The sequence below is a fragment of the Schistocerca gregaria genome, chromosome 4 (assembly GCF_023897955.1).
Source record: "Schistocerca gregaria isolate iqSchGreg1 chromosome 4, iqSchGreg1.2, whole genome shotgun sequence".
In the NCBI taxonomy this organism is placed as follows: Eukaryota; Metazoa; Arthropoda; class Insecta; order Orthoptera; family Acrididae; genus Schistocerca; species Schistocerca gregaria.
Window position 1 is genome coordinate 233,236,006 of NC_064923.1, and position 144,179 is coordinate 233,380,184.

Genomic DNA, 144,179 nt, shown 5'->3' on the forward strand with positions numbered 1-144,179 from the left:
GTTCCAGAAGTGACTTGAGCGCCAGAACTTTCCTGAAGGTCAGTAAATTCGGAAACTTTATTACGAATACTCGACAGTTTACCGATAGAAGTTTGACAGTCGAAGCGTCATTACTCTGAACGAGGTCTGACTTCCCTTGCTGCGTATCGACTGGCAAGTGTTTATCAGAGATCCTCAAACTACTGACTAGCCTGAAAACCCTCATGTCCACTCCACAAATACTGTGCTACCTGAGTAGCTGCTTGCTTAGTGTAGTGCATTCCTGACCTATCAAGGGGAGTCCTTCAAACCCCCACCGGATAATACTGGTCTAGAAATCTGCAACCAAGACCGTCACAGCGAGGGCGAAGCCTTTGATTGAGACCCTCCTCTCGGCTCCAAACCAAAGGACCCCAATCAAATCTGGGAAAATTGCTGAAAATGGAGAGCTCTGCTTGCATCCCACGTGCGAGGCCAGCAGTCTTCAGCACTTCCGACTGTCGCATGTGTGAACCGTGGATCGCCTCAGAACCCATGCGGAAAGTGTCGTTGGTGCCGAGGTGAGCCACAGTTGGCAGACGATTGCGCTTGGTAGGCGCAGTTTTGAAGAAAACTTTCGTTCATTTAGTAAGCCATTCAGGTAGCAGCTGTAAGCTGACGTAAATCTACAGAGCGGCAAGTTGAGTGTTTATCCTTTTCTGTGTTTCTAGGAAGTATATTTACTAAATTTCGTGGGGGTTTTCTGTTTAAGTGGTTAAATCTAACGTTATTTTTGTGGGTAAATTCACTCAGTCTGTAGTGCAATAGTGGCTCACTGAACATCCAGCTACACAATTCATCAACGCATCAGCGTCCATGCCGGTCGCTGTGGCCGAACGCTTCCAGGCGCTTCAGTCCGGAACCGCGCTGCTGCTACGGCCGCACGTTCAGATCCTGCTGAGCCGTGACTGGCTCATGCTATGCGTTAGAATAAACCTTGGTTGCTATTCTGTGTTAAGTCACCCGCGGTTATCGCGATTATGCTGTTATGCTCTCTTTCCGTGGGTGGCAGCAGTGTTGTGTATCGATATTCGCACCTTGGACTATCTTTGGCCTGGCGCTTATAGTTTCCGGCTGGGCTGGGTGCGGGCAGTTGATCGGTTGGCGTGGAGCTGTGAGGGAATCTCTGCGACGCGTGGTTTGTCCGGGCCCGCTGGTGGCCTCTACGCGGTGTCGGAGTGTGTTGTGCTGTTCCCATTGCTACGAGGATCGTGGCTCACCGACCCTGGACATGAAAGTTGAGTTTGGACTTAATGTACCAGAAAGTCACTACTGTTCACATCGTGTCGTTTGCAGTGCGTTGTTGTCTGTTGGGATAATCCTGCGAGCAACGACGTGTGTTTTCAACTTGTAAAATTGTAGCCACCCTCCAGTGGAGTTTAAATGTACTTGGTTATTTGAATTGAACTGCACCAAAGGACTCTTCTGCCTTGTGGCCGTTTATGTTACGGTTACCTGCCCTGGCCGCTGACATAAATTCAGGCAGTGTATTTTTCTCATCGTGTTGTCGTTGTCCGGCACAGTGTGTAGTTTATAGCTCAATGTATAATTGGATGAGGGCGCCAATACCTTCTACATTGTTCTAGTGAACTCCCTGTTGTGTGCTGGTCGGATGGAGCCAAAGTTATTTTGTCGGTGGGTCCGTTGACTGTCTGTGGCTAATTTTAAAATTAATGTGTTTGAGTCGTAAGTGTTATGCCTTCAGGCGATTTTGAATTTAAGTTGTTTTGCTCTTAAAGTGTCAGATTCTAGGGGCCTTCAGCCGATTTTGAATTTAAGTTGTTTGCTCTTGAAGTGTTGTTTGCTCTTAAAGTGTTGTTTGATCTTAAAGTGTAATGTTTGATCAAATAAAAGTCGGTATGTTCGAGTTTAGCTGACAGCCGCTTATTTTGGCCCCCTTCCACAATTCTTTCTACTTGTCCTGTCCTGGGGGTTTAGAAGGGCGTCTCACTGGTAGCAGAGCGTGGTTGCCATTCTACTTGCTGTCAGTTTCACTCTTGTTTCGTCAGTGTTCTGTGGCACCGTATTGTTTTGGCTGTTACTTGTTTCAGGTGCTTATCGTCATGGCAGTCAGACAGTGTCCGGGGATTGGCCTGCTGAGAAAGGACCACATTGTTTACGAGTTGGGAATACGGCTCCAACTGGTTGAGGGCAGTGTTCCATAATTGGTAACCCGTTTGCACGCTGCCGTTCTTCAGCTGGTTGACTTTACGGCGGCGTGGCGGGTGAGACAGGAGTGGCAACTGAATTTTTGTTTGAGGCTATTGAAGACCTGGAGGACATTACTTGTCTTTTGTAGGGAAACCAACCTAGTGGCAATCAGCTGGATAGCGTGCGGGCACAGTTAATGCATTTAACTAATCGGCACCGGTGTAGTACTGTTACATCCTCTGTCAAGTTAGTTGCTGTGTTTGCCAAGTTTCCTAATCCTCTGGCCAACTTCTTCCAAGATATTACTGAATCGGTTGTGGAGTGACTTGATCAGGTGGAAAAATTACTGTGGAGAATCACTACTGTAGTAGTGATTCTCCAGCAGAAAGAGGTTCCTACTCAATGGTCTAAAGATGACCACAGTAGTGGTCGAAACCGGTCACCTTAATAAATAAATCGTGATCAAGACTGTTTTTATAGTAAATATTTGTTATACATTGTTCACTGTTACTCCCATAATGTATTCAAAAGTAATTAATTTTGTCGTTGTTGTACCCGTTAACTAGAGGCGAATTGCAGAACCTTCTCTCGCGAACCATGTTGGAAGGGTTTTCCTTGCAACAATTAAGGAAGCTCGTAATTAGGCAAAGGTTGACCACCGGGGTTCTTAAACAGTGTTGTTACATTTTGGAAGTGCAGCAGGGTGAGGAGCAGTTTCATCAGTAGGTCGATAGAATTAAGACAGCTTCTTTGGTCTTGCTAAGTGATTTACCTGAACAAGAATTGGTCTCTATCGTTCTTAGAGGAATGAGTGCGGCGGGTAAGTCGCATTTTGTCTTCCGTAAGCAGCCATCAAGCTGGAAGTTATCAAAAGGGAACCCCGGCGTTGTTTCAGGTGTGGCAGTACCGCTCATTTGGTGCGCTCTTGTGTTCAGGCTCGTGCACCCACAGCTAATAGATGATGCCGGGCTGGGCCGCGAACTCGGGTTCGAGGTTTCAGACATTGGGGTACTGGAGTGGTCGCACCATCACCGCCCCCCCCCCCTTGCCATTCGTTTGTTCTCGGGTAGGTGGCGAGCCGGTTTGTGCTCATTGGATAGTAGTAGTTCCTATTCATTATTGAGCTTCGAGTGGTTTTTGGAATTTGGGCATATCACAAAACTTCAGTCGGTCCCTTCGGCGATTTTTTCTGGCCTGTTTCTTTAGCCTTGGTTAAGGAACTAATCTAATTTTGGGGTGTGATTTCATCAATAAAACCGGGTTGGTCTTGGATTATTCCGGACACACCCTTTCCTTAAAATTCGCTCCTGGAGAGAAGTTTGGCCTTTGTGAATGCTATTGTGCATCGAACTGTCGGAGATCGTAGTTAACGAGTTTCATCTGGCCCATCTCTTGCCCCATCAGGCTTCTCAGTTACGCGATTTGTTGCACAGTTTTCCCCAGTTCTTTAGTGATAACCTGGGTGTTACTAACGTAGTTGATGATCATATCTATCTGTCGGGCAGTATTCCGGTTAGGCAGTCCCCATACCGCCTCTCACCCCCTAAGGTGAAGATACTCAAGGCTAAGAGATCTCAGATGCTCCAGCAAGGAGTGATTAGGCCTCCTGCTTATGCTTCCCCAATATTTATTGTACCTAAAGACCAGGTGCGTGATTTCAGAACTGTGGTTGACTACCGCCGTTTAATCGATAAGGTTGTCCTTGAATCGGTACCCCTATTTGGTCTGCATAATTCTTTTACTTGGTTTGCCGGCGCTAATTGGTTTACGGTCCTTGATTTGAATCAGGCCTGTTATAGATTCAATTGTCTGAAGAATGTAAAGATGTTACCAAATTTTTTACTGATAGGAACTTGTTTTTAAATTTAACGGAGTTCCTTTTGGACTAGCAACTGGAGTGGCTGTGCTTACTCTTTCGTTGGATAATATCCTTGGATACTTGAAGTTAGTCTGTGTGTATAATTATTTGGACGACTTGGGTATCTATAGTCGTTCGTTTGAGGATCATTTGGAGCATATTCAGCATGTTCTTTTGACATTATAGGGAGCCGAGCTGACCGTTAAGCCTAGTAAGATGACGCTTAACCAAGCAGCAGGTATCTTTCATAGGTCATATAGTGTCGGGTCGAGGATTCGCATTGACAAAGAGTGAACTAAAGCCTTATAGGCTTTGTCTCCACCTACTGATGAGCGGGGAATTCATAGGCATGCCAAATTATTTCAGGCGTTTCGTTCCCAATTTTGCTCAGTTAGCGGCACCCTTAAATCAGTTACACCGAAAGGGCGCTCATTTTGAATGGCGACCCGCCCAGGAGGATGCCTTTCAGCATATTAAGGCAGCGATAGCCCATCCTCCGGTTCTTGGGGTACCCGATTTCAATAAATGATTTGTTGTTCAAACTGACACTTCTATAGCTGGTATTTCATCTTTTCTTCTGCAGGAGTTTGAGGGGCAGAGACAGCCATTAGTCTACACATCTCATCGTTTAACTGATGCTGAACTCAAGTACTCCGTCTACGAGTGCGAGACTTTGGTCATTTTATTTGATTAGAGAAGTTACGCTTCTACCTTGAACATCGGGTTTTCCAATTAGAAACCGACAATCAGGCTTTGAGCTGAATGTTGTCTAGGCAGCGTAAAACTGGCAGTATTGCCACGTGGGCAGTACGCATTTCGGCATTTCAGTTTGAAGTGAAACATGTGAGGGGCTCTGAAAATATCCTCGTGGATGTCCTCAGCTGGATGTCCGAGGAAACTACACCTAGTGAGGAAAACCAGCAGGTTGAGGGAGACAGTCGTAATTGTGTGGTGTTTCCTGTGACAGTTATATGCCAATGTCGATTATAGAAACTGCTGTTTGAGAATCTTTTGATAAAAGTTTAATACAAACAAGTATCCGTGCTAAATAAATAAATAATTTTTTTTCAAACATTGTTTTATTTTCGTCGCCACCTTACTACTTCCTTATCTTTGCTCACGACCAATTCACCACCACCATTCCGTTTGGGAAAGGCGCGTGGGAAAATAAATCTGTCGGTAAGCCTCCGCATTAGCTCCAGTTTCTCGTTGCAGCCATTTTGCGAGACACATGTGGAAGAAAGTAGCATACTGCGCAGAACACGTTCTCTCTAACTTTTGGAACAGTAAACCGTTCCTTGATGCACATTGCTACCTGGTACTTATTATCACTGGAGTTCGATTAATATCCTGTACCAAATAAAAGATCACTCGCCAAAACTCTCTGTTTTCCGTTGGATTTTCCATTAGTCTGAGCTTGTAAGGGTTCCAGAGTGAAGGGCCAAAATTAACAATCTTCGAATAATGTTTTGTAACCCGCTTCCTTAGTTGATAAGATAAGCCTCAGCAGGGCACATACTTTTTCCTACTACTTTCTTTATGTAGTCATTGCATTCCCGATTCCTCCAGATGTGTACTTCTAGATGTCTTACGATTTCTGCTGGTTCTAGTGATATGTTGTCATTATTGTAATAGAACAGCAGCGGGTGATTTTGTCTCGTTCTATGCAGTATATTACATTTATTTACGTTCAGCTCCAACTCGCAACACCTGCAGCCCTCTTCAGGTCTTCCTGAAAACCGTTACATCCTAACTGCGTTGCATCCTTCCTATTAGAGAACAGCATCGTCTCTGAACAGCCTACATTTAAATACAAATATCGTAAGCCACAATAGAGTGCATGGTGCGAGGCATATTGGAACACTATTAACGAATTCCGTTCCTATTCCACACACGTACTCGCTTAGGAAGCATTGTTTATGTGTGAAAATAGGCCCCCGTTCGTGCTACAAACTATCACTTTTCCTCTCCTGCACTAATTTAATTATGTTAAATTTGTTCACGAAACTAAGATATTGTGGAAGGAAGAGTACATTGCATGAGCGATAGTAAAAGAAAAAAACGTAATCATAAAATTATCTTTACTCGTATGAGTTTCCTTTCATTCGCATGCAAGCAGTCATCATTGGCAAGTAGCAAGGTTGATGTCGTGAAACCGTGTAATCGATAATCCTCAAGGCAAAGAGTTAGTCTTGCGCATTAATAACGATCACGAACGGACTTTGTCTACAACAGAGGATGTAGGTTAGACTTACATACGCTGAATTGGAAAAACGGTAGAGCGCTCATGGTATGTAATCGTCACGTCACAGAACTGACTACTTCCAACTAATTTACGAGCTAGAAATTATATCCAAAAAACTTCATAAGTAGGTGTGACGTCGGTACCAATTGTTACGTCATATACAAAAAAATTACATATATATTTTATATATTTCTATTTTTAATCTCAGGGGTATTGTCTTTTCTTATCACTCTTACTTACGTGCATTAGTATATACGAAACAGGTTCTTGAAGGGCCGCTGTTATTCATGTACCAACTTTAGATTTTGAACGTGGTGACTAAAATATAGTTGCCGTTAGTTGAACTGAATGTAATTTTGCTAATTTTTATTTATTGATTGCAAAGCAAGGCTCGAGAGAATTTCGATTGTTGCCGTGGAGCGGCCAACAGAAAACTTACTGAACTCATGGAATCTGTATAACTTAAAAAATGAACTATAACGTAAATTAATTATCTGTTATCATTTAAAAAGGTTCTTAAAACGAAATCTCTCGCATTTACCGTTACTTTTAGCACTGAAAAATAAATTAATACTTAGGTGTGTAATGGCCGACCAGAGGCTGCATCGGAAGATGAGCTTCTCGCAGCGCAAATTACTGAAAAAATGTTTATTAAAAATAATTAGCCACTGAGAGGATTTGAGGTGATAACTATTACAAGGAAATTCATTTTTGATAAGAATAATGAGTTTATTATTGAATAATACAGAATAACTTACATAAAATATGTATAGCCTCTCAATGGCTGCCTTCCGTATAGCGAAACAAAACAGTGTGTGTCCCATAAAGTACGTCCTTCCTCCTCGGGCGTACAATCGCGTCTCTTTCGATTATTTTTTATTTTCATAGACATTAAATAAAGATGGTACTCTTAAATTATCGCTGCACATCAGTCGTTCCAAGGGCATTAACTATTTCATAGACATTAAATAAAGATGCTGCTCTTAAATTATCGTTGCATATTAGTCGTTTCAAGAACATTAACTATATCTTTTACATTAATTATATTCATAAAATACTTTAACTGCGTTTTACAACGGACAAAAATGTCAATATTTATGTGACGTACCGTCACATACGGGAACACAGGGTTTCGTACTATGCTTACAATATAAAGAGGAAATAATTCAAGCAACGTTATTCATCACAGAATGATACAACCTTCTATCATCGATGCTAAAAGAAGGAAAAGAAAGGATTCCATTTATTTATTTAGGATATGACATTACATACATGATATACACTGTTTATATGATCAGCGATAAAGTACATTATAAAATACATCAGTGAGGTATGCAGAATAAAATCAGATAAAATGAGACAAAATATAGAATACCATAAGACAATAAACAAAACATAACATTGGAGCAGCTAACTTGCGTAACTTGTATCTTCATATTCTGACTCCTAGACTGGCGACCCACTCGAGGCAGAACGAGACGGCCTTGAAGAAGTCAGCCAGACTCCCCAGACAGGCTCTCAGTTCACACTTCTGGGCGACGTGGCTTGGAGCTCTACAGTTACACCCAGTGCTGGGTAGCTTTCTGCATTTGTGGAGACTGTGTGCTCATTTTCATTGTGTCTGTTAGGAGGGTGTTCAGGCTTCTGAATATGTGTCGTGGAAGTTCAAAATATATTTTTTGCCGGACTGATAGGGTCACAGTTATCGAGAGAGGCACTATTACTCCAGCTCTCGTGCCATTTAATATCCACGCTGAAGTTAGTAGCTACCTGCTATTTGGCTACTCTGAGAAAATCGTTTCTAGGGTGAAGTCGATTTGTTTCTGAAACTGGAGTTTCATCGTGGATGGAAAGTAGAGCCCCGTTCAATACTTTCTTATATTCCTTCACCAAAGCTTCCTGTCTTTAACAAAAAAAAAAAAGACAGGAAATGTCTTCCACAGATAATTCATATACAAAGAAGAAGTTAGTATCCTGAGACGCAATCTTATCGCTAATATTGAAATGTCAAGTTCACATGCAAGGTATTCTTATATAGCCCAATTTGATGGTGGAGACACTGTCTGTCATAATAAATGTACATGTCATTCAGCTTCACTACACCCACTTGACGCAGGTATTTGAACAGTTCGTAGCCGTTGGCAGAATGAAGTATTTTCAAGAAACTAGTTGTCTTATTAGAGCATAATAATGGTTTCCAGAAAACAGATCCGTGACTACGACTTTACCCGTGGTCAAGGGATAGTGTTTTGACTACTGATTAAACCGTACTCTGTCCCTGGCTTTGAGCTTCACCACACCTTGAGGTTCAAATAAAAATCATCAGCAAGGTGGCCGAAGACGTCTGGCATAAGAAATCACCCTTATTCTACCAACGGGTTTGTCAAAAAATGCGGAAGAACAAACAGAGGTTCAGGGCACTCTCTCGCCTTTGGGATGGGAAACTGCACCTAAAAGGCAAAAGATACCGGACCAGTCCTTCATATAGATCTCCGGGAAGGGACTGCCAAGGATGAAGTGACGTGAGAAAAAGACTGAATAATCAGTGAGAGGGTACGTTCTGCGAATCGAGGCGTGGAATCTCAGAAGTTTGGACGTGGTTGGGAAACTAAAATGCCTGAAAGAACAAATGCTGAAGCTCAGCTTACATACAGTGAGGGCCAGTGAAGTGAAATGGAAGAAAGACAAATATTTCTGATGAGACGGGTGATATCAAGATCAACAAGAAATGTTATAACGCAACTAGTATTCCTTATGAATAGGAAGATAGAACAGAGAGAGAAATACTGTGAACAGTTCTGTGATACGGTTATTCTCATCAGAATAGACAGGAAACCAACACCGGCAACGATAATTCGCTATAAATGCGACGTCGCAAGCAGAAAATGAAGAGACGGAGAAAGTATATACGGATACTGAACGGTAAATACAGTACGTAAAGGGAGATGGATATCTAATAGTCAAGGGGGATTGAAATGCGTTTGTAGCGGAAGGAGTAGACGAAAGGATTACGGCAGATTATGGGCTTGATAGTAGAAGTGACACAGGAGAAAAACTAATTGAATTTTGCAAAAATTAAGTTTCAGCAATGGGAATTCCGTTTAGGAGAGAGCGGATACGTGGAAAGAGTACAATGAATGCCTTTATTACGGGGAGAACCGTCCGACGACGCGCTGGAAGAATAAATAGGAGTCGACACAGAAGTGATAAGTATCCAATATTAGAATTAAAATTTAAAAGAGATTTCGATGTCTTAAATAAAATACGACGGAAGGGATAGACAACATGGATAGGAATCCAGTATTTCAATAAGAATTTAAAACAGAGTTAGAAGTCTTAAATCAAATAAGACAGAAGGGATAGACAACATTCCATCGGAATTTCTTAAATAATTGAAAGAACGACTACTGGTGTTGGTGTGTAGAACGTATGAGACTGCTGGAATACCAACAGACTATCAGAAAAGCCTCGTCCACAGAATTAGAATGATAGCAAGGGCCTACTAGTCAAAATTATCGCAGAATCTGCTTAACAGCTCATGCATTCAAGTTGAGTTGCCGACAAGAAAAGTGTACAGCAGAATGAACAGGAAAATTGAAGATCTGTTAGTTGAAGATCATTTGGCTTTAGAAAAGGTATACGCCCAAGAGAGGCTGTACTGAGCTCGCAGTTGATAGTGGATCCAACACTGAAAAAAATTGACACACACTATAGGATTCGAAAACCTGAAAAAAGCGTTTGACAATGTAACACGGTGTAAGATGTTCGAACCTCTGAGTACAAAAAAAAGGATAAGGTACAGGAGAAAACGGCAATATACAATATCTAGAAGAACCAAGAGCGATCCATGAAAGAGGAAGACAACGAAGGGATCGGATAAAAAAAGGAGTAAGACAGGGATGTATTCCTTCGCCGCTACTGTTCAATTTCTACACTGAAAAAGCAATGGCGCAAATAAACGAGAGGTTCCAGAGTGGAATTTAAATTGGAGGTGAAAGAATATCTGTGATAAGATTCGCTAATGAAATTGCCATTTTCAGTGAAAGTGAAGAAGAGGAGAGTTGAATGGAATGAACCGTCTATTGAGTACAGAATACGGTGTGAGAGTAAATCGAAGAAATACGGAAGTAATGAGAAGTAGCTGAAATGTAAGTAGAGAGAAGCTTGACATCGGAATTTGTCATAACGGAGCAGATAAAGTTATGGAATTATAATGCCTAGGGAGCAAAATGACCCTTGATGGGAGGACATAACAAGCAGACAGGCACTGGCCAGAAGATCATTCCTCACCAAAAGAATTCTACAAGTATCAAAGAATGTACGTTTGGAGCACAGAATTGTATGGTAATGATGGACTGTAGGGAAAACCGTAACAACAGAAAATCGAAGCATCTGAGATGTGATGATACATAAAAATGTAAAAATTAGGTGTAGCTAATGTAAACAGTGATACGAAGGAGGGACAGGATGATGTGATATGTGTTAAGACATCAGGGAATAGCTTCTATGGTAGTAGAGGGCACTGTAGAGTGAAAAAAATCGTTATGGTAAGGAATGATCTCTCTGTCGTAACATACATGCAAGTGAAAAAAACTGTGATTGGTCGTTGAGACCTCAACACATTAGATGATTAAAGACATTGTAAACCACTGTCAAAATAAATTCACATTAAGAAATCTGCGATGAAGTTTCATATCAGAGCACACTCTGCAGCAGAGTGATAATTTCATTCTGGTAATTTCATGTTCATTCAAAATTAGGTAGAGATTACACTAATAATTGTTTTATATATTGTTCTTGATAAATTAATTTAATAAAACATGTTGCTCAGGATAAGTAGGATACAGCATAAATTTTAAAATTTTCTGTATGTGAAATCTATACTCATTTGGATATTTGGACATTTTCTCTCTATCTTGTGTGTGTGATTGAAAGTATCTGGACACATGGCTGAAAATGACTTTGAAGTTCGTGGCATCCTTCATAGGTAATGCTGGAATTCAATATGGTGTTAGCCCACCCTTAGCCTTGATAATAGCTTCCAATCTCGCAGGCATACGTTCAGTTAGGAGGTGGAAGGTTTCTTGGTGAATGGCAGCCTATTCTTGATGGACTGCTGCACTGAGGAGAGGTATCGATATCGGTCGGTGAGGCCTGGCACAGAGTTGGCGTTCCAAAACACCCCAAAGGTGTCCTGTAGGATTCAGGCCAGGACTGTGTGCAGGTCAGTCCACTACAGGGACGTTATCGTCGTCTAACCATTCGGCCACAGCCCGTGCATTATGAGCAGGTGCTCGATCTTGCTGAAAGATGCATTCACCATCCCCGAATCGCTGTTCAACAGTGCGAAGTAAGAAGGTGGCTAAAACGTTAATGTTCTTCCGTCCAATGTTCACGTTCCTTACACCAAGCGAGGCGTCGTTTGACATTTACCGGCGCGATGTGTGGCTTACGAGCAGCTGCTCGAGCATGAAATTTAAGTTCTATCATCTCCCGCCCATATGTCACAGTACTCCCAGTGGATCTTAATGCAGTTTGGATTTCATTTGTGTCTGGATAGATGTCTGCCTATTACACATTACGACCATCGTCAACTGTTGGCGGTCTCTTTCAGTCAACAAACGAGGTCAGTCTGTAGGCTTTTGTGCTGTACGTGTCCCTTCACTTTTCCACTTCACTATCACATCGGAAACAGTGGACCTATGAATGTTTAGGAGAGTGGAAGTCTCGCGTACAGACGTATGACACCAGTGACACCCAATCACCTGACCACGTTCGAAGTGCGTGAGTTGCGCAGAGCGCCCCATTCTGCTCTCTCATGATGTCAAATGAATACTGAAATCGCTGATATGGAGTATCTGGCAGAAGGTGGGAGCAAAACGCACCTACTAGAAAAAACATTTTTTTTTCTTTGCTTGTACCGTGAAGCCTTGCTTGTTGCCAAATTCCATGTTTGTAGGTCAACGGAAAGTACTCTACAGGGTTTGACGAATGAGTTTGCGAGTCTCATGAAACGTGATATAGGTAGCAGTACCTTTCGATTGCATTGGCCTAGGAGCTTACATTTCTAGCAAAAACAAGGGAATGTTGACCTTAGTATTTGACGTACATTTGAACTCGGTACCTCTAACGTATTACTCGGCTGGCTCTCCCGCTTTGCTGACGCAAGTTGCAACCCGCTGCCGTCAGCGGGCTCCGAATCGTAGCGTGTAACTGATGGCAAAGGTGCTTCAAAAACAGTGTGCTGTAATCAAGTTTCTAACCGCAGAGGAGTTCGTTCAGACATGGAGCACTCTCTCCTCTAGCTTGGCAATGCCAGACCACACACGAGCGTTGTGACATTTGCATCAGTCTGACACTTTGGATCACTGTCATTGATCATCCTCCATAACGTCACGACTTTGCGCCCCAAAATATTTATCTGTTTCCAAAATATAGGAACACCTTCGAGGACTTCACTCTGACAGCGATGAACTGGCTCCAGCGGAGGTGAGGTTGTCGGCAATCAAACACTCTACAGTGACGCTATTAACAAACTCGTCTCTCATTGAGAGAAATGTGATTGTTGACAGCGTGACTATACTGAGAAATAAATATCTGAATGTAAAGAATAGATTTTTAAAATATAAATAAAGTCTTAAGCAGTTTCTACATAAAAAAATGGAGGTATTATTTTTAGCAGTCGCTTATACATTGTTTCTGCATTTACCGACTGAAGTACAGAAGTCTAAAACGCACTATAAACTATTACTGCGTCCACAAATACCGTTATTCTGCAGGGCTCAAGTAAATGTGGTTGTGTATCAATTGGGCTTAAGCAGACTGCGTATTAAAGAAATTATGGTTCAAATGGCTCTGAGCACTATGGGACTTAACATCTGAGGTCATCAGTCCCCTAGAACTTATAACTACTTAAACCTAACTAACCTAAGGACATGACACACATCCATGCCCCAGGCAGGATTCGAACCTGCGACCGTAGCGGTCGCGCGACTCCAGACTGAAGCGCCTAAAACTGTACGGCCACACCGGCCGGCTAAAGGAATTACTTCGAGGTCCCCCCTAGAGGGCGATGATATGGTACCGTACACTACTGTAAATCCGAAATTGAAGTCATTCCACTCGTTAGAAGTGGAAAATAAGTACTGTTTGAATCAAATCCAAAGTTTTTGATATCTCGTTACCCTGCGTGTGATATAGTTAAGCGATGAAGATCTCGAAGTGTTGAAGCCACATCTACGACGGATCACTAGCTGATGGTTAGCACAGATATTAGAGGTTTTTTTGTCTTATGTTCACATTTAGTATCTCTCTAATGTGTTTTATCTCATTCTATGGCCGTTATGTTGACATATACAATGGGAGAGGGGGTAAAATTTTTTTCAGTCTACGTGAATGCATATTCTCCATAATTATCCAAGAGATTTCAGCGAGAAATACATTGTCGTTCTACCTGGGAAACCATAAACTGCGGAAAAGTGAAACCAATGCAGGGATTGCATACGCGTATGTCTAACCAGTTTTCAGTCCGAACTATGACACACGCAAACGGTCAAATATCCTGCATACATGTCCAAGCGTTGTCTGCCGTGATTTTCTTGTTTAAATACTATCCGCATTTCAAGTGAAAGCTTCTCACAATTTTAATGTTCGCTACTAAGTGTCTAGATGCTTTAGATCAAATGACATACACGTAATGTAGATCGCACAGTGCACTATCTGGCAACTCAAGAGGACCGAGTTGGTGACACATAGTGTCTTTGTGGGTGTGAGATATATTCTACTTTAGCAGAAATCCAATATCTTGAGAATACCCTATCAAACACAATATAATTATAGACACAGCAGCAAGGCGTATTTGATCATTGCTCTGGAGAACTGTTAATGTGGCTTCTCCTACAGTCTCACCATTACAATAGGTAACCGGCGTAGTAATCCTGGTAATACGAACGAGACTGGGGTACGAACGGAAGCACATACGCGTAGATAGTCACAGACTATTTTATATTCCGGGTAACTTCAGCTGTTGAAAGGCATGATGTGAGGAAGAACTCCGCTTACAGCTGGTGAAATTGTTGTTTATCAAAACGCAACCGGTTTCGCGGCTAAAAGTCGCATCATCAAGTGTAACAACGTCAACAGATCATAGGAACAATGCGTGTGCCTATGATCTTTTAACGTTACCTTTTGTTGCATCTGATGATGAGGCTTTAAGCTGAGAAACCGTTTGTGTTTTAATAACCAACACTTTAACCAACTGTAAGCGGAGCTCTTCCTAACGTCATGTCATAGATAATCATTTCTTCCTCGATCAGTAAGTGTCTGGAATAAGAACAAAATTCGATAATACTGTTTCGATGTAGCGCTCCTCCATGCTCTGTACAGTGGCTTTCGATATTTGTGTTTAGATGTAAGTTGTCCACAGACAGTCCTGTTATCTGTAGAAAGCATGCAACATAGGTATGCTGTAGCGATTTACAAGAGACCTGAAGAAGATAGACGTTTGATGCAGGGAATGAGAGTGGGAGCTGAACCGAAATAAATGTAGCGTATTGTATAGAAATAGTTTAAGAGATCCTCTACTGTTCTATTACACTAATAACAATAAAGCACTAGAAACAGAAGCAATCGCAAAATATCATGTGGAGGTATAGTAAGTGGACTGGGTACATAAATCCAACGAAGAGCGAAGCGTTTTGTCAGGGGTTTGTTTAGTAATGGCGCGGTGTTGAACGAACATCAGTTGTGCACTAAAAGAGACGCATTATGCTTCGAGGAGTGGTTCGCTGTTGCTAAGAACAGAGAGAATGTGTTGTGTTCCAGTGCCCTTCCCCAGCTGCCTCGCAAAATGACTGCCACGAGAAATTGTAACTAATACAAAAATTTCTGAAAATGGCTGTAGGGACTCAAAATGGATCAAATGGCTCTGAGCACTATGGAACTTAACATCTGACGTCATCAGTCCCATAGAACTTAGAACTACTTAAACCTAACTAACCTAAGGACATCACACACATCCATGCCCAAGGCAGGATTCGAACCTGCGACCTTAGCGGTCGCACGGTTCCAAAGTGTAGCGCATAGAACCGCTCGGCAGCACCGGCTGGCGGATGCAGGGAAAAGGAAAGGAAAGAAATGGGAAGGAATTAATGTTATAAACTGCATTGGGGCTTTACGCGGAATCAGTGGTGACAAGCGAAAATGTGCTCTGGAACAGGCCTCGAAACTGATATTTCTTGCTTACTTGAGAGCTGTGTCAGTCAATGCGCCTCCCGGACACTGCGTACATCGCAATTGTGCGGGCTACATGGGCACGATGCCCGGTTCACTCTGACTCCTCCCTAGCGCACTCATTCTCCACGTCCCCCGTGGCCAGTAATTTTAGATTCCACCTGGAGGTCGAAGGTAAATGTGCACCTGTACTGAAGGTTATGGATTCCGCGTCCATCGAGGCCTATTAATTATATGAGTACGTGGTGTCTCTTCTTTCGCACATGAATCTGGGACGGATGATAAATGATGGTGGGAGCATCGAGGCCTATTAATTATATGAGTACGTGATGTCTCTTCTTTCGCACATGAATCTGGGACGGATGATAAATGACGGTGGGCGCAGAGATTCCAACTTCAGAACAAAATACAAGAAGTGGACTTGTTTATGAAATAACCTGTTCCCGAGCTGTGGGAGTTATAAAAAATATGTTTCACCAGTGAGAGAAAGCCCAGAGAGCATGTCTGTAGAATACCATAACGTCGTATGTTGTAGTAGTCGCTATTTCGTTACTGCACAGGAGTTTCATGATTTCCTCAAAGTCCATAATCATATTGCCTCTCTACCGGGGAACCTTGTTGAATTTGTATTGCACTTTAGAAGAGATGATAAGGAAGAATTGCACATGGGAGTGTTCTAAACCAGAACATCCCTGGCTGGGTGCAATGTGCTGCCCAATGACATTGTAATAGTCGTCCTTACCCGTTTAAATACAGCACAGACGATGTAAGAAATGGCTACTGTAAAATAAGTCTTGGTGACGAAAGGCTAAAACACCCCATTTCAGGAAATACAGGGTGATTGTGGTTTAAGTTACAAAGGTAGTCAAATTTGAACGGAATGTTATTGAAGAAGGGGGGAACATTATGCAAACAAAGGAATGCAACGAAACGTTAACCTCCAGATGGCTCTGCAAGCGACAAAGCACCCAACATAAAAGACGCGGAGTGCAAGGCCGTTCCTAAGTTTGCATCTGAGAGGCTCAGCACTACTGTATCAAAGCGCTGTCAGGCGCTGCTGGTAAATCTCTTGTGCAACAATGGTGACTGCGTGCCCGTGTCGCTGGAGAGGTTACGGATACTGAACAGTATGAACAAAGAGACTGATCCAGTGTCTACCAAGGGTCTGTAGAAAATAACTGCAAATTTCGGAAGGACAGTGCAATGTGGTAGAGGATGCTCCCATACCGTGCACGAGGAATTGGTCAAATTTTGGACACACCAGTGAGCAAGGTGCATAAAATTCTACGAAATATCCTGCAGTAGTGTCCATAGAAAGTTACCCATGTTTAGGAGTTGCTTCATGACGACCTGCCAGAAACATAAAACTTTCATCTAGAATATCTTACTCGCATGGAAGTGGACAATGAATGCACATGGAACACTCTATGGACAGACGAAGCCGATTTCCATCTCCGAGGACGTGTCAATAGACATAACTGCAGAATATGGGCAATGGGAAATCCGCTCGCACATCAACCGGTGCCGTTTCCTTCTGCAAAGGCGACTGTGTGGTGCGAGTTGGCTGCATCATTTACCGTAGGGCTATGTATTTTCGAGGAGCTTGAGCCGTGCCGGCTAGTATCGATTGATCGGCCGGGTCGGCATGGTGTAATCTTTGGGCTCGGCCGTTTGACGTGGCTTTTGGCTTTTGGCGTGGGGGCTGGAGAGGGACAGCCGGAGAGCCGCTCGGCGCTTGAGAGCGTGGTTGAGCAGGCCGGGGTACGACGCAGAGGTTGTGGTGTGTTTGACACGTTTGCAAGACCGAACCAGGCTTGTAGTGTGGGGACTGGACTCGGCCACATTACCCGAATCGAGTCGTGCGCCCCTGATTTGGATCTGTAAAGGTTTGGTGAGATTTGCTCGTCATGTTTTTGGTGCGCATATTATACTGATCCTTGCTTCCCAAGTATCGGCACTGTGACTGGAAACTGTTGTCTTGCCAACCAAAAGGTCCCCTCTATTTAGTGCTGTTTAAGCAAACACGTGTTACTGTGTTTGGTTAAAGGTTTATCTGGATTTTGTGATGTGGTTCAGTCCGAGTAAGCGAGGTGTATTAATTGGTACTATTGCTGTTCGGAGTGACGGAGGGCATAAGCCAGTATGGTGAAACTGTAATATTTTTCCTGGTACACTGAGCTGTGTGGACGTTGTTATAGTTGGTTCAAAGCACAGGCTTAACACTGAATCTGTACATTCTGTGTTATCTAATTGCATTACTTGTTCACTTGTAAACAGCGAAATGGTAGTCTTACTTGACTGTTTAAGTTTATCAGTATCCTGTTAAGGGGTAATTTAAATGAGCTCCCCAATTTCAGTGTGCATATGTTAACCTACTAGTGTGGTCTAAAATTTCTAAGCTGACTTGGTATTATGCTATTCGACCTCGTCTTTAAGGTTACATCATTGGCATTAATTATTGATTCACCCTTGACTATTTTATTTCAATGTTCATGAAATAGGCTATTATTTTATACGTCGTAGTTATTTTACGTTTGAGGAATTAATGTTTGCCGTTTTCTCTCTCCCCCCTTTTTCTCTGAAATTGTGTAGTAGTACGGGCTCTAAGACCCTTTTTTCAGTGTGTTATAGTTTACTGTGTGCGGCACCCTGTCCAGCTCGCCCGCTTGCTGTGGGTTCTGGGACTAGCCGCCTCTGGTCTGGGTCCAGTGCCCCCTCCCCCACCCCCTTCTGCTACTTGAATTAGCCCGTGCCTATGTGACGTCACCTGGTTTGAAAATCTGTCACGAAGGGGTGTATCTCTTTGTATTTTTTTTAATGTGATATCCATGATTGGTTAAACTTTATCTCTTTGTTGTAGTCTCCTTTTGCGAACTGTATTGTGCACAGAATGTAATAAACTTGCGAATCACTTAATGCCCGTTTAAAGATTAATGTTTTTGTTTGAATAGGGCGCTTGCCCTTGCTTTTAAGGATTCTTTGCTAACTTACCTTATCACAAAAATTTTAAAGATAAAATTTTATTTCCTAAAGAAAAGTTTAATAAAAGTGTTGTTCTTATAAACTGTGAATGTTGCTCAACAGCAGTTGCCTGATTAGGGTGGATTGACCACCGCAGAGCTGAGTCCTGCGGGTCCTGTGTTTTGAATCATCACTAGTAAGCACTACGACTGTCTTTTGCGAACCAACATCGTTCCAACCTCTCAATAGTGTGGATGTTTGGTTAAGGCCATTTTTATGCAAGTGACTCTTTTCCCCACATTGTACAGCCAGTGAAGCAGCTGCTGCACAGGCATTTCGCAGGTGCTGGAAATATCAGCCGTTGTTACCCTACAACCCGGCCGTCCAAATCACTTGATCTTAATATGTGTGACTTCTGCCTGTGATATTATCTGAAAAGTGCCGTGTTCTGTGCTCAGATTACGAATGTAGCTGAAATGATGGCACGCTTCTACCAAAGTATCCTGAATATAACCTCTGAAACATTCCGTTCTGTTGTGGAACATCCTGTTTCTCCGTATAATCTTATGGCAGAAAACGATGGACAGCGTATAGAACATGTCTTGCGCGAGATAAAAACATATATATTTCTTGCTTTTTATTCTGTGTTTGGTTCTGGATAGTTAAAAGTCGACTTCATTGATCGATTTTTCCCATCTGATGTAATACGACGTTGCTGTGGTTGTTAGCCTCAACTATCAGTGCCACAACTATTGGATGCCAAACATGTGAGATCATGGTAATATTCTTATCGGGTATGCAGCCGGATCATAACGTCTTCAAGACACAATATTTCCGCGGTCCAACTGGCCGCCATCTTCAGGTGAGAGTGCTGGTGCACGATCTCGCCGGTACTGACTTCCCAGCGCAAGCGGCGGCCCCTATATAGGCCGCAGAAGACCCACAACGCGTGCGCGAGAAGGTGCCATAACCGCCCTCTAGCGCAGTAGACATACCCCGCCGCCAGTGATGGAAAGAGGCGAAAACGAGATATCGCTGTCAAAAATTAAAAATAAAAATAAATAAAAAAATTTTATTCCGACGATAGAACCACAGACGGTTGTTTTTTAATGTCAGATAACACTGGGTCCCAAGTCTTACTTAAAAGAAAACCCTTGTCTCTATTAATAAGATTGTCAGATAACCGAATCTCTATGGATTCTTTTAAAATACAGTCCCAATAGCGAGATGCAGGGGCAACCATTTGGGTCTCGTCATATAGTATTTTGTGTCCCTCGGTGAGACAGTGTTCCGCCACTGCAGACTTCTCAGGTTGAAGCAGTCTTGTGTGCCGCTGATGCTCAACACATCGCTCCTGAATGGTCCGGATTGTCTGACCAATATAAGTCTTTCCACAGTGGCAAGGGATCTTGTAAACACCGGGCTTCCTCAAACCCAAGTCATCCTTAACAGAGCCAAGGAGCGCTCTAATCTTGGGTGGTGGACGAAAAATACTTTTGATGTGATATCTTTTCAGAATCCTTCCTATCTTCGAGGAAATGCTCCCAGCAAAAGGCAGAAAAGCTACCGATTTGCAGGTATCTTCTGGTGGTTCAGGCGAAGGTCCAAACTGGAAAGCACGACGGATCTGTTTATCTGTAAAGCCATTCTGCTTGAACACAATCTTAAGATGGTCCAATTCCTGTGTCAAGCTTTCTCCATCTGAAATGGCATAAGCTCTTCTCGCCAACGTCTGCAGGACCCCCGTACGCTGGAACGATGGATGACAGCTGGAAGCATGTAAGTAACGGTCCGTGTGCGTAGGCTTTCGATAAATGCTGTGTCCCAGTGTCCCATCATCCTTTCTGTACACCAGAACATCCAGAAACGGAAGCTTTCCATCATTTTCCACCTCCATTGTAAATTTGATGCTAGGATGCAGGGAATTGAAATGATCTAAGAGGCGGTCCAGAGCTTCTCTCCCATGAGGCCACACCATAAACGTATCGTCAACGTACCTCCCAAAACAGGTTGGTTTTAAGGACGCTGTCTTCAGTGCCATGTCCTCAAAATCTTCCATAAAAAGATTGGCAACTATTGGGGACAAAGGGCTCCCCATAGCCACTCCGTCAGTCTGTTCAAAATATTTGTCATTGAATAAAAAGTAAGTCGACGTTAACACGTGGCGACAAAGCCTGGTTGTTTCCTCATCCAGTTTCTCGCCAATTAATTGCAAGGATTCTTCCAGAGGAACCCGGGTAAAAAGCGACACGACATTCTATGGTGTTTATTCAGAGATTGAAGTCCTTGTCTCTTAGTCCCTGGGATTTGCTTGTGAGCTTTGATGTCGTGTCGCTTTTTACCCGGGTTCCTCTGGAAGAATCCTGAAGACAGAGTCCTTAAAACCAACCTGTTTTTGGAGGTACGTTGACGATACGTTTATGGTGTGGCCTCATGGGAGCGAAGCTCTGGACCGCCTCTTCGATCATTTCAATTCCCTGCATCCTAGCATCAAATTTACAATGGAGGTGGAAAATGATGGAAAGCTTCCGTTTCTGGATGTTCTGGTGTACAGAAAGGATGATGGGACACTGGGACACAGCATTTATCAAAAGCCTACGCACACGGACCGTTACTTACATGCTTCCAGCTGTCATCCATCGTTCCAGCGTACGGGGGTCCTGCGGACGTTGGCGAGAAGAGCTTATGCCATTTCAGATGGTGAAAGCTTGACACAGGAATTGGACCATCTTAAGATTGTGTTCAAGCAGAATGGCTTTACAGATAAACAGATCCGTCGTGCTTTCCAGTTTGGACCTTCGCCTGAACCACCAGAAGATACCTGCAAATCGGTAGCTTTTTTGCCTTTTGCTGGAAGCATTTCCTCGAAGATAGGAAGGATTCTGAAAAGATATCACATCAAAAGTATTTTTCGTCCACCACCCAAGATTAGAGCGCTCCTTGGCTCTGTTAAGGATGACTTGGGTTTGAGGAAGCCCGGTGTGCACAAGATCCCTTGCCACTGTGGAAAGACTTATATTGGTCAGACAATCCGGACCATTCAGGAGCGATGTGTTGAGCATCAGCGGCACACAAGACTGCTTCAACCGGAGAAGTCTGCAGTGGCGGAACACTGTCTCACCGAGGGACACAAAATACTATATGACGAGACCCAAATGGTTGCCCCTGCATCTCGCTATTGGGACTGTATTTTAAAAGAATCCATAGAGATTCGGTTATCTGACAATCTTATTAATAGAGACAAGGGTTTTCTTTTAAGTAAGACTTGGGACCCAGTGTTATCTGACATTCAAAAACAACGGTCTGTGGTTCTATCGTCGGAATAAAAAATTTTTATTTATTTTTATTTTTAATTTTTGACAGCGATATCTCGATTTCGCCTCTTTCCATCACTGGCGGCGGGGTATGTCTACTGCGCTAGAGGGCGGTTATGGCACCTTCTCGCGCACGCGTTGTGGGTCTTCTGCGGCCTATATAGGGGCCGCCGCTTGCGCTTGGAAGTCAGTTCCGGCGAGATCGTGCACGAGCACTCTCACCTGAAGATGGCGGCCAGTTGGACCGCGGAAATATTGTGTCTTGAAGACGTTATGATCCGGCTGCATACCCGAGAAGAATATTATCAATTATTACGCCGGGAAAGCCTTCGTAGTCACATGTGAGATCATGCATTTGATTCCATAGGGATGGTTTAATTTGCAGCTCCCACCATAACCATGGCATTGCGATTCACGTGTTATTTATAGACCAACCATTATGAAAAATGGTTCAAATGGCTCAAAGCCCTATGAGAATTAACATCTGAGATCATCAGTTCCCTAGACTTAGAAGTACGTAAACCTATCTAACCTAAGGACATCATACACATCCATGCCCGAGGCAGGATTTGAACCTGCGACCGAAGCAGCAGCGTGGTTCCTAACCGCTCGGCCACAGCGACCGGCCCAACCATTATGAAGCTTACAGTGCCAGGTATCGGAAAAATTTTCATTAGTCTTTTCCACAACTTTTCCCCATATTCCTTTCAAATTTGACGTGATTCAGAGCAGAGGTTTTTGCTTCCAAACATACTGAAACTGGTTCATTAGCTATAATCACCAGATGTTACAGCTAAAAAATTCTGATAGTTCAAGACATTGTGCATACTTTGTCCATGATTGTCACTTCTTATGTACAACTACACCTCTGTCACACTGACAAGTAGCGACATGTCATATGGACACAGTGTGGATTCCCATCTGTATTAGCCTTGTGCAGTGTGACCTTCCCTTTCTCTCACAGCTAGTTCCTGTTGCATCCAGAGCTGAACTGTCAGACTGTGGGCAAGGTAAACAGGGATTTTCTAGCAGCCATGTGAGTATGACGTTGTTTGCATTATTTGAATAAATATAGTACTGTCTCCATCTCATTCAGTCCCAGGTGTGATGGTAGCAGCACAAATGTGGTATATTAGTGCAATGTAACAAAGCCTTGTGTGTGCGAAAATTGTTCGTAGAAAGGCTCCTACATGGATATCCCACCATTATTTACACCTCTACTACAATTTTATAGTGTTGGACGTCTCTAAGGGAACTTAATAGTGATTTCATTGCTTTGAACACACTAATAAAGGAGGGACAAGTTCCTAAGAGTGAAACACAGACTCAGCACATAGCAAGACCGTATTTGTTTAAATAATTATGAGCCGTGCGTGGCTCGTGTTTGCGCCTTCTCTTATTTTACATCCTGCTTTTTTTTACCATACTGCCATCGTGTTACGTTAGTTTCAATTTCTGTAGTCACTGAGTTGCTGCTTTGCCTGCCCGTGAGGCGCAGCAGCAGCGCTTATCGATATAGCCCTGCAATATTATCTTTGCTGACTGCTGTTACGTCCTGGTTGACGTCTGTCGTTTCGTCGTGCAGCGAGTTGGAAAGCGCCTGCACTGCAGTTAAGACCTGGCAGTCGTTGAGTTGGGATGCAGCGGAAGTCGGTCGGGCTGGACCAGTAGTGAGGCTTCGATAGCCATCACTCGCCCGACTGTTGCCGGCACACATGACTTGAAATGGGGACAGTCTTGGTCTATCGTCGGTTGGTCTTCGTACCGGACGATGTGTATTTGCTCGCCAGTCGCTTATGGGTTGGCGGTGTGTGTCTCAACTCGTGGTTAGGCCGTGTCATTGCTCGGTCACTGCTTTTAGCATTGATTGTGTTCTTCTTCCAAGTGTTTGTGAAATTGTGTATAGCTTGTGATCTCGACTGCTCAGTTATTTTAGTGCTGTCTCCGTGCTGGTGCGCGAGGAGTCGGTCGGTTGGCGTGGAACAGCGAGGAGATATCTGTGGGGCATGGTTTAGCTGGGCCCACTGGCGGTCTCTACACAGTGTCGTAGTGTGTGGGCTGTTCCCATTGCTACGAGGTCCGTAGCTCACGGCCCTGGAGATGAAAGTGGAGTTCGGATTTAATTTACCAGCAAGTCAAGACTGTTCACATTGTGCCATTTGACTATCATTGTTGGCGAAGGTTAGCCACCATCCGGTGGAGTCTAACTGTATTTGGGTATTTGCAACTGAAGTGCACTAGCGGAATTTTCTGCCTTGTGGTCGTTAACGTTCCGGTTACCTGCCCTGGCCGTTGATGTAAATTTAGGCGGTGTCCTTTCCTCACCATGTTGTACCTGTCCAGCATGGTGTGTAGTAAGACAGCTTAGTGTATGCTTGGTTGGGGCTGTCCATGCCTTTTACGTTTGCATTGAACTACCGGTTGTCTAGTGGAGCGCAAGTTACCTTGTCGGTGGGTCCGTTGACTGTCTGTTGGTTGGATTGTCTTCTGATCGAGAATGGTTGGGCCGACTGCCTGTCTCACCGAAGTGAACGTCAGTATTTCAAGTGCTGGCCGACCCTCGAAACTTCTGAGCACCGTTAGCTGCACTGCCTTGTCTTACTTTCTGTTGTGTGCATTTGTATGGCTCATAGCTGATGATTTTGAATTAAAGTTGAATTGCTGATAGTGGGTCTTCAGCCATTTTAAAATTAAAGTTCCTTGCTTGTCAAGTGTTAGATTGTTTGGGGCCTAATTTAAGATACAGCTTTGTTGTTTAAATTTATTTTGCCTTGAGTTTTAAGTCATGGGGCCGTCAGCCGTTTTTAATGATCTTTTGTCTTTCGAGCATCAAACTGTTTGGGGTCTTCAGCCTAACTAAAGATAAGGCCTTCTGCCTTGTGTTTTTTTTTATTTAATTTTACCTTGAGTCTTAAATCGTCGGCCTTCAGCCGTCCTCAAAGTAAGGTTGTTGCTCTTCAAGTGTTAGATTTTTGGGCCTTCAGCCAAATTATAGAAATTACTTAACGTGAGGCCTTCTGCCTTCTAAATACTGCTTTTGGTGTCTGAATTTTGCGTTAATGGCTTCAGCCGTTCTTTTTTTAAATTAAAGTGGTTGTGCCCTTAAGGCATACGATAGTGTGGCGTATTCAGCCGACAACTAAGCTCAAGAATTTGTACTGTAATGTTCGGTCAAATAAATAAAGTTATATGTGTTAGAGTGTAACTGACAGCCGCTAATTTTGGGCCCTTTCCATAAATCCAACTGTCTGTCCTGTCCTCTCGTTTTTGCAGGGTATTTGAAATTGAGTGCTGTAATTATTTAATAGCAGAAGTTTTGTACAATAGCCCAGCTTTGCACGGTGATCTTGAACTGTGGGTACTTGGAATGCTGGCAGGAAATCAACCAATAGACCTAAAACTTTAACAAATTTTCGCAGAACTTTAACCAAAAGTGGAAAGTTGTCATACGTTGTACTGCTTGCACAGAACATCATGACATCATCAAATTACAGTAATTCAAACAACAGGAGAACATCCTTTTGAATTTCCCGTCATTTCCAACTGACTTACAGGAGTGGTGGAACTTCAAGGTGGCCATTAAGTTTATAAATGACAGTAGTTAATTTTAATGATTTAATGTGTGTCTGTGACGTCATAAATTATAGCCTTTAAGGTATTTAAAAGGCTGGGAATCAAGAAGACTGTGTGAAGCGTTGCGCGGTAGACAGCTCGCGCCACGAGCTGCCGCTTGAAGGGGGAGTGGCATGCTGCGGCCAGCGCCAATGACACCGTTTTCCAGGTAGAGGCAGTGTATGAAGCAGCACGGAGAGCGCAGGTCTGCGGGGAACGGGCCGGCTGTGACGTCCAAGTTGGTCTGCCTGAGCACTTCCCGGACGCAAGGGACCTTCACCGGAAACGAGAGTGGACACCTCATTCCTCTGGCCGATCAAGTCTGCTGGCGAGCGGTATGTCGTCCTCATTCACACCTTTTCTGGCGGCTCCTTGTTTTTCTCCGCTTGTCATTCCACAGCGGCGCTGGGGATGGTCGGCGAACTACTTTTAGTTCATTGCTTCCGTGCGGAGACCAGTGACATTCTTAAAGACTGGTCCTGCTCTCCGCGGCTCTCTGCTCATCAGGCTACAGTTGCATGTTTGTGCCTCGGGGCGTGTTCCCAGTGATTGCTTAGAAAAGGTATGTGGTGAGCAACGCATCGGGTCTGCCCCAAGAAATTTGGGATCCCTTCGTGCGAACTACGTTGTCCGACGTTTGGTAGTCTCATGTCAAGTAGCTTGAATTCTTTTTGTTCCTTTTTAATGAACCCGTTTCTATGTAAACCTTAATTTGTTGTATTTTAGTCAAACACATTCAAGAAATGTTTGTGGAGTACCTACTTGAAAACTATTTTCTCAGAAGCTTTGAAAAGATTGTTAAATAACTTCAAATGCTGAAATATTATATTGCTTCTCTTTTTAAAAGCTGCTGTAAATATTTAATCAATAGTGACCAGTGTCACACAAGATTTGTGTATGTTTGGAAAGAGAATAATTCTTCTAAATTTAAAATTTCATGTTTCACGTTCCCTCGAATGACTTTTCGAGAGTTAAGAGCAAGTATCTGAATTATCACGATAGTCTTTTGATACTGGATCTCACTGAAATACTTGATCGATTATCAGTAATTGATTTTTAGTAATTTTACTTAAATTACAGTTTTGTCTTAATATGTCAAGGTCCTCTAGGCATAATGAATAAAATGATTTCTTTTTGCAAGGCTTAATAGAAATCTTCATAATAATTATGTTCAATCCTTATTTGGCACGGTCCTTCCACTCCCAGGCAACCTTTCTGCCGTAGTGCGTACCTGTGCTCATATCCACAAGTAGGCCAAAGTTGTACACTACTTTTCTTAATCTTCAGGCATTTATACCTCACCCAACTGGCCTAAAGATGTGTGGATTGGGACTGGATGGAGGGTAGAATGGAGAGAAGAAATGAGGGGAGGAATAAGAGAAGGGTGTGTGATACATGTTTACATAAGGACAAATGGCAACATTGCAGATTAAACTCGTACCTATATTGGTCTACTGCGCACTTTGTCGTCTACTTAAAACCGTGTTTGAACCTTTTTGCATACATGTTCAGAACGGTAGCATGTGAATGAATGACCAGCTAGGCCGTTTCTGAGATGCTCCTTTTGAGGCCTCAGTCCGTAACAATCCGCCCTTTGTGAGGGTCAGTGAATTTCATCTTTACAGCTCGAATCGTCGCTGAAATGTTCAAACACCCAGCCGTCAATGGTCAATTATCATATTTTTCAGTTTTTTGGGTTTCGGGAATTGCCCATATAGCCATCTCAATTGTGGAATGTCAATTATGACGGTACGAACGTGAGGACAACACAGCATTCTGTCCTCACGTGGAGGAAATTTTCGACCTGTTCGGGTATCGAACGCGAGCCCCCTCAGTTAGTAGTCTGCTGCGCTGACCATGCAGTTACCGAGTAAATGTTTCGGCTCATCAATGTTTAATTTCCATCTATATGTGACTTGTATCCTTGTGGAGACAAGTGTTCAAGAGATGTAGTGAGAATGTCACACTACATTCGGCCGAAGTGAATAATACTGTTTTGTTTTTTCTGTAATCAATTCACAAAAAGTATGTCGTGAGAATAACTATCATTACTCCTCGGTGCAAAGTCGAATCTATTGCAATTTTTGTGAATGCAAGGATATATTAAAAGCTAACTGGCCCACGAAAATGACTTCCATAAACACATTTCAATCTATTGTCATTCAAGGAATACCGTGTGATATGACGCTGTGATATGGTCCAATGTTTACTGGAGTTAATTGCCGAAGTGCGATCCACCATCGTTTGTGAAAAAGTGTACTGCATATTAGTCACCCTCCATATTTCTTGAGCTGCTAAAATCCTCAATGGTGCTTCATTCACAGCGAAAGGTAGTTGTCCTTTTGATATACACATTGTGTCTGCAGGATGGGACTTAACAATAACAAATCGGGTTTTGACGAAAGCGAAAAACATATTGAGTTCTAGTGTGTGTGTAGGTTACAATGACCTCGAAATAACAGTGAAACACTTAAAATCAAATTTCTGAACAAGAATTTCCATGAGTTATATCTCTTTATTTAAAACAGATATCGTTTAACATTTTATGCTATCACTGGCCTTGTCACAACAGTAATGATATGAGGTACAGAGGTATAGTGTTTCACGTGTCAACGCAAATACAAAAATCATCAGTGATTCAGTACTACGATAGGACTCTAAAGCGGGAACTCCATCGAGTCGACTATCTGTTGCAGGATAGATGGGAACACATCACTGCACCAGGTAACTACGTCGTCCCAGAAGATGTAGCCAGTCTCGAAACGAGCCTATAAATAAAGAAAAAAAACATCCATGTAATGAAACCAAAACATACCGCGTAGAACAAGAACCGTACTTTGTGTGTTGAATATGGTAGATGTGGCTCTGTGATGCTCTCCATCTCCGGAGGTATACTATGAGCATACTATCTTTATAGCTACCATAGTAAAACTGTGCCAGCTGGCCTAACTTGCCCCAAATAAGAAGTAGTACATTTAAACAAATCTGAAAATGTAAAAAATTCCAGTTGACAATAATAAAATCTATTATCCTAAAACTACTTTCATAATTGAAAATAAGGATTTCCTGTCAGGATTCCAGAATAACCTTGTGTACAACATGAGCTGGAATTGTAATTTATTTAGAGACAGTAAAAAGTTATCTGTAAGCGACATCTATAACATTCCATAAACATAAAAATTAAGGAACAGTACTGCTACTTATGGCTGCGCTCTAAATGATGACTATGATGACGAAAAGGAGAATTCTTAATAACTCCGGCTGATTTGAGAAACAAGGAGTTAAAGACGTGTAATAGCCACGGTAAAAACACAACATTCCAGCACGGCATACTACATTCAAATACACTGAAGAGCCAAAGAACCTGGTACACCTGCCTAATATTGTGTATGGTCGGCGCGAGCACGTGCAATTGCCGCAAGAGTACATGGAATGGACTCGACTAATGCCTGATGCAGTGCTGGAGGGAACTGATGTCGTGAATCCTGCTGGACTGTCCATAAATCCGCAATAGTACGACGGGGTCGAAATATCTTCTGAACAGCACGTTGCAAGGCATTCGAGACATGTTCAATAACACGCGACCGGAGAAAGATCCTGCAAGTACGGGAGACACGACGAACAAAGAGAATCGTTAAACATTACACAAGTGCAGCCCTTCCGGACATTACTGCAGATTTAAATGCTGGGCCATCGAAAAGTGTCAACGTGCGAACCATTCAACGAAACATCATCTATATGGACTTTTGGAGCCGATGGCCCACGCGTGTACGTATATGAGTGCACGACACAAAGCTTTACACCTCCCCTGGGCCCGTCATCACCGACATTTGACTGTTGATGTCTAGAAACATGTTGCCTGGTCGGACGAGTCTCGTTTCAAATTATATCGAGCGGATGGACATATACGGCTGTGGAGACACCCTCACGAATGCATGAACCAAGCATGTCAGTAGGGGCTGTTGAGGCTGGTGAAGGTTCTGTAATGGTGCGAGGCGTGTGCAGTTTTGAGTGATATGGCTCGCATGATATGTGTAGAAACGACTCGGACAGGTGAGACGTACGTAAGCATCATATCTGATTACCTGCATCCACTCATATCCACTGTGCATTTCGACGAACTTTAGAAATTTCAGCAGGACAACGCGACACCCTACACCTCCAGAATTGACACAGAGTGGCTCCAGGAACACTCTTCCGAATTGAACACTTCTGGTGGCCACCAAACTCCCCAGACATGAACATTATTGAGCATATCTGGGATTCCTTGCAACGTGCTGTGCAGAAGTAGTCTCCACCCCCTCGTACGCATTTATGGAAAGCCCTGCAGGATTCATGGTGTCGGTTCCCTCCAGCAGTCGATTCCATAGCACGCCGTGTTCCGGCTTTTCTGCGTGCTCCCGTGGGCCCTCCACAATATTAGGCATGTGTACCAGTTAATTTGGCTCTTCATTGTAAGATGTCAATAACACAATTCGGTACGGTTCTGCGATTTTTCAGCAATGCGATGATCTTAAAACACTACTATTGTGTGGGGAAATAGCATACGCGCAGAAACGTGCTTTAGACAATGTCCTAATCTCCACGAAAAATTATCACCGAGGATGTAGACCCGGTTGTTAAAACCTTTATTATATGTTCAAATTTTCACACTTTCGATCCTAAATGTACTAATCCCCTGACATATGTGATTAATATATAAATCTTCCTATAGATTCTGAGCTACAGACTTGATACGATTCTTTTGTTTTCATATGTTGACAGCAACGATATTTATATGTGTATTCAAATGTACTAAGTTAATCTATAAATCTGAAATAATCTGATAGCTAGTGGTCATTTTCTTATTCTGGACCCTACAGATGAACTACTAGAATACATCTATCTCTAAAAGCGGTGTACTCTTCTCCTTTGCTAACCTCCTTTCTTTACCATAGTACTCCACGAAAGTTGTCGAATGATACTTAGGAAACGAAATCTCTTAGGTTCGATATTTTTTTAAATAATGTCTGAAATATATGGATACTTATGATGTGCACATGAAGGTGAAATATAGTAAAATAAGTAGTCAAATGGAAACAACAAAGATGGAAAAAGTAATTAAACTGTTTCATTTTTCCAAACGTAATCGCCATAAAAATAGTATTCGCCATAAACGGTGATACATTTATCCCACATGCCTTCGTGGAAAAATGTTTACGGTAGCCAGTGGAAAAATGACTGTGCCTTGGCGGCCACCATTTCGTCCGAAGCAAATCGTCCGCCAAGGATATATTTCTTCAGGACTCGAAAAATATCGAAGCCCCATGCGGAGGTGTAGATGATGTACACTCCTGGAAATGGAAAAAAGAACACATTGACACCGGTGTGTCAGACCCACCAAACTTGCTCCGGACACTGCGAAAAGGCTGTACAAGCAATGATCACACGCACGGCACAGCGGACACACCAGGAACCGCGGTGTTGGCCGTCGAATGGCGCTAGCTGCGCAGCATTTGTGCACCGCCGCCATCAGTGTCAGCCAGTTTGCCGTGGCATACGGAGCTCCATCGCAGTCTTTAACACTGGTAGCATGCCGCGACAGCGTGGACGTGAACCGTATGTGCAGTTGACGGACTTTGAGCGAGGGCGTATAGTGGGCATGCGGGAGGCCGGGTGGACGTACCGCCAAATTGCTCAACACGTGGGGCGTGAGGTCTCCACAGTACATCGATGTTGTCGCCAGTGGTCGGCGGAAGGTGCACGTGCCCGTCGACCTGGGACCGGACCGCAGCGACGCACGGATGCACGCCAAGACCGTAGGATCCTACGCAGTGCCGTAGGGGACCGCACCGCCACTTCCCAGCAAATTAGGGACGCTGTTGGTCCTGGGGTATCGGCGAGAACCATTCGCAACCGTCTCCATGAAGCTGGGCTACGGTCCCGCACACCGTTAGGCCGTCTTCCACTCACGTCCCAACATCGTGCAGCCCGCCTCCAGTGGTGTCGTGACAGGCGTGAATGGAGGGACGAATGGAGACGTGTCGTCTTCAGCGGTGAGGGTCGCTTCTGCCTTGGTGCCAATGATGGTCGTATGCGTGTTTGGCGCCGTGCAGGTGAGCGCCACAATCAGGACTGCATACGACCGAGGCACACAGGGCCAACACCCGGCATCATGGTATGGGGAGCGATCTCCTACACTGGCCGTACACCTCTGGTGATCGTCGAGGGGGCACTGAATAGTGCACGGTACATCCAAACCGTCATCGAACCCATCGTTCTACCATTCCTGGACCGGCAAGGAAACTTGCTGTTCCAACAGGACAATGCACGTCCGCATGTATCCCGTGCCACCCAACGTGCTCTAGATGGTGTAAGTCAACTACCCTGGCCAGCAAGATCTCCGGATCTGTCCCCCATTGAGCATGTTTGGGACTGGATGAAGCGTCGTCTCACGCGGTCTGCACGTCCAGCACGAACGCTGGTCCAACTGAGGCGCCAGGTGGAAATGGCATGGCAAGCCGTTCCACAGGACTACATCCAGCATCTCTACGATCGTCTCCATGGGAGAATAGCAGCCTGCATTGCTGCGAAAGGTGGATATACACTGTACTAGTGCCGAAATTGTGCATGCTCTGTTGCCTGTGTCTATGTGCCTGTGGTTCTGTCAGTGTGTACATGTGATGTATCTGACCCCAGGAATGTGTCAATAAAGTTTCCCCTTCCTGGGACAATGAATTCACGGTGTTCTTATTTCAATTTCCAGGAGTGTATAATGGCTTTCCAGATAAACTTCTGCAGTTTGGTCGAAAAACTATTGCAACTTGTGGGCCGTCCAGTTGCTTGGATCAAAGAGGTGCATCCTTTTGAAATCAGTGAACTTTTTTTTCCGTGTCCCTTCCTTCTTTTACCGTCCCTTGTAATTATAGCATCTGTTATCACTGGTATGTGTGGGCTGCGTATATTTCAAAACACACGCGACTCGGATTGCCAGTTTTGTTTCCTACTTTACTTTTGTTTCAGTACGCCACCTCCTATGGCCTCGGGGTAACTTGTCGCCTGTAATAGTATCTGGCTCTTAAAGCACAACTTTTAAAATAAGCTCACCGGACGAAAACAAGGCAAACAATAACGAAGTAATATAAGTAGACGGTGGAACATTTACAAATGTTTCATAATCTGCAGACAGCGTAATGTTCTAATGGTATTTACATGCAATTAAACAGTTCATTTAATTCGTTTCTAATTGAAATAAAAGTTTATATTGTAAAAGGAAAACAAAAAAAATGTATTTGGAACATGTTCCCAAAAGATATCGTTCTCAAAAATGAGCGCTCTACTTTCACTAAAATGCGAAAGTACTTTACTGGAGGAAAATTGTGTTTGGGGAGGAGAACGTTACGTGTCTTGAAGGATTGGAAGATAGGTTTCGTTGAGTAGTCTCTGTGGAAATGGTTAGGATGGATGGTGGGAAGATACAAAACAAGGAAGAGGCTGAGGTGTGATTAGTGTCATGGTACGAGGAGGAGTAGGGACAAGGAAAGATCGAAGATGGGTGGGGAACCCCTAATGTGCGGTAGTACAAATGGGAAAGTGTTGTAGCTGACAATGTGGAGAAATATCGTGGATATTTGGAGAGAGAATCGGTAGACGGTGGGAGAGAATTTGGTGTGTGTGTGTGTGCGTGTGTGTGCGTAAGAGTAGGATTGGTGGTACATGTGGGCAGACACGTGGCAATGTACCAGAAATGGAAAGCAGAGGAGAGCCAATAAGAATGGAGAAAGATTGTAGATAGTGTAGGTTGTACGGAGCAGTTCAGTACGTGGAACGAGAAATAGAAAATTGATTAAGCGGTAAAGGATCAGTGTGGGAGAAAGTAAACGGAAACTGGTGGGCTGAGTGCGTAGCGTTCAAGGATTTGGAAGGAGTAATGTAATGTTTTTTTTTTGTCGAATATCAGTACAACATTAATGTAGGAGAGGATACGTTGGGTCAGTGTTCAGTAGGGCGGAGGATAATGAGGGTGGATTGCAAGGCTTGCTGGTATAGCTTCAGGTACTGCGCGCTTTCCTGTGACGGAATACCTATGTCAGATTATCAGTCATGGTTCTGTTACGTTGGCTAGCCTGAAAGTGTCATTTTGGAAGTGGCTTTTACGTACTTTTACACACTTTTGTAGACAAATGGCATAATAGTTCTTCACCTCGGCCTTAGGAACATCATACGTAGGTAAAATGTGAAATGTTCACAGAACATATAGAGTGATTGCGCACTTTGAGTAACTGGTGCTTGTAGCAACTGAAAGAGTTACATAATACAGAACCAAAATAAATACAGTGCAGTTCTAAATGAATAATGTATTACAAACAGTTGTAACTACTTGCCGATAATAATTACAGAAAATGTAAAACGAAGTTAAAAATCTCGATCCTTGTGCAAGCGCAGTGAATCGGAAGTCGACAAATAAGAGGTAATACTGAAGTGAGGAGTTTCGGGTTATCAGAGAAAACGGCGGATCTTATGCAGGCGGTACCCTCAGAGTTAGAATTTGGCAATCGTTGTTTGATCATAAAAGAACACAGAAAATCTCATGGGCGGTACAGTTAAGCCTCTCCAAGGCCAACAACTTTCGCAGTGGCATCAAAAAATTACCGGAGGCCACGTTCATCATTACAAAGCGAAGAAAGAATTTACTTTTGCTTTAAACTCAGTAAACGGAAATCAACGTATTGTACCAGCAGAGCGCCAATGCCATACGTAGTGGTTCGGTGAGCTCTCAAAACAAAAGTGAAAATGAAAAAGTTGGCCTACATAATTCAGATTTCACAGGACTTGACACAGCAAGACAACATAAAACGTATGAATTCTGCTGTGTCATCGCCGGAAGCCATAGAGTTAGTGTATGCTGCACCACATTTTCAACGATGAGACAATACTCCTCACTGCGTAAGTGGAACTTTTAACTGGGAAAACACTAGAATACGACGACCGAAAAGCCGTTCTGTGTGACTGAACATTAACGTGCTCTGTGTTATGTCATCACAATAATTGCACGCTCTATTTTTCTTTTTTGGGGTGCGTGTTTCAACAAGCATTTACCTGTAAACGCATGATCAATGCCTGATGACATAATTTCATACGAATTCCACGGCCTGAGTTTCTCAGTAAGGCGGAGCGTCCATCTTACAATGTAGTACGTAAATTATCATATTTTTAAATTAGTGTATTCCAAATCTCTGGATAGTATAGGAGATGAGGACGCTGTGTTGCGCCCTCACCCACGTAAATTTCCAGACCTCAGACTCATGTATTTATTTTTATAGCGGTGAGTGGAAGACGTTGTGCCGAAAACAATTCAAGATAATGCAATGCTCACATCTGATGCTCTCTCGTCGGTGGCTTGAGACATGCTTAAGAATAAATGCTGTGAAATCAATTATTTTAATGTTCTCCGTCTGAGAAAAGGAGCCATACACATCATATGTAAACGACATACACAAATTTGAATTATTTCTTACATTCTTTGCAATTATCATCGCCACAAAGATGCACAGAAATGGCTATACTCGTTTGTAACAGATTTATCCATTTTCAACTACTTTAATGAGTCACAGCCTATAAGGGAGTCTGCCACATGTGAGACACCAGCTGTAGAAAAAGATTTGATTTGGTGTGCCAGCAATACGCAACACGTAAGAAACAAAAGAAAAACCTGGGCTCCTTGAATTAAAAGGGGTCGATAATAATTTAGCGTTACTCACCACCCTGGCCAGAGCCCTTGTTACGTTGGTGTCAGGAACATAAGCGGTATAGTTCGCTGATGAGGTGGCCGACACCGCAGCTGATGCTTTCGGTGTAGATCCCTCCACTGTGGTGTTGCGTTGAACCTGCAGCAGGAAATTATGTAAGCTGCTTGTTTACTTTAGTACATTTGTAAAACCGAAATAGCTATTTAGTTAAGAATGAAAGAAGAGCGTGGTTTATTACCAGATAATTACAGACAGGAGCACAATGTCGGATTAGCGAACGATAGTACTGTCCTCATGCTACTTAGTGCAACAATCGAAAACCTAATTCTGTATAGCGGTCCTCCTTCCTCAAGAATCCCAGAATAGTCTGCTATTCTCCACCAATCTCCTGACGCGAAGTACACACGACGTGTTGTACACTTGACAGCAAAGAAAGTCGGCCACTGCTGGATGCGACCAACATAACACACCTATATCGTAGGTCCTCTAAGCGCCGAAACCCTGTGGGGTACAGTCGCTACAGTGTACACAATGGTTATCACAGGAGATATAACTAATACCGCGATAAAATAAATTTTAGAAAACACGTTATTAGAGATGAGACAGAACTTAACGCTTATAAATTGAACTTCATTACAATAAGTGACACTGCAGAAGTCTGATCACACCCATTAAGCCGGACGGCGTGGCCTAGCGGTTCTCGGCGCTTCACTCTGACACCGCGAGACTGCTACGCTCGCAGGTTCGAATCCTGCCTCGGGCATGGATATGTGTGATGTCCTTAGGTTAGTTAGGTTTAAGTAGTTCTACGTTCTAGGGGACTGATGACCTCAGAAGTTAAGTCCCGTAGTGCTCAGAGCCATTTGAACCATTTTTTGAAGTACCTTGTGATAACTTCATAAGGAGAAAGTACCGGGTAAGCCACAACAAAAGTTATCTCAGAGGCCTGTATAAGTCCACGAAATGCAATGTTATTGACATACACCAGGTGGCACAAAGAAGGCCTTTTGTGATACAAACTGCTTCACAGGGATGTGTCCTTCGGAGCTGATACTTGTTGCCAAAGAATGTATGCCTTGGAGTCGCAGGATAACAAACGCGATCTTATCAGTCCACCTAATTTTCAACATTCGTCTATAGCACCACATCTCAAATGCTTCGATTCTCTTCTGTTCCGGTTTTCCCACAGTCCATGTTTCACTACCATACAATGCTGTACTCCAGACGTACATCCTCAGAAATTTCTTCCTCAAATTAAGGCCGGTATTTGATATTAGTAGACTTCTCTTGGCCAGAAATGCCTTTTTTGCCATAGCGAGTCTGCTTTTGATGTCCTCCTTGCTCCGTCCGTTATTGGTTATTTTACTGCCTAGGCAGCAGAATTCCGTAACTCCATTGACTTCGTGACCATCAATCCTGATGTTAAGTTTCTCGCTGTTCTCATTTCTACTACTTTTCATTACCTTCGTCTTTTTCCGATTTACTCCCAAACCATACTGTGTACCCATTAGACTATTCATTCCGTTCAGTTCATTTAATTCTCCTTCACTTTCACTCAGGATAGCAATGTCATCAGCGAATCGTATCATTGATATCCTTTCACCTTGTATTTTAATTCCACTCCTGAACCTTTCTTTTATTTCCATCATTGCTTCCTCGATGTACAGATTGAAGAGTAGGGGCGAAAGGCTACAGCCTTGTCTTACACCCTTCTTAATACGAGCACTTCGTTCTTGGTCGTCCACTTTTATTATTCCCTCTTGGTTGTTGTACATATTGTATATGACCCGTCCCTCCCTATAGCTTACTCCTACTTTTTTCCGAATCTCGAACATCTTGCACCATTTTATATTGTCGACGCTTTTTCCAGGTCGACAAATCCTATGAAAGTGTCTTGATTTTTCTTTAGCCTTGCTTCCAATATTAGCCGTAACGTCACAAATGCCTCTCTCGTGCCTTTACTTTTCCTAAAGCCAAACTGATCGTCACCTAGCGCATTATCAATTTTCTTTTCCATTCTTCTCTATATTATTCTTGTAAGCTGATTGTGCGATAATTCTCGCACTTGTCAGCTCTTGCCGTCTTCGGAATTGTGTGGATGATGCTTTTCCGAAAGTCAGATGGTATGTCGCTAAACTCACATATTCTACACACCAACGTGAATAGTAGTTTTGTTGCTACTTCCCCTAATGATTTTAGAAAAGCTGATGGAATGTTATCTATCCCTTCTGCCTTATTTGACCGAAAGTCCTCCAAAGCTCTTTTAAATTCCAATTCTAATACTGGATCCCCTATCTCTTCTAAATCGATTCCTGTTTCTTCTTCTATCACATCAGACAAATCTTCAGCCTCATAGAGGCTTTCAATGTATTCTTTCCACCTATCCGCTCTCTCCTCTGCATTTAACAGCGGAATTCCCGTTGCACTCTTAATGTTACCACCGTTGCTTTTAATGTCACCAAAGGTTGTTTTGACTTTCCTGTATGCTGAGTCTGTTCTTCCGTCAATCATATCTTTTTCGATGTCTTCACATTTTTCCTGCAGCCATTTCGTCTTAGCTTCCGTGCACTTCCTATTTTATTTTCATTCCTCAGCGACCTGTATTTCTGTGTTCCTGATTATCCCGGAACATGTTTGTAATTCCTCCTTTCATCAATCAACTGAAGTATTGCTTCTGTTACCCATAGTTTCTTCGCAGCTACCTTCTTTGTACCTATGTTTTCCTTCCCAACTTCTGTGATGGCCCTTTTTAGAGATGTCCATTCTTCTTCAACTGTACTGCCTACTGCGCTATTCCTTATTGCTGTATCTATAGTGTTAGGGAACTTCAAACGAATCTCGTCATTCCTTTGAACTTCCGTATCCCACTTCTCTGCGTATTGATTCTTCCTGACTAATGTCTTGAACTTTAACCTACTCTTCATCACTACTATATTGTGATCTGAGTCTATATCTGCTCCTGAGTACGCCTTACAATACAGTATCTGATTTCGGAATCTCTGTCTGACCATTATGTAATCTAATTGAAATATTCCCGTATCTCCCGGTCTTTTCCACGTATACCTCCTCCTCTTGTGATTCTTGAGCAGGGTATTCGCTATTACTAGTTGAAACTTGTTACAGAACTCAATTAGTCTTTCTCCTCTTTCATTCCTTGTCCCAAGCCCATATTCTCCTGTAACGTTTTCTTCTACTCCTTCCCCTACAACTGCATTCCAGTCGCCCATGACTATTAGATTTTCGTCCCCCTTTACATACTGCATTACCCTTTCAATATCCTCATACACTTTCTCTATCTGTAAATCTTCAGCTTGCGACGTCGGCATGTATACCTGAATTATCGTTGTCGGTGTTGGTCTGCTGTCGATTCTGATTAGAACAACCCGGTCACTGAACTGTTCACAGTAACACACCCTCTGCCCTACCTTCCTATTCATAACGAATCCTACACCTGTTATACCATTTTCTGCTGCTGTTGATATTACCCGATACTCATCTGACCGGGAATCCTTGTCTTGCTTCCACTTCACTTCACTGACCCCTACTATATCTAGATTGAGCCTTTGCATTTCCGTTTTCAGATTTTCTAGTTTCCCTACCACGTTCAAGCTTCTGTCATTCCACGCCCCGACTCGTAGAACATTATCCTTTCGTTGATTATTCAATCTTTTTCTGATGGTAACCTCCCTCTTGGCAGTCCCCTCCCGGAGATCGGAATGGGGGACTACTCCTGAATCTTTTGCCAATGGAGAGATCATCATGACACTTCTTCAATTACACGCCACATGTCCTGCCGATACACGTTACTATTTAGACATTAAATATTTATTGTTTCTTCGCCATCAGCGAGATGTGCACATGTTCCGCTCGAGGTAACACAACCAATAGATTTGTGCTGCCTGGGACTGCAGCCCCGAGAATTTCATCGTTGTTGACATCACATGAAGAGGGTCAACTATCAAATTCTCTTTCAGTAGTAGTTAGGATCGCGCCGTTCTTGGAAACCTGGAGGTAGTTGGCATCGTGAGGAAACTACGAAGTGACGGCACATATATTGAAGGGCTCCAATCCAGAGAAAAATAGGAATTGGAGCACGAATCCCTGTCTAGTACCAATATTTTCTATTTCTCAAGATCACTTAAAATAAAAATTGAGAACTGCGCCAGTGGTCTAGAGATAGTGTCTTTGATTAATAACAAAAACGTCCTCTGCTCCAAGCTCGAAACCCATCACCCCTTAAATTTTGATCAGTAATCAGTATTGGTGGCCGAAGATCTCCGGCATAAGAAGTCACCCTCATTCTGCCAACGGCCTTGTCAAAGAGGGAGGAGGAACCGACTGGGGTCCAGGGCACTCCTAAATGTAGCTGGTTGGTTGATTAGGGGGAGAGGACCAAACAGGGAGGTTATCGGTCCCATCGGATCAATGAAGAATGGGGAAGGAAGTCAGCCGTGGCCTTTCAATGGGACCATCAAGGCAGTTGCCTGAAGCGATTTATGGAAATCACGGAAAACCTGAAACAGGATGGCCAGACACGGGTTTGAAGTGTTGTCTTCCACCTCGCTCGGTCCTAAAGATGGGGGGGATCAGCAATAGTCAACGGCATGATGATGTAAAAGGCGATGGAAACCATTGCATTAAAGACGCATAATGTGTATTCACAGTACATGTGGTCTGTAACTGAAAAAGTGTAATGATGGTCTCTCCATTGGCAAAAGATTCCGGAATAGTCCCCCATTCGGATCTACAAAAGCGGACTACCAAAGGGGTGTCTGGGAGTGGAATGTCAGAAGCCTGACATGGTAGGGAAGCTAGGAAACCTGAAAACGGAATGTAAAGGCTCAATCTACATAGATATAGTAGAGTTCAGGGAAGTGAAATGGAAAGAAGTTCAGGTCAGAAGAGTGTAGTGTGATATCAACAGCAACAGAAATGGGTATAACGAAAGTAGGATTCGTTATGAATAGTAACGTAGAGCAGAGAGCATGTTACTGTCATTGGCTTGTTCGAATAAGAATTGACAACAAACCAACATCGACAACGATAGTTCAAGTGTACATGCCAACGTCGCAAGCTGAAGATGAAGAGATAAAGTATATGAGGGACGTGAAAGGATAATACAGCACGTAAGGGGAAATGAAAATCTAATAGTCATGGGGGACTGGAAGGCAGATGTAGGGGAAGGAGTAGAACAAAGGATTACACGAGCGTAGGGACCTGGACAAGGAATGAGAGGGGAATAAGACTAATTGTGTGCTGTAATAAATTTCAGCTAGTAATAGCGAATACTTTGCTCAAGAATCACAAGAGGAGGACGGAAACTTGGAAAAGGCCGAGTGATACGGGAAGAAATTCCTAAATCAGATAATCTTCAGTAAGCCCTACCCAAGAGCAAATATAGACCCAGATCACAATTTAGTAGTGATGAAGAATAAGATGAAGTTTATGTGATAATTCATGGAAAATCGATGGGCAAAAAAGTAGGATACCTAAGTATTAAGGAATAACGAATTACGCCAGATGTTCCATAAAGATGTGGATACCGCAATAAGAAATAGCTTAGCAGGCAGTACACTTGAAAAGGACTGAAAATCTCTAAAAAGGGCAGCCACAGATGTTGAGAAGAAAAACATAGGTACAAAGAAGGTAACTGCAAAGAAAACATGGGTAACAGCAAAAAAACACTTGAGTTGATCGATGGAAGAAGGAAGTACAAAAATGTTCAGGGAATTCAGGAACATAGAAATACAAGCCGCTGACGAATAAAATAAATCGGAAGTTCAGAGAAACTAAGATCAAATGACTGCAAGAAATATGTGAAGAAATCGAAAAAAATCGGAAGGACTGGCTCAGCTTATAGGAAAGTCAAAACAACCTTCGGTGAAATAAAAAGCAAGGATGGTAACGTTAAGAGTTCAATGCGAACTCCGCTGTTAAATGCAGAGCAGAGAGTGGATAGGTTGAAAATATACTTTGAAGGATTCCATGAGGGAGATATTTGTCTGATATGATAGGAGAAGAAAGATGAGTCGATTTTGAAGAGATAGAGGATCTAGTATTAGAATCAGATAACATTCCATCAGTATTTCTTAAATCAATGGGGGAAGTGGTTACAAAACGGCTGTTCACGGTGATGTGTAGAATATATGTGTCTGGCTTGATACCATCTGACTTTCGGAAAAATATCATACACACAATTCCGAAGATTGCAACAGCCGACAAGTGCAAATATCGCACACTTAGCTTAACAGCTCATGCATCGAAGTTACTGGCAAGAATAATTTATAGAAAAATGGAAAAGGAAATTGACGAGTGCTAGGTGACGCTTAGTTTGTCTTCAGGGAAGGTAAAGGCACCAGAGAGGCCATTCTGACGTTGCGCTTGATAATGGAAGCAAGACTAAAGAAAACTCAAGAGACTTTAATAGGATTTGTTTACCTGGATAAAGCGAACAAAGGTGCAAGATGTTCGAAGTTCTGAGAAAAATAGGGGTAAGCTACGGAGAGAGACGGGTAATATACAAAATGGTTCAAATCGCTCTGAGCACTATGGGACTTAACATCTGCGGTCATCAGTCCCCTAGACTGAGAACTACTTAAACCTAGCTAATCTAAGGACATCACACACATCCATGCTTGAGGCAGGATTCAAACCTGTGACCATAGCACCAGCATGGTTCCGGACTGAAGCGCCTAGAACCACTCGGCCACAGTGGCCGGAAGTACTCGGATTAAAACGGGTGTGAGACAGGGATATAGTCTTTCGCCCATACTGTTCAATCTGCGCATTGAAGAAGCAATGATGGAAATAAAAGAAACGTTCACGAATGGAAGTAAAATTCAAGGTGTAAGGATACAAATGATACGATTCGCTGATGACATCGCTATCCTGACTGAAGGTGAAGACGAAGTACATGATCTGCTAAATAGTATGAACAGTGAGATGAGTACAGAATGTGGACTGAGAGTAAATCGAAGAAAGACGAAAATAATGAGAACTGGCAAAAACGAAAACAGCGAGAATCTTAACATCAGGATTGATGGTCACGAAGTAGATGAAGTTAAGGAATTATACTACCTAGGCAGCAAAATAAACAATAATGGACGGAGGAATGGGGTCAACAAAAGTAGGCTAGCACTGTTGAAAAAGACATTCCTGACCAAGAGAAATCTACCAGCCTCAAACGTAGGCCTTAATTTAAGGAAGAAATTTCTGAGAACATACGTTTGGAGGACAGCATTGTATGGTAGTGAAACATGTACTGTGGGAAAACCAGAAAAAAAAAGAATCGAAGCACTGGCGATCTGGTGCTACAGACTAATGTTGAAAATTATGTAGAATGATAAGGTAAGGTTTCAGGAGGTTCTGCGCAGGTTATGAGAGGAAAAGAATACGTGGAAAACACTGACAAGGAGAAGGAACAGGATGATAGGCATCTTTTAAGACATCAGGGACTGACATCCATAGTAGTAGAGGGAGCTATAGAGGGTAAAATCTGTAGAGGTGTAGCGTGTGACACAGTCACGTCGATTAAATATTTGGGGGTAACATTGCAGAGCGGTATGAAGTGGGACAAGCATGTAATGGCATTTGTGGGGAAGGAGGATAGTCGACTTCGGTTCATTGGTAGAATTTCGGGAAGATATGGTTCATCTGTAAAGGAGATCGCTTATTAACACTAATACGACCTATTCTTGAGTACTGCTCGAGCGTTTGGGATACCTATCAGGTCGGATTGAGGGAGGACATAGAAGCAATTCAGAGGCGGGCTGCTGGATTTGTTACTGGTAGGTTTGATTATGACGCGAGTGTTACGGACATACTTCAGGGACTTAGGTAGGAGTCTCTAGAGGAAAGGAGGCGTTTTTTTCGTGAATCGCTACTGAGGAAATGTAGAAAAACTGCATTTGAGGCTGACTGCAGTACAATTTTACTGCCGCCAACTTACATTTCGCGGAAACACAACAAAGAGAAGATAAGAGAGATTAGGGCTCGTACAGAGGCACATAGGCAGTCATTTTTCCCTCGTTCTGTTCTGGAGTGGAACAGGGAGAGAAGATGCTAGTTGTGGTAGGAGGTACCCTCCGCCACGCACCATATGGTGGATTGCGGAGTATGTATATAGATGTAGATGTAGAGGAAGTCAGAGATTGGAATACATCCAGCAAATAATTGAGGACATAGGTGGCAAGTTGTACTCTGAGATAAAAAGGTTGGCGCAGGAGAGGAAGTGAATGCGGGTCGCATCATGCCATTCCTAAGACTGATGACTCAAAACGTAATGACCTTACTTGACGATTGTTTTTTGAGCTGAAATACCATTACTATGGTAAGAAAGCTTACTAGAGATCGAACTTCTGCATGCAGGGACTTCCGCTCTGACAGCCAAAACTAATCCAACTCTATATAAATCAGTAGTGAATGAACGTGTCCAATGTTGATTTGGGCCAACGGCACAGTCCTTCGTTCTGTACTTGGTGTTACTGTATGTCAATAAGTCCAGCCACTCACCAAATTCGACACGTGTTAGCATCATGTTTTTCTCATGATAGGGTATGCTGCACGCGATACGAGAAATACTGACTTCGACTTGAGATGTTGTTGTGAATAAATTATACGTGGCCTATAGTCATTGTCAAGCAGTGCAAACACAATGCCGTGATATCAAATCCATCATTTTCCTTTGCTGTTAAGGCTTGTTTCGTCTGTTCGCTAAGAGCATCTGTCTGACAGAACGTCAGGGGCAATTACGTTCATTTTCTGACTAGTCGGTAAAAGAAAAATCTTGCCGCAACTTATTTGCGACGGGCTAACGGCGTCTGTCAGGATAAGACCAATTTCAGCTCTATTAGCCAGCGGTCGCGTGACACAGATCGCGACAATACGTGCATAGAGCTTATGACTTCCACGGACGTTTCTGCGCTGGAATTAGCAAGTATAGCATTATGTACCATTAAACTATGTTTTAGCGTTCTCCATGGCGATATTCTATGGCATGGTTTTTAACTATAGTCTTATTTTGTCGAGATTGTAGTATAGCTCGTGCCATGACAACTAGTGAATTTCTGTTTTTTGAGTTAGAAAACCGAATGAAGCCTAACATTTGTGACATTGTGTTCTGTTTGTGTTTAAAAGAAAGGGGTGAAGACAGTGGAGGCAAATCAAAACACCCGTGCCCCATATGGAGTGAGAGGTATCGAGAAACTCAAATCGTAACGTTTCATGTACGATCGACGTGAGATACATTGATGACCAAATTTTGGAAGACAAAATGGCGTCGATGAAGGAAGTTTCTGTGATTTATTACTGTGATCGGTCACAGTGTATCCGATAACTGGGAAGTGTGACAAATAATTAACCTTCGTGTAACTCTTGCCTTAAGCAGTCACATTGTGGTTAAGAGAATTAAGGAATATTATGGAACAATGTGCCATCGAATACGAGATAAGACGCGAAGCAGAATAGCGAGGTGGAAAGGATGGGGATGGACGTCATCTGCGCGCTTTTAAGGGATTGATCCTAGGAATTGATGAGATCACCGTTAACATAAATTTGAAGTACCTTGGCAGGCCGGTGTGGTCGAGTCGTTCTAGGCGCTTCAGTCTGGAACTGCGCGACCGCTACGGCCGCAGGTTCGAATCCTGCCTCGGGCATGGATGTGTGTGATGTCCTTAGGTTAGTTAGGTTTAAGTAGTTCTAAGTTCTAGGGGACTGATGACCTCAGATGTCAAGTCCCGTAGTGCTCAGAGCCATTTGAACCATTTTTGGAAGTACTTTGTGATAACTTCATAAGGAGAAAGTACCGGATAAGCCACAACAAAAGTTATCTCAGAGGCCTGTATAAGTCCACGAAATGCAATGTTATTGACATACACCAGGTGGCACAAAGAAGGCCTTCTGTGATACAAACTGCTTCACAGGGATGTGTCGTTCGGAGCTGATATTTGTTGCCAAAGAATGTATGCCTTGGAGTCGCAGGATAACAAACGCGATCTAGGTGACAGCACCAATGAGCTTATTTGGCCAACACGCCTATCACAGTTCTTCTGATCGGGCACGTTATGAGTTAACTGTCTTTCCCCCCTACCGATCAACCAACACGAAAGCTAGTTCTTGTTTTCATTTGTTTATTTTTGTTTGGTTTGGTTTGGAGAAGGCGCTTTAAGCATGGCTTAGCTCAGGATCAGCAAATCGTTACGTGCTTGGGATTTAAAAACAACTTGCACATCATTAGACTGTTTTTGATAACGTGATGGGATAATTTGGTGACACATTCTCTGATATTTTTGTCTTGTTTGTTCAAAATCCTAACAGGAAACGCTATTAATATGCACTAGACTAATACGACTGGTGCCTTTTCATAATATCATACAATGAATGGCTATCTCAACTGAAGGTAAAGCAGCTTTACGGACTACAACGTAAATACGAAATTGTGGCTGTGAGAGTAGCTGATAAATGAAACACAGTTAACAAAGTATTCGGTGATACGATATTATTAACAGATTTTTTATTTGCAGTAGTACTTCCACAGCATTTTATGTTTTTTTTTTTACCTCTAGATCTACTTGTTACTAATCGTAGCGAGACGTTTTATGAGGGCAAAATTTCTAAAGACAGCAGACTTCGATGCAGCTGTTTGTAGCTTTACTCTCACAGGAGGTAAAATGATACTCTCTCGCCAGATTGGAACTGAGAACTACTGCCTCTTACTCTTTAGAGTGGGTCGACATTTTTATGGAGCGAGCGACCAACTGCAGCGTTCATTGCTTCCTCATTGGCCTTGTGATGGCTGATAAAGATAATTCTCAATATAGAGAAAGAGATTAGTTGAAGTTTCTGCGTGAAAGGAAATTAAAATTATAATTAAATGTCTGTGAAATCTTATGAGACTTAACTGCTAAGGTCATCAGTCCCTAAGCTTACACACTACTTAACCTAAATTATCGTAAGGACAAACATACACACCCATGCCCGAGGGAGGACTCTAACCTCCGCCGGGACCAGCCGCACAGTCCATGACCGCAGCGCCTCAGACCGCTCAGCTAATCTGCGTGAAAGTAATCTCCCCTGTCTGTAAACATATAGTTGATGAGTCGGTGACAGACTAAAGTGGAATTCTTGTAGAATCTTTGAATGGCATCCCATGGCTTTATAAACTGGATCCGGTAAGATAATTCTCTTTCATTTCAGGAAGTAAAAAAAAAAATAAATAAAAAAAAACTATCACAGCGTCATCAGACATGTTTCACTATGTGGTAATGACCCTATCATAGTCGTAGCCGGACGATTATGTGTCTGTAGGCATTGTCTTTCTTGAGTGGGCACACAACATAGCAGTTCATCTTGTGCGTGAACGATGCAACGGCTTAATTACCTTTCCTTGGACGTCATGAGGAGTTCAGAATGGTTCAAATGCCACTGAGCACTATGGGACTTAACTGCTGAGGTCATCAGTCCCCTAGAACATAGAACTGCTTAAACCTAACTAACCTAAGGACATCACACACATCCATGCCAGAGGCAGGATTCGAACCTGATACCGTATCAGCAGCGCGGTTGCGCACTAAATGTTAATAAATCTACATTTGTTTCACCTTCGGCAAAACATGTGATGTTTCCCAATTATTTTGTTTTTATTTGTAATTCCTATGACTTTCATAAGATCTATTTCGATTTCTCGAACCCTGAAGAAGCCTTATTAGTAATCACGTGGAGAACCTTACACATTTTATTGTTCAGGGTTAGTTGGCTCGTTTAGCACCGTGAAGATATATTATCAACTTCATTTTGCAAATTGGTTTACTCTTCTGATGAATTTACTAAACGGTCTAGCACAAATGTAATTGAAATGTTCTGATTGTCTTCTAAATTAGTTATATACATATCAGAAACAGCAGAAGGTCTACATCACTTTACTTGCGAAATCACACTCATCGCTTCCGTTTCACTGGGTGACGTCTTTCAGTTACTGCGAACTGTGATCTTTCAGACAGGAAATCTCGAATCCAGTCTCACAACTGAGATAGGAAAGCAATGTGGCTGGAGTCCGTTTATATCAAAAGCCTTTTTGGAACTCTATAAACGCGGAATCGTTTTGGGAGCCCCTGTACGCAGTACATCGTGCTAATAAGTGACAGCTGTGCCTCACAAGAGTGATGCTTTCCAAATGCATGATGGTTTGGTGTTAATAGGTAATGCACTTCGGGGTTATTCATAACGTTGGAACGAAGTATTTGTTCACACGTTCTGCTATATGTCAATATCAAGCAGTACGAGCAAAGATAGTAATAACTACGGATCTGAACAAAATGTAAAACAACTAACAATTCCTTCGGTTCCCACACGACACATCTTGCACACATTCACCGAATAGATATTCAGAGGCCAAAGAAGTATACACATAAAATGGTCCATGTGAAAAGGTGAAGTTGCCACTGCATATTGAAGGGTCTAATCGAAAGCCATTTCGTGTGACACTTGTGCGGCAATTACAGGAAATGGCACTCACAAAAGTGCAGATTACTGCGCGTGGCTTTCGAAAAACGTCAACGATGGTTTGTTGGAGCCTTTCAGATACATTGTGATGGTTTCATGTTTCCTGTATTGTGAATTCACAGAATGGAGAGCCTTAACGAACCCTAACATTTTGTGGGAGCGATCACTCCATAATAATAAAGAAAAAAAAGTAGGCGTTTGGTGCGGTGTAACAGCTACGCACATCATTGAGCCGACAGTTTTTGACACTGCCCTCAACACTGTTGCATATATGGGAGTTTTTGATACAGTTTGTGCTCAATTCACTGAGTATGAAAGGCAGTACTCTTTCTTACAGCATGGGGTGGGGGGGGGGGGGGGGGGTGCTGTCACGCTTCTGAGGTATCCCTGCAACGAGTCCATGATGTCTTCACTGAGGAGTGAACTGTCAGCAAACATTTGTGGCCACCACTTTCGCCGGGTCTAACAATGTGGTTTTTTCCTGTTTCCTATGGGACAACTTGAAGAGAAAGGTCAATGAAATAAATCCACACACAACACAGGAACTTAAAGACAACATCAGCCAGATGTATCGGAATACGCTTAGACGTGCATAGCTGTGTATGTATCGTTGCTGCAGGGGGTCCGTTCATTCAGTATCTGTGTGACAGGTGTCCATCGTGGGTCATAAAGGAGGCGACATATGCAACATTTCTGACTCCGGAGGAGAAAGTTTTGAAAAGTCTTAGCTCTTTAGAACAAAGTCCTGACCGCAGGTCGCAAAACTAAGGATCCTCATTGTTAATATTTCCAGCAAATGAAGAGCACCTGCTGTTTGTAAAGAAGTTCCTCAAGTTCGAATGAAATCACTTGGACAAGTGAAATAAGACGTAAGTAAGCGAGGAGAACCCATGCTCAGTACGTACAGTCACTTCGATGCGGCTGTTAGGGTATCCGTGGGTGGCGGTGCCTGAGACGTCTCCGACGGTGAGCGTCGCCTGGAAGTCGTAGATGACCTCGATGTTGGGCAGGTCGACGTAACCTCGCAGGTATCCGTCAAAATAGGTGACCGTGTCCCCCCAAGAAGTCTTGCCAACCAGGAATGGATCCATATTCGTCACATATCCGAAGCTGTAGGCACACTGTCCTTCCAATTTTATATCGTATACCGTCTCGCTGTAACAAATAAACATTTATTATGGTCACAACTGCTCACCAAAGGTGAACATTGTTGATTACATGTTTTATAATTCTAAAAAGACTTATGATTCAACACGTTCTATGTCTACATGGCATTTGGTTGAGGACCCGCAATACACTCATATCAATACCGCTTTTACAGTCTTTGAGAAGAACAACTATTCGATCGCCTTCGACCAATCCTTGTATTTGTTGTCATGGTCATAATTTCAGCTTACTTTGGAGACTCTATGTTGCCTTACTTATAATTTCAAGGATACTCTCGGAATGCAGCAGTTACTATTGGAGCATCAATCCACTGATGCTGATTGAGCGTTTCTTCGACGTATTCGAACTAACTCTTAGGGAAACCTCCAGTAGACGTAGTATCATCTCTGTCTGTTTCGTTAACCCAGTTGTTATATAATCTGAAACGGCTGTTTTTGTTGTGGTCTTCAGTCCTGAGACTGGTTTGAGGCAGCTCTCCATGCCAATCTATCCTGTGCAAGCTCCTTCATCTCCCAGTACCTACTGCAACCTACATCCTTCTGAATCTGCTTAGTGTATTCATCTCTTGGTCTCCCTCTACGATTTTTACCCTCCGCGCTGCCCTCCAATACTAAATTTGTGATCCCTTGATGCCTCAGTACATGTCCTACCAACCAATCCCTTCTTCTAGTCAAGTTGTGCCGCAAACTTCTCTTCTCTCCAATCCTATTCAATACCTCCTCATCAGTTACGTGATCTACCCACCTAATCTTCAACATTCTTCTGTAGCACCACATTTCGAAAGCTTTTATTCTCTTCTTGTCCAAACTATTTATTGTCCATGTTTCACTTCCATACATGGCTACACTCCATACAAATACTTTCAGAGACGACTTCCTGACACTTACATCTATACTCGATGCTAACAAATTTCTCTTCTTCAGAAACGCTTTCCTTGCCGTTGCCAGTCTACATACTATATCCTCTCTACTTCGACCATCATCAGTTATTTTACTCCCCAAGTAACAAAACTCCTTTAGTACTTTAAGTGTCTCATTTACTAATGTAATTCCCTCAGCATCACCCGATTTAATTCGACTAAATTCCATTATAGTTGTTTTGCTTTTGTTAATGTTCATCTTATATCCTCCTCTCAATACAATGTCCATTCCATTCAACTGCTCTTCCAAGTCCTTTGCTGTCTCTGACAGAATTACAATGTCATCGGCGAACCTCAAAGTTTTTATTTCTTCTCCCTGGATTTTAATACCTACTCCAAATTTTTCTTTTGTTTCCTTTACTGCTAGCTCAATATACAGATTGAATAACATTTGGGAGAGGCTACAACCCTGTCTCACTCCCTTCCCAACCACTGTTTCCATTTCCTGCCCATCGATTCTTATAACTGCCATCTGGTTTCTGTACAAATTGTAAATAGCCTTTCGCTCCCTGTACTCAAAAAGTGGTCCTTCGAATGAGTTGGGATAGATCTCTCTAGTAGAGGTGAAACTCTTTCTATTTTATGATTGTTACCTTTGATTCATTAAGCGTGAATGCCTCAAAAGAATTCAGAAATGTGATTGGTTTATTGGGTTAACTGACAGTTAAGCTTATTATTGTGGGATTCTTCCGTTTCCTTAGGGATAATACATCACTTAACTTCGAGGAACAGCTGACAGTATTTGTACTAATGACGAAGGAAACGGTATGGGTGATGATGTTGTGTTGGAATTATTGCCAACCTAATTATGATCTCGAACAACAAAATGAGTCTCCGTGAATTTAAAGTACATAGAATGTCGTGAAATAAAGCTGTAAAGAAATTCCTACGAAGTATGTTACGGTTTTTTAATGTAACTCCAATCTTACAAATTTTAATGGTGATCTTATCAAGTACTTTCTATACAAAAATGTAATGCTAACTGCAGTAAAGGTAGATAGGAAAAGGAAATTGTGGAAAAAACTGCAAATTATGAGAAAGTAACAAATGTCTGACATTCTGCAGTAGGAAGTGGCAGGGGACTGTGAAAATAAACTGATTTATTAACATAAATTTTAATTTAACGAAATATATACTGTAAACAGTCAGTAATATTGGTATTTATCACGTAGATAAGAAGAAATGAATATTTTGCAAATGAATGTTGCCTAAGACCGAGCTGTTGTTCTCTACCTGATCTATCTGATTCAAATTAATATTATTTTATCAAACAAGTGACAAGTTAAAATGGAAAATTAAACAGTTCATTTTACTTATGCTGTTAAAGGACTAACGGGAGTTTATAAATGAATAACAAGTTCAGAGAATTTTGTTCATTCAAAAATGGCTCTGAGCACTATGGGACTCAACTTCTTAGGTCATTAGTCCCCTAGAACTTAGAACTAGTTAAACCTAAATAACCTAAGGACACCACACACACATACCCGCCCGAGGCAGAATTCGAACCTGAGACCGTAGCGGTCTCGAGGTTCCAGACTGCAGCACCTAGAACCGCACGGCCACTTCGGCCGGCTTTGTTTATTCATACCATTTCATTTTCACAGAAGGTGCCCTGATGATACATCAGGGTAAAACGTAGTTCTCCTTGCACAACCGGTATATTTCTGCAACATTCCAGATTCCACAAACATCCTATTGCATGTGTCACTGGACCTAGCATGGCATGGAGAACAAATGTGGAGCTGAGTGGCGTTAACGATAGTATTAATGAAGTTTTAACGTTCCGCGGAACAGACTCGCGCGATAGTTCCACGTCTCACGTAGTACAAACGTGGTCCCCACAGCGAACTGTGCTGCAGACGCCAGTAGGGATTTCGGAGCATATCATAGAGTTTTGCTTCTCTCGTTCCATGTACAGTACAGATTATTACCTGCGTCGTGTGAAAGCGACCCAGGAGAAAAGAAGCCGCCACAATGAAGTGTAGGAAAACTCTTTGGTTTTGAAGTATACCAAAGAAATGGCCCACTGTAGTGACAGAAGATGTAGGATCATTTTGCAAGGGTTTTACAAAGCAGCATAGTTTTATGATAGTGGGTGGAGCGGGAAACAGTATGGGCAGGGAATACGGCAAGAATATTAAGTATGACCTAGTAAAAATACCATCTGCAACGAACCTTTCAAACGTTGGCGCGATTCCCACTTTCAAGCGGTAAGATGAGCTCCAATTTAACAGCTCTGTCAGGAGGGTCAATATGTTGACTAAGCTGCTTTGGGCGACTACTTTGTCAGGCATGGGTTTGGTTCCTGTTGATGCTATTTGTAAGTGTGACTTCACAAGGCATGGCATGCATCTCAGTAGGAAAGGAAAGGGAAAATTGGCCGGGATGACAGCAAAATCTTTATCGAGAGGGCGGCGGGTTACTGAAACTCCTGAGAGTATCTCCTTTGTAGGCTATGATCAGTGCCCAATGACAATGATTCAGAGACGTTAAAATATCACAAGATTGTCAAAAAAGTACAGTGAAAAATAATGTTAGTGTATAACAAAATTCTCATAAAAGTACTGTGGAAAACAGTGTTAGTACATTGTATCAGGATAACTGGTGATTAAACAAGTAGCTGAACTTCTTCATTGTTTAGAACATTTGGAAAGTGGGAGTGGAACATATACTGTATGGTCACAGACGAGGAAAAGGTAAATGTAGCTGGATATAAGCTTTCAGCACACGTAAATAGAGACACTATAAAGAGAGTAGAAGTTTCCACATGGCTTAACATTAAATTGTAGTATGAAAAATTAAGGAACTAAAAAATATTGTGTAGAACAACATATAGAAGCAAGTGCCTGTGACCTTAAAATAAATAATGGCAGTATTATGATTACAGCTGCGTATAGGTCCTCATTGGAAACTTTTCAGCTATTTCTGAAAAACGTGGGTTGTGTTTCCTGTTATCTGTCACACAGAGGAAGGTAAATTGTTTTTGGGGATTTCCAGTAGATTTTCTGAAAGAGTCTGATAGAAAGCATGACCTTGAAGTATTCCTTGGTTCTTTCAAATTTGACATCAGTTATTGATATTGCTACTCGGGAAGTAGAGGAAAGCAGCACACTGACAGACAACGTTTTTAAAGACCAAGATAAATTTAATCAAAAAAAAAACTTTCCTTGTTAAGAATGGTCCTTCTGATCATGATGCACAGATAGTTACAGTACATGACATAGATTCATACAGTAACGCAAAAGAGTCCTGCAAAATAGGGTCTTCATTTAACAATTACAAATTTTAGGGAAAGCTTGCAACAACTAGACTGGGATGAGATGTACAGGGAACCTGATGCTAATTTGATTTAAAATTTAACCTATTTTATTATACCTTTGTGACTACAGTTCAAAACAATTTCTCTTATAAAAGAAGAAAATATAACTGTAAGAAACTATCGAAGAAGTCGTGGTATATTAAAGGGATAAAAAGCTTGTCAACAGAAAAGGGTAATGTGTTCCCTTGGTAAAGAGTAATGTTCCAGAAGCAAACATTATAAGAACTACTGCACTGTATTAAGAAATTTATTACAAAGTCTAGAAGTATGATCATTAATGTCTAAGATTTGCACCTCTCAATAATATTAAAACAATTTGGGATATTGTTAAAAGGGATACAGACAACCGAGAGCACGGAAAGACTTTATTTCTTTCAAACTCTACGAAAAGTTGAACAAAAAGTCAGAAGTAGAAAATATTTTAGTAATCATTGTTTTAAGTATTATAGAGAAAATAGGAGCCAGCTGTTCTTAAGAAAATGCAAGGCTTTATATGGAAGAGGCAATACCAATACAATTTGATAAAATTGTAATTCAACGTATCCAACAAACAAGATGTAGCTGAGGAAATTGTAAATAATTACTATGAAATGAAAACCCTTAGCTGCTTACAGGCGTTGACATACGCCAACGGGTACAGATGAAAATGTGTGCCCCAACTGGGACTTGAAGCCGGGATGTCCTGCTTACATGGCAGACGCTCTATCCATCTGAGCCACCGAGGACACAGAGGATAGTGCGAAGGCAGGGATTTATCTCTGGCACGACTCCTGCGAAACCCACATTCTCAACGTATTGTCCCGCACTACATTCGTAGTGCCCCAGCGCTTTATTCTCATTACTCGCAGCGCGTTGCCGATTCCCGTAAGTTCGGGCACTGTTTGTGCATTCGCACAGAAGAAGAAGATGGGCAAGTGGCCGACGAGCCTTATATATACTAAGATGGTGTCTGAAAGAACAGATACCATCTCAGTATGTAATTGTAAATAATGTTATCAAGTGGTTCTCTGCAAGTGAATTCTCGCTAACTTTTGAGAAACCATAGTGCACACAGTTCTGTACAGTAAATGGCAGAACACAATTGGTAAATACAGACTTTGAAGAAAAATCTGTTGCTAACGCAGAATATTCACAATTTCTGGGTGTGTGAGTCAATGAGAAATTGAATCAGAGGAAACACATTGATGATCTGCTGAAACGTTTAAGTTCAACTACTTACGCTATTAGGGCTGTTGCAAATTTTGGTGCTAAACGTATTACTAAATGAGCCTAGTGTGGCTATTTTCATTCACTGTTTTCAAATGGCATCATACTTTGGGATAATTCATTATTAGAAGAAAAAGTATTTACTGTACAAAAGCGTGTTATCAGAATAATAGCTGGAGCCCAACCAGGATCACCTTGAAGACATTTATTTAAGGAACTCGGGATATTCACAGTACCTTTGTTCTTAATGATCCATCCCAGTTCAAAAATAATACCAAAGTTCTTAGATACAACACTGGAAGGAAGGATGATCTTCACTATTCTGGGTTACATCTGACTCTGGCACAGACAGGGATGAATTATGCTGCCACAAATATTTTTGGTCATTTACCAAATAGAAATAAAAGTCTGACATATAGCCAACCAGCGTTACAAAACTAATTAAAAGAATTTCTAACTGACAGCTCCTTCTACTCAATGGATGAATTCTTAGATATGAATGAGTTATTGGAAAAAAATGATTATATCGCGTAACGGGAACATCTGTTAATCAGACGCGGTCCACATCGTTACTAAATGTCGTATCCATGGTCTATGGAACAGCTGTCAACGTAATGTGCGGATGATACATGGAATTAACGAATTAAAAGTATGCAGCCATGGGTCCGAAATTCATGATGGTATCTTTAGTAGGTTCCACTGGCTTTTCCTTCACAAACCGCTTCTCAGCTGCCACTGCCTACAGAATAATTTCTGCGTCACCATCAGAGATCTCGTTTCGTTTATTTTTCTAATAAAGCTTCGTTCTGAGCAAGAACCCACTGCTGGTGTCGGGGGCACGACAGAGCGCTTCGCCAAGGTACTTGCAGAAACTGACATCTTAATTTGTGCCTGTTTCGCGCAATATGAGGTGAGACCGCTACCACACGAAACAGCAGTACGCAACTGTTTGACGAAGCATCTGTCATGTAGTGTGATGCATCTTAAGGGTTACTTCTAAAATAAGTCTTTCACGGTGCATTAGAGTGTGTGGCCCCTTTCAAACGTCGTTGCTAAACAGCAGTAAGTGGCTACTGAGTGAATAAGACAGTTAGTGATAGAATGATAATGTGACTCTTGCGTGAGTAGCTCACATACGCAACACAAAATCAAAGAATAGATACATAAAGATTTCAAACAGGTTCCGGTAGTGATGAAAATCGCATACCGAAGCTAGTTCTGTGCATTTAAACTGGCATTGGTGATTGAGGTATCCCATAGGGTGGTTTCAGATGCCCAGGGGAAAAAAATTTCTTCTGCCACACACACTGGCCCCTTTCTTGCTTATATGTGAGAGTTGTGTTGTATATATTTGTGGGATATATCTAAGTGTGCTGGACGCCTGTTCAAATGGCTCTGAGCACTATGGGAGATAACATCTATGATCATCAGTCCTCTAGAACTTAGAACTACTTAAACGTAACTAACCTAAGGATATCACACAACACCCAGTCATCACGAGGCAGAGAAAATCCCTGACCCCGCCGGGAATCGAACTCGGCATCCCGGAAGCGGGAAGCGACAACACTACCGCACGACCACGAGCTGCGGACGACTCGACGCCTGTATGCCTGTATAATCTAGTATTATACTTGTGTTATACGAAGATGATCTACATCTACACTCTGCTATTCACAATAAAGTGCCTGGCAGAGGGTTTAATGAACCACCTTTCATGCTCTCTCTCTACCGTTCCACTCTCGAATGGCACGCGGGAGAAACGAGCACTTAAATTTTTCTGTGCGAGCCCTCATTTCTCTTATTTTATAGTGATGATCATTTCTCCCTATGTAGGTGGATGGCAACAGAATTTTTTTAGCAATCAGAGGAGAAAACTGGTGATTGAAATTCCATGAAAAGATCCCGTCGCAACGAAAAACGCTTTTTTAAAAAATGACTGCCACTCCAATTCAAGTATTATGTCTGTGACACTATCTCCCCTATTTCGCGATAATACAAAACGAGCTGCCCTTCTTTGTACTTTTACGATGTCATCCGCCAGTCCCACCCTATGCGGATCGCACACCTCACGGCAATACTCCAGAATTTGACGGACAAGCGTAGTGTAAACAGTCTATTTAGTAGTCCTGTTGCACCTTCTAAGTGCTCTGCCAGTGAATCGCAGTCTTTGGTTTGCTCTACCCACAATATTATCTATGTTATCGTTCCAATTTAGGTTATTTGTAATTGTAATCCCTAAGTAATTAGTTGAATTTGCCGCCCTCAGATTTGTGTGACTTACCACGTAATCGAAATTTAGCTGATTTCTTTTAGTACTCATGTGAATAACTTCGCACTTTTCTCTATTCAGGGTCAATTGCCACTTTTCGCACCATACAGATATCTAAGACATTTTGAAAGTCGTTTTGATCATCTGACGACTTTATATTACGGTAAATGACAGCATCATCTGCAAACAATCTAAGAAGGTTACTCAGATTGTCACCTATTCCGTTAATATAGATCAGGAACAAAGAAGCAATAGAGAGAGTAAAGCCCGGCGCCACGACAGAACCTCCTACTGTCGAACAGAACAAAGCGGACTAGTAAAGTTAATGTCCCAAAAGACGGACGGATCATCAACCGTGAAATAAATGAGACACTGCTTACATTTGGAATTTAATCCATAACATTAGCTCAGAGACTGGTGATCGGGAACTTTACACCACCACCTCTTCTCTGTTTACCGGCCAAATACTGTCAGCGGAAATTTCATCCACTGCCACGAAGTGAACAGCCTTACCTCCGAGTTGATGATTTCCGCACAGTCGTGCACCAGCAAACTCGACGTTGGAGTCGGACATCTCTACATTAGAATCACTCCCGAGGGAAAGACTTCAAAATGTCCTCCAAAAACGTGTTTAACTGCAACGGCCAACATCGCTTAGCATTGAAGATGGCGCTGATGACCAAAAACCAGTAAAAAAATTACCAACAATCTAACAGATGTTTCCGGGTTAGTTACCAGTGAGATGCAGTGAGGGATTACCACTTCAAAATCCGTGTGTCAAAAGTGTTCAGACGTGTGTGATTTCCTTAGGGACCAAACTGCTTACGTCATTGGTCCTTATACTTACACACTACTTAAAGTAACTTATGCTAAGAACAACACTCCTACACTCATGCCCGAGGGAGGACTGGAACCTCCGGTGGGATAGGCAGCGCAATCCGTGATATGGCGCCTCAAACCACGCGGCCACTCCGTACGGCTCTGTGTGTCATTTACAGATTGCGCAGACTTCCATGTGCATTAACAGGGTGGCAGTTAAGAACTGTATAGTTGAGAGAAAACAGCCAGGAGAGGCTGCTCTTCAAATGGTGCTGTGGCCTCACTTAGGTGAAGGACTGCGATAGACTTCTCAAACTATGGGCGCGTCAGACTGAGAAAGGTTATCTGGTGATCATACCTTTGTCTTTCAGACGTAGGCAACAAAATGGCAACAATAACAAACCGTAGATTTCGCATCATCAACATTTACCTAATCATAGTTAGAGTTTTTCTTTCTTTCCTTTATCGTCATAAGTTTTCCTCTCTTGTGCAGACCGCTTCGTCTCAGACTATCATAATCGCACTTGCAAACTACGTTCTCAATTATTTATTGGATGTGTTCCAATCTCTGTGTTCCTCTACGGTTTTATCCTCTACAGCTCTCTGTAGTACCATGGAAGTTATTCTGTGATGTCTTAACATACGTCCTACCGTACCGTCCTTTCTCCTTGTCACCGTTTTTCATATATTCTTTTCCTTGTCAATACTGCTGAGAGGCTCATTCTTATCACTACACATAATTCTGAACATTCTTCTGTGGCACCACATATCAAATGCTTCGAGTCTCTTCTTTTCCGGTTATACCACAGATCACGTTTCACTGCCAATCAGTGCTGCTCTTGAAATGTATACCCTCAGAAATTTTGTCTTGAAATGAAGGCCTATGTTTGCTACTAGCAGACTTCTCTTGGGCAGGAATGCCTTTTTTGCAGCTGTTAGTCTGCTTTTTAGTCCTCCGACGGTTACGGGATCTTTTTCTGCCTACTTTATGATCACTATTTCTGTTACTTTTCATTGCTATCGTTTTTCTTCGAGATGCTCACAGTCCATTTTTTGCACTCGTTAGACACTTCATTCCATTCAGCAGAACCTGTAGTTCTTCATTTTCACTGTGGATAGCAGTCTCATCAGCGAATCTTATCATTGATACCCTTTCACCTTGAATTTTAATTCCACTCTTGAACTTTTCTTTTATTCCGTCACTGAATCTTCGACGTATAAGTTGAACAGTAGGGGCAATAGAGCACGTCCCTGTCTTATACCCTTTTTCATTCAACCACATCATTTTTCGTCTTCCACTCTTATTGCTACATCTTGGCTCTTGTACATTAAGTATATCACTCGTCCTTCCCTATACGTTTTCCCAATGTTTCTCAGAATTTCGAACATCTTGCGCCATTTTATATTGTTAAACACTTTTTCCTAATCTACAAATCCTATAAACATGTCTTCATTTTTCTTTAGTCTCGCTTTCCTTATCACCCACAACGTTAGAAATTCCTCTCACGTACCTTTACCTTTCCTAAACCCGTAATGATCGTCATGTAACAAATCCTGAACTCTCTTCTGTGTATTATTCTTGTCATCAACTTGGATTCTTGAGCTGTTAAGCTGATGGTGAGATAATGCTCGCACTTGTCAGCTCTTGCTGTCCTCGGAATTGTCTGGATGATTATTTTCCGAAAGTCAGATTGTATATTGCCAGACTCATACATTCTACATATCAGCGTGAATAGTTTTGTTGCCAGTTTCCCCAATAATTTTAGAAATTCTGTTGAAATTTTATCTACCCCTTCTGTCTTACTCGATCTTCTAATTCTAATATTGGATCCCCTATCTCTTCGCTACAGACTCCTGTTTCTTTTTCTATCACTTCATCAGTCAAGTATTCCCCCTTTCATAATGGTCTTTATTGCACTCTTCCTACCTATGCGCTTTCTCTTCTGCACCTAACAGTGGTATTCCCGTGCACCCTTAATGTTGACGCCCTTCCTTTTATTTTCACCGAACGTGGTTTTGACTTTTCTATATGTTGAGTTAGTTCTTACGACCTATTTCACATTTTTGAGACAGCCATTACGCCTTTGTTTCCGATTTATTCCTATTTATTGATTCCTAAATGATTTGTTTTTCTGCATTCTAGAATTTCCCTGGACGTTTTTGCATTCCTTTCTTTCACGAATCAACTGAAGTATTTCTTTTGTTACCCACAGTTTCTTCGCAGTCACCTTCTCTGTACCAATGGTTACAGTCATATTTTTGTGATTGTCATTTTTAGAGATGTCCATGCCTCATCAACTGCACTGCCTACTGATGTGTTCCTTGTCGCAGTATCTCTAGCCTCAGAGAAATTCAAGCGCATCTTTTCATTCTTTAGTACTTCTGTGTAACACTTCTTTGTGCATTTATTCTTCCTGACTGGTCTTTTGAACTTCAGCCTATTCTTCAACACTACTGAATTGTGATCTGAGTCTATTTCTGCTCCTGGATACACCTTGCTATTCAGTATATTATTTCTGAGTCTCAGTTCAAAATGGCTCTGAGAACTATGGGACTCAACTGCTGTGGTCATCAGTCCCCTAGAACTTAGAACTACTTAAACCTAACTAACCTAAGGACATCACACACATCCATGCCCGAGGCAGGATTCGAACCTGCGACCGTAGCAGTCCCGCGGTTCCGGACTGCGCGCCTAGAACCGCGAGACCACCGCGGCCGGCTCTGAGTCTCAGTCTCACCATGAGCTAATACAACTGCAATCTTCCCGAATAACTGTGCCTTTTCTAAGTACACCCCCTCCTGTAGTGATTCTTGAACAGAGTATTTGCCATTACTGTTTGAGTTGCTGAACTCGATTAGTCTTTGTCTTTTTTCCATTTCACTCCACTGACCCATACTATATATAGATTGAATCTTTACATTTCCCTTTTCAGGATATCTAGCTATTCTACCACGTTCAAGCTTCCGACATTATACGCCTTTTCTTGCAGAACATTATCCTTTCGTTGGTTATTTATTCTCTTTCTCGTGGTCACCTCCCATTTTTCAGTCAACTCCCGGAGATCTTAATTGAAGACTATTACGGAAACTTTTGCCAACGGATAAATCGTCATGATACTTTTTCATTTACAGGACAGATGTCCTGTGGGTACACGTTATGTGTCTATAATGCAGTGGTTTCCACTGCCTCCTTCATCCTCATGCCTTTGATTACTGCTGATTTTTGCGCCACTAGACGTAGTTTCCCACCCCGATGAGAGTGTCCTGAACCTCTGACCGCTGGTCCGCCCCCTTTGGGCGAATGAGTGTGACTTCTTTTGCCGGATGTCTTCGGCCGCCAATGCTGATTATTAATCAAAGTTTAGGCGCTTGAGAGTTTCGAACCCGGGACCGAGAACGGTCCGCTTACTAAGAAAAAAAACGATACTACTTTTATGTGAAACGAATTTATCTTCTACACTGAATGAGACTCATAACTTTAGAAGTGAGACGAATCGTCGCAAAAAGAAAAGGAGATACAGCCGGACGCGAACACGCAAATATAAGTTCACAATGCACGACGATTACCCCATTTTTTTAAAGCGTACCTGTAATTTAAGGCAATCAATTAAAATAAAACAAAAGAAGTAATTTCGACAAAAACAAAAGGGTTAAATCAGAAAAACGTATGCGAAGGAATATGGTGTTAATTTTAACGTTCCCACACGTTCTTTCCTGCGTCACTTCTAGATCGTGGAACATCTAAATCCAAACAAGAGTGTCCACAAAACAGGGGGGATGTCAACTCATCCAGCTCCTTGTCGATTAAAAACAAGACACAGCATATTAGAAGAAAGCTCACGATAACGGGGCATCCTGAGCCGCGTCCAATGGCCTGTGGCCGTATACTGGGAAAAGGCACATGGGTCTGTGTCATATCCACTCACCACCACGTAGTGGGCAAAATGTCCAAGAAGCCACATGATGACATTGTTCTCCGATCGGGAAAGAAGGTTGAATCGGGACGCACGAGAATCTCCCCTGAGTTAGCCGCCTCCCGACATCCTGAGAAGAAAAGCCAGTTGTCGGGGAAACCATCTACAATGGTAATGACCGCAGATCAACCTATGATATAAAGTAACGAATACGAAAAAGCCGCACGTTGATACGTACAGTATCATTAACAACTTGGTATCACGGGGACGTCACTTCCATCAGGAAAATCTGGAGGCTAAAGTTATACCGAACGATCTTTTATTTCGTTTCTGGCCACAGAAACAGAACAGAACAGTAGTGGCCACAGTTCCACAGAAGGAATACCACGAGGAATTGGCAAGTGCCTTAACAGTAGTTTTATGGAGAGATTCTCTTGGGAAAGGATATTTACTCCTAAATAACTAACTTCAAAAAAGATTCTTTAACGAGCAGTAGTTTATAACTGATCCTACCAATATCTACTAGAGGTGTTAAACTCGGATACAGTCATGAAGCAGAGCTGTAAGAGACCGGGGGGGTGGGTTGGGGGGGCGTAGAGGAGACGGCGGCGCACCAAGACCCCATAATGCAAGCGAAAGATAGAGTTGCACCAGATAAACCTGCCAGTTAAACTTCGCAACTTGCGGTGCATCATCGTAGGAAGTGAAAAGATTTGTGAAATGAAATAAGTCTTACTTAACCCATTGGTTTCCATGGCCCGGACCATATGAAGAAGCGCGAAGGGATCGTGTTCAGTGATTGCTCCTTGAATCTTATCCGTGACAGACTTCCAGTTTATCGTAACCATCTTTAGCGCACAACTGTCAATTGTAACTCCAAACGATCAATATCGGGTGACCTTCAAAGTTCATGGAATTTCAACAGCGTCAAATCCTCGCAAACTAAGCGACATTTCTGGTCATTAACCCGCGCTCCCGTAAGACGACAAAAGTCATCCAAAACTTCCTTCAGCAGTGGTTTATCATCATGGCTACGGGGAAGAACCATAACGTCATCGGCATATACTCGAACGGTAAACCTTTCTCCCAACAGCGTCCAGCCACCCAAACGAGCAGCTATAGATCGCAATAAGGGTTCCAGAAACAGCACGTAGAGCGACATAGATAATGGACTCCCTTGAAGGACGCTCTGACAAACCACGATGGAGGGAAGTAAGACGGCCATTTACGTCAATGGACGCCCGAATACCAGTAATTATTGAGCTAAACAGCCGTTGTGCAGCGACATTAAAACCAACTGTTGTTAATATGCGCACAAGGAAACCATGATGAACGCGGTCGAACGATTGGTGAAAATCATTGAAGAGCAAAGCGCTTGGCACGGGAAAGGTGGAAGCAATCGAAATTAAATCACGACATTCAGCAACGGGAGTCAGGAGAGTACGACCCGAAAGTCAACTTTGATGGCTCGCGATGATGGTAGCCAAAAATAACGATAGTCCGCTATTTACCTCACATGCCACTATTTTATGATCGTATTTGTAGAGGGTTATCGGGCGGACCTGATCCACATGCAAACGTCCCTACTTTTTGGAGATAAGGACAATTTTAGAAGGCAGGAGAAGGCCTACGTGGAATTCTTCATTCACCATGGAAGTTATCGTATCTCCTATCAAGGGACAAAATCGAATATAAAATTCTTTGGGAAGGTCATCGGAGCCAGGCCATTTGTGGGAGGGAAATCGAGCCACGATATTAAGTATATCATCGCAATGGAATACAGAGAAAAACTCTTCCTGGAAGGCTGGCGTAACAACAGTATCAAGGAGGGAGGTAAAATCGACAGACAGTGGACCGTCTGAAGCCACTTCAGTATGAAGTTCGAAAAAGTACTGGTAAAGTTCACGCATGGTATCAGATTAGGAGGACCACTCACGTCCATCTAGAGCACGAATGGTAGAAAGACACGTCCTTTGAGATCGCTTGTGAAGCCGAAGAAAGAGATCAACTCATCCTGTACGATTGAACGAAACTAGGAACAACACAGTGATCAGTGAAACTGGAAGGAATTACATCAATCGATGGAAGCTGACTACATATGGGGGCAGATAAATAAAAGCGGTCCAATCGGCTAATTGAAGTAGCTGTAAAAAACGTAAACAGTACCATTGTAGGATATGTGCAAACCCAAGCATCTTGGAAAAGCAAGGACGTCACAATATCATTAAGTTCACGACGAAATGTATAATTGGCGGTTTGATCTACGCGATGTAAGTCGCAGTTAAAATCGCCCCTCAACAAAATCTTGCGCGGGTTTCGTCGAAGTAAATAAACAAATTCTTCCTTATAAAACCGCGCGCGATCGGATGAACGACTGGATCCAGACGGAGCGTAAAGAAAAATTAAGGTGAGGTCATAAAAAGTACAGCCTATACCGCGACCATCGTCTAGCATTTCGAAGGCCGTCAGCGGGATTCCATCTCGATAAACCGTAGTCACACTGTTAGAATTTTTGAGGCGCGACATTGAAATACATATTCAGGAAGACATCAAATAATACCTCTTTTAAACACACGATATCAGCTTGAAAATCGTAAATAAAGTGGCTTAACGCAGCAAGCCGTAATTTGGAAAGTATCCTATTGACATTGAGGGTTAGAAATGTATATGCCTGCATCCGTTAGCACATGTAAGGTCAATGAAAGAACACTAAGGGGAAAGCACTCATCACGACTTTCTCAACGTCCGGAAGCGGAGAAAAAAAGTGTAATTCTAATCCTCCCCACCAAAAGCCAAGGAATCCTCGTTTTTCTTTTTACGATGCGCCATTCCACGTGCAGGTGGAAAACGCTTTTTCACACCAATCCGTGAAAACATATATTGTTGTGGAAGGGTTGGGGGCATGTCAATCTCCGATTTGATAGGGGAGCCATCGCCACTGGTCTCATCGGGGAGCATAACTCAGAACGATCAACAGCAACAGTTGGTACAGAAGAGACAGGTAATGCAGTGCCGGTGTCGAATGTCATCTCCTGATCATCAGGAAGAGAACCCGTAGAATCCTGTTGCTCCACTGTCTCAGCGTGGAGGAGGGATGGTATTTCACTGGAACTCTGTTAAGACTGGCCAGCAGACAAAGTATCTGCGGAAACATCTGAACTTACGGGAACCGCCACGTCTACGGGTGAAGTGGGGGACGCAGATTCCAAACACATTTCAGCATCAACAGTAGCAGCTACATCATCTCTGGTAATACTAGAATCATAATTAACGTCAGTAGACAACTCAGTACCGCCGGAAGGTGTACCCTCTGTCAAAGCCCTATGAGAAGAACGAGACTGGAGTGGGGCGTCCTCGAAATCTGTACCGTCCACAGTCCGCCGGCATTTGGCTTGCGCTGCAGGAGCCGTCGTCCCCTCGTGGACAGAGGCCGCACTGGGGTGCGCCGGTAACGGTGGAAATTCCCGAGGAGTAGGGGGTAATGTTGCCCCTACATCGCTTAAAGCTGGAGGTTGACTGACAGCTAACTGCGCTGACATTATGTCTGCGAACGTTAAAGGAAGACGTTTTTGATAAGACGACGTCAGAACAGTAGTACGGCGTGGACAATCAGATCTGAGATGACCTCTTTCGTTACAGTGATAACATGTTCCTTCTAGTCCTGCGTACGTAGCATGGATTTGGTAACCACAAGCAGTTATGTGGGAAGCAATATTCTTTTTAACGCACATGTCCACAATCCAGATACCATTACAACACTCGAAGCTCTGTTGTGCTGACCAGCGTTCCCGTCGGACATGCCGTAATAAGGTAAACGGAAGCAAAGCTGTTTTAAGAATTGAATTGTCTACTTCAGGAGGAAGGTTATAAATTGTAACCGGAGTAAGATATAGCGCCGCAATTTCAAAGAGGACTTGACTAACAGAACCATCTCGACGTGTAAACAACACTTCAGAATCAAATGGTTCAAATGGCTCTGAGCACTATGCGACTTAACTTCTAAGGTCATCAGTCCCCTAGAACTTAGAACTACTTAAACCTAACTAACCTACGGACATCACACACATCCGTGCCCAAGGCAGGATTCGAACCTGCGACCGTAGCGGTCGTGCGGTTCCAGACTGTAGCGCCTAGAACCACACGGCCACCTCGGCCAGCACTTCAGAATCAACCCGGGAGAGAATCCTTCTACTTGAACGGGATCCCAAGACTTCACCGAGAATGCATACAAATCAGAATCAAAGTAAGTAGTATCTTCCTGATGAGGGGTAGCACGGATAACATCAGCCAACCAATTGTCACTTTCTAAAGAGCTAGGTTGAACACGACGTATACTCTTGTCAAAACTGAAACGAACAATAGCTCCACGAGGAACTCCGCTACGCAGCTACGATGTGACTCCGGCCGAGACACCAACAAGACTGACTAGGCTTGACAGAAACTAAGGAAAGACGCTATTACTAGACCACAGCCGCATCTCTGCCACCTCGCTATCATCAGAAATCCGTCAAGTAGAGGAACGACTGCCAAAGTGACACGCACGGTGCATGTAATATGTGAGCGGGCTGTTTTGTGTAGAAAAGAGGAGGCACGCGATCTGAGATTGATGGTGGGCAGATTTTGACTACCCGGAGGCTCAGCACGAGCATTACGGAATCTGCACGACTTGTCGGGTGTTCGAGGAACGGTTTTGTGAGTGTCCTGAGCATGTGACGAAACCGTGGAGAAACCACGTTGGGCGACCAACCCTCGTCTCACATGTCGGTCTCGTAGGCTGGGCAAATTGGTTACACAGGATAAGTGGTGAAGTGTGGCAGAACTAACTGCAGACAGTACAAGCGTGTCTGAGCACACAGCTCACCGAACACTCGTAATGATAGGCCTCTCTATCCGACGACCCACGCATGTGCCAGTGTTAACACCACGACATACACGACTTTGACTGGAACTAGCACTTGACCATGGGCACTTTAGGTATGCGCAGATGCAGAGCGTTCCATGGCCTGGTGAAGCCCGATAGCTTCTTCATCATGCCGATGGGTGGACTCGAATCCATCGTCTTCCAGGAGAACAGCTCCTTGACATCTGTACTGCAGGACGGTGACAAGCTATTCCCGGCTTCATTATGTTGTGGGGAACATTAACTTGGACATCCATAGATCAGTTGGAGCTCTTTCGAGGCACCATGACTGCCAAAGAGTGTCGTACACTGGTTCCAGACCACGTAAGTATTGGCTGCATTACTCACTGTTTTCTCCTCTCTAATTTGTTTTGTAGAAGTTCCCAGCCTTCGGTTGGTGGGGAACAACGTCTCTTCCTTCTCCAACTTTTTATCCTGTAGTGGCATATTTTCATACTTCTTGCTAGCCGCTTCTATCGCGTGCACTAAGCGCCAGCAGTCTCAACAAAACTACGTGAACCGGGCTGTTTGGTGGCTTTTCTTTCTACTCCAGCCATAGTCTCGTCTCCTTCATCTACCTTTTGCTGTCATCTGCTGATGTTACATGGCTGATCTTATTTTATCTCCGTTTCAGGTCCATGTCGCAGCTGCCAGTGCTCTTGTATAGTGCCTGCGCCCGCTATCATTGGATTTTCGGATGTTTCATTTTCTAGCTATCCAATTTAAGCGGTGCTGAGAATCCGAACGCGAACCGAACGTTGCGACACCGTGTTTCTTTATTGCACAGTCCTAAAGCATCGACTGCATACCGAGGAGTGCAGAACCGCGAAACGGCATCAAGAAGGCACTGACCCGCGCTCCAGTAGAAAGAGCGAACAGCACTACACTTCCAGGAAGACACAGTTCAGCTCCCCCTGTCAACACTCTCTTAACGAGCCACCCATCGCTGGTCGCCCCAGTTCGGTCGCAGACTTAAAGAGCGTCAGTGAAGAGTAACAGCCCGCCCGGCTAGCCGCGCGGTCTAACGCGCTGCTTCCCGAGTGGGAAGACGTACCGGTCCTCATCACGAATCCGCCCGGCGGATTAGTGCTGACGTCCGGTGAGCCGGCCAGCCTGTAGATGGTTTTCAATAGCCCTGGGTTCGGTGTGGGGCGGCGGTGAGGTGGGTGGATTGCTGTGGCCTATTGTCGTGTTGTGATCCACTAATAGCTACGGCGGGACGAAGCTTCTCCATCGTTTCTAGGTCCACTGTTTAATACTCTCTCACAAACTAATAGGAAGACGATACGTAGCCCGCGATCTGCGAGTAGTATTAGTGGATGAAATAAATAATAAGTGTATGTAGCGGCCACAGGAAGGAGGTTAAGTTTTTATTTTCTTTCTAGAAATAAGATGTGCTGTTACTCTACAATTGTTATGTACAGATCATTCTGGATTCCTGACAGCGGCCATCGCAACTTCTGTCCTTCCTTGTTTGTGTCCGTTCTGACTGCCACAAAAACCAACATTAAGCCTGGCGGCGAGCATTACAGAACACCGCTGCCTTCGCTCTTCACCGTTCCGTCACAGCTCATCATTAATATTCCCCTTTTTCTTTCAGAGATACATTGCTACTAATCGTGTTCTTTCTTGCAGAGTAGCCGCAACGGTTTCGCTAATTGTGTACAGCTGCTTTGCTGCTATTAAAAATGTCTTTAATCCACCTCCTACGCCACCTACGCCTATGCCTCCGGTTGCTTTTGGCCCTGACCTAATGAAGTTTATTCAGTTTCAGAACCCCGAGATGTTTGATTTTATGACGTCAGTACAGCAGCTCATTAATCCACAAGCCTCCCATAGCTGCAGGAACTCCCCCGCAACAACCAGCCCCATCCACTACATCGCCTCCGTGCATTCCACCATTCCGAGCTTTCAGTGAACAACGAGATGAATGGAACGAATAGTACTCTCAGTTCAACGCTCACTGCGCTACTCATCAAGAGCGAGGTACTGTGAAACTTGCTTATTTCTCGTCAACAGCCGGCACAGAATTTTACCGCCTGTCTAAGAAGTTATTTCCGAGTAATTGTTTCTGCCCTCACTGTTACGAGGATCAGTTACAGGTTGCTGCAGCTCGTTACAAGTTCTTTCGATTGCAAAAGAAGCCGGAACAGACACACCGTCAGTGAGTCACTGAACATCAGGGTTTGACATGACAGTGTCGTTCTCAGTGCAGCTGTGGAAACGTTTGTAATGATGTAACAATTCATGATGCAGTTTTGTAAAATGCGTCAGACAGTAAAATTCGTGAATAAGTTCTCAAACTTTCTGATCCTACTGTGAAGCAAGTGTGACAGATTATTGAATTTGCTGTGTAATGCAAAGTGACAAACAGGTATAGTCTTGCTTGCGATTGTCACACGCGAAGAGGTTACTGCGCCGTGCAAAAAGTAACCAAGTGTCATCTCATGTGTCTGCTGTGAAATCATGTTGCTGTTACTTTCTCACAAATTAACAACAAAACTGCCCTACGCGGGACGTGACCAGCTTTGGTTGTGAAAGTAAAGGTCATGCACTGTCTATGTGCTTTCAACAGAAAAAGGACTCTACCCACGTTCGTTCTCGTAAGTGTAGTCTTTTTTAAACCAGGGTACTAGTAATGACCGATGTAAGGATGTGCCTTCACTCCGCTTAGGTGCTGTGCAACGACAGTCATAGAAACTGTTTGTGAACGTAGACATTGCCAGACGCTGTGTGTGACTTCAGTTAGACACCGGCACTTCCGTTCCATTACTTAATTGTCCCACTTACGAACAGTTGGGGTCGCCACAGTTGACAAAACCTTGCACACAAATTATTAAGTATAACGGTGGTCAGGACATTTCATTGCTTGGTACACATAATTTGCCTGCCACATCCACATCAGAACAGCGACAATTTTCACGAGACGCTGAAAATATTTTCGGGTTAGATTCATGATTTGTTCGGTCTACGTATTCAGAACAATGTACTTTCTGTTTCTGCTTTCAATCCAAAGGGTAGTGTTACTTAACTGATTGCAGAGTTTCCCAAATAATCTTATGGCACACATTAAAAGGAAAAATAATGAGCAACTAAGTTTTTTTTCAGGCGTGTCCTTTCCGTGATGCACATAGAGATAAAGTTGCAAGTGAACTAAAAAAATCGCAAGGCTATGATGTTTTTTCACCTATCGAGGCTAGCCTATGGGATTCTCTCCCAGTTATCTTACCGAGGTCTTCTGGAAGACTTTGTCTTTGTGTTGACTTTAAATTCACTGGGAACCCACAAACAGTAATTGACACTTACTCTTTGCGTCATCCTGAGGAATTACTGGATAGGCTTAGTGTACGACACTATTTTTCTAGCACTGATGCGTATTTGCAAATTCTGCTCGATGAGGAGTATCAGTAAGTGTTTGTGGTCAACCTACATTTAGGGTCCAGAATGTAGTCCACAAAAAGAGAGTTTTACTGGGACATTAGTGGTAATGGACGTTAAAAGAATTATTGGATAACATGCGAGGCTGCACCAGAATGTTCGTGGACGATACCAGTGTACGTAGAAAAGTCGAAACGCTGAAAAATTGCCACGAAGTGGAGGATGAACTGAAGATGTTTGACTCTTGGGACAGAAATTGACACGTGACCCTCAACTAAAACATATTCAACGCATTACGTATAAACAAGTTATAACTCCAGAATGAGATTTTCACTTTGCAGAATGAGATTTTCACTGTGCACTGATATGAAACTTCCTGGCCGATCAAAACTGTGTGCCTGACCGAGACTCGAATTCGGGACCTTTGCCTTTTGCGGGCAAGTGCTCTACCATCTGAGCTACCGAAACACGACTCACGCCCAGTACTCGCAGCTGACAGAAGTAAAGCTGTGAGTACCGGGCGTGAGTCGTGCTTCGGTAGCTTAGATGGTAGAGCACTTGCCCGCAAAAGGCAAAGGTCCCGAGTTCGAGTCTCGGTCGGGCACACAGTTTCAATCTGCCAGGAAGTTACATTTAGGGACGTTTAAATTTTTGCTTTTACCCCTTGGTAGCACTTCCGCACCTGCCATATTCCAACGCTACTTAGAACTGCTTAATACAAAATTTCCTTTCTGCTGACATGGGCGCTATTGTGTTTTCAGAACGTTCGTACACCGGGGGAACATTTTGTAACCTTTCTACGCTTTTTCAAGTACTTTCAGCCACAGGCTTGAAGTGATGCCTGAACAACTGTGCCTTTTTCTGGCTGAAATTCAGTATTTAGGCCAAGTTCTTATCAGCCAAGGCGTTCAGCCCCTTCACTCACATATTCTAGCCAATCGGGACCTCACTGACCTGCGGAAGGTGACGGAATTGCAGTGAGTTCTCGGGAAGTCTACATACTATAGCTGCTTTATACCCAATGCAGCCCTAATCGAGGCTCACTCGCATCGTTTGCGGAGAAGGACTGCGCGTTTTGTTTGGGCCACAGAGTATCAGGGTGCATTCCAGAAACTTAAAGATGCCTTGTTCAGTGACAGATGCCTTGTTCATTTCGATCCCGCGAACAGCGCCACACCTCCAGGAAGACACAGTTCAGTTCCCCTTGTCAACCCTGACTTAAAGAGTCGTCCTTCGCCGGTCGGCACCAGTCCGGTCGCTAACTTCGAGATCATCAGTGCTGCGTTCTGCAAGTAGTAATAGTGGGTAATGTAACTGCATGTATGAGACACAGCAGGCAAGTTAAGTTACTTTCTCTTTTCTTTTTAGAAAGAAAGTGCTCTATTAATTTACAACTGTTATGTAAAGATCATTTTGGATTCCTCCTACCAGCCATATCAACTTCTCTCCCTCCTTGTCTGTGTCCCTGCTGACTCCCACAGTAGCCGACATTATATTTACGACTCAATGTTAATTTAATTATGTATTTTTCACTTATCTTTCTCGTTTACTTGCCTTAATTTTACCATTATTATACTTTCTAGTTCTCATTACATTTTTCAAATTTATATGTACCTGAGCATGAGATTAAATCACCGAGAAACCGCTCGTGTATGATTCTATAGTAAAGGAACTGTTAACAGCTAATGTTGCTACCGGATGTTTTTCAGAACATTTCAGCAGTTAAAAAAATATTTGTTATGTTTTCAAGCTTTGGGTGCCCAAACCGTAAAATCATGTGACACAGAACAGCATCCTAATTAGGAATGAACTGAATGTGTGTGGTAAACAATAAAGAAATGGAGGGCCAAGAACCAGTCCTTATCGTTTCCAGTCTTGAAGTGGTACCAACGAGAGGAAACATCTCCATAAGTGTCATCGACTGGCACTCCCGCCGACTCCAAGGGTTCTAAATTCAGTTTTGCATCACCAGTATCACGTACGCAGCTGGCTGGTGGTATGCTTTTCCCTCAACATCCACACCACACGCTACTGTCTCAGCATCCACACCACACCACACCACACGCTACTGTCTCAGCATCCACACCACATCACACGATACTGTCTCAGCATCCACACCACACCACACGCTACTGTCTCAGCATCCACACCACACCACACGCTACTGTCTCAGCATCCACACCACACCACACGCTACTGTCTCAGCATCCACACCACACCACACGCTACTGTCTCAGCATCCACACCACACCACACGCTACTGTCTCAGCATCCACACCACACCACACGCTACTGTCTCAGCATCCGCACCACACCACACGCTACTGTCTCAGCATCCACACCACACCACACGCTACTGTCTCAGCATCCACACCACACCACACGCTACTGTCTCAGCATCCACACCACACCACACGCTACTGTCTCAGCATCCACACCACACCACACGCTACTGTCTCAGCATCCACACCACACCACACGCTACTGTCTCAGCATCCACACCACACCACACGCTACTGTCTCAGCATCCACACCACACCACACGCTACTGTCTCAGCATCCACACCACACCACACGCTGCTGCCTCAGCATCCATACCACACCACACGGTGCTGTCTCAGCATCCACACCACACGGTGCTGTCTCAGCATCCACACCACACCACACGCTACTGTCTCAGCATCCACACCACACCACACGCTACTGTCTCAGCATCCACACCACACCACACGCTACTGTCTCAGCATCCACACCACACCACACGCTACTGTCTCAGCATCCACACCACACCACACGCTACTGTCTCAGCATCCACACCACACCACACGCTACTGTCTCAGCATCCACACCACACCACACGCTACTGTCTCAGCATCCACACCACACCACACGCTACTGTCTCAGCATCCACACCACACCACACGCTACTGTCTCAGCATCCACACCACACCACACGCTGCTGCCTCAGCATCCATACCACACCACACGGTGCTGTCTCAGCATCCACACCACACGGTGCTGTCTCAGCATCCACACCACACCACACGCTACTGTCTCAGCATCCACACCACACCACACGCTACTGTCTCAGCATCCACACCACACCACACGCTACTGCCTCAGCATCCACACCACACCACACCACACGCTACTGCCTCAGCATCCACACCACACCAAACCACATGCTACTGCCTCAGCATCCACACCACACCACACACTACTGCCTCAGCATCCATACCACACCACACCAAACCACACGCTACGGCCTCAGTATCGACACCACACACCACACCACACACTACTGCCTCAGCTTCCACATCACGCCGCACCACTTTTCCGCCAACCCCTTCTGTGGCAGAAGTAGCCGCCCTTTTGGTACTGATAGTGTTGATTGCCGCTCCGCTGCGCCATTACACGACAACCACGTATATTCCAATATCTTCACCTGTGTCCTGCAGCCACGTCATCTTGGCTTCCTTGTACGGTGTACTTATTTCATTCCTAAGTCACTAATGTTTCCATATTTATGTCTTTCCCTGAAATTCTTCATAGAGATTCCTCTGGTTGATCAGTTGAAGCAATTTTTCTATTATCGTTGTCCTCCAAGAGGACTGTTGTGCTATTCAGTAGCAGTATCTGTTACCTCAGAGAAATTCAGACTCAAATTACTCAGTAATTCGTTTTCTCACTTGATTCTCTCTGAGATTGTCTTAAACTATTGCCTAATCTTTATCATTATTAAATCGTTGTCTAGATGTATATCTAGTCTTGGTTATGTCTTACAATCCAGTATCTAAATTTGGAATATCTTTCTGATCATGGTGTAATCCAGCTAAGTTTTTTTCGTGCCTATAGGCCTTTTCCAAAAATGTTTTTCCCTGTTATGATTATTGGTGTATTTATTATAATCAGCTGCAGTTTACTGTAGATTAGTAGTCTTTCCCCAATCATTCCAAACCCATATTCTCCTGTAACAGCATCCTCATTTCCTTCCCCTACCACTGTGCTTCAATCCAACACGATTATTATCATCTCCCTTTACACACTGACCGTCAGTGTCCATCATATACACTTATTTTTTTCATTTTCTGATCGTCACTTTGCATCCATGACTTGTTGAATCGTCACTGTCATAACGGTGATACATCGTGTTTCACGCTACTAAGAAGTTCTGGTGGTGTCAACGACAGAAGTTCTTCTTGTGTCTGCAAGGCATCGAGTATAATAGGCTCTGGAAAACTACGATTCGAGTTAGATAACAGCAGCAGTTCTAAATATGCAATGCCTATCGAAAGGTGCATTCCGGAAAGAGTTATTTCTTCTCTCGACATGAAAAACGCAAGTAACTAAAAATTGATCGTCTTGAACTTTTAGCCACGAAATGTAGAACATTGAGAGACTCTACTACTAAAACTCACGTTATGGGATGTATGCATATCCAAGAAAATGAAATTATATATAGAGAACCTCCAAATCCGATAGTTTTAGGACGAAGTTACACTAATTCACTTCAGAGAATGATAGCAATTCGTTCGATACAGTGATAAGGAATATCTTCCCACATATCTGACCAGTAATTTAATGCTCAGCAAGAAATGACACGATAGTCAACTGTAATGTTACATTCTGATTCGAAATAAAGTTTAAACTGTAAGTGGAGAAGAAATTATTGTGAGTCCACTGGGGACCGCAGCTTTCTCTGCTAAGCTGCGATACTGAGTTTCTGCGACGTCGCAAAATACCAACGTTTCGCAAATCCTTATTGACATATTTCGGTATTCTCATCCAGGCAAATGGATAAGGTACGTCAAGCTATTTAGCATTAGTTTTTCGCTTAAACTTTGTTTCTAAGTAATGAAATTCCAAAGCCGAAATACATTTTCTATTTGAGAACTAGTTGAATTCACCAAGTTACGTTACTGTTAAACAATCTTTGGTCTTGCCGAGGCAGCGTCTTTGCCGCTGCGCAGTCTGATACATTCTTAGTGGAAGTGTGGTAGGTGAGGCACGTATTCAGTAGTACTGTGTTCGCTTCTGATGGTTTATGTTAAATGAAGAAGGATTGATTGTAAAGGAAAGCAAGGTTGAGTAAGACGAAAACATTAGAAAGCGAAGACACGGTAAGTTTTGAAAAATTTATTATTTCTGAAGAGCAGAAGTTTGCGGTTTTACTGCAGAACTGCGCAGCTAAGAATGATCGATGTCAGGTAGTTAACTTGCTGAGAGCTGCGAGAAAGACCACTCCATTTCCCTTAGTCATGCATTAACATATTGAATGATTAAGCTGTTTGATTTTTATATAATTTTTATATAAATTCTCTGTTAACGTTGTACCATCTTTAAAACATTTTCCACCTTGCTAAGCATAGTACTGTTCAGACCAATGTTATGTGTGAAGCTCACTCGAAGCTTTACTCTGTCTTTTTTGTATACATACTTCATTTTAAAATAGTTGCCTTGGAATATCATTTCATAGGAATAGTTAAATTCCCCACCCCACTGTGTATCATTACGCATTACCACATGCAATATTTCGAGCACGTATTTGGAAACAGAAACCTAGCCTAGCCGCTGCCTGCTTGTTGTTTGCAGTTCTGCTTTCAAGAAATGTGGAACAGTGCTCTCAAGCCGCAGGGTAAGTGGAAATTTTGGTTAGCGCCAGATAATCGTTTTACTTCAGTTGCGTATTTCACATAAAGATAAGTTGCATTCTGGCCAGTTACAATTCAATTCATATTTGGTTCTATTTGGTCGAATTTAGCACACGAATTGAAGTTGGATAACAGTTTCTGGGGACATAGCATTTGGTAAAGGTAGGTTTTATAGTGTAGGAGGTACAGGTGGGCTAAATTCTGTACTGAAACAATACGTAGTGGAGAGGTTACAGAGTAAGCGCTATAAGCCTAAAAATGATCCATAAACTACACTACCGGCCATTATGATTGCTACACTACGAAGATGACGTGCTAAAGACGCGAAATTTAGCCGACAGGAAGAAGTTGCTGTGATATGCAAATGATTAGCTTTTCAGAGCATTCACACAAGGTTGGTGCCAGTGGCGACGCCTAAGAGGAAAGTTTCCAATAGATTTCTCAAAAACAGCAGTAGACCGACGTTGCCTGGTGAAACGGTATTCTGATGCCTCGTGTAACGAGGACAAATGGGTACCATCACGTTTCCTGTCTTTCATAAAGGTCGGATTGTAGTCTATCGCGATTGCGGTTTGTCGTATGGCGACCTTGCTCCTCTCGTTGGTCGAAGTCTAATGACTGTTAGCAGAATATGGACTCGGTGGTTTCAGGAGGGTAATACGGAACGCTGTGCTGGATCTTAACGGCCTCATATCACTAGCAGTCGAGATGGCAGGCATCGTATCCGCGTTACTGTAACGGATCGTGCAGCCACATCTCGATCCCTGAGTCAACAGATGGGGACGTTTGCAAGACAACAACCATCTGTACGAACAGTTCGACGAAGTTTGCAGCAGCATGGACTATCAGCTCGGAGACCATGGCTGCGGTTATCCTTGACGCTGCTTCACAGATAGGAGCGCTTGCGATGGTGTACTCAACGTCGAACTTGGGTGCACGAATGGCAAAACGTCATTTTTTCGGATGAATCCAGAATCTCGCACACTGAAAGCGTGTATTCGTCATCGCCATACTGGCGTATCACCCGGCATGATGGTATGGTTACACGTCTCGGTCACCTCTTGCCCGCATTGACAGCACTTTGAACAGTGGACGTTACATTTCAGACATTACGACCCGTGGCTCTACCCTTCATTCGATCATTGCGAAACCCTACATTTTAGCAGAATAGTGCACGACCGCATGTTGCAGGTCCTGTAGGGGCCTTTCTGGATAAAGAAAATGTTCGACTGCTGCCCTGGCCAGCACATTCTCATTCTCACCAATTTGTCTGGCCAATGGCGGCCGAGCAACTGGCTCGTCACAATACGCCAGTTTCTACTCTTGATTAACTGTGGTATCGTGTTGGAGCTGCATGGGCAGCTGTACCTGTACTCGCCATCCAAGCTCTGTTTGACTCAGTGCCCAGGCGTATCAAAGGCCGTTATTACGGCCAGAGGCGGTTGTTCTGGGTACTGATTTCTCAGGATCTATGCACCTAAATTGCAATGAAAAAGCAATCACATGTCAGTTATAGTATAATATATTTGTCCAATGAATACCCGTTTATCATCTGCATTTCTTCTTGGTGTAGCATTTTTAATTGCCAGTAGTGTATATTACAGGCTTAAGACATTTATCTACGAGACAGTAATAATCGCGACTGGGAGTGGGAAAGAAACTCACTCAAGCTCTTTGGTGAAGTCGTGGATGGGCAGGTTGTAGAAGCCCAAACTGCGGACGGCGTCGTCGAACTGGTCCACGAGGCTGGCGAAGTAGTCCTCCGGCGACAGAGCGGCGCCCCGCACAGCGCGGCGTTTGACGAATGCGGCCCTTGTACTGTCAGCTGGTGGGGAGGGCATCACGAAGTGTAGCACATCCACGGAGGTCAGTTGCAGAGAAGGTGCAAAGCAGAAACAGAAAAAAGTGTAAAACAATGCAGGAAGTGAAGTCTGTTATCCTTGGATAGCATGCTACTCAGCTTCTACTAGATAATAACATAATACCGTATCTGAAGTCCTACGAGGCATGCAAGGGTCTTGACGCATGGCTTATTTGTGCTTGGTCGAGCCTGCCGCTGTGCCGAGCGATTAGAGGCGCTTCAGTCCGGAACCGCGCTGCTGCTACGGTCCCAGGTTCGAATCCTTCCTCGGGCTTGGATGTGTGTGAAGGCCTTCGCTCAGTCAGGTTTAAGTATTTCTAATTCTATGGGACTGATAACCTCAGATATTAAATGCGATAATGCTTAGATCCATTTGAACTATTTCTGTTTGGTCGACATCTAGCTTACGTTCATTGGATTTAGCAGGGACGAAGAGAAACTGTGAGAGCGGTGTCCCAGAGAGATAATCTAATGTCCTATCACAATGTCCATTGAACAGAAATGCGACAAGGCTTACAGAGACAGAAATACTCGTGAACCCAAGTGTATGGCGCTTTCCATCACAGATTGTGCGCACAGGATTCATTCGTCAATAAGGAAGTGTTAGCTGGCAAAAATTTAATAAATGGACAAAAGATATAGGTGGTGCCAAGATTAGCTATTTTACATGAAACTTCGAACATAACTGAACTCAATATCATAGTACACGTTAGATACACAACATTATGGAAATCATGACTCTTATACTGATGAAATGCGTAAACGATGGCTTGATGGAAAGTAAAGGTTCTAATATTTTTTACTCTGTCCTCAATATCGGTTGAGATATTGGATGTCGTACATATTACTCGATCGTCTTTCCGGCAGTCCTCTGCCACTAGAAGGCACAATCTATAGCGTGTAACACGGTAGTGTGTAACCTATGTCGTGCGTGAGAACCAGCGTGCTGTAATCGAGTGTCACGAATTCTAAGAGTTCGTCAGTAGAGGGTGCACCCTGTCCTACAGCATGACAACGCTAGAACACTCACGAACTCTTTGACATCTGCAAACAACCCGACAATTGGGGTCACTGTTTTCTTTCGTTCTCCATACAATCCCGTAATGGTCCCATGCGATTTTCATCTGTTTTAAAAACTTAAAGAATACTTTAGATGACTTCAAAGATGTGGTTGCGTCTCCGTCAAAAAAATCAAACATTTTACAGCGACGGTATCAGCAAACTGTTGTCTGATTGGGAGAAATATTTTCGTCACCATGATGACTATTTCGAGTAATAAATATGTAGATATGAAGACTAATCATTTAGTATGTTAAAAACGCTTATTTTATTCAAAAATCTTTAAGCGTTTTCACTTTAAAAACTCTGAAGTGTATCTTCTCGGCACTCCATTGTACACTACTGGCCATTAAAATCGCTACACCAAGAAGAAATGCAGATCATAAACGGGTATTCATTGGACAAATGTATTATACTGGAACTGACATGCCGGCCGCGGTGGCCGTGCGGTTCTAGGCGCTGCAGTCCGGAACCGCGGGACTGCTACGGTCGCCGGTTCGAATCCTGCCTCGGGCATGGATGTGTGTGATGTCCTTAGGTTAGTTAGGTTTAAGTAGTTCTACGTTCTAGGGGACTGATGACCTAAGAAGTTAAGTCCCCTAGTGCTCAGAGCCATTTGAACCATTCTTTGAGAACTGACATGTGATTACATTTTCACGCAATCTGGGTGCATAGATCCTGACAAATCAGTACCCAGTACAACCACCTATGGCCGTAATAATGGCCTTGATACGCCTGGGCATTGAGTCAAACAGAGCTTAGATGGCGTGTACAGGTACAGCTGCCCATGCAGCTTCAACACGATACCACAGTTCATCAAGAGTAGTTACTGACGTATTGTGATGAGCCAGTTGCTCGTCCACCATTGATCAGACGTTTTCAATTGGTGAGAGATCTGGAGACTGTGCTGGCAAGGGCAACAGTCGAACATTTTCTGTATCGAGAAAGGCCCAAACATGACCTGCAACATGCGGTCGTGCATTATCCTGCTGAAATGTAGGGTTTCGCTAGGATCGAATGAAGGGTAGAGCCACGGGTCGTAACACATATGAAACGTAGCGTCCACTGTTCATAGTGCCGTGAATGTGGTCAAGAGGTGACCCAGACTTGTAACCAATGGCATCCCATACCATCACACTGGGTGATACGCCAGGATGGCGATGACGAATACACGTTTCCAATGTGCGTTCACCGCGATGTCGCTAGACACGGATGCGACCATCATGATTCTGTAAACAGAACCTGAATTCATTCGAAAAAATGACGTTTTGCCATTCGAGCTCCCAGGTTCGTCGTTGAGCACACCATCGCAGGCGCTCCTGTCTGTGATGCCGCGTCAACGGTAACCGCAGCCTTGGTCTCTGTAGCTGATACCGTAGGTGCAACCACAACGGATGGATATCTAGTGAGAGGCCAGACATACTTGCGGCTCCTGAACAGGGCAGCAGCCTTGTCTTGCAAACGTTCCCATGTGTTGACTCAGGGATCGAGACACGGCTGCGCGATCTGTTACATCCTTGCGGGTAAGATGCCTATCATCTCGACTGCTAGTGATACGAGGCCGTTGGGATCTAACACGGCTTTCCGTATTACCCTCCTGAAACCACCGATTCCATATTCTGCTAACAGTGATTGGACTTGGACCAACGCGAGCAGCAATGTCACGATACGATAATCCGCAACTGCGATAGGCTAGAATTCGACCTTTATCAAAGTCGAAAACGTCATGGTACCCATTTCTCCTCCTTACACGAGGCATCACAACAATGTTCCACCAGGCAACGCTTGTCAACTGCTGTTTGTGTATGAGGAATCGGTAGGAAACTTTCCTCATGTCAGCACGTTGTAGGCGTCGCCACCGGCGCCAACCTTCTGTGGATGATTTGAAAAGCTAATCATTTGCATATCACAGCATCTTCTTCTTGTTGGTTAAAGTTCGCGTCTGTAGCACGTCATCTTGGTGATGTAGCAGTAGTATATATTCATTAAACAACGATCGTTTGAACTGCAGCTTGTTTTGTTCGTCAATGAGACCAAGAAGGCCGTCTTGATTGATAGTGTGTTCTCAGAAGACATTCCAGACAGTTCACCGAGAGGATAAAACGCGAGTGTTCGCAATGTCCGCCTTGTGACTGGACTGAACAGTTCCTAGCAAACAGCTCACAACATGTCTTTAAATAACGAGGAGGACCATCACATTTATAATTCTCTTGGTGTGCACCAGAATGGAGTTTTACTGGGCCATTATTGGTAATGGACATTAAAAGAATTATTGGATAACATATGAGGCTGTACCAGGTTGTTCGTGGACGATAGCAGTATATGTATAGAAGTCGCAACGCTGAAAAATGGCAGCCGAATGGAGGAAGAAGTGAAGATGTTTGACTCTTGGGGCAGGAATTGACACGTGACCCCCAACTAAAAAATATGTAACACATTACGTATAAATAAGTTATAACTCGATCGCACACCTATCTAACAGTCACTGAAAATAGTCAATTTAATTAAATATCTGGCAGTGTGCAAACGAAGAGATCTAAAGTGGAACGACCACATAAAAGTAACAGAAGGAATGGCGCATACCAGATTGAGACTCAATGGAAGAATCATCAGGAATGTAGTCCATTCCTAAAAGAGGTAGCTTTCAAAACACTCTGCTGACCGACACTAGAGAATTGTTCCTAAATCTGCTCCCTTACAAGTTGGGATAGAGAGGGCCCTAAGAATAGGTCTGTGTTTCTTCACGTGTCCGTTTCGTAAGCTCGAAAGCGTCACAGAGATACCAATACAATTCCAGTGCTTGGCTTTACGAGACAGGCGTTCTGCGTCACACTGCATCAAGGGCAATGTTTCTAGAAAAAGGCAGCCAATATACGGCTTCGTCCTAGATACTTGCCAGCCGGTGTGGCCGTGCGGTTCTAGGCGCTTCAGTCTGTAACCGCGTGTCCGCTACAGTCACAGGTTCGTATCCTGCCTTGGGCATGGATGTGTGTGATGTCCTTAGGTTAGTTAGGTTTAAGTAGTTCTATGTTCTAGGGGATTGATGACCACAGATGTTAGGTCCCATAGTGCTTATAGCCATTTGAACCATTTGACCCTAGATATTTGTCTTGAAAAGAACAAAAAGGTAAAATTATTTGAAGTCACATGGAGCTTTACCAACAGCAGTTCTTCCATCTCACTTTGAGCGAAACAATAGGAATAGGGGGCGGGGCCTAAGGACAGAGGTATGGGAAGTATTTCCCATCACAATAAGATGACTTGCGCGTGACGGACGTAGATGTAAGGTGATGTGGAGGATTGAGCCCAGTGCGACGATCGTGCTACGGAATCAAGCAGGGTACGGATGTGTATCACTCTACACGAGGATCCAATGTGAGTTGACAAACATAATAAAAAATAGCTTTTGGAGATCAGTGGTGGACAATTTATCGACAATGCATACCACACACTAAACTGATGTGAGGTATGTCTGCCAGCTTTACAAGCTAGAAAGCAACATTGTGAAATAAGCTATACAGTCGATCGTGTTCAAGCGTTCAGTCATGCCGTTCCGTTGACAAGTATGTATCCGAGTGTTCATACGGCATCATTATCATCATATTCACGGTGGGTCATGCAGTCCGTTCCTTTCAGACATGAGCTAGTTACCCTCCCTTCTCTTCCACTGGCATGCAATATATAACTTGTCTGTTTGTAAAGCAACGCTTTTTTCGCAGGTACTTTTCCCTCTATTCGTACGAGGCGCATATTGCAGTTGAGATTTTATTCTTTTACACTGTAATTCTTGTTGACGCACTTCATATGTTTTAGTTTCCTATCTCGTACTTTATTTTACCTCCAATTATATATTTGTTTATCAAATACCGTGGGATCCCGCGAGCAAAAGGGGCTTGATCACGGAAGGAGTCTGTACATAGTTGGCCGGCCGCTGTGGCCAAGCGATTCTAGGCAAGTCAGTGGGGAACCACGCTGCTGCTGCGGAAGCAGGTGAGAATCCTGCTTCGGGCAAGGATGTGAGTGATTTCCTTAGGTTAGTTAGGTTTAAGTAGTTCTAAGTCTAAGGGACTGATGACCTCAGATGTTAAGTGCCATTGAGCTCACAGACATTTGAACTATTTTATACATAGTTTATACAATGCAGCTCACAAAATTTATCATCAAAATAAATTAAAGGATTAATAAAACATGAAAAACTAATGACAGATTACACGACTAAATAGAACATTACATTTCTAAAGGTGTACATGGCCATTGCTCTTAAGAATATACCTTATACTGAGGTGAAAAAGTCATGGGATATCCCCTAATATCGAGTCGCATCACTTTCTCCTGCGTAGTGCTGCAACTCGACGTGGCATGGATTTAACAAGTCGTTTGAAATCCCCTGTAGAAATATTGACCCGTACTGCCTCTATAGCTGTCGAAAAGTGCGAAAGTGTTGCCGGTGCGAGATTCATTACACAAACTGACGTCTTGATTATGTACCATAAATGTTCGATTGATTCATGTCGAGTGATCTGGGTAGATAAACCATTCGCTCGAACTGTCCACAATTCTTCTAACCAATAGCGAAAAATTGTTGCGCGGTGACTTGGCGCATTGCGATCAATAAAAATTCAATCGTTGTTTGGGCACATGACGTCCATGAATTGTTGAAAATCGTCTCCACGTATATGAACATCCAAAGGCCCCATTCTGTCCCATGTGAACACAGGCCACACCATTAACTTGCCAGCACCAGGCTGCACAGTGTCTTCATCACAACTTTCGACCATGGCCTCGTGGTGTCTTCGCCACACTCAGTCCATACCTACAGCTGTTACCAGCTGAAATCCTGACTCATCTGTCCAGACCGCAGTTCTCCAGTCACATAGGGACTAACCGATGTGGTCAGGAGCCCAGGAGAGGCGCTGCATGATATAGCGTGCTGTTAACAAAGTCATTCGCGTTGTTCGTCGGCTGCCACAGCCCATGAACGCCAAATTTCGCCGCACTAGCCTAACGGATGCGTTCGTCGCAGGTCCACATTAATTTCTTTGGTTATTTCGTACAGTGTTGCTTGTTTGTTAGCAATGACAACTCTACGCAAAAGGCTGTTGCTCTCGGTCATTAAGTGAAGATCGCCGACCACTGCTTTGTCCATGGTGCAGTAATGCCTGAAATTTGATTTTCTCGGCACTCTCTTGACACGGTGGATCCTGGAATACTAAATTCCCAAACGATTTCCGAAATGTACTGTCCCATGCGTCTAGCTCCAACTACCGTTCCATGATCAGAGTCTGCCAATTCCGTCGTGCGGACATAACCACGTCGGAGAACTTTTCAAAGGAATCACCTGATTACAAATGACAGCTCAATCAGTGACTGCCCATTTATACCTTGAGTATGCGATACTACCACCCTTTGTATATGTGCATATCGCTATTCCGTGACTTTTGTCACCAACTTCTGTCACCTCAGTGTAAGGTATATTATTTCCAAAACTCTTATCTGTTTAAAACACAATTTTCACACCCAAACAACATAATAGGCTCTGCCATCATACAGTTTCAGTAGCTTATATTTCTCTTCTTTTGCTACTACATGTTCTGTTTACAGTGTCTCACATCAGTTATGGCAACGGCAGTGCCAAGGTTCGTACACCGACTCCCATCAGATTAACGAACATAAACACTGCCTGGCGGTGATAAAGCCTGGATGGGTGACACCCCGGCTACACCGAGTGCTGTCAACAATTCCCCCTTTGCTTTACACCAGAGGGAACAGGAGGGATGGTGGTGTGAAATCCCTGATCACCAGTCTGTACGCCAATGTCCTGGATTAACCTCCAAAACCCTTCCGCAGTGTTTCATGGAGTGAGGGCATGCGACATGTTTGCTGGTGATACATCCGTCGGATGGGGACATTAAGCTCGGTATCCTCCTTGGTGTTATGCGAGGGGAATAGGCAATTCTCTCTCCGCTTCACCGTTCCGTTCTCTCTCCAACACGAACGTATCTTTAAACTGCACACACACACACACACACACACACACACACACGCACACACACACACACACACACACACACACAAACAAACACACATTACAGTCACCTATACTTAACAAATAAACATCCCCACGTAATTCTCATACATCACGAAATAAAGGTGCCTGCGGGCCCGAAGGGTAGGAAAACTTTTCCAATTTGGTGGCTGAATTCACAGTTCTGGGTCTTCCAGCTATTCATGTTATACGACTTTATATTTACACCGGTTGTCATTTATTTTACTTCTTTCTCAGAGAAACGTCCTAACAGGAAACCAAGAATCAAAACAGGTCATTTCGAGTACACGATCCACTACATATTTTCTCTTCAAATACCATTACCTAGAATTGTCGAATGATCCCCATCTCCCAATGAACCATGGACATTACCGTTGGTGGGGAGGTTTGCATGCCTCGGCGATATATATAGCCTACCGTAGGTGCAGTCACAACGGAGGGGTATCCGTTGAGAGGCCAGACAAACATGCGTCTCCTGAAGAGGGAAGCAGCCTTTTCAGTAGTTGCAGGGGCAACAGTCTGGATGATTGACTTAACTGGCCTCGTAACATCAACCAAACAGTGTCGCTGTGCTGATACTGCGGCTGAAAGCAAAGGCAAACTTCAGCCGTAATTTTTCCCGAGGGCGCGCAGTTTTACTATATTGTTAAATGACGATCACGTCCTCTTCGGTAAAATATTCCGAAGGTAAAATAGTTCCCGACTTGGATCACCGGGTCGGGACTACTGATGATTCCACATGGGCGCTATGGGATTTGGCACATAGGAGCGCCGTTAACAGACAATCTTCGAAATATGAACGGCTAATTTCTCGTTCTACAACATCAGAAGGGTAAAACGTCGGCACACTGCGGTTAATCTTTCTAACAAGGCCTTGCTTGAATGGGCCAACAATGGCGGTGTGGCAGAAAGGTTTACATGTTTCGCCCACTCCCAAGAGACTTCCAGAACAAGCCTACCCGAGGACCAAGCAAAAGAAATGAGGCAAGAAGTGTCCCACACATTACGTCGGGCTTGGTAACTGCGGGATAACATCTCTTCCGCAGAAAGAGCAGCCATGCGTTCCCTTAGGAATGATGGCGAAGTAGTAGTTTTACCAGCTGACAATGGGAATGCCACTATTGTATGACGCGGGATGATTATGTCCTAAAAATGGATTTACTACTGTACGACCCGGCGTTCAGGAGACTATCTAGTAAGAGGAGTAAGCGTAAGAAACTTTCACTGTTGAAAAACGGTTCATTGTCAGAAGATTTAGGTAAGAAACTTCATCCTGGTACTGCCGTTCAGCCTAGGTTGTATGGTCTGCCTAAGTTGCATAAGGAAGGGGTTGCTCTAAGCCCTATTGTAAGTAATTTGTGTGCACCCACTTATAACCTGGTGAAGTATTTATCATCTGTTCTCAGGCCAGGCAAGTGTGAACACCATATATCCAATTCGATGGATTTTACTCCACGATTGAAACCTGTGCAGTTGAGTCCTTCAGATCTATTAGTGAGTTTTGATGTGGTATCTCTTTTTACACGAGTTCCTCTGGAAGAGTCCATTTGTTTGACTAGTGAAAAACTGGATGAGGAGCTGGTGATGCTTTGTCGTCATGTGCTGACATCCACGTATTTTTTATTTAATGGCAACATTTGTGACGGAGTGGCTATGGGTAGTCCTTTATCACCCATAGTCGTCAGTTTATTTATGGAGGACTTAGAAAATGTGGCACTGAGGAGTTCAGCCTTACAACCAACGTACCTCTGGAGATATGTGGATGATAGCTTTCTCGTCTGGCCGCATAGACGTGATACCCTTAACTGATTTTTTGACTGCTTCAAATGTCTTCGTCCCAGCATCAAATTTACCATGGAGGTAGAAAGTAATGGGATGCTTCCATTTTTAGACGTTATGGTTTATAAAAAACCAGATGGTACTTTGGAACACAGTGTTCACCGAAAGCCGACGCACGCAGACCGGTATCGGCATTCTAAGAGTTGTCATCCATCACACCAACGCAGTGGCGTCCTTAGGACCTTCGTACGCAGAGCATATGCCATTTCTGACGCGGTGAGCTTAACCCAAGAACTTGCGCATTTGATGGGTGTTTTTAAGGAAAATGGATACTCCGAGAAGCAGATTCGGCGGGCTTTGCAGCCTGAACCATCTATAGAGGTACATGAAGAGGAACATAGATCGGTGGCCTTTTTTCCTTCTGCTGGAGGCATATCGTTTGAGATTGGACGAATTTTGAGGAACTTTCACATTAACAGTTCCGTCCATCTTCTAAGATTAGGGCACGACTCAGTTCTGTGAAAGATGTTTTGGGGCTTAGTGTGGTGTCACCGCCAGTCACCACACTTGCTAGGTGGTAGCCTTTAAATCGGCCGCGGTCCGGTAGTATACGTCGGACCCGTGTGTCGCCACTATCAGTGATTACAGACCGAGCGCCGTCTCACGGCAGGTCTAGAGAGACTTCCTAGCACTCGCCCAGTTGTACAGCCGACTTTGCTAGTGATGGTTCACTGACTTCTACGCTCTCATTTGCCGAGACGATAGTTAGCATAGCCTTCAGCTACGTTATTTGCTACGACCTAGCAAAGCGCCAGTATCCGTACTATTGATATTGTGAATCATGTACCATAAAGAGCGACGTTCGTCATTAATTGATTAAAGTTAAGTATTCCACCAGCTACGTCCGCTTTTCACAATTCTAATTCCCTTGTCATGTTCCAGACCTCACGCCAGCCTGCGTGAGCTGAGACGGGTGCATTTCGGCCTCCTTTAATTATACGGGTTGGCTCTCCTGCCAACTACAACATTGGCGACGAGAGTAAAAGTGTTCTTATCTATATTGCCCTGATTTACTTGTGTAATGGCTTCGCCACAATCTCCAGATGTACTGTCCGAATTTTATCGCTTACATAATCAGCAGACGCAGGCCTTACTGGATGCCCTTGGACAGCTCGTCCAGGGTCAACGTGCGATGCAACACGATGCGGCAGCAGCCGCTTCGCCGCTAACGCAGCCACAACACGCTGTTGCACCAACTTTTCGACCTTTTGATGCTGCACTGGAAAGCTGGACGGAGTGGTCATGCCAATTTGGATTCCATCTCGCCGCCTACAGAATTCAAGGTAACGAGCGGCAGCCTTTTTTGTTATCGTCAGTAGGGGTGACCACGTACCGTGTGATAGTCAAATTATTTCCCCGTCGCGACGTAGCAACTCAGTCCTACGAAGAAATTTTGTCTGCATTAGACGCATATTTGAAAGAATAAGTCAATGTAGTTGCGAAAAGGTATACCTTCTTTCGTACAAAACGTACGGCAGGTCAGACTAATCGGGAGTGGGTTGCAACCCTGCAAGGCCTTACTAGGGCTCGTGCTTTTGAGTGTCAATGTGGACTCCCTTATTCAGATACTATGGTACATAATGCAATTGCAAAGAACGTTTCTGATATTCGTATACGGGAACAGATTTTGATACTAGTAAATCCCTCCCTTCAACAAGTGATGAACATATTGGATCGGCAGGACACGCTTGACTTTGCTCAGGAATCATTTGAAAGTTCGCCACAGTGTGTCAGGATAAGCGGCCCGCCGGGCGAGCTGCACGGAGCTGTAAACAGTCCTCGCGCCTGGCCGCGCCGCTGCCGCCAGGCTCTCAGCCACGTGTACCGCGCCGGCAAGCAAATGCAGTGATCAAATCATGCCCGCGGTGTGCTACTAAACATTCGCGTGAGAATTGCCCGTCACGCCAAGCTATTTGCTTTTATTGTAATAAAAAAGGACATGTTCAGAGTGTTTGCCAGAAAAAGCTCAGATCGGAAGCCCAGAACTGTTCCAGGCCCTTTGCTTCGCGCCGGAATCGGAATCGAACCAAGGATACTCAGGGTCGCGAAACTTCGCATATGGAAATTCATGTAGTTCATTCCACTCTGCCCAGTGCCACTCTCTCTAACAGTGACTGTGTTCGTCCCAAAAATAGTGTGCGTCGACATCGCTGAAACTCCCGTCAAGTCGCAAGTGATTATGTACCAGTGTCAGTTCACGTTGCACGAGACAGTTGCTCTTGTCGTCAGCAGGACAATAAACTTTTTGTAAACTTGGACATTAACGGCAAAGTGATACTACTCCAGCTCGATACCGGTGCTGCAGTTTCACTGATCAATGAAGACACTTACAAACTGCTGGGAACACCTCCGTTGCGTGCCGCAAAAGTTCAATTAACTAGCTATTCAGGACAAAAGATCCCTGTGTTAGGACAGTGCACCTTTCTTGCAACATACAAAGGACAAACAAAACTTGTGTCATTTTACGTCCTTCGTTCTTCTTCTGCAGTGAACTTTTTTGGTTTCGATTTATTTCAGTTATTTAACTTGTCTATAGTAAATCAGGTCCTATCAGTGAACCAGACTGTGCCTTCAGACAGTGTTTCTCGTCTATGTGAAGAATTTGCAGACATTTTTGCACCGGGCCTCGGTTGCGCAACGAACTATAAAGCACATTTGGAACTGAAAGTACACGCGCAACCTAATTTTTTCAGAGCGCGCAATGTCCCCCACGCATTGCGTGATGAGGTCGCAAAAACATTACACGGTTTGAAATCACAAGGTGTAATTGAACGTGTGCAGGCTTCTCTCTGGGCGTCACCCTTAGTAACTATGCCACAACCGTACGCCGATTTGCGGGGGAGGAATGTGGTGTCACCGCCAGACACCACACTTGCTAGGTGGTAGTCTTCAAATCGGCCGCGGTCCGGTAGTATACGTCGGACCCGCGTGTCGCCACTATCAGTGATTGCAGACCGAGCGCCGCCACAAGGCAGGTCTAGAGAGACTTCCTAGCACTCCCCCAATTGTACAGCCGACTTTGCTAGCGATGGTTCACTGATTTATACGCTCTCATTTGCCGAGACGATAGTTAGCATAGCCTTCAGCTACGATATTTACTACGACCTAGCAAGGCGCCATTATCCGTGCTATTGATATTGTGAATCATGTACCATAAAGAGCCACGTTCGTCATTAATGGATTAAAGTTAAGTATTCCACCAGCTACGTCCGTTTTTCACAATTCTAATTCCCTTAACATGTTCCAGACCTCACGCCAGCCTGCGTGAGCTGAGATGCGTGCATTTCGGCCTCTTTTAGTTATACGGTTTGGCTCTCCTGCCAACCACAACACTTAGGAAATCCGGTGTATACAAAATTACGTATCAATGTGGGAAGGCTTACATTGGCCATTCGATTCGCACAGCTCGTAACAAATGTATGGAACATCGCAGTCATACAAGGCTACAACAGCCGGGAAAATCGGCAGTAGCAGAACACTGCTTAAATGAGGGACACAGTATCAAATTTGATGAAACTGTGGTTGTTGCCAAAGTTTCCGGTTTTTGGAACAGTGTCTATTAAGAGGCGACTGAAATTAGGCTGGAGGATAGTTTAATAAGTAGAGGCAATGGATTTACTCTTGGAAGGACGTGGAATCCTGTGCTATCTCGCATCAAAATTGAACGCTCTTCGGTGCGGCCATGAGTGCGATAAATCGTTGCCGCTAGTGTTTTTCTAAGGGTGGCTCCACCTCCCTGTCTTGGAGGGCAACAGCCGTGACGGACGGCGCATGCGCCGTGTACTGAGCGGTGGCCTATATAGGACGTCGATTTGCATTCTGGCGTCTGTTTTCAGCGGAACCCATTGGCAGAAGCTTCCATCTCCATGAAGATAGCGACCACTTGAATCGCCGAAATATCGAGTCAAGTTGATTTTAGGATCCGGCAGAAAACCCGAAGAGACTTTCTAGACTGGCTATGACAAGGAAAGCGTTTCTGAAGGTGAGATATTTGTTAACAACGAGTAATGACTTAAGTCTCAGGAAGTATTTTCTGAAAGTTTTTGTATGGAGTGTAACCATATATTAAAGCGAAAAGAAATATGTACGATAAAAATGTAGAAATGAAGAGAACAGAATCTTTTGAAATGTAGTGCTACAGAAGAATGCTGAAGATTAGATGGGTAGACCAGGTAACTAATAAGGAGGTACTCGATAGAACTTGGTAGAGGTGGAATTTGTGGCACAACCTGGATGGAAGAAGGGTCTGTTAGTAGGACACCAGGCATCTATGGGTCACCAGTTTAGTGTTGGAGGGAAGCGTGGAGGGTAAAAATTATAGAGAGAGACCAGGAGTTGAATACACTAAGCAGATTCAGAATGATGTAGGGTTCAACAGTTATTGACAAATGAAGAGGCTTGCGCAGCATAGAGCAGCACGGAGAGCTATATCAAACCAGTCTATGGACTGAAGATCACAACATCAACATCTCCAGGTTGCAATTTAAAAAGGAGTTGAATTCATGCGTGGCCATTTGTAGATTAGTCTCATTGCTTGCAAGTAGGTCACAATTATACTGTGTTGCCAATTCTACGATGCTTTATGCTGCTTTGTAAGACTTTTCTTTTATTTTCAGTCCTCTGACTGCTTTGATGACTCACCACGAATTCCTGTTCTGCGCCAACTTCTTCATCTCAGAGAGTACTTGAAGAAAGAAAAATATTTGCTGGACATCTTTCGTAGCTGCACACATATAAATACCAAACTGTTTCGGCGGTGGAACCCTCGTTTCACTCCACAGTTTATGACTGCGTCAGTTTAATTTCTCCGTGTCTTGTCTACACGAATGGTAGTGTCAAAATACAAGGCTCGCATGACTTTTTTAAATGATGTAGGTGGGCTTTATATCCAGTTATTTCTCAAAGCTCGGAATTCCGTCGAATGCTGTTAAGCATTCAATGAATGAAATATTGTTTGTTCAACCGAACTCCTGTCTCTTCTGTATCAATTGTTTTAAGCAAATACAGAGTCACTGAAATTATGTCCTTTCCTCGAACCATGAAATTCTTCCGTTATAAGAGATTCACTAAATGTATTTAGGTGCCTTCTAATAATTTAGGCAGATTCTTCGCTTGGTCAAATGGTGCAAATGGCTCGAAGCACTATGGGACTTAACATCTGAGGTCATCAGTCCCCTAACCTAACGACATCACACACAGCAATGCCCAAGGCAGTAACCGAACCTGCGACCATAGCAGCAGCGCGGTTCGGAACTGAAGCGCCTAGAACCGCTAGGCCACAGCGGCCGGCCTTCTCATGTTCCTATTATATTATATGTACACAATGTTTACATTCGTTTCTGTTGTTATACGTGTAAATGGATATCACAATTGCTGCGTACTTCACCATATTTTAAGGATATTAAAAAATCTTGACTTTACGTAGGTGATGAGTACTTAATCTATATTATGACTGATGTCATATTCGACCTGGTTTTCTTATTCTTCAAAAAGTTCGTGAACATTGTCGTTCATCTTGTAGTGTCTCACATTTGTACATATTTTGCACTACCTTAAATGTGAGGTGTGTGACCGCGTGACCACTACGGTCGCAGGTTCGGATCCTGCCTCGGGCATGGATGTGTGTGATGTCCTTAGGCTAATTAGGTTTAAGTAGTTCCAAGTTCTAGGGGACTGATGACCACAGATGTTAAGTCCCATAGTGCTCAGAGACATTTGAACCATTTTTTTGAGGTGTGTGAAACGCACTAACCCTCCAGTCTAACTCACCGATATGGCGCTGTGCTGGCATTTGAAATTACATTTCCACTTCGTTTGACAGCTCCTCTCTAGTCAGAGAGGAACTGGCGTAACATTGACCTTTACGATCAAACTCTGTTGGCCTCAGATGTGCGAAGTCTGTCTGCAATAACAGTTACTGCTCGCGCAATATTCAACACTTTCTACAATTCTGAATTCATACGTGTCAGTGTTTTCAGTTAATATAGTTTTAATGACCGTTAGTGTAGTTTTAGTGATGAGAAACTTTACAGTATGTACTTTAGCATACACAAATGTGAAGTTTTAATTAATAAGTTATTGAGTAATAAGAAGAGCCACGTATATTACTTAGTACTGACTGCCACTCAATAAAGGAAGGTGACTCATCACTTCGTGAGAGATAATGACTTTCAGAGAATGTGTATATGACATCTGAGTACGAAATAGGATGCTTACTAAACAGTTGTATGTCTGAGACGACATAATAGTCGACTACGTAATCAGGCTCATGTTATTCTTGACATCGAAAATTATATAAGAAAGGAGAAATGAACTGGTGAACGGTTCAGTTATCGTGTAGGCGAGTGCTACAGGAAGCCTGATGACTCACTTGAAAAGCAGTTGACACATCAACTTGGAAAATTCCAAACGTATGATTTTATGTTACAGTTTCCAGCTCCCTGTATATCTCCTCAGTGTTCATTGTGGATAAAATAATAATTCACACAGATCATGCTTACTACAATCTATCCCTGTATGAAATGAGTGAGATGGAAGGTATTAGAAAATGGAATAGCGAGCAGCTAAACACAGAAATGAACAAAGTACAGTAAAAGAAGATATATATTTTTCAAGGACATCAATTGGCGTCTTGTAATTTTTTTAATCACATATTTCAACCAAAGGGTCACACAGATAGTAACAATAACGGCTTCGATATATTACCAAGTGATCATTAAATCCTGTGACTGCACTACACAGTAACGTGGCGACTGAGAGTCGCTGAAAATCTGGCAAGGAATGCCTTGAGGTCGCAAAAGGCCAATGATGTGTATGGCATTCGACGCCCCACACTTTGTCTACCATGCAACCTATAATACTGGCTGCAAATGGCAATTTTAGTGAACGTCTTCGAAGGAATTAATTAAGTGGACCAGTTACACATAACGTTTGCTCAAACAACTCAAACATTCTGATATTTGGAGAAATTAGCCTATAAAGTGGACGGCATTAGATACGTTGATGAAGGCTGGTGAAAGAAGACGAGCAAGCTAGTGAAAATAGATTGACGTTATCTGGTGGTGCCACAGGTCGCTGTAGACGCGACTCCCACAGAGGATGGCCGATACAAGGATGAGTAAAGGACTGTTTCATAAGGCTTTGTTAGCTTGGTCACACCAGCGAAACGTGAATCTGTATGTGTGTTGCGACATCAATAATGAACCAGTAGGTGCCCTCCTCGTAGCTCATTAACCATGTTATGTAAGAAGTAATTCCGAAAACACGAAGTGATGTGTGGATGGGCAGGACGGTATGAGGAGTTTGTGTTATACGTTACTGCTAATGTTACGTTTACTGGGATGAGTGGAGGTGAAATTAAGTATCTGTGATTTAAATGGAGAATTAAATTAGGGGTTGCCGATGGACTGTCTACTGATTTCATTTTCACGTTTGATCTCACTAGGATGACGGGGTTACTTCCCAGTTTGCAAGAAGACCATTTTACGTTTTATTTCTCCAGGAGTAGAATATTCTCCTTTTGACAGAATTAAGGATTCTTAGTAGCTGTTGTTCAGGAGAAGGAATGCCGCGGTGATATGGTACAGTAAGATCATTAACCCCGAGTCAAAGGAAATAACTGGATAAGCTGTACAAAGAATTCACGTATGTCTTGATGAACAGATTGGGTCTTATGAGTCTTATTATTATTGTGAGTTTTATTATTATTGTATTTAGAAAACTGACGCGGTGTCTGCCAGATGGCTAGCTTATCGATCGTCGCGACCCTATCTGGAGGGGTTAAAGGCACTAATTGAGGAAATGTTCGAACAAGGGATCATAAGGACATCTAAATCACAACATTCTGCGTCCATATTTAAGGCACCCAAACCCTTCGAAATGCAAAGTCGAGACCAGCGGTAGATTAAAGGGATGTGAATAAAACGTTAGTCCTTCACTTCATACCACAACTGTGACTGCAAAACTGTTTTTCCTAGTTCACAAATGCACCGCTATACAATACCTAGGACCTTAATCAGGCTTATTATCAGGTTACGTTGGATGAGGGGTCTAAACAGGTCACAGCGTTTCCGCCGAGTGCAACCTCTTTGAGTTTGAGCATGTTCCATTTGGTGTTGCGAGAGATGCTCCATCTCATTTCATTTTCTGGACTAGTTGTTATCTAACATGAAATTTAAATTCGTTCGTCATTATCTTGATAATTTGCTGATGTTCAGTTTCAGAGAAGTGTTTTCACCATGCTCAGGGAGGCAGGACTGTCTGCCAGACTGGGCAAGGATAAAACTGCATTTCTGGAAATGTCATTTTTGGGGCATATCGCCTCATCAAGTGAAGTGCGAGTGGACTCAGAATGCACACAGTGTCCACCGCCTCTTAATATTAGAGAAATGTCTAGGTTCGTTGGTATGTTGAACTTACTCAGCTAATTAACTCCGAATTTTGCTCAGCTGCCAAATTGTAGAGTGCATTGCACAATAAGCGACAAAAGATTTAGTGGAGGGAATCATAGCAAGATGCTTTTTATGCTTAAAGGACGCTGTAGCATGCACTTACTTATAAACTCCTGGAAATTGAAATAAGAACACCGTGAATTCATTGTCCCAGGAAGGGGAAACTTTATTGACACATTCCTGGGGTCAGATACATCACATGATCACACTGACAGAACCACAGGCACATAGACACAGGCAACAGAGCATGCACAATGTCGGCACTAGTACAGTGTATATCCACCTTTCGCAGCAATGCAGGCTGCTATTCTCCCATGGAGACGATAGTAGAGATGCTGGATGTAGTCCTGTGGAACGGCTTGCCATGCCATTTTCACCTGGCGCCTCAGTTGGACCAGCGTTCGTGCTGGACGTGCAGACCGCGTGAGACGACGCTTCACCCAGCCCCAAACATGCTCAATGGGGGCCAGATCCGGAGATCTTGCTGGCCAGGGTAGTTGACTTACACCTTCTAGAGCACGTTGGGTGGCACGGGATACATGCGGACGTGCATTGTCCTGTTGGAACAGCAAGTTCCCTTGCCGGTCTAGGAATGGTAGAAGGATGGGTTCGATGACGGTTTGGATGTACCGTGCACTATTCAGTGTCCCCTCGACGATCACCAGAGGTGTACGGCCAGTGTAGGAGATCGCTCCCGACACCATGATGCCGGATGTTGGCCCTGTGTGCCTCGGTCGTATGCAGTCGTGATTGTGGCGCTCACCTGCACGGCGCCATACACGCATACGACCATCATTGGCACCAAGGCAGAAGCGACTCTCATCGCTGAAGACGACACGTCTCCATTCGTCCCTCCATTCACGCCTGTCGCGACACCACTGGAGGCGGGCTGCTCGATGTTGGCGCGTGAGCGGAAGACGGCCTAACGGTGTGCGGGACCGTAGCCCAGCTTCATGGAGACGGTTGGGAATGGTGCTCGCCGATACCCCAGGAGCAACAGTGTCCCTAATTTGCTGGGAAGTGGCGGTGCGGTCCCCTACGGCACTACGTAGGATCCTACGGTCTTGGCGTGCATCCGTGCGTCGCTGCGGTCCGATCCCAGGTCGATGGGCACGTGCACCTTCCGCCGACCACTGGCGACAACATCAATGTACTGTGGAGACCTCACGCCGCACGTGTTGAGCAATTCGGCGGTATGTCCACCTGGCCTCCCGCATGGCCACTATACGCTCTCGCTCAAAGTCCGTCAACTGCACATACGGTTCACGTCCACGCTGTCGCGGCATGCTACCAGTGTTAAAGACTGCGATGGAGCTCGGTATGCCACGGCAAACTGGCTGACACTGACGGCGGCGGTGCACACATGCTGCGCAGCTAGCGCCATTCGACAGCCAACACCGCGGTTCCTGGTGTGTCCGCTGTGCTGTGCGTGTGATCATTGCTTGTACAGCCCTCTCGCAGTGCCCGGAGTAAGTATGGTGGGTCTGACACACCGGTGTCAATGTGTTCATTTTTCATTTCCAGGAGTGTATGAGAAACTGTACATTCCACAGACAGATCATTCCCTGCTGGGAGTGGAAGCTATATTCTACAGGAACACCCGGAACGTTGTTGTCGTACGTGTCTCCGAGATTTTTTCCGTCAGGAGAAACACCGTTACGTTTATGAGCTGGATGACTAGTCTGTATTGCTCGTGGTAGAGAAGTTTCGGTTTTACCGAGAACATAGACCATAACAACTCGAGATCGAAAATTAGACTCTGAGCCGTGTGTTAGCTGGACCTAATCACATGAGAAGAATAGCTAGACAACTGGTATGGATGTCACCCAGTCCGGAACCGTGCGACTGCTACGGTCGCAGGTTCGAATCCTGTCTCGGGCATGGATGTGTGTGATGTCCTTAGGTTAGTTAGGTTTAAGTAGTTCTAAGTTCTAGGGAACTGACGACCACAGCAGTTGAGTCCCATAGTGCTTTGTCACTTGAACCATTTTTTTTTTTTTTTTTTTGGATGTCACCATTTCACCCTGGCACTTTGAAGTAAAGCATGTAAAGGCACATGATAACATGACTGAAAACAGTTTGATTAGAACGCTGCAAGAGCATCTTGTGAAGGTGGGAACGGAGATATTACAACGAAAATGTTAAAAAATTTGGACATATCGGTGACTTCCTTGTTTACTTGCGCGTGAGCTCACTCGCGTTTCAGTGTCGTGTTTGGCTACGTGGTGTGTGGCTTCAACGAAGACGCACGGGCGGTTTACGACGATAGAGGAGAGAGCCATGTGGTTAGATGTTGAACACCATAGGCGACACCATTCTAGATTTTTTTTTATTTTGACGATTATGCAAAGATGCACCTTGGAAGATACGGCTGCAACAAGGGAAGCAGCCACGATGTTTTAATTTTATTATCAATTTTATTGTGCCTGGTGCATGTTCCATTTTAGCGAGTTTTAACAGGTTCTTTTACTTTTTATTATTCTGATGATGGAAGCTTGACTTCCGAAACGCGTCAATCTTAGTGGTTTACACGATAAACAAGTGGTTGAACCGATATATTTTTTAACATTGAAATTGACAACCACGACCTCTGATCCAGTATAGATAAAACCAAAGTTAGAACGAAAGCACAAGACTCGGAGTGTTAACCATTTTATGAGAGCTTTTGGGCAATATTTCAGGGCATTTCGAAGTATCAACTAGTGAATAATTTCGTGTGTGCCATCAGGGATAACCTGGCCATGGGGGACTTAGTGAAGCCATATTGCAAATAAGTGTAGTATGTTGTACGGCTAGAGGCAACCACCACCCTAGGACAGTGATTCCAGGATTGCTGGATTGTTAACCTGTTCCCAACCTGTTGCCAGCGGGCGGCCACCTGAGAGAGTGTAAGACCCGTGCAAAGTTCAGAGAAGAGTTCATTTAGAAAGAGATAGTCGCACAAATTAGAACTCTGGCACCAACATGTAAAACTTCATCTATCGGAAAGGCACCACACGGTGCTAAAGAAAAGATTTTAGCATACAAGCCTGTGGAGGAACAAATGGAGAAGTCATACACAAAAGGAAAAAAAAATTGCTATATCAAGAAGGAGTTGTGGAACTTAAATGAAAGTTGGTAGCCATGGTTATACATCTGCAGGGTGATGTATACTCAATTTCGGGCCAGCTGCATAATACAGTGACCTTAACATCAACTGACCACGTCCAATCACAAAGGTAACTAACACTCAAGACCGTTACAGCGTGCCTTTAAAGGGGAATCCGATTTGCATCCTCAGACTCCGTCATCAACATCTCACTTAGTTTGAACGAGGTAGTGGAGGAGGGTAAGAGAAGCTGGATGTTCCTTCAGCAATAGTGCAGGAAAACTTGGCAGGTACGTAGCCACTGTACATGTTTTCTGGGAGCGGTGATCACAAGCATGTACGGTCGCGAGAAGACATGCGTGTTTGGTGTATGACTAGCGCAGCCTACAGCAGATTCAGCAGCAATCGAAGCCACAGTTGGCATCACAATGACACAACGAGCTGTTAACAATCGGTTATTTCAAGGGCAGCTCCGAGCCGAACTTGTTTTGGTATAGCCGTGCCTCCTCTCTCCATCTGCCTGGCCGTACAAAAGCGCCGTCTCGGCTTATTCCTGACATGAACAGCAGAGAAATGTGCTGCTTGCAGTACGCTGCGTTAATCACACTGCCCGTAACACACAAGAAGCACACGCCACGTGGTCAAACGAACTTTCATTCGTCTACCGTGGTAAAGATACAATTCCGGAGACATATTCATAAGATCTTTTTTCCTCCATTTACAGTCAGAAATCCGTCGCCGAAGTTTGTCGGTTTTATTAATATCCCCTCTGTATAGAGACGCTTAATTTGGGAGACTTACGTATAATACTGTCTAAAATTGCCATTACGTATTATCTGTAATTCACATTGTCATGACAAATGAAATAAAATCTATGATTTGTATGGAAACTGTTAGCTAACGGTTCAGATTGCTCAGAGATGCAGACAATATAGCAGCGGAGTCTTTCGACTTAAGCTCCTAACTGATATTCTTAGACCTATGGTATCTTGCGAAACTTAGTGTTAACACTGTATCTAGGAGGATAAGAGCAGTCGTGTACCCGTTATCAATATCCGATTAGAATACTCACACTGAAGGGACGCTGCGGCCAGAAGCGCCAGAAGGAATGTACACATGCTCCCAGTTGTCATTTCGACTACGTTCGTTTTCCTCGCCACGCCGCTCGAAACTGATTCTCCCGCAAAAAACCTCTGCTCTTTGCTATATGTAATCGATGTTCTCACCTTACTTCTCGAAGTGAGGCTTTTATCTATCAGGTTTGTAATCAGCATCCCAACCTCAGCTCTTATCGGCATCAGACATGGACCTATTATATTTATCTGTTAGTTTTATCACCGAGACTTGACACACAACTTGAAACTCACCTGAGTTATTTGGGAAACTGTAATATGTGAGATTCCAAAACTGTTATCGGCTGTGAACGGGATATTCCAGTATTGATTAATTAACACTGACTATACCTGCCCACTCCATCACTGCAGATCTTTCTTTCGAACTGTTCGATAGACGACTAGCGTGAACATTCCAACTTTGGTGAAATAGCTTTAACACGAAGTCACATGCAGATATGTATTTTCGTACGCTGTGTAGCACGAATAACTTTCATTGTGCTATAACATCTGTTGTCATTCACATTTGTGCTTTACGCAACTTTAACAGTAGTATTCTCATTCAAACATACTAACTGTTTCAGTTTGTAATGTGTTTGTGTGTGTGTGTGTGAGAGAGACAGTGTGTGAGTGCGATTAAAGCTATGATACAAATATAAGCAATTAATTAAAGCCCTAAACCATTAACCTGTGTTTTAATGTATGGATCATTATTCCTCACAAAACAAATTGGAAACGCAATCTGACAAGGAACATTTAAAGTAATACTCACGTACATACAAACCTACCTAATACAGGCGCAGCTGAAATGAATTTTTCGTAGGCAACTGTTCAATCATCAATCAATAAGTAATTTTTCATCAAGAAAATTTTCAAAAATTGTGACGTGTGTTTGCTTTCGCCTTTGGCCTCAAGCAGTAAAAATGGGGATGTTCCTTCTTATTTGTTTCTTGTTTATACTCACTGTGTCTAAACGTACAAGAACAACGAAACCAATACTTTCTTTATCCACTAAGATCGAAACACAACGTCAAAACAGAATATTCTTCTAAATTGCAAATAGAGAGTCCGTCGGATTCATGTATTCCACAATATAACTCTCTAATATTCCAGCTCCCTGTCCATTGTTGATTCGTTATTATTTCTTTTCCTTTAGATTTAGTTTGTTTTGTCTCGTGTTAAAGGTGATACATTTATCCTCATCCTAAACCTAAATCCCTCCAAAGAAGCAGACTACATACAATGCTAATATTTTGCAAGTGTAGAATGTATTAAATGTAGGAAACTGTTAGGCGGCGCTGAGCATCCACGTGACGAAGCCGGTGGCAAAAAGCGTGCACAACATGGCGGTGAGGTAGCATGTAGCTGCTTCAGGTAAAGACAGTAAATAAAATCACTTGGTTTGGCCGAAACAATTCAATGAAAAATATTATGAAAATATATGTATATTGTTCTCAAAAGAATGCTACTATTCTACAAACTCCACGTGGGTCCTCAAAGTAACGAATGCAAACATGATTCTCGCAAAGAGTAAACTGAATTGTATGCTCTCAATATACAACTTCCTGCAAGGGAATAACTCTTCTATAACGTCGGAGACAGCGATAATCGTCAATCTACAGCACGAAAAATTGAAAAGATAATATTCGGTCCAACATTTAGCTTCCATTTAACGAAAAGTGAGCAACGTGCGAGACTCCGTTTCATTACGCGAAAGGGTAACGTGGCAAGTATGAAAACGGATTGGTAGCAAGTTAACTGTGCAGGTATATATAGTGCACTTCTGAAATAACATACATATTCACCTGATAGACACCACGAAAGAAGGTGAAAATGAATCAGTCATTTTGTTCATCACTGCAGAAACTACGAACCGGCTCGCACTGACACCAAAACCAGACTGCCTCCCAAATCGAACGGATGGTCAGACATGGCGGGCCTCTTAGTGCTATTCGGATGAATTACGCTCTATACGAGAGCATTTTAAGCCTCTCCCTTCACTCATTATCAACATACAACATAAACATAATACAAAACTGTGCAAACAGCCATAACACTCACCTGTTGTTGGTGTTCTGGTTGTTGTTGCTGTGGTCGTCAGTATGAAGACTGGTCTGCTGCTGCTCTCCGTGCTACACTATCATGCTTGCAACTTACATCCTTCTGTATTTTCATACGGTATTCATCTCCTAGTCTCCCTCTAAAATTTTTAACGTCAATTCCTCCCTCCCTCCCCCACCACCACCCACCACCCAACCACACTTCCGTCCAATACTAAGTTGTTGATCCCTTTACGTCTCAAAATGTTTTCAACGTATAATATCATCAGTTATTATGCTCCTCAAATAACAAAACTACTCTACTAGTTTAAGCGTCTTCTTTACTGACCCAATTCCCTCAGCATCACGTGATTTAATTCGAGTACACTCTATTATCCTTGTTTTGCTTTTGTTGGTGTTTCAACACACTATCCATGACTTCAGCTGCTCTTCCAAGCCCTTTGTTGTCTCTGACAAAATTACAATGTCATGAACAAACCTCAAAGTTTTTCTCTCTTCTCCCTGAAGCGTACCGATAAAGTAACACCTGTCTCACTACCTTCTCAAGCACTGCTTCCTTCATGACCCTCGACTCTTATTACCAATATGCTCTCTGTACAAGTTGTAAATAACCTTTCGCTTACAGAATGAAATTTTCACTCTGCAGCGTAGTGTGCACTGATATGAAACTTCCTGGCAGATTAAAAGTGCGTGCCAGACAGAGACTCGAACTCGGGACCTTTGCCTTTCTCGGGCAAGTGCTCTACCAACTGAGCTACCCAAGCGCGACTCACGCCCCGTCCTCACAGATTTACTTCAGCCAGTACCTCGTCTCCTACTTCCAAATTTCACATAAGCTCTCCTGCGAACCTTGCAGACCTAGCACTCCTGGAAGAAAGGATTTTGCGGAGTCATGGCTTAACCACAGCCTGGGGGATGTTCCAGAATGAGATTTTCACTCTGCAGCGGAGTGTGCGCTGATATGAAACTTCTGAGCTACCCAAGCACGACTCACGACCCGTCCTCACAGCTTTACTTCCGCCAGTACCTCGTCTCCTACTTTCGAAACTTCACAGAAGCTCTCCTGCGAACCTTGCAGAACTGTGAAGTTTGGAAAGTAGGAGACGAGATACTGGCGAAAGCAAAGCTGTGAGGACGGGGCGTGAGTCGTGCTTCAGTAGCTCTGTTGGTAGAGCACTTGCCCGCGAAAGGCATGGTCGCGATTTCGAGTCTCGGTCCGGCACACAGTTTTAGTCTGCCAGGAAGTTTCAACCATTCGATTACTTTACCGCTGATACCTTCAGAATTTCGAAGAGAGTATTACAGTCAACATTGTCAAAAACATTCCTAAGTCTACAAATGCTATAAAAGGATATTTTCCTTCCTTCTAAGGTACGTCGTAGGTTCAGTATTGCCTCGCGTGTTCCTGTATTTCTCCAGAATCCAAACTGATCTCCTTCGAGGTCGGCTTCTACCATTTTTCCATTCTTCTTTAAAAAATACCGTTCGAATTTTGCAGCTAAGAGTTACTATACTGATAATAGGGCTATATTCCCACCTGTCTGCACCTGCTTCCCCTGGGGTTGGAATGATTACATTACTCTTGAAATCTGAGGGTATTTCGCCTGACTCACAGATTTTGCGCACCAGACTGAACGGATTTGATGATTATGATATTCGGTTTACGGGGCGGCCACCTGTGCGTTTATCAACACCCATACAAAGACCCAGTCTTTTTACTGTCTAGTCTCTTGACTTTCTCGAATGATGATAAAATGATGAGGGCAACACACACTCAGTCCCTGAGCGGAGAAAATCCCCGTCCCGGCCGGATTCGAAATCAGAGCGTCAGCGCTAGCCACTAGACTATGAGCTGTGGGTGGAACAATTTTGTCATACCTGGTTCTCGCAAGGCTGTCAGTAGTTCTGACAGAATTTCGTCTACTCCCGAGGCTTTGTTTCGACTTGGGACTTCCAGTGCTCTGTCAAATTCTTCTTGCACTATCTTATCTCCCAACTCATCTTCACCTACGTCCTCTTCCATTCCTATAATAATGCCTTCAAGTTCACCTCCCTTATATAGAGCCTGTATACTACTTCTACCTGGTTCTCCCAAGTCTTCTACCTGGTTCTCCCAAGGCTGTCAGTAGTTCTGACAGAATTTCATCTACTCCCGAGGTTTTGTTTCGACTTGGACCTTCCAGCGCTCTGTAAAATTCTTCTCTTATCTCCCAACTCATCTTCACCTACGTCCTCTTCCATTCCTATAATAATGCCTTCAAGTTCACCTCCCTTATATAGAGCCTGTATACTACTTCTACCTGGTTCTCCCAAGTCTTCTACCTGGTTCTCCCAAGGCTGTCAGTAGTTCTGACAGAATTTCATCTACTCCCGAGGTTTTGTTTCGACTTGGACCTTCCAGCGCTCTGTAAAATTCTTCTCTTATCTCCCAACTCATCTTCACCTACGTCCTCTTCCATTCCTATAATAATGCATTCCAGTTTATCTCGCTTATATAGAGCCTGTATACTACTTCTACCTTACAACTTTTCTTTCTTTGTTTGCCATTGGCCTCCCACCAAATTTCTTGATGTTCATACCTCTGCTTCTCTTTTCTCTAAAGATCTCTTTAATTCTTCAGTAGGCGGTATCTATCTTTCCCCTACAGAAATATGTTTCTAATTCCTTTTCTATCCATTGCTGCTAGGATATTTTACTCTTCCTCTCAATTTAATTTTTAGATTTTTTATTGCTTTTCGACTGCTTCATTTGCTCCATTTTTATGCTGTCTTCTTTTATCAATTAAATTAAACATCTCCTGTATTATCCAAGGATCCTCTGCTACCTTTACTATTGCATCTCTCCAGCTATCCATTCATCTTCTACTGTATTCCCTCCCCCTGTTGTCAATCTTTGCCTGATGGTCCCTCTGAAACTCACCCTAATCTGCGGTTCTTTCAACTTATCCAGGTCCTATGTCCTTAATTTTTTGCCTTTTTGCAATGTGTTACAATCACCTACGCTCTGAGAATACATAAACGGCACGGCCCCCACATATTTGCAAAGAAAGTGTCCCGTGTGCACGGAGGCAGAACACCCATTCGGACAGGTGCCTGAACACACCCAATGCGGTATCATAGCCAAATATGCCGTATGACGTGTTTTTATACACTCATGTGCCAAAACATTATGATGACCTACATCCAGCGTGTTGGCCCACGTAAAATCGCAGCACTGGAGCTATTCTGAGTGGTATAGATTTAACAAATTTTTGATAGGCTCCCAAAAATATCTGGCAAAAATAGCCCATGCACAAGCGACGCCACAATTACATGTCAGTTGTTAACAGAGGCTGATCTGAGGCCCAATAATGTCATTGGTGTGTTCTATCGAGTGCAGATCAGGCGACGTAGGTGGCCAATACATCAACGTGGGCTCACCATCACGCTTCACAAACCACTTTAGTACAATTACGCCGTAGGGAAACGGTCAGTAACCCTGCCGGAAAATGTGTTGGTGGCGAGGAAGGAGTCAGACTTGAACGGATGCGGGTGCTCCGCAGCTATGTTCACAGAGTGCAAAGTTATCACGGTGCCTTTGATTACTAGCACAAGTCTCATGAAAGTTCAGGTGATTTTCCCACAATGCATACACTGAACTATTGAAAGTTATGCGATATCTCTAAATATTGTGTTCGACTTCCTTTGCCAAGAGTAGGGCAGCAGCTCGACGTGACATGGGACTCAACAAGTCGTTGGAAGTCCCCTGCAGAAATACTGAACCATTTCGCTTCTACAGCAGTCCATAACGGCGAAAATGATGCCAGTGCATTATTTTGTGCACGAAGTGACATGTCTATACTGTCCATAAATGCTCGACGGGATTCATATCGGACGATCTGGGTGGCCAAATTGCTGGCTCAAATCGATCAGATATTTCTTCATACCAATCACAAACAAATGTGGCCTCGTTACATGACACGTTGTCTCCATAAAAATTCCGTCCTTGAACGACTGTAAATGGTCTCAAAGTATCCGAACTCAACCAGTTTCAGTTAATGATAGGCTCAGTTGAACCAGAGGGACTAGTCTATACCACGTGACACAGCGCACACTATTACGAAGAAAACACCTGCTTTGGTCCATGGCTTCATAGCGTCTGCGCCGCAATCGAACCCTACCATCAGTTCTTACGAACTGAAATCGGGATTCGTCTGTAAAGGTCAAGGTTTTCCGGATGTCTAGGATCCAACTGGTATTGTCACCGGCCCAGGAGAGACAATAAAGGTGATGTTAAGCTGTTAAAACGGCACACGTACGTCGTCTACCGACATAGCCCATTAACGCCAAGTTACGTGCTGTCCTAGTGGAAAAGTTCATCGTACGTCAAGCTGTTGTTTCAAGCAGCTTTGCTTCTCTGTTAGCACTGACAAATCTACGCAAACGGTGCTGCTCTCGGTGGTTAAGTGAAGGCCCTCGGCCACTGAGTTGCCGCTGGTGAGAGGTAATGGCTGCAGTTTGGTATTCTGGGCACGCTCTTGACACTATAGATCTGAAAATGAGGAATTCTCGAACGATTTCCCAAATGGAATGTCTCATGCGTCTAGTTCCAATTACCATCCCACATTCAAAGTATTTTAATTCTTAGGGCCATAATCACGTCGGCAGCCTTTTCACATTAATCACCTGAGCACAAATGACAGTTCTTCCAATGCACTGACCTTTTATACCTAGTGTATGTGTTATTACCGCCATCTGTACGGGTGCATATCGCTATCCCACGACTTTCATCACCTCAGCGTAATACTGCTGCGATCGCCTTGCGTCCGAGTGCGGTGCATACTTCAAGCAGCCGTGCGCCTGGATGATGGCGTTTCCGGGCACCATCACCGACCTCGTGTGAGAAGAAACTTCTTATATCCGACGAAGTGAGCTGTTTACATTGATCTACGGTCCCATCTCGATATTTCTGCGCCCACTGAAATCATAAGTGTGTCAAAATGGGAGTATGTACCGTTCAACACCATGCACCGAATGTCGTTCTCGCAGACACTTCTACCCCCACCATCATTGTACTCTGCCGGCGTATCCAGTCTGCTGCTGATTTCCTTTATTTTTCCTCCTAAGCTTTCGACTATTCTTCTTTCTTTCTTTCTTTCTTTCTATCTCGGGCCTTTGTCCTGCTCTAACGAGGGGTAGGCTCCATTACGACGGAGTTGGCAGTGTTAAGTGCAGAGGGTGGCCGGATCCCCTTCCTGCCGCCACCCCGAACCCCCCCCCTCTCCCCCCCCCCCCCCCCCCCCCCCCCGCGACGGAAGTAGTGTAGCTCAGCTGTCTGCGTCTAATGTAAGTCATGAAATGGTGCGAACGAGTTTCAAATGTCTGTGAGTCATGTAACTGAGGTAGTACGTGGGTACCAGCTGAGTATTCACCTAGTGGGATGTAGAAAACCGCCTAAAAACCACATCCAAGCTGGCCGGCATACACATTGTACAATATTGAAAGCTTTTACTTTACGATAGCCAACATGTAATTCACAAATCTGTAAGTGGCTATGACCGGAATTTAGAGTGGAAACTCCATGGAGTCTACAATCTGTTGCAGAAGAGGTGGAAACATGTCGTTGCACCATGCCGACACGTCGTCCCAGAAGATGTAGCCATTCCCGCGACGTGCCTATAAACAAAACCAACGCCAAGTGAAGAAAAAGGAATCATACTAAGTAGAATAAGACGTGTCTTGTCTTAGAGATACAGCGGTAAAAAGTGCTGCTAGAGACCAAAAAGCGATCTCCATCTCATACGAAGTACAATTGTACAGTTATGGGAAGTTTACGAGGGACGTCTTCAACCGATGTTAATGTATAAAATAGCAGGGAAGGGGCAAGAAGGTTGTTAAATACGCCTCGTGGCGGCAGTGTGCAGGAGGTCTAGCGGTCAGGATTAGAGTGTGGGCATCCAGGGCTGCCGTTAAATGACAAAACAGGAAATTAAGTGCAATGAAAAGTGTATATTTCAATATACAGAGTACAAAAGGGCACGCCCAGGGTCGGATGTCAGCAGGTTTAGGCCAGTCTAGGAGGTCGAACTATTAATGAAAATGGGCAACGGAAGGGCAAGCGGTTCATGTTAACTTACGTTGGTGGCCCGTCGTGAAAAGCAGAGCCAGAGGCTCTGGCTTCCAAAAAGACGTCTGTCCTGCTAGAGGTCTGGATTAGAAGAGAGAGAAGCAAGTGTGGTCTCCTCCGTAGAACGCTCCGGCGTCCACTCACGTGATCGGTACTCCGGACACTCTATTGGCTTTTTAGAGTGAGTTGGCGTGAATTCTCTAGAAGTTTCAGCAGAGGGCTCAGGGCGTCTCTTGTCAGCAGCTTTAACTAGACACAACTGCCTCGGTTTTGAAGGACAAGCGATTTGTGTCACGTAGACCCGGCGTGAATTACTATGGGAGAAAGATCCCACTGGGCCTTGGAAATAAATTTTTTAAACTAATTCCCTAAAATATTCCTTGACTTGCTGCCATCCTGTACAGAATATTCCGTTTCTAGACATCATAGTACATTGAATTGTGCCGGTCGACCTGATTTGTTGCAAATTGAAAGCTGAATATTTAAACAAACTTAAACATGTAACCCTGAGACTGTCACGTATTCCAGTTAACAATAATGAACACTACCACATTAGAACAATTTCGGAAATGAGAATCAACCTTGAAAGGTGTAAATTACAAAATAACGTCAGTATCTGAAAGATAGAGGCCTCGGCTTTATGACTGAAAAATAACCTTACATTCAGGATCAGCTAGAGCGCCAACTTTACTAGAGTTGATACAAAAAATGTCACCATGGACATGCACAGGACTCCATAGACGGAAATTAAGGCAAGGAACAGTTTTGGTTGCACTGTAAATAGAACTGTTGTGACACTACGGAAATAATTTAAGAAAAGTAACTTGTTTATTTCACTTTCTTTTTGAGTCATCAGCCTTCTGACCGGTTCGATGCTGCTCGCCACGAAATCCTCCCCTTGCGCTAACTCTTTTCCTCAAGGTAGCACTTGCAGTCCATATCCTCAATTATTTGCTCGGTGTATTACAATCTCTGAGTCCCCCTACAGTTTTTGCCCTCCAGAGCACCCTCCAGTATCATGGAAGTTATATCCTGATGACTTAATACATATCTTGCCACCCTGTCCCTTCTTCTTCTCAGTGGTTTCCATATCTTCCCTTGTTCGTCGATTCTACGGAGAACGCGTTCATTTCTTCGATTATCAGTCTACTTAATTTATAACACTCTTCTGTTACACCACAGCTCAAACGCTTCGATACTCCGTTCCACTTTCCCCACTGTCCATGATTCCCTACCATGCAATGCTGTGCTCCAAAGGTACATTGTTAGCAATTTGCTACTCAAATTAAGTCCTGTGTTGGATATGAGTGCCTTCTTTGACTTCGCAAATCTTCTTTTTATGTTCACTTAGCTTCGTCTGTCACAGCTTATGTTGTTTTCGATGTATCAGAATTCCTTAACATCGTCTACTTCGTGATCGTCAATTTTGATAAGTTTCTCGCTATTCTCATTTCTGCTACAATTGCTTCTATCGTTTTCCAGTTTGCTCTCAAGCCATATTCTATACTTATTCGACTATTCATTCCATTCAATAGATCTTTTAATTCTTCTTCACTTTGACTGAGGCTAACAATGTCATCAGCAAAGTGTGTCATTGATATCCCTTCACCATTACTTTAATCTCACTCTTAAAGTTTTCTTTCAGCGACTGCTTCTTCAATGTAAGGATTGAACTGTAGGGTGAAAAGCTGCATCCCTGCCTTACGCCCTTTTTAATCCGTGAGCTTCGTTCATGGTCTTCCACTAGTGTTGCTCTCTCTTCGTCCTTGTTGTTGTATAAGACCCCTCTTTCACTATAGCTTATCCTATTTTTCGCATAATTTCACACATTTTGCATCATTTTACATAGTCGAACGATTTTTCTAGATCGAAATAACCAGTGAACGTTCCTTGATTTTTCTTTAGTCTGTTTCCAAAATCAAGCACAATGTCAGAAATGCCTGTCTGGTGTCTTTATCTTTCCTAAAGCCAAACTGATAGTCATAAAACAGATCTCCATTTTTCTTCTATTCTTCTGGGTGTTGTGGTTATCAGCAGCTTCGCTGCATGAGCTGGTAAGTTGGGTAGCGGTAGCGCTCCCTCTTATCTTCCTTGCTGTCTGCGGAGTGGCTTATTTCTTTCAGAGAGCCTGGTATACGTCGCCAGCCTCATATATTCTACACATCTAACGGAATAGACGTTTTGTTGCTACTCCGAGCATTAGTTTTATAAACTGAGATATGGAATACTGTCTACCCCTTCTGCCTTATTTGATCACAACTCCTCCTAAGCCCTTTTAAACTCTGACTCTAATAATGGACGCCTTATGTATTCCATATCCTCATCAGTATATTTTTCTTTCACGTCATCGGACAAGTCTTTCCCGGCACAGAGAATTTCAGTATATTCATTACACCTGTGGGCTCTCAGCGTTGGCCAGTGGAATTCCTATTGCACGCTTAATGCTACCATTCTTGCTTTTAATTTCACCACATTGCTCTATGGCCTCTCTCGACAGTACCACCATGGCCATCATAGCACCTACTCAACATATCTGCATCCATCATGTCAGTGTTTCCAAGGAGTTACCTTTACTTCTGGCATTACATCCTAGAATAGCCGCTCCAAACACTGTATCCTCTGTGATTATTGCAGGTTGAGGGGTGTGAGTTCAGAAAGCTTTCGATTACGATGCAGTTAACGCTCTAAATTTTACGATTTTAGAATTAACTGACTTTGCCTGCATAGCCTCTGCGGATGTATCCCTCAATAGCGGACGAAACACAGGCACGGAAACGTGCCTTAGACAACATCCTAATGCTCATAAAATAATTATCAGCATTCATATAAACACCATCTATAATGTCTCCACTTTTCGATCCTGAATGTACTAATCTCATCACATAAATTAAAATGTGAACCTCACTAGAGATTTTTTTATTGCGGGTTTCGCATGATTTTTTGTTTTTCATGTAATGAGAGCATAGATTTTGATGAAAGAATTTCAAAGGTATCCGTTGATCCCAGACAATTATTGGTATTCGTTTTGTTTTTGTCCAACACAAAGCTTAACCATTATGATATAATTTAGCCGAAATCACTTTGGTCTTCACATTTATTAATCCACTTTGCCAAAACTGCCTAGAGTAGTTGTAACAAGATACTATGAAAATAAAATCTCTTGAGAAATATTAGTATCGATGAAAATAAAAGAATGTCCACAACAGTTGTTTATTATGGTGTGCACAAAAACGAGAAAGGCGGTAATAATTACAGTAACTCTTGTCATTCGCGTTTGTAATTTGTGCACATTTCAAAATGAATATGATCTGGATAGCCAATTTTTTTCCTGTTTTATTCTTATCCCCTGCTCATTTTATAGCCTGAGGTTTACAGCCAAAGCATTTAATTATTTTCAAACACTACTAATGTAAAGAAAAGTTGGAAAATGTCTTATAAACAATAAAAGACGCGTTTTTAATAGTATTTACGTACAGTTAAACTGTTGGTTTTCTTAGTTTTTGAATAAATATAGAAAATCAAAAGACGATGAAAAGACACTGAAATAAGTGTAAAACGCTACTGTCATTCTCAAAAAAGAGCGCCTCGCGCTCACTGAAGTCTGTAGGATCTATAGTGGAGAAAAATTGTTTTCAAGGAGGGGAGCATCAGTAGTTATTCAGGGTTAAAGGGCATGGGTATAAGCAAGGGAATCTGTTGGGTACAAGCTTTGCCTTATCCTGTGGTAAGGTAGGCTGCTGCACCCACCCAGCACTAACGAAACGAAAAAGTGTAGTCTAGACAGTTTTTTCTATCAAGAGAGTGATTTTTCATTAAAGATACTCCATACTTCACAGTCTATACCCCACTCCCTCCCCCACTAAACTACTATATCGATACCCTTGGTGGGGTACTCTCTATAGCGGTAATGCTTAGCATGGATGGTGGGAAAAAGAAAAGGAGGCCGACAAGTGAGGTCAGGGGAAGCGGTAAAGAAGGGGAGCCCTGACTTTCAGTGGGGTGAATGGGGACTGAATGAATAAATATCGAGGAGGAGATAGGTAGAAGTTTTATTGAGAGAGAATATGGTGTGTGTGGGTGTAGGTGTGGGGTTGGTAGAAAGTGTCACTAGACGCTTGGCAGAGTGCCACGATAAGAAATTAGAGGGGAAGAGAAGTTCGGGCTAGCATAGGATGTACGGAACTGTGCGTTACACGAGAGGAAAAGCAAAAATTTGATGAGACAGTAAGGGATCCATTTGGGGAAACCCAATGCGAAAATTGAGACGTAATGCATAGTCTTAAAGGCCTTGAAGGAAGCAATAAAACGTTTGATGCAGGTGCTATCCACGGTATAGGAGAGGGTGAGTTGGATCTGTATTTACAAGTTCTGAATTATGGTAAAGGAATAGATTGCCACAGCTGTGGCGGGCATATATAAGCCTCTTCAGCGTTTAAACAAAAGCCTACCCAACAATGTTTACATTCCGTTGGAATGTATTGAAGAACTTTACATTCTTACCTTTTTTCTCCTTCCTTTTGATTTTCTTTCAATTCTGTTACAGTTTTACACAGTATGTGATCAAACGTATCCGGACACAAGGCTGAAAATGACTTATAACTTCGTGGCGCCTTCCATAGGTAATTCTGTAATTCGGTATGGTGTTAGCCTTCATAACAGCTTCCACTCTCGCAAGCAAACATGCAGTCAGGTGTTGCGAGTTTCTTGGGGAATGGGATCCCATTCTTCACACTGCACAGAGGAGAGGTATCGACGTCGGTCGGTGAGGCCTGGCACAATGTCGGTGTTTCAAAACACCCCAGAGCTGTTCTAGAGGATTCTGGTCAGGACTCTGCGCAATCAGGTCCATTACAGGGCTTTTATGGTCTTGTAACCACTCCACAGCACGCCGTGCATTATGAACAGGTGCTCGATCGAGTTGAAAGATTCAGTCGCCATCCCCGATTTGCTCTTCATCAGTGGAAAGCAGGAAGGTGCTTAAAACATCAATGTAGGCCTGTTCTGTGATAGAGCCACGCAAAACAACAAGGGGTGCAAATCCCCTCCATCAAAACCACGACCACATCATAACACCACCGCCTCCAGATTTTACTGTTGGCACTAGAAACGTTGGCCGATGACGTTCACCGGGCATTCACCATACCCAAACCCTGCCATCGGATCACCACATTTTGTACTGTTATTTGTCACTCCATATAAAGTTTTTTTCCGCTATTCAATCATTCAATATTTACAATCCTTACATCAAGCGAGGCATCGTTTGTTATTTACTGGCGTGATGTGTGGCTTATGAGGAGCCGCTCGACCATGAAATCCAAGTGTTCTCACATCCAGTCTGATTGTCATAGTACTTGCTGTGGATCCTGAAACAATTTGGAATCCCTGTGTGATGGTCTGGATGGATGTCTGCCTATTACAAATTACGACCCTCTTCAACTGTCGGCGGTCTCTGTTAGTCAACACACGAGGTCGGCCTGTACGTTTGTACATGTCTCTTCACGTTTCTACTTCACTATCACATCGGAAGCAATGGAACTATGAATGATTAGGAGTGTGGAAATTTCGCGTACAGACGTATCACAGAAGTGACATCCAATCACCTGACCACGTTCAAAGTCCATGAGTTCCGCGGAGCGCCTCATTCTGCTCTCAGGATGTCTAATGACTATTGAGGTCGTTGATATGGAGTACCTGGCAGTAGATGGCAGCATAAGGAAATTTTTATGAAAAACGTATGTTTTTGGGTTAGTCCGGATGTGAAAATGTGTTGGGAAATTATGTCAATTAGTAATGTTACTTGAGTTTTAATATTATTTTCAATGTACATACACATATCCTGTGTATTTCTCGAAGCTGCAGTTCGCTAGCCAAAAGTTCACATGCGTATTATGCGTATGAAAAAAAGTGCCGAGCAAGGAAATGACAGTTGATGCGAGTCTAATGTTGGGACTCGTCTGTATGAAGATGGTAAGAGGCAGCCACTGAGTAAATTTGTGGAAAAGATGCTAGTTTTTCTAAGGAAGCGCAGTTCTAGTAGTGGTGGAAAGAGGAGAAGTTGGAATAATTCAGGACAGTGTGTTGAAGCTAATTATGCTGTACTTATAGAGACACGTATGGCAATTATGAAATTACTTCTTTCTTTCCACACCTTGATAAAAGTATTACATTACAAGCTATATATATATACACAAAGGTACGGCCAAACTTTCAGGAAACATTCCTCACGCACAAATAAAGAAAAGATGTTATGTGGCTATGTGTCCGGAAACGCTCAATTTCCATGTTAGAGCTCATTTTAGTTTCGTCTGTATGTACTGTACTTCCTCGATTCACCGCCAGTTGGCCAAATTGAAGGAAGGTAATGTAGACTTCGGCGCTTGTGTTGACATGCGACTCATTGCTCTACACTACGTTTGGGCAGGCATTGTTGGTGATGTCTTGATTGGGCCCCATGTTCTTCCACCTACTCTCAATGGAGCACGTTATCATGATTTCATAGAAGATACTCTACCTGTGCTACTAGAACATGTGCCTTTACAAGTACGACACAACATGTGGTTCATGCACGATGGAGCTCCTGCACACTTCAGTCGAAGTGTTCGTACGCTTCTCAACAACATATTCGGTGACCGATAGATTGGTAGAGGCGGACCAATTCCATGGCCTCCACACTCTCCTGACCTCAACACTCTTTCATTTATGGGAGCATTTGAAAGCTCTTGTCTACGCATCCCCGGTAACTGCTCGTATTGTGGACGGCTGTGATACAGTACGCGATTCTCCAGGGCTGCATCAGCCCATCAGAGATTCCATGCGACGGAGGGTGGATGCATGTATCCTCGCTAACGGAGGACATTTTGAACATTTCCTGTAACAAAGTGTTTGAAGTCACGCTAGTACTTACTGTTCACGCTAGTACTTTCTGTTGCTGTGTGTTTCCATTCCATGACTAATGTGATTTGAAGAGAAGTAATAAAATGAGGTATAACATGGAAAGTAAGCGTTTCCAGACACATGTCCATATAACATATTTTCTTTACTTGTGTGTGTGGAATGTTTCAAGAACACATTAACACCGGTGTGTCAGACCCACCATACTTGCTCCGGACACTGCGAGAGGGCTGTACAAGCAATGATCACATACACGGCACAGCGGACACACCAGGAACCGTGGTGTTGGCCGTCGAATGGCGCTAGCTGCGCAGCATTTGTGCACCGCCGCCGTCAGTGTCAGCCAGTTTGCCGTGGCATACGGAGCTCCATCGCAGTCTTTAACACTGGTAGCATGCCGCGACAGCGTGGACGTGAACCGTATGTGCAGTTGACGGACATTGAGCGAGAGCGTATATTGGGCATGTGGGAGGCCGGGTGGACGTACCGCCGAATTGCTCAACACGTGGGGCGTGAGGTCTCCACAGTACATCGATGTTGTCGCCAGTGGTCGGCGGAAGGTGCACGTGCCCGTCGACCTGGGACCGGACCGCAGCGACGCACGGATGCAAGCCAAGACCGTAGGATCCTACGCAGTGCCGTAGGGGACCGCACCGCCACTTCCCAGCAAATTAGGGACACTGTTGCTCCTGGGGTATCGGCGAGGACCATTCGCAACCGTCTCCATGAAGCTGGGCTACGGTTCCGCACACCGTTAGGCCGTCTTCCGCTCACGCCCCAACATCGTGCAGCCGGCCTCCAGTGGTGTCGCGACAGGCGTGAATGGAGGGACGAATGGAGACGTGTCGTCTTCAGCGATGAGAGTCGCTTGTGCCTTGGTGCCAATGATGGTCGTATGTGTGTTTGGCGCCGTGCAGGTGAGCGCCACGATCATGACTGAATACGACCGAGGCACACAGGGTCAACACCCGGCATCATGGTGTGGGGAGCGATCTCCTACACTGGCCGTACACCTCTGGTGATCGTCGAGGGGACACTGAATAGTGCACGGTACATCCAAACCGTCATCGAACCCGTCGTTCTACCATTCCTAGACCGTTCCAACAGGACAGTGCACGTCCGCATGTATCCCGTGCCACCCAACGTGCTCTAGAAGGTGTAAGTCAACTACCCTGGCCAGCAAGATCTCGGATCTGTCCCTCATTGAGCATGTTTGGGACTGGATGAAGCGTCGTCTCACGCGGTCTGCACAACCAGAACGAACGCTGGTCCAACTGAGGCGCCAGGTGGAAGTGGCATGGCAAGCCGTTCCACAGGACTACATCCAGCATCTCTACGATCGTCTCCATGGGAGAATAGCAGCCTGCATCGCTGCGAAAGGTGGATATACACTGTACTAGTGCCGACATTGTGCATGCTCTGTTGCCTGTGTCTATGTGCCTGTGGTTCTGTCAGTGTGATCATGTGATGTATCTGACCCCAGGAATGTGTAAATAAAGTTTCCCCTTCCTGGGACAATGAATTCACGGTGTTCTTATTTCAATTTCCAGGATTGTATATATTGGCACGTAACTCTGAACATCCGTATCTCGGGACGAATTTTGACGATCTGGCATGAATGCAAATAAGAGATTATCCCCACTACTGGTACTTTTCGTACCCAAAAATCATGATTTTTCGTGGTTTTCTAAACGCCCGCGAACTAATGGTGCTTTTACACTCATAGGCCAGATCATTATGACCACCAAAGATATAGCCTATACGTCCACAGTCGACACGGATACCACAGGCGACGCCTTGTGCCACGGAAGCAATGAGGGCTTGGTAGGACGCTGGGGCAACTGACACCACATCTTCACACACGGAAGTCACCTTACTCCCATAGATTCTGGGGAGGAGGCGAAGAGCTCTGTGCCACTGCCAATCAGACCCCAGATGTTTTCGGTCGGATTCAGACCTGGCGAGTTGGGGAGCCACCACATCAATCGGAATTCGCCACTGTGTTCGTCGTACCACTCCATCCACATGGCGCATTATCCTGGCGAAATATGAGACTGCCATAAGGAAACATGGTCGTTATGAAGGGTTGAACGTAGTCTACAACGAAGTGGACGACACTCCTTGGCCGTCATGGTACCTTGCAGGAGCACCACTGTCCCCATGGATGCATTAGTGAACGCTTCCCAAAGTATAATGGAGCCAACGACATGTTTCCGTCCTGCAGTTCAGGTGTTTAGGAGCTGTTCCGCTGAAAGACAGTGGATTCGCGCCCTCCCATCGACATGATAGAAAAGGTTTTGAGATTCATCAAATCCATCGCTTTCCCTCTGCACCAACGTCCAGTGCCAAAGGTCACGTGCTATTTTCAATCTTAGTAGGCGATGTCGTCGTGTTACCATCGGCATATGCGTGTGTCGTCGGCTGCAGAGGTCCATCGTTAGAAGTGTCTTTCCGGTACACTGTGAGTTGAAACACACTTGCACCCTGAAAGCATCAAAGTCTGATGGTAATTCCACCCCAGTTCTCCGACTGTCCTGTTTTGCCACTCTGCGCATCGTACGACGTCTCAACGTTGTTTCATCTTGGTTTCGCTGCACCACAGCACTCCTCGAACATCCAACAAACTTGTGTAGTTTGTCAAATCCTTGTGGCCTGCCTCCAAACCATCACAATCTGCCCTCGGCCCAACTCGGATAGAACGCGCGCCTTCCTCATTCTACACGCGGTCGGCACACTCACTGATACGACGTGCACCGTGCATTTGTCTCACTAGAAATCATTCCTCGCTAGGTGAAGATGCTATCACATGAACTGGTTTATATCGATAGTATGTCAGTGATCGTAGTGTTGATCTGTGCACATGCCGCCTCAAGTCAGTCCTAGGCCACACTTTACACAAACGAATCAACCGATTGTCTCGATTTGCGTGGGCTGGAGGAAGGTTGCAACGTTCTGACCCGGTTTTGTGGGATATTTGCATTATTTACATTCTTTATACAGGTATAAAAACGATCACTATGCCAAGAGCTATGTAAAACACTTGATCCTATATCTCTGTTATCAATAGAACCCGATATACGACCCCTAAAAATAGGTTTTCCGCGCGTGGCTTTTGGGAACATGTTGGTACTCTGCATTATCGTACACGGACCGATTACTGTAAGAGCTACCGCAAAGAGGGTCAGTGGCTTACAGACTCCTCAAACTTTCGTATAAAAGTTCTAACAAAACCAGAAACAGTCGTATTAGTCAGTTATCAGCCAGAAGTTAATGAAAGTTGATTTGCTGCCGTGAGAAACAGTTTGCATGAATTCGAAAATCTTCGTATAAAAACTTTCTGATGTGGTACTTGTGTGTGCTTCCTATTGATCTGGAGAAATTTAAAAGTATCAAGATACCTTTGTTGACCATTCAGCAATCTGTTCGACGAAACACTGTACAAGAAGAAGAGAGGGGAATAGAAACAACCGAATCGGGAATAAGTGGAGTAGCTCACAATTAGTTCACCTCTTACTTTAGCAACAGGCAGCAAAAGGTCATTATTCACGACGTTGAGAATAGCTGTGATGTGGGGTGTGAGTGCGGGACGATCAAGTGGGGCGTGCCCCAGGGATCAGTGTTGGGGCCACTTCTGTTCCTCATTTATATAAATGATATGGCCTCTAGTATTACTAGTAACTGTAAAATATATCTGTTTGCTGATAACACGAGCTTGGTAGTAAAGGATGTTGTATGCAACAATGTCTCGGTTTCAAGAAGTGCAGTTATGACACAACTTCATGGATCATAGAAAATAAATTAACGGTAAATTAGAGTAAGACTCGGTTTTTACAATTTCTAACACGTAATTGTTGAAAACCTGACATTTTAATTTCACAGAATGAGCATAGGATTAGTGGAACTGAACAGCTCTGAAGTTGACAGGTGTTCAGATAGACAGACAACTTTTGTGGGAAGCCCATGTTCAGGATCTTGTTGAAAGACTTAATGCTGCAATTTTTACTATTTGAACAGCATCCGAAGTGAATGATCGTTCGACACAAAAATTAGTCTAATTGCTTAATTTCATTCGCTTATGTCGTGTGGTATTATATTTTGGGGTCACTCTTCCCATTGTAAAAGAATAGTTTTGGCCCAGAAAAGGGCGGTTCGGGCAATAAGTGGTGGAAGCTCACGAACCTCTTCTCTAACCCGGTTCACAGTCTGGTTCTTTTGACAGTGGACTCTTAATACATGTATTCCTTACTGTCATTTCTTTTTTACAATATTAGCTTATTCCCAAGAACAAGCAGCTTTCACTCAGTTAATACTAGGCAAAAATCAAACCTGCATTTGGATCGGACTTCGTTAACTCTTGTGCAGAAATCTGTGCTGTATACTGCTGCATTCATTTTCAGTAAGCCACCACTAGGATTTCAACATCTTAGCAGTAATCCACGCGCTTCCAAAACCAAACGGAAGAGTTTCCTCATAGGTCACTCCTTCTATTCTATTCTATTCTGTTCTATTCGAGGAGTTCCTTGAAAAATTAAGCTAATTGTTGTTGTGTTGTTGATTGCGTTTGCTTAGACTTATGGTCTGACTTATCTCGGGTTCATAAACATTTAATTTTTGTCTGCTATTACTTTTATGTTGTAATTTCATGTACTGACACATTCCATGACCTTGGAGATTTGTTCCTCAATTTGGTCCTACGGAACTTGACATGTAAATAAATAAATAACAAATACCTACAAATACTAATGTAGAAGATGGACATTAGTGCTAGTCCTAAGTTCAGTTTCCTGCATGATGAAAGAACTTAGTGAACTAAAATTAGACGCTAATCGGAAAGAAATGAAATCAGAAATCAGCAAATTAGAAAAAATGGACAAAACGAAGCGTAAGTAAGAGCAGGTCAAATTAAAATAGTAACAAAAGTGAAAATAATGCATGCCGAACGAAGCAAGCTTGAAGAAGGTTTAAAAACGAACTAAAAACAGCGAGAATAAGTTAAGTTATAATTTGTCGCTCCCGAGGTAGAGTAAAAACTGAAGAATAAAATCAGAATGGTACAATTAGAGAGTGTGTAAAGGAACAGACTTGCAGAACAAGTGGGGATTACAATATCAACGAACAGATGGTCCCCAAGGTAGCTGAACGGTTTAAGCGATTAGAACAAAAGAAAGAGGACACCAAAATCGATGTTGAGGCTACACAGGAGCGTACAGCAGTAGTAGAGCAGAAAATAAGTGGTTGATTCAGTGATCGAGAATTGATGTAATGTTTGGAATTTCACCCCAGAATGTTGAGATAAGTAAATTCGAATTTAAAAGAGGTGGGGTTCTACATCCTAAGGAGTTTGTAATGATAAACTTTCGAACACTTTGTTCATGAATGTATAGAGAAATTTTGGCCACTTGAAATACAGGAAAATGTAGTAAGAGAGTTTACATGGAATTTGGGAAACAGCAGTGGAAGTGTTATGGCATATTAGTAGAAGATGATTAATAAATTGCCCCGTGCAGAAATGTGAGCTAATGACGAACTAAAATGTGGACGAAATAGCCAAATGTGATACAAAATGTAATTGGTGGAGTACCGGTGAAAGATGCAGAGATTTTTCTTAGAAGAGCAAATTAGCCTGAAACATGCTTCAACGGCGGTACTAGTATTGTAAATCCAGTGAGTGTATCAGTTCGAAACAACAGCAATGTGCACTTGGAGGACGAGGCAGCCGTTACCACGAAGTTAATGTGTTAGCAAGAGAGGGAGAAGATGGGAGAAGTCTTCGAAACCGGAACAAAGAGGAAAACCAAGAAAAATATTTGTTACGGATCTCGCACACACAAGAAAGCACAAAGGGCCAACTACTTTATCTACGAGTAGGTTGTATGGACTATGCAAGGACTACCACCACTTTCACGATGGGCATGAATGTAACAACTAGTTACCGAGCAGAGGAAATTATTCGCGAACATTTGCAGTATCACACTCGAGAAGCGAAGTAAGGCGAGCAACAACAATGAGTACCAACTGAGTTAAGTCAAAGTCCACGAAGATGTGTGTGTTTGTGTGTGAATACCTAAGGGACCAAACTGCTGAGGTCATTGGTCGCTAGACTTACACAATAATTAAACTAACTTACGCTAATAACAGCACACACACACATGCCCGAGGAAGGACTCGAACCTCCGTCGGGGAGGGCCGCGCAATCCGTGACATAGAGCCTCTAACCGCGCGGCCACCTACGTGGCAAAGTCCACGAAGAGGGTTGGGCAGTAACGAGCACGAGAGGTGGTCAAACTAACGAAGTAGACGTCTCGCGCATGCGCCAGGCAGACGGATCTCAAGACGATGAAACCGACGCTACCACCACCAGAGTTGACCTCACTCAAGTCAACACGATTTTCAGTGATGTAAAGCGACTAGCTATTATTTTGGCTGGGAAGATTACAATTCACGATGTGATGAAAGTATCAGGATCATCAGCTTATAATAAGGCCGAAACAGATCATGGTCATCTAGCCAACGAAACAGGAGCTAACTGATAGTAACAAGGTAACTGACACCACTAACTCACTGCGGAGCAAAATTCAGAAGGATAGAGGTGGACAGATGTGGCAACAAACGGTACGACGAGTGGGAACAGAGTCACGATAAATCCAAAATTTAGTGGAACCTACAAGAGTAGATGTTAATATTGAAGAAATCAAAAATAAGAAGGCAACAATAATGGGAGAAGAAGCAGAAGATAATATAGCTCCAAAACCGTCTGGAAGCAATCCATTGATGAGAAATAAAAGTGTAGTAAGGGAACAATACTGGTGAAGATGAGGAGTAAAACAACGAAGATGAGAGTCAACTAGAGAGCAAAGACAGCAAACAAGAATTAGATCTAATGAAGTAGGAAGAAGAGAAGGAGCTCGGGAGGAACGACACATTTGATTGTCCAGATAAGGAAGAGTTTAAAAGAGTTGCACAGACATTGGAGAATATATTAGTTGTAGGGATCGAGTAATCTACGTAAAACCAACGGAATGGACTGATATTATTTACAGAACAACGTGACGATTCTTACAGTGTTGAAGAGGAAGACTCGCAATTGGAGTTTGAAGATGTATAACATGATAGTGCAGTCACAACAACGGATGCCAAAAACCTAGTAAGGAAGGAGGGAGAAAAGGGTGAGTAAGGGTGCCAGTACGGAATCTAAGTTGTTAGCGACATAAGAAGTGATGAATTCAGAACAGAATAAAGGACAAGCGAAAACAGATCTGCGTTTATATTATTACCCTGAACCACAACTACGAGGGCAGAGCTAAAAGAAATAAGGGCTACGGAAAGGAGGAAGTTGTTGGTTGGTTGGTTGGTTGGTTTCGGGGAAGGAGACCAGACAGCGAGGTCATCGATCTCATCGGATTAGGGAAGGATGGGGAAGGAAGTCGGCCGTGCCCTTTCAGAGGAACCATCCCGGCATTTTCCTGGAGTGATTTAGGGAAATCACGGAAAACCTAAATCAGGATGGCCGGACGCGGGATTGAACCGTCGTCCTCTCGAATGCGAGTCCGGCGTCTAACCACTGCGCCACCTAGCTCGGTAGGAAGTTGTTGAGAGAGCAGACCATAATATTGTAACACAAGGAAATAAGATTAAAATGTTAATGTTGTTGTTACTTCTCACAAAATCGACGACAGTCACATGAAGAGCGAAGAAGTCGTAGAAGATAGGATTTTGGAACAAGAAGATACGTATACACGTAAACTAGGATGAAGAAGAGATACGAGTTATGTATGTAGGGAAGAAAGTAGATGAAATTGAAGAGGAATAGAAAAAGCAAAAAGAGAAGTCTCAGCATTGGGAAAAGAGTGAATGAGGAGGTAATGAACTGAAGTGTTTATCCCTTATAGAAATGTGTTTATTGGAGTGGACAAAACGCTGCAGAAATGCTGCAATCAGGGCTACTTGCTGTTGTAATTGTAGCATTGTGAATATATGTAGAAAATACTAGAACACTCTTGTTAACTGATCTAGATGAGAGACAGAGAATCACAATCAGATACGCATTAGGAGAATAAAATACCAAAGGATATAACGAAACAACAAAAGGGGAACAATCAAAATATCAACGGGTGAACTGCCGGTCTACAGTGTCCAACGGGCACAATATTTCGGCGATCATACATGTCGCCATCATCAGGTGAACTGACGGACTGAGCTCCTGTGAACGCGCCGCCACGGAGATCCGTACGCTGTGGCTGCTCGGGTGAACTGGGTTCGGTCGCGGCGGCGGCCGATTTAAATACCCTCCGCCCGCAGCGCGTTCCCTCCGTGGTCGCACGGTGGAACAGATTGCGACGGCGTTAGAGATGACGTCGGTATGATGGCTCTGTCTGCCATGGTCGTCACAACTATGCGTTTGCTCGATTTTCTCTTGATTAACCCAATCGCTGGTTCCCAAGCCTTGCTAAGATTATAGCCACAGTCACGGTTTATGAGGTCGTCATTGGTGCGTATTTCGATGGCCTGTCTAACAAAGCTGTCCCAGTATCTCGACGTCTGTACCAGAATCCTCGTGCGTTCATACTCCATAGCGTAATTTTCCAACAAACAATGTTCAGCGACCGCCGACTTGCTCGGATACATCAGTCGAGTGTGCCTCTGCTGTTCACGGCATCGATCCTCGACGGTACGCATCGTCTGACCAATATACGACTTGCCACATTGACACGGAATCTGGTACACGCCGGCCTTCCTCAAACCGATGTCATCTTTGGCGTTCCCCACCAGTGCACGACTTTTATTCGTAGGACAAAACACAGTTCCGACCCGGTGTTTCTTCAAAATGCGGGCGATTTTCCCCGAGAGTGCGCCTGTATATGGAATGAACGCAGTGTCTACCTCCTCCCTCGTGATTTCATCCATCTCCACAGGTTGTGCTGTAGTGGTTGGGCGGAGAGCACGTTGAATCTGCCACTCTGAGTACCCGTTTTTTCGAAATACAGTTTCCCCTGAGCAGCCATAACGTACGTATCTCCGTGCCGGCACATTCACAGGAGCTCAGTCCGTCAGTTCACCTGATAATAGCGACATGTATGATCGCCAAAATATTGTGCCCGTCGAACACTGTAGACCGGCAGTACACTCATGGATATTTTGATTATCAAATACGCCGGGAGAAACTCAAGAATCACAAAAGGGGAACAGGTCAATCAAGAAGGCCAATTTGCTATTAGATGACGATTTATCTGGAGAGTTCGTCCGGAAAGAGAAGTTTTACGATGTCATTTAGCAGTCAGTTTTTTAGTCTGCTCTACATATATGGTATTAGGTCGAAGAAGGAACGTTATGAAAATACATGAGTGTAGTCTTGTGAGTTTGGATCATAGGATGCAGCTACAACAGGAAACGTAACTACGAGTTCGAGTACCTACTAGAGGCAGCCAGTCAAAGGTGTTGAAGAGAAGTAGTTTATTTGCATCCTGGAGAGGAAGCTGCACCAGCAGACGAAACATCCAGTGGCTTTGTGGATGACGAGATAACTGAGGTCTTTGTGTCATGCAATGTTTACCAGCAAAACAGTGGGCAGTTGATTGAGTACGAGTGTATGTTTCGGATTCAAGTGTATCGGTAATTAGCTTACGTTGAGAAACTGTAATAATAATAAATCATTCTTAGAAATAAGGCGTCTATGACAGGTGCAGTTTAGCCCGTTTAAATTTTAAGCAACAGCTTTCCCACCACTTTAATGTCATGTAAGAATAGATGGTAGAACTGTATGTACTTTTCCCTTTCTTTCTAATTTATTTCAGAATTTCCTTTATTCTTTCAGGGTTTTATGCATATGAGCATGCAACAAGAAATTTTTATGTAGGAATTGGTTATAGACTTGTATATACACTCCTGCAAATGGAAAAAAAGAACACATTGACACCGGTGTGTCAGACCCACCATACTTGCTCCGGACACTGCGAGAGGGCTGTACAAGCAATGATCACACGCACGGCACAGCGGACACACCAGGAACCGCGGGGTTGGCCGTCGAATGGCGCTAGCTGCGCAGCATTTGTGCACCGCCGCCGTCAGTGTCAGCCAGTTTGCCGTGGCATACGGAGCTCCATCGCAGTCTTTAACACTGGTAGCATGCCGCGACAGCGTGGACGTGAACCGTATGTGCAGTTGACGGACATTGAGCGAGAGCGTATATTGGGCATGTGGGAGGCCGGGTGGACATACCGCCGAATTGCTCAACACGTGGGGCGTGAGGTCTCCACAGTACATCGATGTTGTCGCCAGTGGTCGGCGGAAGGTGCACGTGCCCGTAGACCTGGGACCGGACACCAGCGACGCACGGATGCACGTCAAGACCGTAGGATCCTACGCAGTGCCGTAGGGGACCGCACCGCCACTTCCCAGCAAATTAGGGACACTGTTGCTCCTGGTGTATTGGCGAGGACCATTCGCAACCGTCTCCATTAAGCTGGGCTACGGTCCCGCACACCGTTAGACCGTCTTCCGCTCACGCCCCAACATCGTGCAGCCCGCCTCCAGTGGTGTCGCGACAGGCGTGAATGGAGGGACGAATGGAGACGTGTCGTCTTCAGCGATGAGAGTCGCTTCTGCCTTGGTGCCAATGATGGTCGTATGCGTGTTTGGCGCCATGCAGGTGAGCGCCACAATCAGAACTGAATACGACCGAGGCACACAGGGTCAACACCCGGCATCATGGTGTGGGGAGCGATCTCCTACATTGGCCGTACACCTCTGGTGATCGTCGAGGGACACTGAATAGTGCACGGTACATCCAAACCGTCATCGAACCCATCGTTCTACCATTCCTAGACCGGCAAGGGAACTTGCTGTTCCAACAGGACAATGCACGTTCGCATGTATCCCGTGCCACCCATCGTGCTCTAGAGGGTGTAAGTCAACTACCCTGGCCAGCAAGATCTCCGGATCTGTCCCCCATTGAGCATGTTTGGGACTGGATGAAGCGTCGTCTCACGCGGTCTGCACGTCCAGCACGAACGCTGGTCCAACTGAGGCGCCAGGTGGAAATGGCATGGCAAGCCGTTCCACAGGACTAGATCCAGCATCTCTACTATCGTCGCCATGGGAGAATAGCAGCCTGCATTGCTGCGAAAGGTGGATATACACTGTACTAGTGCCGACATTTTGCATGCTCTGTTGCCTGTGTCTATGTGCCTGTGGTTCTGTCAGTGTGATCATGTGATGTATCTGACCCCAGGAATGTGTCAATAAAGTTTCCCCTTCCTGGGACAATGAATTCACGGTGTTCTTATTTCAATTTCCAGGAGTGTATTTATCCTTTCCTTCTAATTTCTTTCAAAATTTCCTTTACTTCTTTATGTTCATTATGTACGAAAATGCAACACGAAATTGTTACGTAAAATAGTGATGTTGCTTGAATTGCAGTATTTTTTCAACGTAATTATAAGTATCATCAGTGTAATTCTTTCGTTCCGAGAGGGAATATTTTATCTGTGTAACAAAAAAATAAGGGAGTAAGTGACAGCTGATGAGTGAGTCATTCTAATGGTTGGACTTTGTAAGACTAGAAGATGCGAGCACTGAGTGAAATTATGGAAGGACATCTTTAGTAACGGTGGAACCAGGAGCGGTTTGGAAGACACAAAGGACAGAGAACTTTATAATTGTATGTGTGGAAGTGAATAGGACTTACTGTTAGATCATTCTGGAAGACGATAGGCGCCCCTTTTTGCTATAATCTGCTAATACTTCAAAAAGAAAGTTTTTCTCTAATATTGACGCCCAGAGGTGACAATCGAAGTGTTGAAGATTTGAATATATCGGGGCAAGTAGAAGGAATTGTAAGCAAATTGAACTATTTCAAGATCATTGCAGAAGATGCTGGGAACAAGGGTCGAGCCTGCAGATGCAAACATTAGCTTGTCTCCAAGTGCATGTAAAATAAAAGTTGGGACAGGGATTGTGTCACAAGGAGAATTCATGACAGAAATACAGATTTCAGAATTGGGGATCTGGAAATAGTGGCAGAAGTACTTAGAAAATCCTGCAAGTGCTCTGTTTGTGAAGGAAATGTGGATTTGGTTGATGATGGAAAAAGAGAAGGTTTGGTTTGCACATTGCACATTTTATGTCAAAACTGTGATGCTGATAGACCATTCAAGACATCAAAGGTCAGTAATAGATTCTATCAAGCCAATATCAGATTTGCTTATGGACTAAGATTGGGATTGGAGAGATAGGGATTGGAACAGATGGTGGAAACTTTTTATGTGGTATTATGAACATGCCTGGTTCTCCCCTAAGCTTTTCTGCAATGAATACTGCTCTCCTCGATGCAGTTGCAGAAGTAAGTGAAGAGAGCAAGAAAATGGCAGTCCTGAGGGCAATTCAAGAAAATTGTGAAGCGACTAATAGCAACGATATAGCAGTTTCCTGTGACAGTTCCATACTTCACTGCATGGAGTTTAAACAATCATTAGTTCGACACTGGAAAAGTATTATACTTAGAGGTGATGTCTAAATATTTTTTGCATGTTCCTTGCACACAAAATATATTGATGCAGTTAAAGAAACAGAATGTCTGTTTGTAGCAGAAATTATGCATGGTCCAGTGGTGGGATGGAAGCTGCAGGTATGAAATTCATTTTCCATAGATCTTTTAAAGTATGGAGTAAGATACGTACAGTTTTTAGGAGATGGACAGTCTAGTGCTTTCAAGAATGTAGCTGAAAGTCAGCCCTATGTAAAAGATTGCACTATTGAGAAACTGGAGTACTTAGGCCATATTCAGAAGAGGATGGTTGGACGACTCCGAAGGCTTGTTCCAGATAATAAAAGTAAGCTACTAGAGGATGGAAAGCCACTGGGAGATAAAAACAGACTAACAAAGAAGAGAATTGACAGACTACATGTCTATTATGGTGCTGCAATTAGAAGTAACCTCATCAGCGTGGACAGTATGAGGAAAGCAGTATGGGCCATTTGGTTTCATTACTTGTCGATAGACACTACACCTCAACATGGCCTCTGTTGTAATGAGTGGTGCAAATTTTTGAAAAGTAAGGAAAGTGGGGAAGCTTATACCCATAAAAATAACCTTCCTTATGAGGTTTCAATGGTCATTAAACCAACTTTTAGAGCACTGCTAGAAAATTGTCTGCATGGGAAAACACAGAACTCAAATAAAACTTTCAGTTCTCTTATTTGGTGATGAAGATTTCAGCTTTGGAAGCTGCAGGAGTGGTTAATGATGGGAATGTGGCAAGACTTCACATCCTCAGCAAGTTGGGTTTTACATCTGGAGTGTTCTCTGAGCAGATACTGCAGATCATCGATAAGCAAAGAATCGCGAAGGTGAAGACTTCAGTCCAGAACATACAAACATTTACTAGGCAAAGGATCAGCGAAGCTAAAAGAGCTGTACAGGATGATTAGGAATAAATGGAATATGGATATGGGCAGTTTCAGCTAAGGTATGATAGATTTTATTTTTTTACACTTCATCCAAACTTTAAAATGATTTTTCTGCAACTTAAGACTGTCTGCTTTCAGGAACACATAATCAGAAACTACTAGAAGGATTACAGTGAAATTTGGCAACCTATTCTTTTACTTTGAAGCATTATTTAAGTGGAAAAAAAATTTTATCGAGATATTATACACAGTTTTGTGGTTGATAATATATTGAAAAGTTTGCTTGTGAAAAATGTTCGAAACCAAAATATCACGGAAAATAATAGTATCAATTTACTTAAAAGTTACTACATTTAATTCTATACCTATTAGTGTAGATTATTTTACCATTAAAAATTTTGACAAATTTGCCTCGAAATTATGAAAAACTGTACCTTAAAATAATAATAAAAATAAAAAATTCAAAATTATCTCGCTGCATTAGATTGTTAATAAAAATTCTGATTTTTTGAAATAATCATATTAGATCTCTATATATGAGTGTGCAAAATTTACACAAGTACTCTGCTACCCGATAAAATTTTACCTTTGTGTAGTGCACCCCTGACTTGTCAAGGGAAGTCCTACAAACTCGCACACGATAACATGGGTCTATAAATAAGCAGCAGAGCCCGTCACTGAGAAGAAATTTGAGGCGCAACCTGACCAGAAGAAGAGATCGGTTGATAGGACACTTTTGAGACATCAACGGACTACCAGTTTAGTACAGGGTGGAAGTGTGGGGGGTAAAAATCGTACAGGGAGACCCAAAGATGAATACACTGAACAGGTTTAGAAGGACATAGGTTGCAGTAGTCATTCGTATGGCAAAGAGTAGCATTGAGAGCTGCATCAAACCAGTCTTGGGACTGAAGACCACAACAGCAGTTTTCATCCTCAGCTGTCAAATGAAAACAAAACGAAACAAGGAAGAAATGAATTCTCACAAAATTCCCCTCCCCTTGTCTCCCTTACCCTCTTCGACAGGTGAATCTGCTACTGCGTTACCGCCTCGCAGATGTACCCCCACACGTTTCGCACTAGGCTTTGCGCCTGCCCTGAACTGGAATGCACATCATTTGAGGCGCTAATATCTTAAAGGTGGTTTTCCCCCTTAAACGCACCTTACAGGTCATGCCATACCTTACCGTTTATGACACCTGCAATATGGCAAGCGTTGAGTAAAAATCGTTGCGTTTATATGAAATTTTCCCTTCTAATTAATTCTTGCTTTCACTTCTTCACTGGCATATAATAATTCCTGAAACACCTGCAGTATTCAGAATGTCATCAAAAGAAAATGCCGTCCGAATATGAGACATAAAATTCGTTCCAGGAAGTAACGAATCAAAAGAAAAGTCTAATTGAAAGCAGCACATACGAAAAGTTACAGATTGTCGGAAATTCGGGACGAGTGTTGGAGGGTACTTGATACTCGATGATGAATAGAATGAGGTAATGGCCCTGTATCGCTTTCTGCTCCAGCAGAAATACAAAATGAAGTGGGAAGAAGAACTAGACAGAAAGAGAGTACAGAACTGGATAGAAATGAAGTTTGTAGGGTAAGTGGTAGAGAGAGACAGGCCTATATCCTCACAGAAACACACACACACACACACACACACACACACACACACACACACAGACACACACACACAGTGTGTGGGCGTTAGAGAGACAGTGGAGGGTAGGGGGGTTGGACAGCTGTCACAAGTGGGCCTCCACGCTGTGCATCACCACAAGATTAGCATTTCTGCTATCGCTGGCTGTCACGTGATGCAGGGCCTCGGACCATTGTTCCGACGGTGACAGAGGTGCCTTGCTACGCAACTACGTCACGTTATGAAAAATGTCTGCCGCTGCGGGCGTCTGGCAAAGACACTGCCGACCAGGCGCGAAGCAACGCCTATTTGCTTTAACCCTAAGGTTCGTTTCGATACAGCTATGCGTTAATTTTCATCTTTTTGTTTAAACGTAATAGCTGAATCTCACCTAATCTACGATCTGCCTTTCGTGCTTATATCTAGGCCTACCCTTGTGATCCTTTCCCTCTTCAGCTCTGATAACAGCGTCCACACATAATAATTGCCAAACCATTCTGTTTTCCCCTCTATTATGTTAATTATTAATTTTTTCTCGTATTCCTACAAAACTTCTTCATTCATACTCTATGAATAAATCTCATCAACTGTAGTGCCATAATAAATCTCATCAACTGTAGTGCCATGTGTGGAAGCTTTCTAATTTTTCTCATTTCTGTCTTTCCCAGTGTCCATGTTTGTTACTGATACAAAGTTATTCTTCAAAAACAGGTTTTCATTAACCTTCCATTTTCATGGTTTCGTTATTTATGCAGTAGTGCGTAGATAAAAATTACAGACCGATCACCGCGCCAGCCTACGCATGGCTGATAATAGATAGATAAAGTATTCTACATAAAAAGTGAAAATGTTGAATACTATAAATAAGGCATTTTGCGTGTTATAATTTACCAACTGCCATTCTATAGTATCAGTGCAGAAACGATTTCCACAATAATAGCGTCAATAAACGCCTCTAATGAGAACAACGTTCGCAAATGGCATCGACAGTTTGAAGCAACAGAATGTGTGTGCAAAGGAAAACTGAACGAGATGGTCACGTGTACGAGCACAGAAGTCGATCTACGATGCCAGAAAAGAGCTACAAATCGAATTGCCTTTTTTTTCATAGTAGCCGAGCGGTTCTATGCGCTTCAGTCTGGAACCGCGAGACCGCCACGGTCGCAGGTTCGAATCCTGCCTAGAGCATGGATGTGTGTGATGTCCTTAGGTTAGTTAGGTTTAAGCAGTTCTAAGTTCTAGGGGACTGATGACCACAGATGTTAAGTCCCATAGTGCTCAGAGCCGTTTGAGCCATTTGAACGTAATTAAAGTTTTGCGGAGGTTAAAAGAGGAAGACTAGGTCAAACGTGTAGATAACCTGAGAGCAATTCTGGAACTTATGAAGGAAGAAACTTCAGCTGCACATCTCATTGCAACACTCCACGCAAGTGGCAAGGTTAGTTGACGCTGGAGTATAGTATTTAGTACATAAGAGCTTCGTTTGTATGAGAACATCAGCGGTGACTTCGCCGAAAGTTCTATACGATGTCAAAAAAAACTATGCGGTCCAATATTCTTCAGTGACCTGTTTCGACAAATCTGCCCTGATATGGTTGAGCAATAGTTGAAACCCCTGATTTGTGAAATTATTTAAGTGGTTCGCTGATATACCAATAATTTATGAGTCAACATCTATAAGCAGTTCACTAACTTTATCTCTAATACTTCTTATATTTTAATGGAGTATGCTAATTCCTTCTATACTTCGGAACATTAGATCCTTTAGTTAGAGATATTTCCTTTAAGCAGGTATACCTATCAGCTGACTTCAATCTAAAATAGGTGCAGCTCTAACACCAACTAGTACAGGAATTTTTCCATGAGTGATACCACCACCACCACCCACTACCATGTCACCTATAAGCTTTGCCAGTCTCCCCTTCCCATACCTATTTAGGTGCAGGCCAGGCCTAGTGAATCCCGATTTACTGATAGACCCAACTGGCACCACTGAGATGTGACCCATGCCCTCTGCAATCAGCGCCCTCCCCAGCCCCATGTTAGCGCGCCTAACAGCCGCGTTAAGATGAGGCCGGTCATGACGTTGAAACAGTTGCACGAATTGCCTATTAGTGCCACCAGTTTGAGTAGCTATCTTTACCAGGTCACCACCTACATCATATTCCCCGTCCCTATCAAGACTGTTCACTGCCCAACCCACTATCAGTGCCTGATCCCCCTTCGTAAAATTCATACATCATTCCCCTATGCTGTCATTCATTTGAGCCAACCCTGCACTAGGCTTCACAATGCTGGTGACCTGGTACTCACTCCCCAACACTTCCTGCAACTGCTGGCCCACACCTCTACCGTGCGAACTACCTAGCAGCAGAATCTTCTTCTTGCTGTTGTAATGCTGGGCATTAAATGGTTACAGCAGTCTATAATGGCTATATTCATTTTCAGTTGTTCTGTATTTTAAGACGTTAGTTGCTGTGGCTTTACAAAAAGTCTTTTTGCATTGTGCAATCTTTGCTGTGCGTTCCACGTTACAAACGTTTCTCAGAGTGACAACCATCTGCATTCAAGACCGCCTGGAACAGAAGTAGAGATTGCTTTTCAGCTGTCGAAAATAACAGTTCGTGTAGGGTTTTAAATCGCACACTGCATCTAGCATTGTTAGCCATGTCAGCAGTGAGTTATTCAACAATTTGTCGGCCTCTCCCAGGAGCAATTCCAGGCTCACCATTAATTCTAACTTCCGAATCCTGTTCTTCTGCTATATGTGCAGAAAGAGAATCTCTCCTTACTTATTTCTTGCACTGATATTCGCGAAGAGAAGCAGCTCTATTGCTGTTGTTTTGATAAAGCAGCTTTAAGACTAAGCCCCTGTTCACCGTATCGAGACCCATATTGACTGTCTGCAACTGTAATGCACACCGATGCTTGAATTTCAACCACAAGTTGCCGTATGAAGACTAAAGGCAACTCTTGACAGTATTACTTCTAACAACGCAATACCACAGCGCACCGTCTGACCATCATTCTTATAAAGTTGGCTACCTGCACTGCAAGTAGTTCCCTGTATACAGAGTTTCAAGCAAAAAAATTTAGTTACGACAACTGTGTAGTTTAACATGTAGCCGAATAGCATGGGGACCGATGACCATAGTAGTCTAGTCCCTTTAATCCCACAAACCAACCAACCAACCGAATAGCATGTCCTCATGCTAGACACGGCATTACTTTACATTTTATTTTCCTTATGTGCTTATTATAACCATCAGCTAGTACAGCTTTCGATTGCTTGACTGCGTTCCTATTCCTGCTCCGAGACCACGGCTGTGTCAGTGAGAGTGAATTGTCCTTCTATTATCCATCTATTCCTTTTGTTGGTAACATACAAATCAATAATGACGTTTTATCAAAGTCTTCTCCTGAACTACGAATGTACTATATACAAAGAGAGAGAAGAAAGAAAAGAGAAAAACGGTGCACCACGAAAGAATTATCCGAATACGAAGGGAGATTGGTATATGTGAACTATGTGTACAGCCAAACGAACTATTACAACTAAAAAAAGTTGGCTGATCTGTTTAAGAGAAAGGTCTTCACACATTGAGCATGTCAGTAACGCTTTGGTCCCCCTCTGGCCCTATGCAAATAGTTATTCGGCTTGGCACTGACTGATAAAGTTGGATGTCCTCTTGGGGGAAATCTTGACAAACTCTGTTCAATTGGCGCTTCATATCGTCGACATCCTTAGATAGTTGGAGGGCCCTGCCCATAAAGCTTCAAACGTTCTCAATTGGTAAGAGATTCGGTGGCCCGCTGAACAAGGTAGAGTTTGGTAAGCAGGAATGCAAGCAGTAGAAACCATCCCCACGCGCATGTGGGAAGAATCTTGGTCAATTGTAAATGGCTTGCCATGAAGAAAAACAGAAAGGGTGTTAGAATATCGCCCACGTACTGCTATGCTCCAATGTTGCCACGGTTGACAGCGTCAGAGGAGCTGCTGTGAAATGATAAGGCATCCCAGACCATCACTCCTGGCTGTTTCTAACTTTTTTTCAGACTTTTCTCATTTCTTGATTTTTTCCGGTATCTCACCTGTTATCCATTGCTGCGTATCTTCTGCGTTTATCAATCGTAGTACTTTTACGGCTTTTGTGGTAACCCTTTTAAAAACATTCCACAGGTTCTCCACACCAATAATTCCTTGAAATCTATAATTTTCTGCTATTCTTCCTACTTTGATTGTGTTATTGCTATTTCATGTTATGTGCCATTGTGAAATAGTAAAGAAAACAGAAAGCCAAAAGAGGAAAATAGTGTTGTAAGGAATTGATAGAGGCTGTGGACCTACATTACAAGTCTTTGAAACGTAATTACTTCTTTTTCTTGTTGAATTTCAGCTGGCATTTCGATATCAGTAGATTATGCGACTGTCGGTACCAACCCCTAAATCTTTGGTTTACAAAAAAATGATTCATGCAACCTATTATAAGTCAGCGTAATTCCTGTGTACAGGTTTAAAAGTGTGTCCGCGACGGCTAACTTACACAAGGCAAAGTATTCTATTAATCTTTCACGCATCTTATTTCACTTACCGAAACCAAACTCACCCACTATTCCATGTTATATATCTTTACCTTTAACTGCATGCCAGTCTCTTATGATTCTCATTATTTTTGACATGTGTTATGAGTACAGTAACATCGTCATACAAGTTTTCAATGTTTCACTTCCATCTGCCTCCTCACGTGGCATGTATGTTTGTATAATTACAACATGTTGGATATCCATTCAATTAGGCCGTAAACGTTACAAAAGTCTGCTGTAAATAACCATTTAGACAATTACCAATTTTCCTATTAATTAAGATTCTTGCTGCTTCACTGCCATTATCTGAGCTATGATGGGTAATCCTATGATGTCCCCTCCTAAAATACGTCTCATCGAGCCATCGCAACACCTTAATTCTTACAGTGTGCATCCTTTGCCAGTCCTACCTTTTACATATTTCTTTACTTTTGTTAGATTTATAACGCATGTAAATAAAGGTTTGCTCAATAATTTCCAACCCTGACTTATAATATCTGAACACAGTCAATGTAGGTAGAAACCAGTTATAATTATGTGATAAAATGTGATTGTGTTAGAAATAAATGAATGTTCATAATATGTCAATCTGGCATCTCCTTCAGCAGAATGAGTTCTGTCGAAGTGAAACTTATCGATAATTTGAGACACATGCAAGCGAGACAGATCAATTTAACCAAAAATTCGGAAGAAAGGAAGTCTCAGTAATAATATGTCTATAGACACAAGTAAAAAAAGGCCGACGCTTTCATAAAGAGTCACTTAGTGTGTTACAATCACTTTTCAGAAGGAATGATGAGAAGCCACTGGAAAGATAATCATGTCATCTCAATGACGCTTAAGAGCAATAAGTTATTCAAAAGAAACAGGTATGTTCAGGCAATTGGCACCACATGTAACACGGTCAACTACAGATAACTCATAAATTGGTAAGAGATGGAACTGATCCCCCATGGTACACAAAACAGGTCCCAACGCTGTTGCAGAGGCAACGGAAAAAGTATGCGAAGTTCAGAAGAACGTGAAATCCTGAAGATTGGCTAAAATTTATAGACGCGCGAAATTTGGCACAGACTTCAATGGGAGATGCCTTTAATAGGTTCCACAACGAAACATTGTCTCGAAAATTGGTAGAAAATTCGAAGAAATTCTGGTCGTATGCCAAGTACACAAGCGGCAAGACGCAGTCAATACCTTCGCTGCACAGTGCCGATGGTACTGTTACTGACGACTGTGCCGCTAAAGCGGAGTTATTGCACGCAGTTTTCCGAAATTCCTTCACCAGGGAAGACGAATGGAATATTCCAGAATTAGAAACACGAACAGCTGCTAGCATGACTTTCTTAGAAATAGATACCTTAGCGGTTGCGAAGCAACTCAAATTGCTTGATACGGACAAGTCTTTAGGTCCAGATTGTATACCGATTACGTTCCTTTCAGATTACCCTGATACAATAGATCCCTATGTAGCAATCATATACAACAGCTCGCTCACCAATAGATCTGTACCTACAGATTGGAAAATTGCGCAGGTCGCACCAGTGTTTAAGAAGGGTAGTAGGGGTAATCCATCGAACTACAGACCTATATCATTGACGTCGGTTTGCAGTAGGGTTTTGGAGCATATACTGTATTCAAACATTATGAATCACCACAAAGGGAACGATCTATTGATACATAATCAGCATGGTTTCAGAAAACATCGTTCTTGTGCAACGCAGCTAGCTCTTTATTCGCACAAAGTAATGGCCGCTATCGACAGGGGATCTCAAGTTGATTCCGTATTTCTAGGTTTCCGGAAAGCTTTTTACACCATTCCTCACAAGCGACTTCTAAACAAGCTGCGGGCCTATGGTGTATCGTCTCAGTTGTGCGACTGGATTCGTGATTTCCTGTCAGGAAGGTCGCAGTTCGTAGTAATAGACGGCAAATCATCGAGTAAAACTGAAGTGATATCAGGTGTTCCCCAGGGAAGCGTCCTGGGACCTCTACTGTTCCTGATCTATATAAATGACCTGGGTGACAATCTGAGCAGTTCTCTTAGACTGTTCGCAGATGATGCTGTAATTTACCGTCTAGTAAGGTCATCCGGAGACCAGTATCAGTTGCAAAGCGATTTAGAAAAGATTGCTGTATGGTGTGGCAGGTAGCAGTTGACACTAAATAACGAAACGTGTGAGGTGATCCACATGAGTTCCAAAAGAAATCCGTTGGAGTTCGATTACTTAATAAATAGTACAATTCTCAAGGCTGTCAATTCAACTAAGTAGCTGGGTGTTAAAATTATGAACAACTTCGGTTGGAAAGACCACATAGATAATATTGTGGGGAAGGCGAGCCAAAGGTTGCGTTTCATTGGCCGGACACTTAGAAGATGCAACATGTCCACTAAAGAGACAGCTTAACTGCTCTCGTTCGTCCTCTGTTAGAATGTTGCTGCGCAGTGTGGGATCATTACCAGGTGGTATTGACGGAGGACATCGAAAGGGTGCAAAAAAGGGCAGCCCGTTTTGTATTATCATGTATTAGGGGAGAGAGTGTGGCAGATATGATGCGCGAGTTGGGATGGAAATCATTAAAGCGAGATCTATTTACGAAATTTCGGTCACTAACTTTTTCTTCCGAATGCAAAGGTAGGAATGATCATCAAAATAAAATAAGAGAAATCACAGCTCGAACAGAAAGGCTTAGGTGTTCGTTTTTCCCGCTGTTCGGGATTGGCATGGTAGAGAGATAGTATGATTGTGGTTCGATGAACCCTCTGCCAAGCACTTAAATGTGAATTGCAGAGTAATCATCTAGATGTACATGTAGATACGGATTCTTAATTCTTCTAGATTATCAGCTGCATGCAGATAACCTGAGAAATGCAACCAACAAATTGAGGACAGAAGAACGAGACATATACGTCAGTTGGGGGATGAAGAGAGCTCAGAGAAGAGCTCATTGATTCATGCTCCTCATGAGCATGATGATGAAGAAGTAGCTGAACTTATCAAACTTTCTGTAGATACACTGAAAGCGGGTGCTCGACTGAGGCGGAAACAGGAGCACATTTACTTGCGAACTTCAGACTTTCACGCACGCTACCCGCCACTAGCAGGATATCGCGTTGACGCCTGGAGAGTAAACGTGGGCAGCGGCACGCTAAGTCGGCTCGGCGGCGGTGGCCTTCCTAAAAGGCCAGCCCGGCTTGATGCTGTGCGGGGCGGATTCCAGTAAAGGGGCGAGAGCAAAGCCAGCACGCCGCGGTGCGACGTCAAAGCGCACGGTGTGTGTGGGCGGTGTCGCAAACGCCGACCGCTACACAGGGCGCGCACCGCAAGGTGGAGGCCGTGGAGGCGGTCTGGCTGCGCCGAGTCAGTCGCAGACGACGCCCACGCAGACAGCGGCGCCGGCGACTGACCGCAGCCGAGGAGCGCCAGCCACGCGGCGCCACCTGTGATGAATATTAATTCGCGGTGCGGCCACCAGCAGCGTTGGCGTCGCCACGCGGCAGTCCTGGCGCCGAGCGGTGCGCCCGACGACATCGTTATCCGTTTGCGGATTTTAATATTTCATTCGAGGTCCTGCCCTTTCTTTTTATTGCAGTCTTGTTGTCAACGTTCGTATGGCTAAGTTCTTTGCTCCAGAGAGCAGAATCCTTAATGTCTACACTCCGCCTTCTTAAACCCGCGCTCAGGACGAGACCTTTGCGACTTTTGTTTCTGACCATACGTCTTTCTCTTTGCTGGATTTCTAAATATATCTCCCGAAAACGGCTCTCATATTTCTTAAACTTTACCCGAAAAACTCAAGAAACCATTTTAGAAACGTCATTATTAGTGACATCAGAGACGTAGCCAAAGCGAAAGTCCGGGGATCCGGACCTCCCCTCCCCCCCCCCCCCCCCAGAAAAAGATATTTTGATTTTCAATCATACGACTAAAACGGAGACCTGCACTATCAACAGTCAAACTATTTGAACTACCAATGTGTCGATAGCTTTATCGGCTGTCACCTACTCTACATTAACTCAGATCAACTACTGTGCATTCCTAGCCTTATTTTAGCTCAGAAGCGTTACTCTCTGTATACTATCTTCTTCCTTTTACAGAAAATGATGTCTTAAACGTCATCGCAAGAGAACAGAAATGAAGACTTTTAGTGAGGTTACCAAAACTATATCTGTGTCATTTAAGAAAATTTGTCACAATTTCAGTTACTTTAAACATATTTTTAAATAATTAATTTTCTAAGACGTACATCTTTCGCGTAAAACAAAAGGTACTTTACCTAATCGTTAATGAATAGTCAGATTTTATATTACATGGATAGTGTAAGGAAATAATACTTTCATTTCGTTGTACTACATTAAAATATTTTTAGTTAAATAGGTTAATTCAGTTTATAATTTGCCTGATGCTGTCATATAAAAATAATTTATGTACAAGGCATTCACGCAACTATTTATGTTACTGAACTATGAATTATGCAGGGTGTCCCAGCTATCTAGTCCACCCAAAAAATCTCTGGAACAATAACAGCAATTGGAAAACGACTTTCACCGGTATCAATGTAGGGCTGGGGCCCATGAATGTACATATTTGGAAACATTCTAAAACGAAAGCATATGTGTTTTTTAACACAAACTTATTTTTTTAAAATGGGCCTCCTATATTTTTTCTTCAGCAATCCATAGCATGACAAAGCACATACACAATGGCCTTGATTGCATCGCAATATTCCCATTACATCCCGAGATATTGAGACGCGAAATTGACGCTTGAAACACCCGACATGGGCTGCTAGCGCATGTCCTGAGGCTCAGGCGTGAACCCCATGCTTCCCGTAATCGCGATGTGATTGACATGGGTAATCACACTTCCATAATTATCAAAAGGTCCGAAACGAATAATACCGTCTGCTGCCATCCTGCTGCGATTACGGGCAGCATGGGGTTCACGCCTGAGCCTCAGGACGTGCGCTAGCAGCGCATGTCGGGTGTTTCAAGCGTCAACTTCGCGTCTCAATATCTCGGGATGTAATGGGAATATTGCGATGCAATCAAGGCCATTGTGTATGTGCTTTGTCATGCTATGGATTGCTGAAGAAAAAATATAGGAGGCCCATTTAAAAAAACTAAGTTTGTGTTAAAAAACACATATGCTTTCGTTTTAGAATGGTTTCCAAATATGTACATTCATGGGCCCCAGCTCTACATTCATACTTGTGAAAGTCGTTTACCAATAGGTGTTATTGTTCCAGAGATATTTTGGGTGGACAAGTTAGCTGGGAAACCCTGTATATTGCTTTCGTCTATTTGAAATTATTCAAGTTATTTACTTTTGGTCATATTCTTTTGTTTAATATTTCTTATTGTTCTTCAGGTTTTCTGCTATTATCTTAAAACTGTAATGTTTGTAGTTGTACAAACAATTATGGAAAAAAGACTTTTTTCGAGTCTTTTGTAACAGTGCTTATCTTAATTTGGAGAACTTATTTATTTTTCAGGCAGACAGTATTTAATTTTAATATTGATTTGTACAATATTTTGTCAGCAAGCGTAGTTCGCGATACCTATGTTGGAAGGTGGCTAGCGATGATCGTTTTGTACTGTTTATCTGTGTATAAACATGGCTTACTTGTGGAACGGCGATATATCATATGTTCAAGTTTTACTGCAAGAACAATTTTCTACTGTGAATCAGTTTTAAGAGTACAAAACTGTAGCTTATAGTATTTCTACTCCGTTTTTATTTATAAATTAGCTAAATATTTTTTCAAGTTGACTGTTGAAATTATATTTCTAAATAATTGCTTTATCACTTAAGGATGTTCAAGAATTTTAATTAAATGAAAGATACTTTAGTAAAATTGAGGAAGTTGATGTACTTAAATAATTCTGATTTGATTTCAGAATAAGTAATAAATCTAAATACAACCTTGTAGTAGAAGAAAGATAGCTGTATGAAAAGTAACTTGAACCCATTCAACCTTATAAGTTATTGAGCCCAATGTTAAGATTCTTCCGTTCTGCGATAGCGAACCTTATATTAAGATAGAGGTCTGTTTTGCTGGCGAAGACGCTGTATATTATATTAGAATTATAATTCGTTTTGCCTTAGAGTGAACTTATCGCATTTCTAAAGAAATAAATATTTAATTGCGAATTTCGGCCTTTCTCATATATAAATAAACTTGTTTTCGAAATAAATTGGAAACATGGGTCTTTTTAAGTTCCTCTTTAACAAATCCCCATCCCCCCCCTTTTCGACATAATCCTGGCTACATATTGGTAACGAACACATGAAAAGATATTATACTTAAACAATTTTAGTGTTTAACTTCCCGCGGACGACGACGTCATTAGAAGAGGAAGCCTACGTCAGATTACTGACGGATGGGTAAGGAAAATCGGCGTCGCCCCCTCAAAGGAACCATCCTGACATTCGTTTTAAACAACTTAGGGAAGCTGTGGAAAATCTAAATCCTGATGGCTTGGGGGTACTGTTAAGTCCATCGTTCCGAATATGGGTGCACGAAGTCACCTCACTTGGTAAAAAACAGAAGGCCATACATACCATGTTAGCGAGTCTATGGATAACTTAATACTGAAAAACAATACAGTTAACATACTTAGTACAAAAGCTAATATTAAAGCAAAATTCACACTTCTGCCGGCAATTAACGAAGACTAATCTCTTAAAGTCACTAAAAAGGGCCATCACAAAAGTTGGGAAGGAAATCATAGGTACAAAGAAGGTAGCTGTGAAGAAACCATGGGTAACAGAAGAAATACTTCAGTTGATTGATGAAAGGAAGAAGTACAAACATGTTCCGGGAAAATTAGGAATACAGAAATACAAGTCACTGAGAAATGAAATAAATAGGAAGTGCAGGGAAGCTAAGACGAAATGGCTGCAGGAAAAATGTGAAGACATCGAAAAAGATGTGATTGTCGGAAGGACAGACTCAGCTTGCAGGAAAGTCAAAACAACCTTTGGTGACATTAAAAGCAACGGTAGTAACATTAAGAGTGCAACGGAAATTCCACTGTTAAATGCAGAGGAGAGAGCAGATAGGTGGAAAGAATACATTGAAAGCCTCTATGAGGGTGAAGATTTGTCTGATGTGATAGAAGAAGAAACAGAAGTCGATTTAGAAGAGATAGCGGATCCAGTATTAGAATCTGAATTTAAAAGAGCTTTGGTGGACTTACGATCAAATAAGGCAGAAGGGATAGATAACATTCCATCAGCTTTTCTAAAATCATTAGGGGAAGTGGCAACAAAACGACTATTCACGTTGGTGTGTAGAATATGTGAGTTTAGCGACATACCATCTGACTTTCGGAAAAGCATCATCCACACAATTCCGAAGACGGCAAGAGCTGACAAGTGCGAGAATTATCGCACAATCAGCTTCACAGCTCATGCATCGAAGCTGCTTACAAGAATAATATACAGAAGAATGGAAAAGAAAATTGAGAATGCGCTAGGTGACGATCAGTTTGGCTTTAGGAAAAGTAAAGGCACGAGAGAGGCAATTCTGACGTTACGGCTAATAATGGAAGCAAGGCTAAAGAAAAATCAAGACACGTTCATAGAATATATCGACCTGGAAAAAGCGTTCGACAATATAAAATGGTCCAAGCTGTTCAAGATTCTGAAAAAAGTTGGGGTAAGCTATAGGGAGAGACGGGTCATATACAATATGTACAACAACCAAGAGGAAATAATAAGAGTGGACGATCAAGAACGAAGTGCTCGTATTAAGAAGGGAGTAAGACAAGGCTGTAGCCTTTCACCACTACTCTTCAATCTGTACATCGAGGAAGCAATGATGGAAATAAAAGAAAGATTCAGGAGTGGAATTAAAATACAAGGAGAACGGATATCAATGATTCGATTCGCTGATGACATTGCTATCCTGAGTGAAAGTGAAGAAGAATTAAATGATCTGCTGAACGGAATGAACTGTGTAATGAGTACACAGTATGGTTTGAGAGTAAATCGGAGAAAGATGAAGGTAATGAGAAGTAGTGGAAATGAGTACTGCGAGAAACTTATCATCAGGATTGATGGTCACGAAGTCAATAAGTTAAGGAATTCTGCTACCTCTGCAGTAAAATAACCAATGACGGACGGAGCAAGAAGGACATCAAAAGCAGACTCGCTATGGCAAAAAAGGCATTTCTGGCCAAGAGAAATCTACTAATATCAAATACCGGCCTTAATTTGAGTAAGAAATTTCTGAGGATGTACGTCTGGAGTACAGCATTGTATGGTAGTGAAACATGGACTGTGGGAAAACCGGAACAGAAGAGAATCGAAGCATTTGAGATGTGATGCTATAGACGAATGTTGAAAACTAGGTAGACTGATAAGGTAAGGAATGAGGAGGTTCTACGCAGAATCGGAGAGGAAAGGAATATGTGGAAAACACTGATAAGGAGAAGGGACAAGATGATAGGACATCTGCTAAGGCATGAGGGATTGACTTCCATGGTATTAGAGGGAGCTAACAGAGATTGGAATACGTCAAGCAAATAATTGAGGACGTAGGTTGCAAGTGCTACTCTGAGATGAAGAGGTTAGCACAGGAAAGGAATTCGTGGCGGGCCGCATCAAACCAGTCAGTAGACTTATGACAAAAAAAATTAAATAAAATCTTAAACTTCAGCCTACTCTTCATGATTTTTACATTGTGTTGTTCTGTCTACATGTGCTCCTTGGTACGCTTTGCAATCCAATACCTGATTTCGGAATCTCTGTCTGACCAAAATCTAATAACTGAAATCTTACCGTATCATCTCCTCCGCGTATGGTTCTTCAACAGAGTATTCGCTATAACTAGCTGAAATTTATTATAGAACTCAATTATTCTCTCTCATTCCTTGTCTAAAGCCCATATTCTCCTGTGACTCTTCCTTCTGCTCCCTCCCTTACAAATACATTCCGATCTCTAACGACCATTAGATTTTCATCTGTCTTTACGTACTTTTTTCATACCTCCAGTATCCTCACGTACTTTCTCTGTCTCTTCATCTTCTATTTCCGACGTTGGCATGTATAACTGAACTAACGTTGTTGGTGCTGGTTTGTTGTCAGTCCTGACAGAAACACCATATCACTGAAGTGTCCACAGTAACACACTGCCTGTGATACCTTCCAAGTCATAACGAATCCTACTCCACCTATATCATTTTCTGTTGCTGTTAATATCACCCTTTTCTCATCTGACCAGAAATCATTGTGCTCTTTCCATTTCACTCCACTGATCCCTGCTATATCCAGACTGAGCCTTTGCATTTCCCTTTTCAGATTTTCTAGGTTCCCTACCACGTTGAACCTTCTGACTTTCCACGCGCCAACACTTAGAGCTTTGTCCTTTCGTTGGTTATCCAATTTTTTTTGGTTATTGAATGGTCACATTCACTTTAGTAGTCACCTCCCAGAGATACGAATGGGGGACAATTACGGAATCTTCTGCCAATTAAGATATAATCATGATACTTTTTTCAGTTATAGGCCTCATGTCCTTTTGATACACGTTATGTATCTTTAATCTAGTGGTTGCCATAGCGTTCTGCCTTCTCACGTCATTCGTAATAGCTGATTCTTCCGCCTCTAGAGGCAGCTTCCCACCCCAAGCGCAAGAGAGTAGACTGGACCTCTGTCCGCTCCCCCAACCTCATTGACAAGGCCGTTGGCAGAATGAGGGTGACTTCATATGCCGTAAGTCTTCGGCCGCCATTGCTGCTTATTGATGAAAATTTAAGCGGTGACTGGTTTTGAACCCAGGACTGACCAACGACGTTACTCCTGGACCACGAGTACATCGTATACAGGTGGCAAAACATGGCCATGCGGTGTCAGTTGCAGCGGAGATCTACTGCATTTGGCGCCATTGACACCAGGCTGTCGGTACTGTACAGTATCCCTCCTCCTAATGGGCAGAACTGGTATCTTTTTTATCAGCCCAAGGCGTTTGGAGCAGTTTTCCAACCCTTAATCGAAACACTACTATTTACTCCATTTAATGTGATATCGATGTCACACTTCATGTGAGAATAAAAGAAGCAAGGGACATTATAGTGAGGAGACTACCCGCTCTGGAAATTTATAACTGGTAACACTATTTAGGCAATTAATTTCTCTATTTAAGCTATGCCTTTTCAAAGAGAGGACGGGAGCTGCTCTACTGTAGACGTTTCAGAAACGAAGTGCTACAGGTGATGTCTCTGAAAAGATAGAAGAAGAAATGAGAGTCGATACGGAAGACATAGCGGAGTAAGTTTCAGAGTGCCCGCCCGGTTGGCCGTGTGGTCTAACGCACGGCTTTTCAGGCGGGAAGGAGCGCCTGGTAACCGACACGAAACCGCCCGGCGGATATGTGTCGAGGTCCGGTTCACCGGCCAGTCTGTGGATGGTTTTTAGGTGGTTTTCCATTTGCCTCAGCGAATGCGGTCTGGTTTCTCTTATTCCACCTCAGATACACTATATGAGCGATTTCTGCGCAAACAAGTCCTCCACGTCCGCGTACACCACCATTACTCTACCACGCAAACATAGGGGCTACACTGGCCTGGAGCGAGACGTTCCCTGGGGGGTCCACCGGGGGCCGAACTGCACACTAACTCTGGGTTCGGTGTGGGGCGGTGTAGGGGTGAAGTGGACTGCGGTAGTCGTCGTGGGGTTGTGGACCACTGCGGCTGCGGCGGGGACGGCGCCCCTCCGTCGTTTATAGGCCCTGGTTAACATACAATACAATGTAATACAAGTATTAGAGTCAAAGATTAACATAGGAAGATTATCTATTAAATAAGATAGGATGCACCGTTTATATTTCTTGGCTACTTCTAAAATCTTTGAGGGAAATGGGAACTAAATCACATTGT

General features: G+C 43.3%; 1 protein-coding gene across 1 annotated transcript; it reads right to left on the reverse strand.

Moving 5' to 3' along the window:
* Positions 1 to 27,885: 27,885 nt before the first annotated feature.
* LOC126267520 (uncharacterized) lies at positions 27,886 to 98,651 on the reverse strand. Its single transcript, XM_049972822.1, has 5 exons — positions 98,574 to 98,651; positions 76,824 to 76,983; positions 48,522 to 48,771; positions 35,131 to 35,256; positions 27,886 to 28,158 (listed from the first exon to the last, which is right to left on the reverse strand). Exons 1-5 carry the CDS (start codon positions 98,632 to 98,634, stop codon positions 28,048 to 28,050), a joined length of 708 nt encoding a protein of 235 aa, XP_049828779.1. The 5' UTR covers positions 98,635 to 98,651; the 3' UTR covers positions 27,886 to 28,047.
* Between the last annotated feature and the right edge of the window lie 45,528 nt (positions 98,652 to 144,179).

What these genes read in the sequence shown, in the direction of transcription:
- LOC126267520 (XM_049972822.1), bottom strand. Translation starts at nt 98,634, where the DNA reads ATGACAACTGGGAGCATGTGTACATTCCTTCTGGCGCTTCTGGCCGCA. An exon ending in GGCCGCAGCGTCCCTTCAGT is followed by an intron (nt 76,984 to 98,573) that starts GTGAGTATTCTA and finishes CCTCCCCACCAG; the next exon opens with CTGACAGTACAAGGGCCGCA. An exon ending in CAAGGGCTCTGGCCAGGGTG is followed by an intron (nt 28,159 to 35,130) that starts GTGAGTAACGCT and finishes CTTTATTTATAG; the next exon opens with GCTCGTTTCGAGACTGGCTA.